This window comes from Cupressus sempervirens, chromosome 10 (genome assembly GCF_028749045.1).
Source record: "Cupressus sempervirens isolate cs-2001-9-10 chromosome 10, ASM2874904v1, whole genome shotgun sequence".
Classification (NCBI taxonomy): Eukaryota; Viridiplantae; Streptophyta; class Pinopsida; order Cupressales; family Cupressaceae; genus Cupressus; species Cupressus sempervirens.
The window spans coordinates 650,872,145-651,016,323 of record NC_143127.1 but is presented as its reverse complement, the minus strand read 5'-3'; the positions used below and the strand labels follow the sequence as shown (position 1 = coordinate 651,016,323).

At 34.6% G+C, this 144,179-nt stretch overlaps 1 protein-coding gene across 1 annotated transcript; it reads right to left on the bottom strand.

Moving 5' to 3' along the window:
- Positions 1-38,563: 38,563 nt before the first annotated feature.
- MOS4 (modifier of snc1,4) lies at positions 38,564-82,271 on the bottom strand. The gene is made up of 6 exons (XM_089804490.1): positions 81,802-82,271; positions 79,892-80,067; positions 47,276-47,359; positions 39,291-39,360; positions 39,057-39,190; positions 38,564-38,953 (listed from the first exon to the last, which is right to left on the bottom strand). The coding sequence occupies exons 1-6, from the start codon at positions 82,036-82,038 to the stop codon at positions 38,920-38,922; spliced, it is 735 nt and encodes a 244-aa protein (XP_089660616.1). The 5' UTR covers positions 82,039-82,271; the 3' UTR covers positions 38,564-38,919.
- Positions 82,272-144,179: the final 61,908 nt, after the last annotated feature.

The following is a 144,179-nucleotide window of genomic DNA, read 5'->3' as shown; positions in this document are numbered from 1 at the left end:
AAATATGGGTTATCCTCTATTAAGCATGGAAGTAAGTTCGGTGATGAGAGGATAAGCTTACAAGGGTGTGGCACACAAATCAGTGTTTTAGACACCATGTGCTAAAATAGAGTTGTGTACTCCTATGTTGTCAACATTACAACTCAAAAAGGTGTGTAAACTCCTAAATGTCTCACAAAATAAAATAATAAAATAATGCATTAACCTAAGTAAACTTAAGTGTAAATAATAAATACGTATTTACACTAACACTTTTCCTAATTGCATTTAATACAATCTGAGAATCTCCTTCAATGATAATCTTGGATAAGCCTAGGTTTAGGCATAGTTGGAGACCTTCTTGAAAGCCTTCTAGCTCAGCCAAATTGTGAGTTGTTGGATCTATAGATTTAGCCCTTTTATCAATCCATTTTTCTATCTCATTAGTAATAATACATCTAATACATATTGAGCCAGGATTGCCTCAGGAACCACCATCAGAGTTTTACTTGGCCCACCCCTTTGGTGGAGGGGTCCATCTACAATTTCCCATCACCTCTTTATTCTTATTTTTATAAGTAAGCAGGGGATTAATAAGGTTTATCCATTTCTTTTTAATTGACCCATTCCAGCTTGAGAGTGAACCTTCTTCTTTGTGGGAATTCTTGAGGTGAATGTTTAAAGTCTCAACTATACAAGCTTCTATTTTCTTGATAATATCATCTAACTGCATATCTTGGTCACAGAATATTCTTCTAATCCTTTCTTTCCATACCTTCCACATGAGGATAGATAGGAAAATATTCCATATTCTACAATAGATAACTTTACTAATGTCTATAGGCCATCCTTTGAGAAAATCAACTAAGGAGTTAGGCATAGGGGTATTCCAACCCAACATGTGTCTGAGCCATTTCCAAAAATGTTGTGTATAGGGACATTCTATATAAGATGTGGTCAGTGTCTTTGCTATTTTTTCTACATAACACACATCTTGATGGGCCCTCAATACCAAATTTGCAAAGTCTATCGGTCGTAAGGATCTTGTTCTGAAATGTCAACCATAAAAAGAAACCTACCTTTGGCAAGCAAGATGAATCCCAACATAGTTTAAGTGGGATTTCCACCTCTTCCCATGTTTGGGAGTGAATGAGAGCTTTATATCCATTTTTCACACTATACTTGTCATCTTTTGATGTTGCCCAGATGAGATTGTTGTTCCTTTCTAATTTCTTAATTTTCCTACTTTGGATTATCTTTTCATATAACTTTCTTGCTGTTGGTTCCATATCTACGCTATCCATAGATTTCCAAACCCAGCTTGTGATACCATTTAGGTTTTTTTTTTTTTTAATAATCACTGACCTTACTTCCCCATAATTTGACTAATTTCTCTTTGATGCTTATAGGCATCTCCAAGTTGTCTACTGGGGGAAGCCCATCCCACGAATCTTCCCATAATAAGGCTTCATCACCCTTTCCAATGTCCCAGGTGAGATATTTACTAATAAGGGCTCGACATTTAACTATAAAATTCCAACTTTCAGACCCTCTGGGAAGGGTCTTGATCCTAAAGATGGAAAAGGGATCAGCAACATTAAGGTATTTGTTATACATTATTTTAGCCCATTTGCTATCCCTTTCTACAAAAATGCACCAAGTCAATTTAGCCCCTAATGCTTCATTTTGCCAATATAAGTTTTTTATACCTAAACCTCTAGACTCCTTTGGTTTTCATAAATTATTCCATCTTATGAGAGCCAATTTTTTGGGATCCTCACAATCATTCCAGAGGAAGTTTCTAATCTTTTCCTCAAGATTCTTATTGATATGTTTAGATAGAGGAAGGCAGGATAGCAGATACATTGGGATAGCAGACAGCACTGATCTAATCTTGGTGATTTTACCAGCTTTAATCAACCATTTTTCTTTCCAACCATCTATCCTAGTTTCCATTCTATCCAGAATATTTTTCCATGCCTTATTGGATTTGCTGCCTTTTTCTAACTCAATACCTAGGTATTTACATGGGAATGTGCCCCTTTTATACCCCATGATGCGACAAATCTGCATTTCCATTTCAGGATTAGTATTAATAAAAAAAGATTTTGGATTCTACTACGTTTAATTTTTGACCCAATGCAGCCATATATTGTTGGATGATAGACCTGATGTTAGATCCTCTTTTGTTGTACTTTCACTTGGCAGAATGGTGTCATCTGCATATTGTTGGTGGGTAATGTTGGGGATTTTTTTTTTTATAGTTATACCCTTTATTTTTTCTTTAATGTGAGCCTTGGTAAGTGCTCTCCCAAAGACTTCTGCCATGATAATATATAGAAAAGAGGAGAGGCGATCTCCTTGTCTGATGCCTCTTGGGGTTTCAAAAAAAACCTTCGGGGGTACCATTGATAAGGATTGAAATTTTTGAGGTAGAGATACATTGGTGTATGAAGTTGATCCATTGGTGCAAGAAACCAAAGGCTTCTAAGGTTTTACATAAAAACCTCTAGCCAACCATGCCATATGCTTTCTAGATGTCTAATTTCATGAACATACTTTCCACTTTATTCTTGTTGGTTGAATGTAACTTGTTTCCTAGATAATTAGTATTCCATCTAGGATCAATCTACCTAGAACAAAACCAATTTTTTCTTCAGATATAATCTTAGGGAGGATCAGTTTAAGTCTATTTTCTAAAATTTTAGATAAAATTTTATAGATAGTGTTGCATAGAGCTATAGGTTTGAAATCCCCAAGGTTTTCAAAATCCTCCTTTTTAGGGATCAAGGTGAGAAAGGTGTAATTGATTTCAGACATCAACGATCCACCATTTCTTGAAGGTTCAATAGCTTTCTAGAGATCTACACCAATAATATCCCAACATTTTTGGTAAAAAAAAGTCTGGAATCCATCTGGACCTGGAGATTTGTTAGGATTCATGTTGAATAACACCAATCCAAATTCCTCTAAGTTGATAGGTTAGTTTAAATTTTTATTATCTTCTAAAGTAACTACTTTAGGTATGGCTTTGAGCATTTTTGATTGAGCTACCCTGTTCAAGCTCTCGTAGTTGTTTAATGTGTTCTGAAACTAATTCACAAAAATCTCAGCCATTTTATCCAAATTTTCAATGGTAGTACCCAGAGGATCTTTGATTTTAACTATTTTACTTTTAGCTCTATTGTGGAGGGTGGAATTATGGAAGAATTTTGTGTTCTGATCTCCTTCATCTAACCATTTTTCTCTTGACTTCTATCTCCAAAAGACTTCTTTTGCAATATGCTTTCTTTTTTGGCAAGTAATTCTTTTTCTAGATAATGGCTATCATTATTCATACCCTTCTTAATTACTTCTAAATTTAGTTCTTTTAGTCTTTCCTCAATCTCTAATTTTTCTTTGAATATATTATTAAAGTGTTCTTTGTTCCATTTAAGTATGTTTTCTTTAAGCATTTTCATTTTTGAAACAAAAATATACATGCTAGAGCCTTTGAAATTACCTTGATTCCACCATTCTTTAATTCATTCTAGAAATTTTAAGTCTAAAAACCACATTTTTTTCACTTAAAGGGGTTTCTAACTGGTTTGAAAGGTTCAGAAAATTCAATCCCAATAGGATAATGGTCAGATCCTGCTATTGGAAGAATAGAGAATTGGATATTAGAATTAAAATCACTCAGATCTCCTTTGAGTAAAAACCTATCTAATTTCTTAGCTATATAAGAGAAATTCTTCCTTTTATTATTCCATGTGTATTTCCCATTATTAAGCGGTATGTCGATCAAGTTGTTAAGATTGCACCATTTTTTAAAATCTTTAGAGGCTTGCGAAGATTGTTGAATGCCACCAAATTTTTTGTTTATATTTAAGATAGTGTTAAAATCACCACCTATGAGGATAAGTTCATTTTTATGATTGTTGATAAATAAGCTAATTTCTTCCCATAAAAGTTTTTTATCTGAGTTATAGATTGGACATATATGTTTGCTAAAATGAACTAAAGGTTAGTTTTAATGCTTTTAACTCTGCTACTCATCCAATAATTACTTGTTTTTAAAATATCTAGAGACACTTTCTTGGGATTCCAAATAATGCCTAAACCTCCTGATTCTCCCCTAGATTCATGCAAGTTAATGTTCCAGCTACCTATCTTCTTTTCTAGCTTAGTTCCTTCTTCCTTATTTAATTTTGTTTCTTGTAGTATAATAATATCATATTTTAAACGTTTTAAGTTTTGTTTTAGTAGTTGTTTCTTGCTAGGTTTCTTTATGCCCCTAGCATTCCAAGTGGTGATCTTCATGCTTCCTTGGGAAAGACCTTCCCCTTCCCTAGATTAAATAACTGACTGATTTGTTGCTACTCTTTTGCCTGCCCATCTGATTCTCTGAGTTCCTTAAGAAATTTCCTGCCTCTTTTAGCTTTCACTTTGCCATACTCAGGAGAGTTTAGCCCTTCTTGATTTATCTGGATTCTCAATTGTTCTATATTCTCCTATGAAATTAGAGTGATTTCATATTGTTTACCTTCTTTTTCTTCTTTTTCTGCACATGCCAATTCTTGTAATATTTGCTTTGCAATGCTTAACTGACCATTTGATGGTAACTCATCTATTAATGGTAACTTTCTGAAGCCACTCCCCTCAGAATTATTGTCTTGTGTTGTCACTAGTACCTCTTTAGTTATTTGTAAGGCTATCTTGTTTTTGTATTGATCTTCTATACTTAGCAAATCTCTTTTTAACTCTTCACAAGTATAGTTTTCTCCTCCTAAACTTAACACTTGCTATATGAGATTCTCTTTCTGTTCTTCACTACTCTTATCTATGTTTTCAAAGCTAAATGCTTGGATCAATTCCTCAATCAAAGATTTCAAGTTGTCCTTTTTAGCCTTGTTTAGATTTTCCCTTTCAAAGTCTTCTTCCCATATCAAGTCCCTATTTAGAAATTCTTGAAACTCTTGTGTTCATGATCTTCTTCTTTTTCTCTACTCACTTCTGTTTATCTTATGATCAATTCCAATAGGATCCAGCAATTCTAAACTAGTTGGTGGAGTCTACCAAAATTTGGTAAACCTACTAATTGTTTCTTTATTGGTAATTCTAGTTTCCTTCAAAGGAAAGATCTTCTATTCATTTATGTGGAGTTCCCATTTCCTCTTCTATATACTTAAATTCCCCATATTCAAGATCTTCACCCTCAAATAGGAGGTCATTTTCTATTTCTTCTATGCTATAAACCACATTATCCAGTGGCTTATTGTATTGTTGTTTCCCCATTTTCTCTGATGACTTTTCCTCTTCATTTATTATTCTTGTACTATTGTTCTTTTTTACTTTTTTGGATCTTTTCTTGAGTTTTTTTTACTGATGGTAACTAATCCTTATTGCCTTGTATAAGCCATATCTTGATTATTTTCTCTTTCATCTTTGCTGAGATTTTTGGAGCTTTGGTTCACACAAGAAGTTTGCATTTTTGAAATAGGACTAATTTTTTCATATTTCTCTGTATTTGGTACATCAATATTTTCTTTGTTGATTTCTAATATTTAATGTTTTTCCTCTTCTATTCTTTGGATTTCTTTCTTTTTATCTTCTTATGTTGTCTATGTTGCTTTATTTTGTATCTCCTTGGGACTTGGAGATAGGTTGTTTCTTATTTTTGTCAGTGGGCTTGATCTTTTTGTCTTGTTTGTTCTGACTACCCCCCCCCCCCCCCTGCAAAAAAAAAAAATTGGCTCTAATTTCTCTGTGGGGTCCTGGTAAAACTTCTATAGATATTTCTTATGTAAAGAATCCCTCTAGTGCTCCTTTTGATTCCTTATGTTCATCATAGGAAAAGTATTCTTAAGATCTGCAGTTAATTCCAACTTTTTGAATAAGATTTTCCTATCATTGTCTAGTCTTATTATTTCTAAGATTTTCCCTTCACATCTATGAAAGTTTAAATTATAAATACTTTGTTTTTTATTACTTTAACATGTTTGAATTCCAAATTATTAACCTTACAATTGATCAGGAGCTTGATATTATTGCAAAAACTAAAAGATGCATCCATGCCTATCAAATCACCAATAGAGAACCCTATTTTCCTAATAATTTCTCCATGCAAACATTCTAGAGGAAGGGATTGAAGGGTGATCCAAGTTGGGATCAGGAACTTTAGCATTTCTTCCTTACAATCCAAAATCCATTCAAAGAATTTCACAACATAACCTTTAAAATAACATTCAGAGACAAAAAGGAAATCTTTTTTGACAAATTCATCACTACAATGTATGTATACTAATCTTTCAGAGTTGTGAGAGTTACTTACTTGGTTATTGCAGAATTCATGTAACCAGTTGATGAAATTGAAAATTCCACCCTTAGACTCATTCTAGAATGCAAATAAACCAACATTTTGACACTCTTTCCATCGGTCTTTGCTTTCAAAATTACTAATAATAAGAAATCTATCCTCAAGATTGTGGGGGTAGGGTTTAGGAGTTTCTCTAGGCCAAATGTTAGAATAAACGGGGAGATTGGAAGCAAGGTTTCTTAGGTAAAGTGGAATGTATGAAAAGGGTGAAATAGAGGATGAAGTAAGACTTTTGATCTCATTATTCCTAGGTTGACTCTTATTGATATTTGGAGGATCCCTAACAAAGTCAGAAAGAAAACTATATGTTGAGAGAGCAACTCATTTATATTGTGTTCTAAATATTTAGTGAGGTTAAAAAACATAATCTTATTATCCAGACTTGCCATAGAGAAAATGATAGGGTGAGTGCTATGTGATCCCAGGGAATTGAAACGCTCAGGGGATACATAATTATAAGAATGAGGATTTATCCGACGATTGCTAATTTCCTCCCAATGGGAATGAAATGAGGTTACCTAATTTGAGACCTCCGTGGCTCAGTTACTGACATTCCCAACCACATTTGGCACAATTTTAAATCATATCATCTCTGCATTATTTTCCAAGATAGTTGGAGTTTCTGTTGAAGTGACCCTCGAATCTTTGAGGATCACCCACTTTGCATCTAGATGTTCCAGATCCTTTTGCGCACCTAGGACCGCAAACGGGTTTGAAGTTTCTACATTATAATTGACTTTTGCAGGTGGATTAATCTTGAAAGGGGTTTCAACATGATGAATTCTCCCCATATTTTTCCTCTCCTTGCCAGGGATTTAGAATTATGGTAGTAGATGTGGCACCGCACAAAAGCTAGGTTTAGTACTCTTCTTAAAGTTTCCATACTTTGAAGCTTTCCTGTTTTGAACATGTGAACATTTTTTGTTTGTTGCATTATTCACATTTTTCATATACCTATAGAGTGCTTTGTTCGCCATTTTTGTAAATAAATGATTATTGGTTAATACTAATTTAACAATTATTATTAATAATAATTTAATAAATAGTATTAGTTTTTAATAAAAATTTAATTGAATATATATAGATATATATAGATATATATAGATATATATATTTCATTATAATTCAATTGGGAAATTGATGGCTTTTAATTAAACTCAGATTTTGCTTAGACGGGTCAATTTTAAATGAAAATGATTTCTAATACTAGGGAAATTTTATGTCTTTTGAAAGTTCAAAAACTCTAGTAATTATGACACTTTGGAAATGAAAACTAAAACTATGTTTGTATATCAAACCTTTTTGTGTTTTGAAAACCAAATGAACTATGAAAACAATTGTTAAAGCTCTGATGAGATGTATGTTGCATTTCATGTTGGGGTTTGGGTTTGACTTAGTACCTTGACCAATTAGGATGTTTACCAGAGGTTTGGAGGTTTTTGTTCTATGATGATGTTATCATTATTATTTGGTCACAATCTTTTGTACCTGACCATTATGTTGTAGTCACATATTTTCTATGATGATTTTGATCAGTTGTTTGTTAATGCTTTCCAGTTGCTTGTATAGAACTGAGGTGAATTGTACTATTTTCCTAATGTAACCTTTGAGTTTTGATCAATTATATTTTGATTCTTTCTAGTTCCTTGTATAAAAATGAGGGGATTATTGTGGCTTTCTTGGTTGTAACCTTTGAGTTTTTTAATTGGTTATCTTTTGGTGCCTTCCACTTGCTTGCATAGGGTTGAGGCAAATATTGTGATTTGTCTTGAGCTACTTGCTAGTTGCTTGTAAAGGATTGAGGTGAAAATTGTGATTTCATGAGTTGTACTTTTCATGAGCTAGGGTAGGTAACCTATGTGTACGTTGGGAAGTGGCTTGTAGTGGAGGTTGGAGCCCTAAAGAGGCTTCCTAGGTAATCCATTGTAAGTTGCTTTAATAAGTGATAACATTTCATTAAATTAGAGTAAAATAAATTTAAAAGAGTCGTTATTTTTCCTCTCCCATGCCTTGAGTGCTAGTATAGGATAGGATGGGAGTAGTGAGGATGCTTGGTTGTGACCTTTCTTTGTTAATATGCCTTGTATGTATGAAAAGATACTAATGTCACATAGAGACACTAGGGGGCCGGAGTCTAGAGAGGCTACCATGGTAACCTTAGAGTTGGCTCATGCGATGAGACTTGTCCACTTGCATAGTATATTTATTACGTGTCTTTGTTGCCTTTGGGTTTAGATGTCATTTGTGTCTTGGTACGTTTGAGATAGATTGCTATCAGGTTTTCCTTGACCTAGATGTTGGTTATGACTTTTGGGATTGTTTTTTATTAAGGAAAAAAGGTTTTGAATGGTGCCTAAAACACTTTACAAGTCATATAATATTCAATGAAGCCCAAACATAAAAACAACAAACCTAAGATGAAACAGGTCACTTGACAAAACAAGGTGACTAGGGTGGCCTCACAGATAACATAGTACTCAACTACCACCTAAATAGGTTTTAAATAGGATCCTGAAACCCCATAGTTACAAAAGAAGACCTTTAATCCATAGCCAAGTCAAACTACAAGACAACAGGCAAAAAGACCATGATAACCAAAACAAAAAAGGGTAGCCTCAAAAAAGACTAGGCCAGTAGCTAAAAAAGAAATCTGAACCTCAAGATTTACATTTAGTTCCTTTCTTTTGAGAATGTAAAGACATATCAAATTATGGAAAAGAGGGCTTGACCTTTTTCCTTTTACTTTTGTCCATCCATCCTCCACCATCCTAGCAGCCTTCTGCCAATCAAAGTCATCCAAACCACAAACATCCCCCAAAGCTCTCTCAGCCAAGGAAGAGGTACCACTGCCACACGAAAGAGGGGCAACAGCTCCCCCCAAAGCTAGAGCCACATGAGGAGTAGCAACTGAATTAGAAATGGTAGCATTTGCAGGAGGGACAACAGTATTGGCCACCACCTTTGGGGATTCATGATCAGCAAGAAAATTAACCTCCAAAGAATCCTGAGAAGAATCAACCAACCCACCCCCACTAAAGGGGGCTTTCTGAATAGTGTAGTGATCATCCAAAACTCCCTTCCACTAAGAAGGTGACTTTTTTGATCTAACCTTTCCAGAGGAGCATCACACTATGAGGTGGTCAGTCTTATGGCATTTTTGACATTTGAATGGAATGACCTCATAATCAAGAAGTTGAATCCAAGAGTCGTTGGGAGAGGCCAATTTAATCATTTTTGGGATCCCCTTAGAGATGTCTATCTCCACAAGAATGGGAGCATATGTTGTCCAAAACACATTGGAAGACATGGTATCAACTAACAAAAAATCCCCTAGGGCCTCCCCTATAGCCTTCAAGACTAACTTTTGGGATTGTTATTTGTTTGGGACTTGAGACTATCTCCTCGGTGCGGTGGGATTGGGCCATTTACATTCCTTAAGGTTGGGTAGTAGTGCTTTTTCTTATACCATTAAGATCCAATAGCTGGATGTACTTGTGCAATTATTCTTTTCTTTTTGATTTAGTATTTTTGTTGGATGATTATATTCCATTGTATTATACTTGATTATCAAAGATCTTATGAGATGATGTATTTTATTCATGATATATATTCTTTGATCTTTCATACTCTATGACTTGTACAATAGATGATCATGCATTATGGTTATGCCAAGTGGCATCCTTTGTAATTGGATTTGTACTCATGGTTATTCCATGATGTGGATTTTGGTTATGAGTTAAATTTAATAGTAATAAACTTATACATGTGATTCAACATCATGGAAACCTTAAGAGATGTAATTGTTTTTTGGATAGTTGCATGTGAGTTATTGCTTCTGTTATGTCATCTGTTGATGTTGTTGTTTTAATATTTCAACAAAAAAAATGTTTAACAAACTTAGTGAAACTTTAGGTTGATTTATTTTGGGTTCCCTATCAAAGCATTACATCCATTCCTTTTGCCTCTTGAGAATCTTGAGTGCATGGATCAACTAAGAATGAATCTCCACTGTCATTTTTGCCTCTTGGTCTCTAACCATCCAAATATCTTTGAAAGGAGGCTCCCTCCCTAGTCTCTCATACCTTAATTTCTTCATTCTATTTTTATGACATTTCTTTGATTCTTGATTTCTTGAGCACTTGAGCACTCACTTGCACTTTTTGCACTCTTGCATACTTGCATTCTAGATTAGCATTTTATTTTATAGCATTTAGCATAGCTCACAATGGTTAATTAGGAGGATTGTAATCTTTTACTTATTATCTTAGTTTCCTTTCTTTGCATTTTTATCTCATGTTAACTTAATAGTTCACTCTCATTCTAGTTAGCTTTTTTTGCACCCTCATTTGAAGTTCTTGAATACTAGCATTCTTGTTCTTACTCCTTGTGTTTTCTATTTAGTGGTGCACCTTGAGAGGGTCTCAATGTCATAGATAGAAAGATATAAGTAATCTTGAGTATCCTAATCAATGGGATCACTTGAGAATAAGGGTTTATAGAAGTGTTCCTAAATTTGAGCATACACTTTTGGTGCTCACCATGGGGCTACAACCAAGTTTCTAGGTTCATTTAATTTCTTTGCATTTTTATATCTTTTTGTCACAATTCTGCTATAGCATGAAATATCATATGATAGAACTTTGTTTTGAGGCGATAGAAATTTTTTCTACATGCTACATAACATTGTTTTATCATACTAGAGAACTCTGAACTTCATACTATAAAACTCTATCATACTACAAAACTCTGGTCTACATACTATAGAACTTTGTTTTGTGTACTAAAAAACTCTAGTTTGCATACTACAGAGTTGAGTCTACTGTATGACTTTATGTGTTTTATCTCTTGTCTTTATAATTTTTATCGTCTGGCTTATATATTTTTATCATCCTAGTTAGGGAACTTTGCAGTCTAGGACCAAAATATTGTCTGGCTTCTAGAGGTATATCCTTTAATATTCTGGTGAACTATACTCTATCATTCAGACTTGTTACTTTTCACATTCTGAATTAAATAGTTTATTTTATTTCATCTAACTTTCATTTTCAATTTTTTAGTTTTTGACAGCACCTAACAAGCGATTTTGTAGGTTTTGGTTTAATATTTGGTGCCCTAACTTGTCATTTTTTAGGCTCACTTTTCAAAGTATTGCATTTCTAAGATTACTAACAAGTGGTTTTGTAGATTTCATTGGAGATACAAATAAATATTGTGTTTGTATTTTAGCTTTCATTTCATTTCCTAGGCACTTAATATTTCATGATTAAGGATTCATATATTTGGGTAGGAAGTATACTCTTGTCTTTCTAAAACGATAAAAAAAGTTGACACATAGGTGTGGATAAATAAAGTGAGTTGGATAGGTTATTCCTTATTAGCCTTAATTAACCCTTATTTCATGTGTTTGGGAGAAGAAATTTGATTAGGAGAGTATGCTCTTTGCCTCTTTCAGGAAAATTAGAAATCTTGACCTCCTCTTGTTATTCATTTTGTATACATCTCCTTGTGAGATTATTTTCCTTTAGAGGGCTTGTAGTTGAGGGAAAAATATCATGGGAACAACCCAAGTGGGAACAAGTTAACCCGACTATTCCAATCCATAATAATCACAAAGTCCTTGGTAAAGACTAAAGTCTTGGAGGGACATAGTATATGTATTCATCTAGTGAGGACACTAATGAGATTGCAACCATGAATGAATTCCTAGGTAGGTATGCTTGATGTGTTTTTGGTCCCTGAAACCTTAATCTTGCTTGTTTGACTGACACATTTAAATACTCTTGTGGTTGCAAGGCCCTAGTTATATATCAAATGCAAGAGGGAATATTATGAATAGATCCCTTACTAAGAACCTAGGTTAGAAGCTACCCTATTTTAGACTCATTGATACCTTGGTGCAAGGAATGATCCAAATGGACTAGTTGTATCTCCCTAAGATTTCACTCACCATATGTGTTTTTTTGGATGTATTAATAGCACTCTACTACAAAGCCAATATCACTTTGTGTGATGCGAGGGAGAATAAAATTATGGGCTAAGGTATTCATACAAGTTGTGACCTTCAAGTAGAACTTGTTTGGTGTGTCTTTGTTTTGTGCTAAGACCTGTGGAAATCTATAGAACATACACATGATGCTAGTACTAGGGATTTCATTTTGAGACCTCCCATGTGCTTGTATCATGAAAGGTTTATTTTTCCCTTGCTTGATTGTTGTAAGACTACTCCATGTGTTGCAAAAAATTTCTTGAAGAATGTGCTTCAAAATATCAAAGTTGTTATTGTTATCGAGATTAGACGCTACCACAACATTCAAAATTTCCAAACTTGTCAAAATAGCAAATCAAACTAGGGTTTTTGGGCAAAAACTTGATCATTCTACATTTCCAATTTTATTGGTCTTTTGGAGTCCTTTGATATATCACACAATCCTTTAGAGTATCATATGTTAGTTCTATGAAACATCACCTAGCTTATGGTGATTCATCACCCGACCACTTTCTATAATATCATCTTTTTTTGGTTTGTCTAGATTTAGGAGAAGTGTCATCTTTTTGTCCTTTTATCACCTAGTTCATTGAGGTTCATTTTACAACTACTCTTTGAGTCTCTATTTCTTAAACTTGATCAAAATGGCTTTAGGTTTTCTTGCTCTTGGTTTTTTCAAACTTCTAAGTCTATCCTAGCATGTTATGAATTTCTTTGTTTGAAAATTTAGATTGAACTACTTGACTACAACCTTGGTTAGTGAATAGTTCACTTGTTCATCTTTTCTTATTATCTATTTTAATGATCTTTTATATTATCCTTGATTGTTTAAAAAATCTGCACATAGGGTATTTACCCATAGCTTGGGAATCTTCTGACAAGTTATCTTTGTTGCCTTTTTTATGTTAGGATTAATCACAAACAAAAATAACAATTACATGCAAATATAACCAATATCAAAAAATAATAAATTGCACAGAAGAGAACACAAGACACAAAGATTTAATGTGGTTCACCCAATCCCTGGGCTACACCCACCAACAAAAAGTCCAATATTATTATTATCAAGTGATTACAATTTTCAATCCCTTATAGCTCAATACTGCCACAAGAAGCTACAATATCATCATACATTATGAAATCCCTGACCCTAAGGCATTTTATACAAGTTTTTTGCCACTTAAAAAATTAGGGCTAGCATAAGTCATCCAATAGAAAAATATTAGTCAACGCCTTTACAATTGTCAATTCATTTTTGGCTTCGAGGGCACTGCCCCCAAAAACTCCCATGGGAGTGTTTCCCCTTGACCCCTCCCTATACTGCGATAGGGAGTGCATCTCAAGCACTCCCCCTTGACCCCATCTTGGGGGTGTTGCCCCCAAACTCCTGTAGTAATAATCTAGGGGGAAATTACATCGAATAAAAGGGGCAAAATTAACCTCTGAGTCTGATTAGGCTCCACATCACAACATTTTATGTCTTTTCACTTTGGACAAGTGGACACTTTTCTTACCTTGTTTGGAAATCAAGGACACTCTAGCTCCCCTATCAATTTCTTCTATTCTCCTTCAAGCTTTGATTTTCATCTAAAACCATGAGATTCAAATATTTTCCTATCAAACCTCAACCAAGTCTATATGATATCGAGTTACATAAGACCATCAAAACATTTCAATACTTACACATTGAATACAAAGAATTAGAAGAGACAGAAAAGTAAGATGATCCTTTTCTCCTTCATTTCACTAAGAAGGTAATAGATTTGCAATTGAACTTTGAAAAATGGTAAATGAAATAATGACATCACCACATGGACTTTCTTCAAGATATCTATATGCACTTGACTCTGTTGGTAAATAGATTGTTCTTTTTTATTCAACTCTTATATGCCCAAATTTGTGAACAATATATGATTATAATAGTTGGAACGTTGCTTCTAAAAAGAATAACTTTCTTCTAAATTATTAGGTACAGCTTCCTATTGCAGATTTGCAATGAATTATTTTTGTTCCTAAATCTAAAATGAGGTATGTTCTTAACCCGAGAATGGACAAGTGAACCCAGCCAGGCCTAAACAGAATCTAACTTAGGCAAGGAATAATTTTAAAAGATTGATTAAGTTATGAACTCACACATCTTATGAATTCATAAGGCTTACCAATTCAAAAGTGCAAACTAAATAAAGCTAAAATAATTAAACAGGAAACTAATCATAGAGAAATAGGGACTAACTTGAAAGAAAACACCTAAGATATTTCTCTTGAACCTATGGTGACAATACTTATCATATTCAGTTTGCTACTTCAAAAACAAGGGAATGAAACTCTATTCATTCCTTGTTTTAATTCAGACAAAAGAGAAAACATACAATTAACATTTAATAGAATGGAATAGAAAATAATTGACACAAAATACCATTCAATTGGCTCTGTAACATCAAGTATTTCACACCAAAAATTAGCTGACCTTTTATTAATCTATCATTCCAATGCATATAGGATTCTGAGATGACCATTATAAAGGAAGTTTAATCAGTTCATCTTCTCAAAAATGACAAATGGAAAAGAGCCTGTTTTTCAATTACAATGATTACATCAAAATATGAAAAGGGGAAGAATATGAATCACTTTACCTTCTTTCCCTTTTCTGCTTTTGTCCTATAGGCCTTAGTGGCTACAATGATTGGAATTAATTCTTCATGTCTATGAACATGTACATTAGTATATCTCAAGAGCCATTTAGAATGCTCTCTAGCCAAAACTTTGACGACACTCAAATGGTCTTGCATTTCTTCCATGGCCATATATACACACTTGCCAAGTTTATAAAGTTTGGAAATTTTGTTCTAGGGACTAGAAGTTATCCCTGTTAAACTGTCTATGAAGTTGAAGAAATTTGTCTGCATGACGGTTACTCCAATGATTCCCCTTCCTTGCCCACTAGTTTTCGAGTCTATATGCTAACCTCTCATAAGTTCATAATCTCTATCTTGATCCTTCTTCACTTTGGCTTCAGTTTCTTTAAGCCCTTCTTCTACTACCATGATCATTTTAGACTTGAACTGCATGCTCTAAAGCCACTCAAATAAAGGCTCATCCCCTTTAGGCAAGATCTTTTCCTCGATAGCCTCTTTCACCTTCATGTGGATAATCATCTTCAGTAGAGAGACACAATCTTCACTGTTAGTTCTCTCTGCAGCCAAGGTGGCTCTATTTGCTAAAATGTTATCTTTCTCTGTTTCCAGCCTCAATATTGCATTTCCAATTTGTTCTATAATGGAAAGTCTATCCATCTTGAGTTTCCCACTCCCCTCTCTATAGATCTGCCCAAAGTGTTTGTCTTCTTGGAGCTGAGAAATGAGCACTTGAACATCTGCAGCAGTAAGATCCCTAGTAATAGGCATTCTAGAGATGCTTGCCAACGAGGTGACCAATTTCCTAATGAATCCATTTAGTTCTTGTATTTCCACCTTCATCCTAACCTTTGACAATTTAAGGCTTTCTAGTTGTCCTTCAATTACCTCATTTGTTGACTTCCATAAGCCAACTTTGGTATCATGTCTGGCTTCTCCAAGATCCATAGAATGCAAGGTAAAATCATCTATAGACATATCCTTGAATCTTCCCTCTTTGATAGGCTTTTCTATCTCCCTAGTTAGATGCCCTATTTTGGGATCTTGTCCAAGAATGGACAAAGTCTTCTGCTTCTTAACCTTACTCAATGTTGATCCAGAGTAGATAGCAAGAGATAAGGTATCCCTATTGGGGACTCCTTCATCTTTTATTTTTCTGTTCTGATCTAGAGTATCCTCCAACCATGATTTTTTGCTTATCACTTTAGAGTTCATTCCAAGGGAATCTATGCTAAACATCTTCCTCTTGACCAGAGTGATTTCTTTTACGGTCGAAGAGAAGGGATTCTTTGGAGCCTTTGAAATGGGCTTTGAAAAATCTTGGCCTTTCTCTGCCTCCAAATTCTTCTTTGTTACCTCATCAGATTTAGTGGATTCGCTATCACTACTTCATCCATCTCCTAAATCCACTATCTACACTTAAGGACTACTCGGCTAGAGAAGTGCAATACTTGCAGATGGAACTGGGCTACTGTGAGGTGAGGGGACTGGAGTGGCCACAGCATCTTTAAGATATTTCACTTTCTTCTTTTCAGCTTCTAATGGAGTTTCGAATACTGGGAGGGAGCCATCATGACAATTTTTAGCCACAGGAACATTTTTGTTGGGAGTTTGATCACCTTCGCCTGACGTTTGAGTCGGTCCTTGCGTGATAGCCAAGGTTACACTTGATGTGCCACCTTGAGAGGAAGAGGTTGTAGCAACTGTTGGAGAAGCTTGAGTATATGTACTTTTACTTTGACTCCTTCTAGTTGTGGTCCATTCAACCCACTTCCTGGTCCTCTTGATAATCTGGGCCATCATTGCATCTAGATCCTCTCCTACATCTTCGTAAGGTTCAGAGCTGATAGGAGTATCTCTTAGCTTTGTTAGATAGGTGTTACTATACATATTCTGACCATCATCCTCTACTCCTTCAACATTAATATTAACCTTATACTTCTTCACTTGATCCACTGTTAGCCTTGGGAAGGCACAATCACGGCTCTCGAACTCATCCTTGCAATCAATCCAATAGTCTTCGATGGTAGTAATATGTTTGATTACACTTACAATCTGCAACACTTCCCTTGCATATCCATTTAGATATAAAATGGGCCTTAAGACTTCATACATCTCCAATTTGTATTTCATTTCAACAACTTTAGCAAGTTCTTTGCATCAAAATGAGACTCACAACTAAATGCTCCCACCTTCATAGGAAATTGATACCCTTTCTTCTTCAAACTCTCACTCAACACATTCACTTGGATTGCTTGCCGCATGATCTCAATTAGCACAATCATATCACTAGGATACCTCAGCAGCTTCAAGGAGAAACCATTAAAAGTTGCAAGACGAAAATATGAAAATGATGAGAATTGAATGAAGTAACTTCCAAATTGGCTAATGGTTTCCATGGCTTTAGGGCTAAATCTCCTCTCTGGACATCCATGTAGCTCCCTATGAATTCACATGGTGGATGCATCATTAACTCTTATATATATATATATTGCATATCTATTTTCCAATTGTAAACATGAGTAGAATTCATAAGACTTCACGTCATCAACAAAATTTCTACTCTTTGGAGGCTTGCCCATAATTGTAAAGAAGCTAACATGTAAATGAGGAAGGAGGACATGTAGAATGTGTTGTAGAATTTTGCAGCACTAAAAGCATTGGACAAAATCTCGCTTACTTCATGGGCCTAATCAATATATTGGGTATCAGAGCAGATGACTTGCACCAAAAAGAAATATTCCTCAACAATGTTTAGAGCTTCTACCACACCTTTCAATTTATGTAAGAGGACCAAGATGTTGACAATCTCAGGTTTGAGATTAGTCCCAAATAGAGTCTTAGGAACCTTGCTCTTGGTGCTTCGTAGTTTTTGGAACCAAAACCGCAAATTTCCTTTGTCCAAATCATCTTCTTCACAAAGAACTCAGAAATGGCCCCTCTGAATGTCAAATCTAAAAATTCCTCTTGTTCTAAAACTTGTAGGCAATTCACCATAGTTTGCTTGTCAATGGAGCTCAATAATATGTCATATGGCAATACAATTTGTTTGGTGTCTGGGTTGTAATGATTTATACATTCATAGATCAACTCCAGAGCTTGGACTACCACTAGAAAACTAGTTGCTTCAACCAACTCGCATCCTTGAAGCTTCTCAGTAATGGGATGGATTGGCTCCGACCTCACTCTCTTCTAAAAATATTGCATGTCATAGAAACGAAGAGAAGTACTTGTGAAATTTTGTAGCGAAGACTTAATTCCATTCAACCCATCAAAACTTGCAAATCTAGTTGTCATTGTCTTTGAAAATAAATTTTGAATCCAGAAGAGGAAAAGAATAGAAAATGCACATATACTAGCTTTTTGAAAAAATTATGCAAATTAACATAATATCATTTTAAGAAAGAGTGGTAGTTTGTGTAACTGTTCATGTTTCCATCTATATAAGACCTTCAATTCATCTGTTGATCTTCAAAATTCATGCCACATGAATGAATTGAAGGAGAGATCCGTTGAAATGGTAAATGTGTGGTTCTAATGGATATCTCAGTGTCTTTTCACTATTATGTTTTCCCAACGGTAACTTTCTATCTTCCCATACTTACTTTTCTATTTTCCTTTAAGTTTTGAGAAGTTACCAATAGAGTACCCTGTGGGGAAATATCCACTGAGTTTATTTTTGAGATGCCTTATGCATAAAGTGTAGCTCAAATCTACCTATTAACTTGATTTTCTTTTAAATTTGGGGAATTGTCTTCATGGGTTGAAAACCCACTAAGGAGAAGACAATTTCCATTTCTCCGCCCGTGCTCCCTTTTTTATTTTCCTTTAGACTATTTTCTTCTTTAGGTTTGGAAATGTCTAAAGGGAGTGCAAAAATTCATTAGGGACCCACCTTTTGTTTCTTTTCCTTCAGAATTGCCTTTTGTGGAAAATTGACTTCATGGGTTGAAAACCCGCCGAGGAGAAGTTGATTTTGATTTTTTCACCTAGAATGATTATGAAAGTTGTGATAGATCCTAAACATTGATAGATCCTAAACATTTCTTTAGGTGGAAAAATGTAAAGGAAATATGAATTTTCCATAGGGCACCTTACTATCTTCTTACTTTGATCCAAATGCATCGTTTGGTGCTCTTCACAGTTAATCATCTTCATGGGTTGAAAACCCACTGAGGAGAAAATGATGTTTGGATTTCTGCAAGCTTTTGTTCTTATTGAGAAAGTGATAAACTAAAAATACATATAACTTTGTAAATGATCTTTGTATGAGCAATGTGAATCTCCATCAAATTAGGAAGTAAGCTACCCATATGATCAACTCAACACAAAGGGAGAACCACCCAGCTATGAAATGCGAAGAAGGGAAAATGGAGAAATCTGATGGAGATTCATTCCACCTAAGGGGGGTTAGACCTAGACTCAAACAAAAATATGAATTTTCTAAGGCACAAGTAATCATTAAATTACTTGAGTAGAGGATGAAAAGTGGGGCAACAGACTCAAATATTATTCCATCTTCTTCTTCAAGATTGAAAACTTCAAAGTATGAAATTATGACCTTTGATCAAGAGTCTATGTCACAATGTCATGATGGACCTATCTTTGACCAAGATGATGATGAACAATGAGAGGACACTAGGCATACGCTTGAGAGGTATTTTACTCCCTTGGGAGATTCTTATGACATAATTTTATTTACACTCCTTGATTTATAATCTCATCACATTGCCTAAACCAACCTCACATGGAAAAGTATTCTTGGAGATCTATTGTGCCTATCATTGACATGATGAACATTACAGTTCAAATTGCATGGAATTGAAACATAATATCTAAGATATTATTGACGATGGTATAGTTGATAACAACAACCTCTAAAGACTTGTGTGATGAGGATATTGTAACAAACTCGTGTGATGAAAATGGTACTCTTGAGAAAAATCATATTGATGAACCTATGTCTAGTAAAGGTCCCCTTCCAACCTCTAGTTCTTCCAAAACACATGCATCTCCTAAAACATCAAAGCTTGACAACATGGAACCATCAAATGAAGAACCTACTACTTCTCACAATGACTATTCCTACCCTCAAGAGCTACCTCTAAAAGATAAATTATACCTATCATGTCTACTCCAACTAATCTTATATTACCTCATAAAGAATCCATAATGAAAAATTTGCACTTGTCCTTAGAAGTGGCTCTGTATCAAGAGGACTATAAAAAAAAATGAAGAAATGAGTATCAAGATAGATCAAGGTCGAGATCAAGATCCCTTCATACCCTTCCAAGATGTCATCCCTTCATCTCAAGAACATAATGTCCCTACATGTCCTATGTCTTATACATATCCCAAGAAAGATCAAGACATCACTTCTACAAAGCTTATTGAAAATAAAAAGAAAATTTCCCTTCCTATGATATCTAGAGACATTTGTCAAGACCAAATTGTCCCCTCAGTGCATTGTATTACTTCTCCATATCCACCTCAAAAAATACCTTCAAGCTTCAAGTGATCCTATTTATGAAGTTACTCTTATGAAAGATATTAATGAACCTATTGGCAATCTTGTCCATGTTTCTTTGTCTAAATCTATTGATATCCCTACCCATTATCCATTTGCATCTTATAAGTCCATCTTTGGTCCTTATACATCAAAGTTAAGTCCTTCACACCTTTCCTCCATCTTGGGATCCTATATCCCTCCATCAAAGCTAAAACCATCAAACCTTACATCTATATTGGGATCTTATGTTCCTCTATCTCCTATACCTTTCACTCTTATCTTATCACCCACTTCTTCCATCATACCCCAAGATAAACAAAGACATTTATCCTTAAAAAAATTCCATCCAAACCTGCCATATTAGCCTTATTCATCCATAAATATCCTCTTTTGGAAGAAATTTAGATGTACAACATAAAAGGAAGAAATATAAGAATCCATTTACAAATGAAGATCACTATGTCCAATCTAATTGACATGTGAATGCAAAGAAAGAAAAAACATTCAAGAGACCACAAAGGTCCACTAAAGAAAAGGTAAAATCAAAGAAAATATCGGTTATTAAATCCATTATTGAGTATATGTGTCCTAAATCATCCAAAATAAATCAAAAATCAAAAACTATGTTGATTCTCAAGTCTCTCTTAAAAGAGTTGAATATTGGAAACAAATCAAATTCGACGTTCAAGATTCCAAAGGCTTCCACTTCATCTTCTTCCAAAAGTCTCCTACTATCTCGTATATTATAACATTAAGCTATTTCCTCCATCATTTTATCACCCATCAAGGTGTGTGTCAATGTTTATCTTGCCCACTTTCTCACCTATCCTTATGAAATCCTTTCACACCTAGGCTTGCATACTATCCATCCTCATATCCATCTAAAGCATAAAACCTTATTATCCATATACCTTTTCTACCATCTACCCTCCATCACCCTATCAACATTTATGATCATACCTTTTTGTGGCCCAATCCTATCATGACATGTCGTTTTGAGAGAAGCATTATCTAAAAAGAGAAAGATTTGAATTCTTTCCAAAAATCTAAAAAGGAAAAAAAAGGGAAAAAAGTAATAATAAATAAAAATAAAAGTGCCTTGATAAACACCTGGTAAAAAGCACCTTGGAAGAAAAATTAAAGAGAAATTAATTTTTCCTATGATGAAAACCACTTCTCATGGAGCCTTGGGCAAGTGCCATGATGAAAACCTGCCAAATAGGTGTCATTCTTAGTTCTTCCATCATCCATTTATTCCCTCTTACCTCTATAATCTTGAAAATGTTGATTTATCCTTGACTATTGGTTATCTTATCCATCAACTTATCTATCATGATATTTCTTATTCCAAATCAGTCACTCATAGCCTCCATATTCAAGTCCATCCTTATTGTTCTATCATTTCACTATATTATCCAATTGACTCTTTGGTCTTGATCAAAAGAAGAAGAAGAAGTAAAGCATAGTTCTTAGAATCCTCTAGAAATGCCCACTCTTTTTAGACTATATACTTTCATGATATCAAGTCATTATCTTATATGCTATCTTGCTCATTGGCTTTCATAGCTTACCCAAAACATGCTTCATATGGCTATTTTCCCTATCTTGGGCAATCTTGAGGAGAGAGACCTTGAGGATCATATTCACTTGCTTCATGAATCATTTCTTATCCATATTATCTATCAGCTTGCTAATCTATTATGTCATATACCTTGCTAGACACTGTGACAAACAATGTGATCTTGCTTGAGAACCAGTAATCTCCAAATCTAAAAATTCCAAAAAATTGATATGTTTCTGAAAATATCAACAACAAAAAATTGATTTGTCCATATAAAAATTTTAAAAATTTGATTTATGATTATAAAAAAATCATAAAGTATCTTGAAAAATTATCATCTTAGTGAAAAACCTTACAAAGTGGTGTTTCTCAAAATCACCCCAACTAGTGTTTCTCAAAACTCCCCCATCTTGACATCTAGTTTTTCTTAACACTTATTACATCATTTACTTTGAGCCAACACTTTGTCAGCAGTCTAGTATTGTGTAATATATCTCACTTGCAGGAATAAGTCCTAAAGAGTTAGTTGATTAACTTTCTTTTTCACATCACACTTAAACTGAAACAACTAAGATGTGCTTTAGGATTTATCTTTGTGTTCTTGATATTGCTGATTTTGACTAATGTTCCATCCTTAGTCTCTCTGGGATTTCGCTTATGTAAAGGACTGCAGATGGGGCATATTTTCATTGTCGTTAATCTGATGGTGTAGTTTCGATGAGCTTATGTGTTCTTGTGCATCAAGTGTCTATGATAAGTCCATCCTCTTGGTTTGAAGGTTGCATATATCTCAACTTGATTCATTTAGACACTTAGGTGATTTGGAACTATATTCTTGACTATTACATAGTGTTTGTTCCACAAGACAGCACTTATGATCATCTCAACATCCATGCGTTGATGTGAGCATAATCTTTTTGCATCAACTTGGAATCTAACAACGAGTCACCTTGACTTCTATGTCCTTGATGCTTATGTTAGGTTCCTACACCCTAACTGATATAGATGATATTAATATATTCATAGTTGAGCTTGCACTAGTGACAGTTGTATGATCTTATGATGTCCCCTAATAATGCTCGATGATAATAAAAAGGACCTAGGTAAAAGCATAAACCTGTGTCACCTTTTTATAAAGGAAAAGGCTAACAAAAGTATAATTGTTCACCTTCAATGACCTAAAATTGGTGTTATTATTTAGAATTTGAAAATGAAGTAAACTAGTGAAATGTGTAGAAATGGGTGACTTTTAAGATTATAATTTTTAATAATTATTTGGAATAAGAATTCATATATTTTTATAATTTTTATAGATAATTTTTTAGTTGCTGAAAACTAGGGGTCTAGTTCCCACCACAAAACTATACGAAATAAAACTTATTTCCCTTTTCTTTCAAAGAATATTATAGATAACATATATAGATAGAACAATCAAAAACAAAAATTGGCTTCAGACCTATATTTTCTCTTTTATAATGATTCAAATTTTAACTCACCTGAAATTGATAATTTTCATCCTCGCCACATTTTTTAAAACAAATCTATTCTAACCAGAAGAAAAATTATACATTCTAGAAGAGGACTCTCTCCTCTAGAATGTCACATAATTTTTTTTAAAATTCATATGATTTAATATTTTTTCTTTCTCAAAATCGACATATTTTTTTGTGTTAAAATACATGATTGTAGAATTGTTTAATTGTAATATATTATATCTAATTAAAACACTATAAAATCTATATGAGAATATTCTTGACTTTGAACTCTATAAAATGGTTTTTATATGTTATTAAAAATATATCATAAAAATTAGTAAGAGTTATTGAAACGCTAGTTCTCTGAAATAATTTGATTTCTTTAGTAATTGGACACAAAGTAGTATAAAATATGAATTTAATAGACATTTACAATTGGAAAAGTGTGAGACCATATATTAATTAGATAGAATGAATTTATCTACAACATATGTTTGACCAAAATTGATTTTTAGATAGAAATACTCGAACTCAATTGTTCTAATAAGTCAGCCTAAAAGGTGACACGGCTTTGTACTTTGACCCACCTAACTTATTGACCCTTATGAATCACACCTTGCATTTCATAATAGCTTGCATATTAGGGTTTTTCATCCTATCTTGCATTTTTTTTAGGCTTTACATTTTGAATGAGGAGAGAGTCTTTGTCGGTCAGTTGCATTCATCCCAGTATCTTTTAGTCTCTTCCCAATCATACCTTCATCATTTCTTGATCTTTCACTTATCATCCTTTATTTTCTTCTATCATGCAATTAAAGGGGTTAATCATATAATCTTATTCAGTCTTATCCAGAATACTAAGAACTTTTTGAATCATGAAGTTCATACACATATGAGAGAAATATATCACCATGAGCATAACATCTATGAGAGCATCACAAATACATTATGGTATTGGAAAGATAAAGAGAGAACATACATATCAACATCACATGGGCATGAAAGAAAGAACTAAAAGTAAGGGTTTATCCATGATACAAGCATAAGAAAATAAGGCAAGTACACAATGTATCTCATATATATAAATGAATCATATGCAAGTACAATGAAATCAAAATTTGGATCAATGTCAAAATCTTGATAGTCTCTAAAATAGCCCCAAGTATAATCTACGTATCAAGAGCTCATGACTGGATGTTTCCCTCTTGTGTAGGAGGGGGGTGCATGTGTCTTGTTTGGTGATTGTACCATGGCCTCTAATCTCCTTTCTCTCTAAGAGTAGTCAAGTACTCTCTAACCCTCTAGCATTTTTGCAATATAAGTTGCATAGTAGTATGTCACTCTCGCTTTATGTCACTCTTCTCATGTCAAGCTTAGTATCTCTCTTGTCTGAACTCCTAGCTACGTGTTAGCTCATCAATGATTTGTTGATCCCACATTGCGATGGTGATCCTAGCTTGCTATAGCTTTATCTCTAGTTCCTTAATCTATTATGTAGATGTGTCATCCTCTCCTCGTTTCTCCTATTTGTGTGGAGCTTGTCTTTGCCCAAATTTTGAACCCATCTCCATCCAAGGCCTTTGCACTAACATATCTCCCTCAGGTTCATGCGTCTCCATGGTTGCTTTGAGCCCTACTAAGCCTAGTGGGTCCTTCTCTCCCCTACTCCTCATGTGTGTCATACTAATAAAGGAACTACCACCACCATTGTTGCTACTATCACCACCACCCCATCCTTGTCATCCTCATCCATCCCCATCATATTTGACACTACCCCCAGTGCTCCACCACCTACCTGAGGAACTCTCCATGTGGGATCAGTAAATTTTGGATAGGGATGATCTGCAATCCATCTCTTGTACTCTAGAGACATGCCCACATCTAGAAGTAGGTCTTATGTCACATGTTGTAACTCATGTACCTCTTGGAGGAATAAGTCATATCTCAACACAAGGCTCCATCCCAACATAGCCTCCATAGGATATCTCGTGTAGTCTATAACCTATGAGCTCATGCCTTTTTGTTGGCCAAATTGCCTCCATGGATGGATAATCACAAACCTCTCTATCAGTCTTATTTGTCTCCCCAATAGTGGTCTACTATAGAACATATATGTCAGCTCATCTCTAGTACCCTCAAACTGCTCACACTATCTGTGGGATCGACACACCACAAATGAGATGTCATCTAGTCTCCTCCTTCAGAAAGGAGTATCTCCCATGTGTGTTTGTTGTACATACCATGGATATCTATAGATATAGGGTCAATCTTGCTACCTCATTTGTACTCTAGGACACATCGCAGCTATGTGCACTCATGCCCATACCTACACCATCACAACTTCAGTTGACTATCTCTCCCCTTGATAAGAGTAAGTAGCTCTCCCCCTCTCGATATACAATGTCATGTGTATCTCTATACATATCACACAAAATGGAAGGGCCCCAAAGCATTCATTATGGATGCAAAATATTTGTCACCAAAGATCCCATCCACACTAGAAGCTCTTCTGGCTTCAATTTGTACCAAGGACACATCCAATCAAAGAGCATAATATGCAAGAAACAAAATAATCGTCACTATAATCATCCATCATATGCTCCCATAAGATGGTCCTCTCCAAAATAGTTTCATTGGCAAAGACTTTGTGCATAGCACCTATGCCCTCTATGAGAGTCTGATCAAAATATACATGCATCACCAGTCATGGAATATATTAGCATCTATCATGGGTATCTCATCAAACAGAAGGAAATGGAAAAAGAAACAACATCTAGATACTCATAGGCTCTCCTCTACATGGAATATGCAATATTTGATACACATCCTCTAATGTGATCGCCATCTCTCCAGTATGCAAATGAAAAGTATTATTCTCAAAGTGGAACCTCTCAGCAAGAGAAGTCAACAAGCCATGGTTTGCACAAATATGGGGAAAATGCAACGAAGATCAAGGACCCATGGTCGGCAAAGTTTGGGTGTCTTCATCAGATAAATGGCCAACTTATCATAAACCAACCAGATATAGACAAGAAAATCATGTCAGAATGGTTCATTGAGATATCAAGAAGCATAAAAACACATTAAGGAATCACTCAAGACAACTAAAAGGTCCAACTGGTTAGTCCAAAAAAGCATCTAAATGATCAAATTTGGTTAGATGATATTGCACAAGTTTTCCTAGTATTATATGGTCTTTCGCATGTGCTCATATGAAATTTCATGTTTGTGCAATACTTTGCACCATATCATATGACAGATGGGTTTGTATCATACAACACTTTGGTAAACAAGCATAGATACTCTATGCCTATACAAAACATTGTATGATAAATCTCCTATTCTAAACTATTGTAAGAAAGTTAAAAATTATGAGCTAAAAGACATGAAAAATAATAAAATGGAAGCAGGAACATGTTTTTTCTATCACTTGCCAATGCAAGGTAATCTTAAGACCATTTATGTAGTCAACTCAACTCAAATTGACATTTGTGCATTGGAACCTGCATTTTTTCTCTCTAAAGGCTTTGGACTCACTAGAAGACGAAGGAACAAATGATTTGAAACTGACCCTTTTGGACCCCTTATATAGCACTTTGACCTATTTTTTAAAAGTCTTGGATTTCTAAAAAAATATGCACCCTAACCTAATTTCAACATCCCAGTACCCATGGCTTATGAAAAGTGTATAGAACTTTCCTGATCAATCACCACAAATCAATAATCTCTCACTTGGGGACTGATCAGGGTCCACACTAAACCACCTTCTACTTGGACACTAAACCTGTAGCTGCATTGCTATTCTTGAAGCTCCCACTAGATTAATGTACCTTGGATTTCGTTGTTCTTTATTATGTTCAATGTAGAAGACCAACTGAAATTGATGAAGGGTTCAACTTCTCCCTTGGAACTACCTTTATAAACATATCTACTAAACTGTCATTTGTGTGTATTGTCTTTAGCTTTAATTGTCCATCATCGAAAACTAACCGAATGAAATGGTACTGTGATTGTATATGTTTTGTCTTTAAATGTAAAGCAGAATTATTGGCAAGATGAATGACACTCTAGCTATCTATATACAAATAATTTATATTTTGTGAGTCTCCCAACTTTTCCATAAAAGATTGAGGTTATATCATCTCCTTAGTTGTCTCTACGGTAGTAACATACTATGCATCTATAGTGGATAAAGCATTCACCTTCTATAATCGAGAAATCCAATTCATAATTGTCCCACCAATAGTAAATACATATCCTGTAGTAATCCTCCTGGTATTTAGATCCCCTACCAAATCTAAGTTAGTGTAGCCTTGTAAATCAGTAGTAGAGCGACCAAAATGTAAACATTTATTGGATATACTTCTCAAGTATCTAAGAATCTATTTCACTGCAATCCAATGATCAAGTCCAAGATGACTCATATACCTACTAGCGACTCTCACAATATGTGCAATAGTTGGCCTTATGCATACATTGGCATACGTTAAACTTCCTATAATTAAAGCATAAGGTACCTTGGATATTTTATCCTCTTTTTCTTGTGTCTTTAGACACATCTTCTTAGTCAATTTCAAATTACTAAGCAAAGGTGTGTTGATAACTATGGCATGTTCCATATGGAAACATGGCAACACCTTCTCAATATAATCAACCTAAAATAATATCAATTTTCTATTTTTCCTATCTCTACAAATCTTTATACCAAGGATTTGTTTTGATGCCCCCAAATCCTTCATAGGAAATGAATGTGCTAACTGTTATTTCAATCCCTTAATGTGATCTATGTTAGACCAAGCTAGAAGCATATCAACATAGAAACATAAAGTAATGTAGTTATCATCATCCAACCTCTTAAAATGAGCACAATGGTCTGAATGACATGAGTGTATCTATGTTTATTCATAAAACTATCAAATTCAATATACCATTGCTGAAGTACTTGTTTCAAGCCATATAAACTTTTCTTCAATTTGAACACTAAATTCTCCTTAGTTTTGACCTCAAATTCCTATAGTTGTTCCATATATATTTCTTCATCCAAATCAACATAAAGTTGTTTTACATCAACTTATTCCAAATGGAAATCTTCAATAGCCACAATACTTAGAACAATACGAATAAAAGTCATTTTAGCAACTAGAGAAAAGATCTCATCAAAATAAATCTTTTTTTCTATGCAAATCCTTTTACAACTAAATTAACTTTAAATCTTTTCTTACCTTCATCGTCTTCTTTCATCCTATAAACCCATTTATTTTGCAAAGTTGTTTCATCTTTATGCAACTTATATATATCTCAAGTATGATTTTTCAACAAGGAGACTATTTATTCTATCATTGTAGACTCCAATTAAATATGTTTATCCACCTACACAACTTCATTATATCCTTCTAGTTCACTAGCATATGTTAATAAAATAGAATACAAAGAGGGGGGAAACCTTCTGGAGGTCTACTTAGCCTTGTTGACCATTTAACATTCATTGGGGTTCATGGTATTTTTTGTTGTTATTGCCAAGCATAAGGGACAACTGAAACATCATATTTTAGAATATATCCAATACTACATAATCATTTTATTTTTTCTCATATTGCTATAACAGATCTTTGTACAAAACTTTCTCACTGAATATGACATCCTTGCTTCTTACAACTTGATCATTTTCAAAATTTTAAAGTCTATAGCTGAATTCATCAATGTCATATCCAACAAATACACATTTCTTTGATTTAGGTTCTAGTTTAATCTTATTTTCAAAATTTGTATGTGCAAATGCTTGATAGCTAAAGGTTATGAGAAATGAATCTTACATTCTTACATGCCCATGCTTCCTCTAGAGTAAAACAACCCAAAGGAGTTGAGGAACCTTTATTGATTAAATATACGGTAGTATTAACAGCCTCAACCCACATGTTTAAGGTAGCCTAGTATTCAACCTCATACTCCTTGCATGCTTCATTATTGTCTTATTCATGCGTTCAACCACTCTATTTTCTTGTGGACTCTTTGGAATATTTTTTTGCCTACAAATACCATTAGTGGAACATTAATCTTCAAACCCTTTGTTGCAATATTCAATGGTATTATCAAATCTGAGACATTTCAATATTGCATCAATCTCATTCTCAACCAAGCTTTTCCATTTTTTGAAAATTTGACATACATTAGATTCATCTCTAAGAAAATAAATTCATACTTTAATTGCCTCATCAATGAATGTAACATAATATAAAGAACCACCAAGGGAAGATACATAAGTTGGGCCCCATACATATTTTTGCACAAGCTTTAGTTTCTCGTTTTTCTTTTCCTTCCCACTTTTTAGAAAAATCACTCTTTTTCTTTTCATACACAACGTTCACAAAAGTCCATATTGACACATTTTAGACCTATTGAAACATTCTTTAAATGAAGTAATGTCTTATATTTTTCACTCGTGTGCCCAAGTCTATTGTGTCATAGTATTGCTCCAAAGTCTACAACAATTGTTTGATGTTCATCCTGGTAACTTCAACAACTTTCATGAATACTAATTTTCTCTAAAACAATTAAAGTATAACGAACAATAGGACTATACAAATGAACCTTTTAAAACCTTCCAATTTTTAACATTAAAAGTAACTATGCAACCCTCATCACCCAATTGTCTTACAGAAATTAAATTCCTAATCAGTCTTCGAACATGTCTTACCTCTTGTAGTAGTCAATGATTTTCATTATGCAACTTAATCTTAATTCTTCTCTTTCTAACAATCTAGCAAGTTCATTATCTCCCAAATAAACTATAGCCCAAATTTTTCTTGGACATAATCAACAAAACAACTTCCATGTGGTGTAACATGAAATAAAGCCCCTAAATCTAAAACTCATGAATTGTCAATATTTTCTAAAGAAAGAGGCAAAGCATCCTCTTCAGATTTACTATTTACCACACTTGCCTCCTTATTTCCTTCTTGCTTGTCTCATTTAGTGTTCTTCTAATACTAGCAATCTTTTTTATTATGGTCTAGTTTCCCACAATACCAACACTCTTTTGGCCCGCTAGATTGAGACCTCTTTTGTTAAATTGTAGCTTCTGTCGGATTGAACTATGCTAGAGTTAATCCTTCTGTGGTTATTGGGAATCATTAATTAGACATACTCTAATAGATATATATATATATATATATATATATATATATATATAACCATAGAGACATGTCTCTTCACAAGACATGCCTCTTGAAGATATATTTATATATCTTGGAAATTTGCAATTGAAACACATAGAATTATCACAATGTTATTACATTTGCAGAGATCCTAAATCTAACATGGTATCAGAGGTAGACTACAAATGTAATGAAACAAAGATTGAAAATAAAAAATGGTCTTGGATAAAGAGAGATATATTTTTAAGAATCATAGAAGAAATGAATTAAAAGGGAGTTTGATCGAAATAAGGACAACCGCAAATTTCAGTAGATGAGGAGATTGTTTGACTCCAAATCTCCAGAATGAATGGGTACTGCTACTACTATCTGGATCCCCAAAGAACATTCAACGTATTCTTGTAGAGAGAACTCCATAGACACTATATACATAAATGAGAGTTTTTCTTTGGTATATATAGTGAGGCCAACAAATTTAGAGAAAATAGAAACCACTTGTTAAACATTAAATCCAAGGGCTGTGTTTATAAGAGAGAACTTTGGGTAGCAATGAACAAGGAAAGGGCACTCACACTTTTTCTCTAAAGCTTCAATATTGGTTGGCCTTGAAGATTAGGCATGCAATTTCAGTGTTGAAAGAACTTATTTAATAATAAGGGCAGACCATTATTTGAGCAAAAGAATTAAGAAGATACAGTCTGAACCCTTCGTAATGAATCAACACAGGAGCTTAGAAGATTATTTGTTGGGAGGTGACTGAATGTGTGTCGGGTCTTTTGAAATTGTTGTGTTCATCAATGTCAAACCAATTTACCTTATAAGTGAATATAAGATTTGTGAGTGGATTCCCCATGCTGGAGTGAAAAATATGCGAGAGATACTTCATGGAAATTTTGTGTGGTCCATCGTGTCCAACTAATCATAATAGAAGATAGCTAAATAAATTGAAATAGCATGAAAATACACAGAATTAGAAGCAACAACCTTCTAATATCCACGTCAACCTCTATCCATGAGAAATCAACAATAATTATGAAGGGCAGAGCACATAAAGGTTACGTGGCATTAGTCATCGAATATCCCAACGTGGATATTCCTACCCTAGATTTTCGCAGCGGCCAACTGCTAGAAAATGAGAAATAGGGGAAATCCTTCGGTTGGAATAGCTTGCATCTCCTGCTGAATAACAATGACATGTGAAAGACGACAAACAACTTCCTTTTCCGTGTACTGGACATTGTCAAATGGAAAATAGAACTTTGTTGAAGATCTGAAATGACCATTACACCTGGTTTCAGTACAAGTGGAATGGCATATGAAAGAAGCATTCCCATAATTAATGGTATTAATGTTTTGTTGGGAAGCGCATTACTTTTTATGAAGACAAAAATGAGAGACCGTTGAGATTTGAAAAATCCTCCAACGTGGTTAATCCCTTCTTGAAAAGTGTTAACCTTTTAACTGGCGTGGGATGAATACAGACTTAGATCTCCTTCAAATCTTTCATAAACATTATCTTTAATTTGGGCAGTAAAGAGTTGCATCGAATAAAATGGAAGAATGGGCAGAATCCTCTCAGAACAATCACAAACACCGCCAAGACCATGTCCCATGTGTTAGAGACCCGCTGCCATCTCCAAGACTATCCAATATGAATTCCCAACTAGGAATCACAAGCACAAGCATACGTAATGCCGAATGGTGATGATGTACTACGATCAAAGGCATAGGAAGACAAAATTTGATTTATAAAACTCCATTCACATATATAACACCGATGACACATTAGTGGACAAATTAATAAAGGATGGGCATTAATATGATTCAGAGATGGATTTGGTGATTAAGCAAAGGTGGAGTTTGTAGAGATTCCACAGGATAATATTGGCATTTCTCTGGTTTGAGGCATATTGAGATAGTTTATGATTTGATGCAAAAGAGAGAGAAGTATTTTTTTTATTTCAATTTATTTTTGTGATCATTTTAGGTGAAATTAGTAAGGCAAATATAGAGTAAAATATATATAGAAGATTGAATATATATATATATATATATATATATATATATATATATATATATATATATATATATATATATATATATATATATATATATATATATATATAATTAAAATAATTATTACTAGTATGAAGAATTATTCTTATTTCTAATTTCAATACATATTATAAGAAATATGTGCTTTGATTTTTTTTTAAAAATTTTCAGAGAATTTTAGTGCACGAAGAAGGAGATTGAGATTAAGAGGGAGTAACATTTTCATTAGAGGCAACTTTGAATGAGGGAGCAAATAGTGGAAATATGTATTCTGAAGTGTACGATCTCCTTAAAATCAAGGCAAACTCTAATACATATTAAAGTGAAAAGTGAGAAATATTCTCCAACGAAACTACAAGGATGATTCTTGGAAACAAAACTTCATTACATTCATCAAGATACAATTGCATCGGATGAAATGATTGTTCATGAGAACTAAGTATCACTAAATAGATACTATCACCCTAAAATGTTGATGGAAGAGTGGAAATTTTACATTGAGGGGGGAATAAATAGGCAATGCTTCATTCCCACTTGAACCTTATTTAGAGAGGAGATGTTCCAATCTTCATGTGCAAATAAGTAATCTTATATTAGTTTAACTCCTTGTACTCTCTCTCTTATTTGTAATTCTATATGTACTATATGAGCTATTTCCCTTGATCTTTTTCCTTTGTATCTAAAGATGATCTTGCAAGAAAAGTAGGATGGTACATTAGGCATATTGTGCAGACTCAATCTTATGAAGTAGCTCCAAAGAAGTTGTGGTCTAGAATTCATCAATCTTATGATGATCAAGTTGGATAATGTGAGGATCTTGAAACAAATATTCATAATGATTGAGATTATGAGTATCCTTCTTTATTAAGAGGGAGTCTAACATTTCTTCTAAGACAACATTGGAGCTCGAAAGATTTATAATCAGAGGGAGTTTAGAAATACATGTGTATGACTTCGTGATTTTGATGGGCCTACCTCTATGTACATCATGACAAAGTATTGACTTATCACTTGAAGGTTGAAAAGATTAATATTTTATTCAGAGGGAGTAGACCATATCACTTCTAAGGTAAACTTGACATGATTAATATTTGTTTTCTCTTATGCACTTATTGACTAACATCATATGGTTGACGATTATATGCATGCAGTGATAAATCTACTCTTGTAGAAAATGCTCCATGACTTAATGTCATGTGACCTTGTGATATGTATCCTAGGGGTGATACTGGTGCACTTATCACAAGGATGAGTTATATCATTTAGTTGATATGGAGGTGCACTTGCATCATTTTGTTGCATCATATTCATGAATATATAAAATTTGCTTGCAAGCTTGTTTTGTGAAAAGTGACCACTTTTCTTGTGAAAGGTGACGACCTTTCTTGTGTTCTGATCCTATTATAAAGTGACGACTTTATTTTAGTTGATCTGTCTTCAAACAATGGATGAATTTGGTGTTATCTTTGTTCTTTGGGCTGGATTTTGCCGAACCAATTGATAACCTTCATGGGTCTTTTGGGCGATAGCTGGACACCATGAAAATCCATTGTTTTGAAAGTTTGGGTTATCTTTGTTCTTTGGGCTGAATTTTGCCGAACACATTGATAACCTTCATGGGTCTTTTGGGCGATAGCCAGACACCATGAAAATCCATTATGTTTTCTTTCTTTCTTTTTCTCTCTTAGTTTAAAACATAATGATGATTACACCTTATTGTGTAAGTTAAACTTATTTCAATTTCCCTTTACTTAAGAGGGAGTATTAAGGATGTTAGCAATTCTGTATATTGAAACTACTGGTGGATATTCTATCAGCCACATTTGAGTGGTACTCATACCTTGTAATATGAAGATGTTTCAAACTCTCATTGCTAAAGATGTCTGATGAAGTATATGCTTAGACATGATTAAATTAATTTGGATATAATGCTCTGCATTAGTATTACAATCAAATTATTATCTTGACTGTAATATTAATGTAATTCACTCTCCTTAAAATTGTTCTTGTTTAGCCTTTAATAGAACTCCTCATGTATTTGTATGGATCAATCTTGTTAAAAGATTATCTAATTAAGGAGATGTTAAATAAACTAATCTTTTAGTTAGTGAGTAAAGAATAGACATGATCTATGTGGCCTTAATCATGAAGAGTCATGATTCTTACTCTTCTAACCCTTTGTATGATATATAAACATGATAGAATTATATCATAATTAATTCTTTAAGTGTTGTCTCAAACTAAGTTGGATATCATAATATCTAAGTGTATTATCATGACTAGACTACATTAATTTGTTGTCCTGAATTGTGTTGAAAGTCATGGAAGACTTAGATTCAAAAGGTATTTACTTAAATCATCTCTTAAGAGGAAGTGTTGAGATAGCTTCGATTGTATCTAAGTCATAGTTGTGGTAGAAAACAATTGATATACATATCATTGTTAGAATCAGATATTGTTGGCATGTTTATATTGATACATTTCATGAAGCGATATCTACTATAAACAGGAAGATCACAACTATGATATGATTAAGACTTCTTGTATTATCAAAGGATAACATCTAGTGTGATAAATATATTGATGTCTTTAATATGACATTCTAAGATTATTGTGATAATGTATCCTATGACAATCCTCCTGAGCTAAGAGGGAGTGTTAAGTTGTAGCTTCTGTCGGATTGAACTATCCTAGAGTTAATCCTTCTGTGGTTATTGGGAATCATTAATTAGACATACTCTAATAGATATATATATAACCATAGAGACATGTCTCTTCACAAGACATGCCTCTTGATTGGAAATCTGCAATTGAAACACATAGAATTATCACAATGTTATTACATTTGTAGAGATCCTAAATCTAACATCTTTCTCTTGGATTTTCTTCTTAATTTTTCATGATTTCTAGAATTATTTTCTCTCTCATTCACTCTGTCTATGCTTTGTGCATTCAAAACATTTCTTGTTGTAGATTCAACTGAGCTTTCTCTACGAGTCTCTTCACCTAAAATAGCATCAATAACATCATCAAGTTTTAGGGTACTAGAACCAAAAACAAAATTACCTACTATCATTACCAAGTCATTTTAGCTTTTAGACAAATAACATAAAATCAACAGAGCCTTAATTTCCTCATCGAAATTGACTTTTACATAAGATAATTGACTGATAACCGTATTAAACTCATTCAAATAATCAGTAACAAACCCACCTTCTACCATCTTCATATTAAATAAACACTTCATAAGTACCTTGTTCAAAGTGAAAGCCTTTTCATACAACTTTGCTATGATTTCTATCAACTCTTCATTTGTCTTTGTTTTCATATTAAATGTAAATGTCATTGATTGTGTCAAGCATAAACAAATATTTCCAAGTGCCTTTCTATCCAAAATATTTCAATCCTCATCTGTCAGATTTTGATCTTATTTGGATTTTCCTCTCGATGGCCACCATAAATCCTTCTGATAAAGATAGTCCTCCATTTGCATTTTTCATCACTTAAAGTTCTACCCATTAAACTTCTCAACCTTCAACTTATCATCGTCAGTCATTGCTCCCACTTATCTTTCCTGTAGAGGATAACTGAAACAACCTCACTCGCATACCACTTATTAGAATTAGATAAATAGAAAATAGCAATTACATGCAAATATAACCAATATCACAAAGGAATGAAGAACACATAAATGAACAAAAAACACAAAGATTAGCGTAGTTCACCCAATCCCTGGGCTACATTTACCAAATAGTGAATCCAATATTATTATTCAATAACTTCAACCTATTACAATCTTCAATCTCCCTTACAACTCAATACCGATGCAAGAAGCTAATAAATTACATTAAGAAAAAACCCTAACCCTAGGCCAATATTACATGACTTATGTTGACTTAACAAGTTAACCCTAAACATGTTTGATGAGTCAACCTTGGGAAATAGTTGACAACTCAACTCAAAAATGTCTGATGAGTCAACCAAAAAAATTACATATAGTAATTTACTGATCAGACACCACAAATCAACAAGCCCCTTTCATTTCCACTTATGGTAAGCCGAAAAAGAAATCTTAGTGTGTTTAATTGCTAAAGGCTACATTTCAATCTCTCTTGACTTTTATTGTCTAATGCAACATCACGTCTCTACGAAGGAGTTCCTATGGTTTGCCCCCTATTTTTCTAGTGAGTAGTCTTAAATATCTTAAGATTTAGTGTTCAAGTCCTTTGACATATTTTTTTATAATGTTTCAAGGCCCCTTCAAAACCTATTTTCACTTAATCAATAACTCTAATGCAAAAAAGAATATAATCCTAAGTTACCTAATGGCGAAGAACTTGTACTCTTGGAAGAACTATTACAAGTTCAAATCCTATAGAGTAGGGCATCTAAGTCTCGTTCTTAGTACATTTGGCTTCCTACATGGACAAGGCAGTTCCATATGCTATAAGCAATTTGTGAACCCAAAAATAAATCAATAGGTATCATGGATTATAAAAGGACCCATTCAATCTACAAGAAACTTCATAAGCAAGACCTATTTAGTATCAACAAGCTCCTAAAGAAGCTAAACATTAACATGGTGTAACAAAAAATGAAGAGTATGTCATTGGATGAGCCAACAACTTAGTACAGAGTGACTTGATGACAAAGGCCAATTTTTGTTATTGATAGCCCAAGTGAGGCATAGCTCTATTGTATCTATTTAATGTATGTATAATCTCATTTCCATGCCTATTGTCGGGCATTTTTTTATTTAGACATTTATGTAATTAAAACATATTTCAAATCACTAACACTAGTCATTCTACTTCTCATTCAATATTTTAATCCATAGTTGGAAACTCGCCAAAGCCAAAAATTTACCAAGGCCTTAAAAATAATTTGGAAAAAACTAAGAAACTTTAAAAACTACTTAAATTTATTTAGAAATGCATTTTTCTTTTGTAAAATTCAATGAAAACACATCCAATGAGTTAATAAATAAGATCAAAGAAACAAGTTCGAGCCTAGATATATTTAAATACAAATTGGGTACAAATTCTCATTCTCATGAGGAATGTTGATGGCTAGAATCATAGTAAATATTTTTTGTAAAACAAAAAGTTGACTACATTATCAAATTTTAAAAATTACATCTTCCTCTCCCAGCTCTAGTAAAATTTTAAAAATAAGTGAGGTTCAATTAGAGGGTTTAATCCTAGAAGTCCGCAATGGAAATGACTTTGTTGTTATATGGAACCTAATCAGATTCAGAGGTTAATTTATCTCCACTTTCTTTAGTGCTATTTCCCCCCCAATGTATTTCAACAGTGATTTGGGGGCAGTGCCCCAAAGATGGGATCTAAGGGCAGCACTCCTGGCAGGGTCCATAGGCAACAGGATAGATTTTTACACCTCTCAACAAAATACTAGTGAAAAAATCAGAAATAATATTGACAGGCTGTTTTCTTCACCTTAAAATGCTGATTTGGACTATGGCTGACTTTTAATGTAAAAGTCGCCAAGTTTACAAGTTTTCGGTGCGAGTAAAAGTCACAAAAACTCCCCAAACACAAAAAGTAAGTGAGATTTTGCAACTCTGAGTGTACCATCCATGCTTGAATCAACTAACAAAGCAGAGTTTGGTAACGAATGAAATTGCTAAAATGAGAAAATAGGCAACACTCGAGTCTCATTCTCAAAATGCAATAGCCTAAGGCAGTCTAATTCTCGCAAATGCAATAGGCTAAGACAAATTATAATCAGATAAACTTCATTTACTCTGATCAAACACAAAAGATTGTAATTTACTAGTATCTCCCCAAATCAAGCAAAATTCAAAAGATGGAAGAATAAACACCCACCAAACTGTTTTTAGTATGAAAATAATTTTGGAAAGATGGTTTAATCCTATCTCCAGCGTTATCCTGAACATGAGAGAGTGTCGAATCCTTACAATAAATGTTAGGGTTAAGAGCAACGTGAATGTGATCTTAAAAGAAAATGTATATAACAAAAAAAAATTACAGGCATGTGTTTAATTCAGAATTACAAAAAAGCCTTCTACAAGGCCTCCTAGGGATTTAAGCTAGCTATAAACACTCATTTCCTGTTTCATTGTATTTTGTGTCTTCCAGTCTTCCTTTTTAAGGAGTTGTTTGTGTTGTGAGCATGAAATCATCTGGGAAGTATGAAAAAATAGTGTCATGATTCTATCAAGATCTGTCTCAACTCTCCAATTTCTGCTCCATGTTCACTCCCCTGTAAACCAGATAATTTGTCGATTTACAAGAGGGAAAAAAAAAAAAAAACTGAAATTAAACCATACAAGATGAAATGTTTTACAACAGAACCTGCTACTCACTTTTCGTTGGCCTCCTTTCTTAATTCTTCATTGTTAATTTCAAGTTTAGCACATGCTGTTCTGATTTCTATGCATTTTTCACAAAGTTCCTTCCACTGTGCTTCCAAAAAATTCAGCTCAGCAGCTGCAGCTTGCTGAAAAATCAAAGTAAAAAGAGAGAGCACGTTAGGCTTTTTTCCTTAATACTAATTGCATGATATTATCATCATCATAATTAATAGATAGTTGCTTAACCTGGTTGTACTTTCTTTCACGATTCAAGGCCTCTATCTGCTGACCATATTCATGTCCAATGGCTTGCACTCTGCAGGAAATAAAATCTTGAGTTTTGCAACCTCAGAAATTATCATCATACATAAAAAGACAAATGAAATTGTTCTACTTTTTAAATATTATCAGAATCAAAGAGAAACAGTATGAATTTATCAGAATCACCAAAATAAACATCAATCAGAACTGAATATGGTATAAAGAAAAAAGATGCTGTGCTATGCAAATGTACAATTCATCGGTAGAAACAAATTGGAGTAAACCTTGTTTATTGAATATATAGTAACTAGATAACTAAAATTTATTAAACCAGGAGGACCCTGGTTGAAGGATACTTCCTCTTCCCAGAATAGATAAATCATTTTATTCTATTTTTTAATTTAATGGAAGATTTTATATCATCCACAAGGTCGTGTAGCCAGTTAACATGGGGCACAAGCCATGTTAAGAACCATTCAAACTATGTATGTGTACCTGTGCGTGCACGTGCCTTTAGAAGTTAGATGCATAGTAACAAATTGGAGTAAACCTTGTTTACTGAATATATAGTAACTAGATAATTAAACTACATTATTAAACCAGGAGGAGAACTCTGGTTGAACGATACTTCCTCTGCCCAGAATAGATACACATTACCACATATGAGATGCTGGCCATATCCATATAGGAGCCTTTTATTTGCTATATCCCAGGTCTAGTTAAATTTTTTATTTTTATTTTTTGATTTAATGGAAGATTTTATATCATCCACAAGGTCGTGTAGCCAGTTAACATGGGGCACAAGCCATGTTAAGAACCATTCAAACTATGTATGTGTACCTGTGCGTGCACGTGCCTTTAGAAGTTAGATGCATAGTAACAAATTGGAGTAAACCTTGTTTACTGAATATATAGTAACTAGATAATTAAACTACATTATTAAACCAGGAGGAGAACTCTGGTTGAACGATACTTCCTCTGCCCAGAATAGATACACATTACCACATATGAGATGCTGGCCATATCCATATAGGAGCCTTTTATTTGCTATATCCCAGGTCTAGTTAAATTTTTTATTTTTATTTTTTGATTTAATGGAAGATTTTATATCATCCACAAGGTCGTGTAGCCAGTTAATATGGGGCACAAGCCATGTCAAGAACCATTCAAACTATGTATGCGTGCCTGTGCGCGCACGCGTGTCTTTAGAAGTTAGATGAAAGAAAATATGTGCAATTTTATCAACACCATATCTAGACACATTTATGTGTGGGGATCTGAAAGAATTGCTATCTACGCATCTAATGTGCAATTCATCAGTAGAAACAAATTGGAGTAAACCTTGTGCACTGAATATATAACTAGATAATTAAAATTCATTATTAAACCAGGACTCTGGTTGAAGGATACTTCCTTTTCCCAGAATAGATACACATTACCACATATAAGATGCTGGCCATATCAATATAGGAGCCCTTTATTTTCTATATCCCATGTCTAGTTAAATTTTTATTTTTATTTTTTTATTTTAATGGAAGATTTTATATCATCCACAAGGTCGTGTAGCCAGTTAATATGGGGCACAAGCCATGTTAAGAACCATTCAAACTATGTATGTGTGCCTGTGCGCGCGCACATGCCTTTAGAAGTTAGATGTATAAATGAAAGAAAAAGTGTGCAGATATATAAATGAAAGAAAAAGTGTGCAATTTTATCAACACCATATCTAGACACATTTGTTTGTGGGGATCTGAAAGAATTGCTATCTCCACATCTAATGTTGTATTGGATTCAGTGAGGAGAACAGATTTTTTCTTGTTATCATCACTCAAGGATGAATTTCATGTTCCTATTAGACATGGGAAAACCGCAGAAATTATAACTATCGCAAAAAAACAATGTCCCAAGGTTGAAAGAAAGAATTTTTGACAAACATAAACAGGTTCAAGAGCAGTAGAAGGGGCTGGAGTGTGGGACTGCTGTAAAGCAGTTTGATGTAACCAATATACAAACAGAATAAGACAACACTAAGTGTAGTTTAGCAGGTTCAGAGGCCTTTTAATCACCAGAAAAATACTAAGATCACAGAAAAATAGCTAAAATCAACAAAACAAAACGAAACAGCCTCTGAATGCAATCGAGCAGAATCAAGCACCACAGCCATCCAATACTGCAGATTTAACTAAAATAAAGAAAACATGAAGACAGTGTTCCAGTGTTCCATGGGGGCTCGTACCCATCCAGGGACAAAACGGGGATGCAGGGACCAATTTTTGCCGTCCCCTTTTTCTGAATTCGGAAACGTCCCCAAAACGGCATTTTTTTTTTGGTAGGAAATTTGGGGACGGCCAGTAGTACTGGGGCCCCGAAACTTCTAGCCGTCCCCTCCAGCCATCCCTAAAACTGCTGGCCGTACCCTATTTTCCAGCTAGTCAGGTAAAGGTAAAACACTAAATTTTTGTTTTTTGTGTGCTCCCTTAGTTGCCTTAAAGACATAATAAAAAAACGCAAACTATATTTGTCCATTAAAACACTAAAACACTAACTCTTCTACTCATTTTAAGATATGACGTACTTGCTAAGAGGAAGAAAAGAACATAGAGCAACAGCAGCAGCAGCAGCAGTGAGGAAAGATTGCAATTAGTATTTACTACTTACTATTTTAGTTGGACTTCTTATTATTCCATTCCGATTTCATGCATAATACTTGGAGCCTTTAGGCATTTTGATTTTTGCTATATATGTATGTGGTATTGTTATAGATTATAATGGATCTATAATGGAAGTACTTAGTATTTGTCATTTGATAATTTTCCATGTATTGATCTTCTAAAATGTCTATGGTGAATGGTTTATCAATGTTATGACATGCATACTTGAATTCTGTCTCTCTATATAGAAAAATACCCTATGTTTTTAATCACCGCCCCCTGAGGTCCCATCCCCTACGTTTTGGCTTTGACCCGTCCCCGTACCGGAAACACGTCCCTGTCCCCTAAAATGTCCCCGTCCCAGAAACTCCGTGGATACTTGAATTCATGATGAAGATATTTAAGAATGAAAACAATAAACTCAAATATGCAAGAATGTCTAAAATAAACATAACAAGTTTGTTCATGGAATGTTGAAATCAGTCACGTAGAGAAAATACAAAGAAAATGGAAAAGGAAAAAGTTAGATAAAACAAGATAAAAATGATGGACCATTTGAAATGGCAACCAGTTCTCACATGCTCAGAATATCTATTTATAATCCTTGGGAAATTATCACCCAAAAGCGATTGGCACTATTGACTTTGGAATGTGATCATTCCTCGCTGCAGGGTGATGGGTTGCAGCTGCAGGTACAGGCTTGCATGTCTGTTAGTCTGCCTTGCATCAATACCCATGGCCTTCTTGCAGGAAAATGACTCCTCCTATCACAGTCTGTTTCTTCCATCTCATTCAGCCCTGCAACTCTAGTCAAAATATATGCTAGGTATTATGGAGACATTCAAACCTCCGCCATAATCCTGCATTGCAAGAACAATATTTAACAGGAAACTACACACTGTGTTTCATGTCTATAGACTTTTCATAACATATCAAAATCTTATTAGACCATCTAGACTGTCCAATGCCTGGGAAAAATGCAAATGGCATCCATTCAAGGCTCTTGAGCCTTTTATGTGTAAATTGGCGAGCAAAGGTAACAGACACAAGTTTGCTCGAGTGGATTCTGTCTAAAACATACTAGTAAAAAGAAGTGAAACGGGCAATAGAAGGTATGTTACTGGGTAAAGCTTTAAAAAAAATGCAAAAGCAGGTTACATCTTCTGGTAAGAAATTGCTAGTTATTAGATAGTTCCTTTTTGCTCTTTGTAAATACATAAGATAAGATATCAAGCAATAGTTGTGGAAGATGCTAGTCAGAGCCCAAATGCCATGCTGATACTGAAGTAGATTCTAGACAATGATGATGAGATGCAAATGGATGCAGGCATGGAAGAGATGTAGAATGAAGGGGACAAGAGCCGAAGGGAGGATGAACCTAGACATTTTGCAGCAAGGAATAACCTAGACAGAGAACTGTGAGATTTTTTTGACCCCTAAAATGTTTCAAAGTGCACTAAATCTCTTTAGTTACCATCTGATGCTGCAATGGAAAGACCCTGAAATTTTCAATAACAAAATTGGCCACAGAGAAGACAACGAGGCAGATATACAATCTGATGACAGATGGAAAGAACCATGGCAAATCAGGCACATCAGCAGCAGGTTCCTGTGGCACTCCAAGAAAGCTCAAGTGACATTTTCTGCTACTGGTTCAGTTTTTGATCTTTGGTTTATGATCAGGGCATATAGCCTGCAAGACATTTTAGTTTCAGTCTAGTTGTATTGGTGCCCACCTGTATTTTCTTATAAGAAAGGTGGTGGTTGGTTGTCCAGTAACTCTGATTTGGTTATGATCAACAAATACATTCCAAAACATTGTCATAAGATTTGGTCAAAAAGAACATGTTGATGTTGGTGAAATATGCAACGTCATGCCCACCGAAGTGTTAACTCTCTTGCTCGCACACACACACACACGCACACACACAAATTGACTGTACAAACTGATTTAAATCTCTGTTATAAAGCAGCGATCATACTGTGAATATGATTCCATTATTTACTGTTATCATGAAAAACTTCATTGTGCCATATCACCGACTGAGATCGGGCATTGTGAAATATCATATGCCGATCATGATTGTACTCTTTGAAGCACATAACCACCAAATGTGGTTAAGGATAACAACTAATGGTTAAGGGTAGTCTCATGTAGAGACATGACCCTACATGCCCAAAGGGAACATAGAGTCATGTCTCTACATGAGACACAGCCATTCAATATTTATATATAAAGTGATATGATCGTTTGGAAAAACATCACACAATACATGTTACTACCAGTGATCTGCACATATATATATCAATCTGCAAATACTAAAGTAGCATCAGTAATATTCATTGAAAGAGCAAAAGACAAGTAAGATATCAGGAATTTATACAAAGCATTTTATCTATACCTCTGCTGTGATCCATATCAGAATTAAAGCAATCAGATCTGTCATTGTCTGGCAATTACTTATAAGGTAATCTTCTACCTCTGATCTAACATTCCTTAACAGTTTCCTTTGTGTCTTTATTTTACTTTAACCCACTTTCACGTGTGCTTACTGGGTTTTTGAAATGCATTTTTTAGCGTGTTTGTGAAGTAATTCTAAATGCTAGGTAAAAAAATTATGAATGGCTAAATTGGGACTGATGGAATGTAATAGTACCAATGTGAGAGGTTATTACTTCCTCTGTATGAATGGCTAATAGTGCCAGTGTGAGAGGTTAGAACTTAGTATAACCCCAAAAATGGCTAGATGAGAATGATGCAATCTCGATGTGTCAACATAAGCATATGTGATGAGCTTTGGATAGGGGATGTCCTTTCCAAGAAGAAACCTTAGAGGGTGCACTCCAAAGAAGACAGTGGAATAACTAAGGGTTAGAAAATTTGATCTAGAGACATCCTTAAGGTTTGGGGTTAGAATTGGGGTAGCACTTGCGCCTAGAATATTATAGTTAAGCTTGTTATTATTTGCTAGTAGGGACATTACCCCCTACACAGAGCTTCATGGTAATGCACCTTATTTATTTATTTTTAAATTTTTAAACAGCACTACAGTCTGCAGGGAGCTTCCTCTTCCTCTGTGGTGACTGCTAAAGAGCGTAGGCTCATGTTTTATAGGTTTTCTAAAGTGGAGAGCCTTGAGGAGCCCCCTTTTAAGTTTGGGGAAATGTTTTAAGTTTGGCTGTTTTTTCTCTCTTTTTCTTAAGTTTATGATTGTGCTTTAACAGTACATTGGGACACCCTAAAATCCCTATGATAAGCAAGAGTACATCATTGACCAGCTCAAATACTATAATGCAAAATCCATACATGAAACCTTGAAACTGATTAGAATAGCATTAGAAGCGATCAATTTGCCCAAAAAAAGGGAAAATATGAACTCGTCAAGAAGAAGAAGAAACGCATAAATCTCCAGATGTGGGAGCAACAAATAATATAAATAGAACTGAAATCATAGAATAATCTATTTGCATGCTGATAAACATCAATCAAAACAATTTAAAATGATAACCATGCCTATTGCCCTTTCATTTGGTTTGCTTGTTATATACACATAGCATTTCCCAACACAGCAAAATTTCATAAAGATGCTACAAGTATCTTAACATACAAATTTTGTATTATATTACTTCTATTGAATTTACTGCCATTGATGTCAAAGGTTAATTCAAGCTCATATGAATTTCAGAGGATCATGTAATGTATTAGAATTTTTGGTTAAGCTGCTTGCTTGGCTACTTGAGCTGGTTGCCTGTCTACCTCAGCTGGCTACTTGTCTGCTTGTCATGCCATGTCAACCTTTTGAAAAGGGGATCGATTTATAGGAAGATTTAAATCTGGTTTCAGATTTAAGAGCAAAAGTCGTCATCTCAGATTTTTATAACGGCTTCAGATTTCTTTGCCACACTGCTGCTGGGTATTGCCTCCTTGGAATTGTCTTTACTAGTAAAGACACTTCGTTTTTTGAAGCATATTTTTTGAGAATATCTTTTTAAGGCTGCAAGCATATCATTCTTGTCCTGATAGCTACATTGATACGCGTTATTTCTTTTGAAGGAATCAAAAGATATGTTGTGTTGAAAACGGGCTTGGGGATTTTAAAAGCAATGGTTATCACAGAATATTTTGGCAGTGCTGTTTTGGGCATAGAGTGTGTGGCAGTTTATGTTGAGTATGAACTGTTAAAAAAAATGGATGGCCATCTTCTCGGCTAATTTTGTGCTTGTAACAAGTAGCTTTAGTTGGTGTAACCAATTTCCTTGAGCAGAAGATCGACTAAGTTATCCGGATATATTTATTCGACCATTTTTAGAGAGGGTTTTTTTGGCTAAGTGTGTGCTTGTAACAAGTGTCTTTAGTTGGTGTAACCGATTTCCTTAAGCAGAACATCGACTAAGTTATCCAGATATATTTATTTGACCATTTTTGCAGATTTTTTTTTTTTGGTTCTGGAAGTGGTGCGATTTCTCTCAGGGAGGGTTGTGAAAAACATATAAAGTTATTTCTTTTACGCATGTCAGTGGTGGCATCTAGTGAGAGAGGTGTGAGGATGTTAATGAGAAGATGGAAAAATGGCAGTACATGAGAAACATTTCTGAGTCTATGTTTTGAATGAGAACTTTTTGTGGCACTGTTTCATTATGTGTTTGGCCCTTGGGAGATAGTGATTAAATTCACTGTACAGCATGTATAAGGTTGTGTGTTTATGAAAGTAATGACATTTGTTTTCGTGTCACAGTGAGACCTTATCATTTTAAAAAGTATGTTGCATTTGCTTAACTGAGGAAATCTACAGCTAAATTTGTTGTACTACTACTCATATTTGTTAATCTTTTTCTAGAAGGTTGGAACCTTTTAGTGGATTGTTGATATTTTGAAATCAGAAGTTGGTGCTTCTTTTGTTATAGAAGTTGAAGCCTCAGCAAATTAGAGTTTATTCTCTTTGATGCAAATGGATTGGTGTCCATTTATATGCGGGTCAGTAAACTGTGATTTTTTACCCGACAGGGTTTTTAGCATTATGTGTCTTTGTCTGTCTGGGTATCTTGTTTTCAGTTTTATGTTCTCAAGAGTTTTAAATGTTAAAATACTGATTCTCATTCACCCCCTCCCCTCTCAGTATTTTCTGTTTGTCCTTCAACTTCGACATTTTATACACCATACATAAAAATATCAGACACACCCCTCCACTTGTAGGACTTTCCCAATAAACATGTTGTATTTAAATCTATATTACATTCTTAAAGAATGTATTTCCATTATAGCAGTTCATTGTATGGATGACACTTTGAATACGAGAAAAAAATGGTAGTTCAACCAACCTGGCCAAGAATGCTTCTAAATGTTGATTATGGACTTTCCATGCACTGGCTCCATATTGCATCATTAGGTCTAGATTTTCAAGCCTGCAGAGAATCGACCTTCAATATGCAAAGCATCTAAATATAAAGCTTCTAATACAACCAGATGGTTAAAAATTCCAAATACCAAAATTTACTATACTAAGCATTGTTGGATTAGACTTCAGATATCCTTTACAATACACAAAAATATAAAAGCATTGCTGCAGAACATTAAAAAGCATTAACATTGCCTTACACTTGATTGGACTAAATTAGATACAAACTAAATTGACTTGCAATAAGGATCATTCAATTATTAAATTTGGTAATAAGAGTTTGCAAAACTTTCAATAAGATGCAAAACTGAATGTTTCAAAAGAAATGCATTGAGAGTTCTGAGAATAAAGTCACCTATTAATTAGAAAAATTTCAGATATTTATTCCTACAGGTGGAAATTGTATCATGAATGAATCTCTCTTAGAAATGATGTAATATTTGGAAAGTCCTGATAATCTTAAGAAAATTAAGTGGTACAACTTACCTATCTTGCTTACAGGCTGTAATTTACCCTTTTGTCCAAGTGATTACCTAGAGGAGATTATTAGCCATAGGCTAATTAACTAGATGTTAAACAATCCTAAGTCCCATAGGATTATTCAAATTTGTTTAATTAGCATCTAGAGATGTTTTATTTTATAAAGTGACTTGATAATACTGTCAATGGAAAATCATGATGTAAAGTCACTTATGACAGGAAAATGGTAAACTAAAAGAGAAAGCAAATAAAGTATTACTTTTGAAAAGGAAAAGCATTACAAAAGGAGGAAAAGGTGAATTGAAGATTCATTCTTGACTTGTTATTTTCAAAGAAACTTTTCCTTGAGAGCCTGAGAACTTTTCAGCTAGCAGGTTTAGTAACCCGAGGCAGGACACCCTAGATGTTTTGGTTTTTTGGATGAAAACCAAATCAGCCCACTTGGTGAATTCATCTCAAGATTCACAGTTGCACATCATTGATCAGTTCTCATGGAGATTCCTTGATCTATCTTGCAGAACTTCAAAGGGTTTGTTATCTTACGTATGGAGGCATTCCGGGTATGTGTTACATGATGGCATTGTGCATTTTCTGATTTGTAACAGCAGCAGTTGTTTGTAAACAGAAACAAATTTCTATATCACAACAATATGCATTGACTAACTTTGATTCTCTATATTTCATCATGATCAAATTAATTGACTTGAAAACCTATATTATTACAATAAGATGATGCAAAACTCAAAATCTAAATCAGATTTTACACATTACCAGAGCCTACGATATTTCAGTGGTACCAAAGCTGGTGATATTGTCAGCTTATTAGTGCATGTCGGATTTTGCAGTTGCATGTGTTGGATGTTATAGCATGACAATTTGGTGAATACCCAGAGGATTGCGTGTCAGCTGAGGAGCAGTTTATGAAAAGGATTACCATTGCATGTTATTTCCGCACAGTGCTGGTTAGGGGACTTGTAGTGAATGACAAATTGGTGGATACCCAGATACTTGCAAGTTACTTTTAAATCAGTTTAATGAAGTAGGGTTTTTTTGCATGTCATTTTCAAGCAGTACATTTTTTTGGATTTGATTGCATGGCAGATCTAATCAGTTCCAGAAGTTTGGTTTACTTTGCATGTTAATATATTGACTCATGCGTGATAGTGGATGAACTCAGACGTATACTACTAGAAGCAGAGAAAACAAATTCAATGTTTATTTGAATTTCAGACATCTACAGCATCGGTATAAAAGGTTACATCAGTGGCTAAAATTAAAGATGAGAGATCGTTACTGTTAAAGTAGATTAGATTTATGTCAGATTGGAATGTAGATAATTTTAATTTTATTGTCTCTAGAATATGGCTTTTACTAATTATACTTCCTTGCAGGTTGTTGCAAGAATGATGAGGCAATGATATTTCACAAGTATTGTAGAGAAATCTGATAATAATAATACTTTTATTATTTCTGAACTTGAATTCTCAAAATTCTGAATGTAATAAGGAGAGTTCGAACTCTCTACGACTTGCAGTTTTGTATTTCTGTACTTGTCATTTATCGATCTGCTTTGAGGTATAGATATTCACTTGGTGAGACGTGTCAATGGATAGACATGTCTCTCCATATGGAAAGACATGTCACTCCACCGACATGTACATGCACCTCTTCATTATCGGTGACTTATGCTAACTAATCATTGCACATGTGAATTGTTTATGCATTGTTTCAATATACAAATTTTTACATTGTTTCTCATCCGATGGTTATCGGTAATATAACAAGTATTATCAGATTCGAATCTGATATATAATCAATGCAAATTGTTCATTATCGCTGGCAGCAGTTATATCCAATATCGGTACTCACAAAATAGCAAAGATAATGATTTTCAATACCAATTAAATGCCGATTGATAATTTTAGATCTATACTTGGAACAAACAGTAATGATAATCAGATTGTCATAAATGAAAGTTTGCTTTACAAATAGTCAATATAAGGAGTTATGGTTTAGTATTTATTGTGTGTGGATATATATATATATATAGAATCATAAGATCATTCTATTGATAATTATCATTCATGTTTATCTGACCAAAGCTATCATTTTAAAACTCCCTCTTAGCTAGGGAAGATAAAACCTAACCAAGTATCTAACACAATAGATCCATTTATTGTGAGAAAGAGATATCACCTTAAAGTGATATAAAGGATATATGGTATACACAAGAATATCAAGTCATGTGACATTCTCCATAACTCGAATATCCATATTATGGTATGTGCACCAACATCAAGTCACATGATGTCTACCATATGGATGTTTAATCATGGTATATCCATAGATACATTATCCACCATGAATATCTCTTAAAGATCATTGTAATCTACCAAATGATATCAAGTCTCATGCTATCTATCAAAATGTATAAGAGAGATTAATTATCATGACACGTTCACGAATATCAAGTCACATGATATCCATCATGATAGTGAAAACATTGTGAAGTCATCACCTTAAAATGTCAATCAAATACAAGTGTTTATTATTTTCGTCACCTTTCAATAATGTCCACAGGGGCCCATAAGGTCATGAGGTCACACACATGACAACAAATACACATTAAACATATTTAGATATTAGTACAAACTAAGAATAAATGACACTCAATCTCAAATTTGACTTGCATTTTCAACCATACCAAATTTATTCCGAGAGTGTTCAACTTCTACCCTAGAGAGAAATTTTGTGAGAATGCCTATTGTTTGATCACTTATACTAATATACTCCAACTAAGTCGCATTCCTTTCTACCATGTCTCTAACATAGTGATAAGGAATCTTGATGTACTTTGATCTATTATGGAACACTGGATTCACTAAAAGCTTGATGCAACTTTAATTATCACAATGGATAATAGTAGGATTCAAGGGCTCACCAAATAGTCCCACAAACAGTTTCCTAAGCCACATTGCTTCTCTTGCTCCCATACAAGATGCAATATACTCAGCTTTTGTAGAGCTTTGTGCAACTAAAGATTGTTTCCTACTAATCCATGGGATTAGTGTTGCTCCTAAACTAAAACATCCTAATGTGCTCTTTCAATCAACCACACTTCCAACCCAATCTAAGTCTGTATATCCACGTAGATCTTGGTCTACATGTTTGTATCTAAGACCTATCCAATCGTACCTCGAAGATATCTCAAAATACCTTTTGCAGCAACAAGATGTATCTCCTTTGGTTCACACATAAACTAGCTAAGTGCATTCACTGCATAACAAATATCCGATCTTGGGTTGACCAAATACATCAGGGATCCAATTATCCGTCTGTAAAGAGTGGGATCTGCAAATTCTGAGTTTACTACTGCATACTTTTTTGCTTCCTAAATCATCGTCCTCGCCTAATGTGGTTTCTTTTTTATTATTGTTGTGTTCATCTAATGAAGCAGTCTGGATTTCATTTTCAATCTCTTCAGAAAACTCCCTCTGAGCCTCAGGAACATGATGCTCTTCCATATCTTTCGAAGCATCTCAATCCTCTATCCCATGATAGCTCTTGGAGCGCCTCAGAGCAATGTCTTCCTCAAAAAATGACATCTCTACTGAGTTCAATTATTTTTTGTCCAGGTATGTATATCATGTAAGCATTAGATGTTACATTATAACCCACAAATACTCATTTCTTGCCCAAGGATTCTAAATTAGACCTCTTTTCTTTAGGCACATGAATGTAGACAGGAATGACTTATTCTTAGATGACTTACATCAGGACTGATGTTGGTGAATGCTTCTTCGGGGGTTTTAGTGTCTACGAGTGAATTATGACATTTATTTTGGATGTAGACAACTGCCCTAGAGGCTTCAGCCCAAAATGAAGTTTCTATATTTTGATCATACAACATAGCTCTAGCAGCTTCTACAATGGTTCTATTCTTTCTTTCAACTACTCCATTTTGTTGGAGATTATAAGGTACAGTAAACTCCCTCTTAATTCTAGCATTTACACAAAACTCTTTAAGGATGTCTGAAGTGTATTCCCTCCCATTATTTGTTCGTAATGTTTTGATTTTCTTACCAGTCATGTTTTCTACAAGAGTTTTGAATTCCTTTAACCTCATAAGGATTTCTTCAAACTCTTAACATTTAAGAAAGTATATCCAAGTTTTCCTAAAGACATGGGTTCATATAAATCAAAATGAATTAATTCTAATACATTTTCAAGTTTGCTAAACTATTTTGAAAAGTTCTTTTTGTATTCTTTCCTAGGGATCAACCTTTGCATGCTCCTTCACAAGTTTAGTCTAGTTTGGGCAGCCCAGTCACCATTTTTCTATCGAAGAGAGGGCGCAAAAATGAAGATGCCCTAATCTTCTGTGCCAAATCTCATTTGAGTTAGAAGTCTCATGAATTAGGGCTCGATTTGTATTAGTGAAAAAGTTTATAATGACATTCATGTCTTATTCCTATAGTATGAGCCTTCTTGATAGTGGAGTTCTTTGGCCATGCTAGAACTTTACCTTCCATAAAGGTTATACTATACCCTTTGTCTTCAAGTGCGGAAATGAAACTAAATTTCTTTTTATTCCTGGCACAAATAATACTACTATGAGTTGAAGAGATATGCCTAATTTCAAATTTACGGTGCAAGTTCCAATCCTTTTGACTAGGTAGCTAGAATCATCCCCAACAATTACTTCCTTATCAGAATTTTCTACCAAATTGTCTAGGTGTTCAATAAATCCTATAATATGGCATGAGGAACCACTATCAATCACCCAAGTGTTGAGTTTGTTTGAAACTTGACTTGATAAGGCCGAATAAAAGACAAGTTTCTCCACATCATTTTCCATGCTAGCTTTTCCAACTTTAGTAAGAAGGCTTGTTGTTTTGTCCTATCGGGATACTTTATGGCATAATGTCCATACTTATCACATTTGAAACACTATATTTGAGATATGTCCTTCCTCTTCTTGGAAGAGCCTTTTCCATATGTATTTTTCTTTCTTTTGAAATTCTTTTTCTTTCCTTTCTTACGAGTGTTAGTGTTCAATACAGGAATATCTTCATTGATGGTATTTCGGTCAATCCCTCTGGTGATCAATCTGGATTCTTCTTGCATACAATTCATTTTTTAGCAATCAAACTTAGGGATTTTTAAACGTGCACTTATTCCTTGAATAAGTGACTTGCATTATAATGAGACCTAGGGTCATGAAAGTTAGCTCCTTATTGTCAATCTAATGACCAGTTGTAGAAAGTTGATCTCTCAATCCAATGATCCTCATAAAGTATGTTGTGACAGTTTCTCCCCTATTCATCTTCACATCATGGAGTTGTATTTTCAATGTGAAAGCTTTGTTTTATTTCATATGTATCATCAAGTGATTCGAACATGTGGTATGCAATATCACATTTTGAAATAATTGGAACTATATGGTTCATAACAGCATCCACAATCATTTTCATAGCCTTTTCATTGTTCTTAATTCACTAAGTATTCTCAAGATCACTCTCTAGTTCAGATATGTTTGCTTTACAAATGAATCTGGCTCATATTATTTCAAGATTAGCATAACGCTGAACTTCCATGATACAAAGCTTGATGCTCCTCCAAGACAATCTTCAAATCTGATTCCGCTTGTCATTATGAAGAATGGAATGTAATTTCTCCTTTAAGAGAAATTTTATATTCTAGATAATCTGCTCTCTCAAATCTAATTGGATCTTCCTTAGCAAGGCTTTGATACCATGCTAAAGTAGATTAGATTTATGTCAGATAGGAATGTAGATAATTTTATTTTTATTGTCTCTAGAATATGGCTCTTACTAATCTTATACTTCCTTGCAGGTTTTTGCAAAATGATGATGTAATGATATTTCACAAGTATTGTAGAGAAATCTGATAATGATAATAATTTTATTGTTTCTGAACTTGAATTCACAAAACTCTGAATGTAACGAGGAGAGATTGAAATCTATGACTTGCACATTTATTTTGCTGTACTTGTCATTTATCAATCTTCTTTGAGGTACATCTTTGTGCTTGGTGAGACATGTCGATAAATAGACATGTCTCTCCCACCTCTTCATCATTGGTGACTTAAACAAACTAACCATTGCAAATACAATTTTTTAATGCACTATTTCAATATACAAATTTATATTGTTTCTCATCCGATGGTTATCAATAATATAACAAGTATCATCAGATTCATATCTGATATATAATCAATGTGAATTGCTCATTATCGATGGCAGCAGTTATATCTGATATTGATACTCATAAAATAGCAAAGATAATGATCTTCAATATCGATTAAATACGGATCTATAATTTCAGATTTATACTTGGAACAAATAGTAATGATAATCAGATTATCATGATTGATAATTTGCTTTACAAATAGTCTATATAATGATTTATGGTTTAGTATTTATTATGTATGTATGTATATCAATATACTCAATGTATATTGATATATATACATGCATAGAATCATAGATCATTCTATTGATAATTATCATTCATGTTTATCTGATCAAAGCTATCATTTAAACAGCTAATACTTTCCTTCTTGCCTCACCAGCTAAAGAAAGGGATAGAAAAAATAGTGAAAGTACACAAAGAAATGATAGACATATGGAAAAACTTAACAATGGTATGAATGACTTCTTTCAAACATCTCAAAAATACCAATCGGATATGTCATTATTGTTAGAGAAACTGTTTTTGTAAGAAGCCAAAAAGACGGATAAGAGGCATAACAATGATGAGCACATTGAAGTCACCAATGATGAGCATATAGAGCATCCCAATGCTGATAGTTTTGAAAAAGAGATCCACAAATTTAATTTACCCATATTATGATCAAAGCAAAGAGGAATCACATATGATCCAAAGGTCTGTCCCAACGTTTGCCAAATTAGTAGTAACTAATCAGCTATGTGGAGGCAAATCATAATTTACAGTATGTAGTGAACCAGCACTTGTTGATGACCATCTACTCATGAAAGGGGAAAAGATTAAAATTTATTAAGACATCACACAAACGCATGAAGAAAAGACCGATTCCCTGATTTGGAACAGCAGTCCATTACCTATACAAAATCATGAGTTGGCAGCCCTTGCACATAAAGATAATGGTATTGTTGAGTTTTCCATTATTGGCACTCCACTTGAAGGTGTCAAACATGAAGTATATATATTGTGGATGCAAGCCACAAGGGTTCTAATTTTGTACATTATACTATGTGAGATGTTATAAGGTACAAGATATATGTGATGAGTGGTTACAAAGAGCTAAAAAGGCAAAGATGCTTGCTGCTCAAGCAAGACAGTGCCTATAAGAGGTCAAGGATCAATGCAGCCAGCTAAACATAGCAAGGACCCAAAGGGAATCTTATGTTAGATAATTATTTCTTCCAAGAGAAGAGTGTATGCAAGCTGAGCGTACAAAGCAAGATCTTCTTGAGAGAAGAGAAAAGAAGAACATGATGTGTGTGAGCAAGAGAAGAGATATGATTCTGAAAATCTAGTTTGGGCACTAAGTTTACATCATGAGGTTCGGGAGTTTCATGTTTTAGAGAGTCCTTTAAGATTCAATACTATGATGACAATGGACAATTACTTGGTGGACCAGCCACTAGTGTTAACCTATTTGTGGACAAGGAAACATTATTAATGCTGTTTTGGTTGAACGTACATCACACACAAGTGACAAACATTTGCTTAGATCATATGAACTATGAAGTATTTTGCCTTAAAGAGCTGACTATAGAGTCTAAAAGATTGCCTAATAGGAAGATCTTTCAATTTGATAATGTTTGGTTTGTTTTGGTATAGTATACTGTGGAGTGAGTGAAGGATGATTTTATGTTACTTCCAACAAGACACACCTCACAGGCCAGCACTTATGGACGAACAATCTTTCCTCAAAAAAAATACAATGAAAAGCAATGAAGACACCTTGGAAATGTATGAGCATAATTCTGGATTTTTGAGTTGGAACAGCAATATTGTGACATCAGATGGGCACAAATTCAAGAATGATACTGGTGTACAACAAGCAAAGGTTAGACTTAGTATTGGTGATAATGCATCCGTTGGGTGGATTGAATTCGTAAACTTTTGGACATTAACATCAAATCAGTCCCAGAGACTGAAAAAGAGTTAGCTGGTAAGGCATTGAATGCCAAGTTGATGATTCATCAGGTCGGGCTTCATTTTCAACAAGACTGTGATCCACATTAATCCATAGATGATCAGACTAACATCCAAAATTCTGATTCACTGTTGACAGTTTCATTGAAGTGAATCATGATTTTATGGGTGACACGATTAGTGGATCAGCCACTCAAGGTTTGACTTTAGGTATTGATGGAAATAAATACAACTACAGATTTCTCACCTGTTTCATATGCTTAAGAAATTGTTTATTAGTTGGCTTGTGACATAATTTCCATGGATTCATGGTTGACACATGGCTACCTTACATGTTTAAACATTGCATTTTCATATTTACCTGGGCCTACAACTGTTTTTTGGTTGGATTGGAATGTGTCTCCACACATTTACTGGATAGGTAAGGAATATGAGATGGGTTTCTTTCTTATGCATGGATATACAGATATCATTAACTTCAATTTAGTTGATGGCCTGATTTATTACAGCAGCCATTACGTGGGAAGTCTTGACAGGTCATGAGAGGAGTTTTCGGTATGTCTATGAAGAAAATCTTGGACGGTACAAAATAAAGGTGGATCTCATGTTGATGATCAGCAATCTCCCATCTTCACATGGTTTAATTTGTAAATGTAAGTTGGATCTCTGATAGAAAAATACTGACTCTTCTTTTATTCTTTTTATAGTAATGACAAAATACTGATATAGACTTATCAGTATTTCTGATCTGAGAATATATCTGAACCTGTGTTAGATTTCTTTCAATAATGGTGAAGCTCCTACCAATATACTGTAGACGCCAACTATATTCTGAACTATCTTTCACAGTAAAACTGAATTAAATCTGATCTGACTGTAATATGTATTATCGACTGAGTCTTTATGTTGATTGCTGCTGGGAATCAAACATTGCCATGTTATTGATGATCTCCTCCCAAACAGCGATATTGATCATCTCCTCCCAAACAGCGATCTATATTAAATAGATAGGAGTACGTGACCAATGGACAGGTAGAGTCATGGCCCTACGGGGCCATGAACTGTTTTACACAGCTGACTATATAAGGAGACATTGGTTACTTAAGCAATATTGTATATGTAACATTTCAATGATAACCATTAAGTATATGAGGATTACAACATAACAATGATTAAGTATATATATTATATATCTGTGTGTCTGTGTGTGTGTGAGAGAGAGAGAGAAAGAATCACTGTTTCATATACTTAATATTTTGTGTACTTCACTTCTACTGAAGCTACACTTTAACACTCCCTCTTAGCAAGGGAGAAGTGAGATATCAAAATTTCTCAGGTACTCTTGATATACAAACTTGTATCAATTCAATGGTATCTATCAGTAAAACAAATTATCTGATTTTAACACTCTGAGATAGTGACTTGTCAAATAACTGTAACCATGATGTCACGAACTCTATCATGACAAGTACTATGATCTCTGGCACTCTGGGGCAACAACCAAATGTAGTCTAATCATAATATGTTCGTTATCAATGACTTCCGTATATCCGGAACAGCAATATAATCTATCATGATAACAGGTCTATCATTTGTAAGATCGTTACCTTACAATGATTACTTTCTGAATATATATGTTCATGAAAGATCGTCACCTTTCATTACATATCTGATGCAACTATTGAATTAGAAGCATAAACACACATAAAAATTGAAACTTAAGTTCAATATCCATAATTACAACTTGATCATACCAACTTGATAATTTATTTCTTCCTTCTGTGAGAATCCGCAAGCTACAAATCTGGCTTTGTATTTTTCAATGTTGTCATCTGGTGCATGCTTGATTTTGTATAGCCATTTAGAAGAGACAACTGGTTTATTCTTGAGTCTAGGTACAACATCCCTGAAATATCCTAAGCTACGAAATTTGCAGAATTCACACCCACACAAATTTCACAAACCAAAATACAGCTCTTAGTTGAATTAAAAAGTTGCAGATAGAATATGGATATTACTTTCATGCTTGAAGAGAACTTTCTCTTACAGAGATTCACAGTAGAAAATGCCCTGCTATTTATAAGAGATTTATTACGGAAAGACAACTGAACAATAATAGCATGCGATGATCATACCAGAACCGGCCCCATCAGACAATAACAAATACCCTTGTGAAGATCGTATCAATCAAATTTGTAGACTTGATGCGCTCAGAAGTTTAGATAAAATACGGCAGGTGCTGCTATTTTATTTAAAGTTGCTCCTAAACCCTTCAAACTGTTTCCTGAATAATTCTTTTGCCCTTATCCGCCTGAAATTCATTACCAGCAGTCTGCTCTGTATGTAATTCAAGGCACTTGATTGCTGTAATGAGATTGTTGAGTCTCCTGGGGTTTCGTCCAGAAGATTTTCCTTCTAGGGGTTTCGTCCTGAGAAGTTGCACACAAATTGCAGATTGTAAAATAATATAACTTGGCTCAATGAATCCTCCAAACCCATAGTCGAAGCCTTAAAATAAAATCTCCAGCCTATAGAAGATTCCTCATTGGCAAATTAGGCAAATATTATAAGTTGTATTAATTATTAAATGACCCCCACATTTAGTTGCCTAGGAGAAACGAATTAATAACTTGAAATGGCCCCAACTTAAGTTATATCTTTGAGTTATAATTTTTAATCTCCCAACATTAGCTTTTTGGGCTAAGTCATGCATTATTTAATTATCGCCTTTATTAATTGATTAATTCTAGCCTAGGGAATGAGGATGGCTAGAATTTGACTCTCAATGGCCTGTCAAAAGAATGGGGACATTACAGTCCTCCCTTCCCGGAATTGCTAGTCCTCCAGCAATTGCAAGCTAGGATGTTGCAATATCTCTTCTCCTTCCCAAGTAGCATCCTCAAGAGGTAGATTCTTCCACTTGATTAAATACTCTCGGACCATTTTATTTCTTAACCTCCTCTCTCTCCAGTCTGCAATGCCTTCAGGGACTAAAACCAACTTCCCCTCTTCATCTAAATGTGGCAACTCAGGAGAAACAACTGCATGTTGACCTAAAGCCTTCTTGAGGCAGGAAACATGAAATACATTATGTATTTTGCTGCCTTCTAGCAACTCCAACTCATATGCAACCTCTCCTACTCTCTTCAAAATCCTGTAGGGCCCATAAAAACGTAGCTTCAACTTTTCTGCCCCACTTATTTTCATTGTGGACTATCTGTATGGCTGCAAGCGTAGAAAAACTAAGTCTCCCACTTCGAAAGTCCGCTCAACTCGGTGCCTATCAGTATACATCTTCTGCTGGTTTTGGGCATGTTGTATGTTATCTTTGAGTGCTTTGAGAATGTCTTGATAGCTCTGCACAATCTCCTTAGCTCGTGGAGTCTCCTTAGCTCGTGGGACCTTACTGTCATCAAATGCTAAATCCATAAACGATAAAGCCTCATATCCATACAAAGCTCTGAAAGGTGACATGCCAATGGACATGTGATAGGTGGTATTGTAGCAATACTCACCAAGATAGAGCCACCTCACCCAAGTACGTTGTTGTCCTGACACATAGATTCGCAAATACCCTTCAATCCACTTATTAACTATTTCTATCTGCCCGTCCGTTTGAGGGTGGTAGCTGGTGCTGGGTGTCAATTCAGTTCCTACCAATCTGAACAATTCTTGCCAAAACATACTCATAAATCTTCTATCTCTATCACTTACAATGGTTTTGGGTAATCCGTGCAATTTGAAGATCTCCCTGAAAAATAACTCTGCAATCTGAAATGCTGAGGAGTCAGTAGGGACAGCAAAGAAGTGTGCATAATTAGTGAGCCGATCAACTACCACAAAGATACAATCTTTCCCCTGCACACGTGGTAGTCCTGTGATAAAATCCATTGATACCCCTTCCTATTTCTGCTCAAGAATCGGCAAGGGTTGTAGTAGACCCGCAGGAAATATGTGTCCTGACTTATTTTGCTGGCAAATCAAGCATTCTCTAACATGTTGGAGTACATCATCCTTCAATCCTTTCCAGGTAAAGCTCTCGCAAATCTGACGATAGGTTTTGAAGAAACCTGGGTGTCCTGCCATAGGTGAATCATGTAATGCCTCCAATATTTTCTTCTTCAATTTGGAACCAGGTACAAGATATATTCTATTTTTAAAATAGATAATATCATCCATCACTGCATATGTGTCATCCTGCACCTTACCATCAACAAGTTCACAAGCAAAAGAATTCTTTGAATAGTCAACCAATAACTGTGTCTACCAGTCAGCTGTGATCTCTGTGAGGGAACAAAGGGCAGGTTTCCTAGAGAGAGCATCTGCAACAATATTTTTCTTTCCTTTTACATACTCCACATCAAAATCATACACTTGAATCTTGCTTACCCATTTTTGTTGTCGCTCATTCAAATCCCTTTGTTCCAAGAAATACTTGAGATTGTTATGATCTGTACGCACTATGAAACGAGTCCCAACCAGGTACTGCCTAAACTTGGCCAGCGCATGCATGATCGCTAGCATTTCCTTATCATATGTGGAATAAAGTCTCTCATTGTTCCTCAATTTTCTGCTCTCGTAAGTGATCGGATGTCGGTTCTACATTAACACTGCACCAATTCCTTGCCCAGATGCATCGCACTCTAAGACAAATGGTTGTGTAAAATCTGGTAGGGCCAACACTGGACATGAGCTCATAGCATCCTTAAGCTTATCAAAAGCTAACTGTGCACTTTTTGACCATGAGAACGCACCCTTCTTAGTCAAGTCAGTCAGTGGAAAAGCTAATTGAGAGAACCCACGCACAAACCTTCTATAATATGAAAATAGCCCCAAGTATCCTCTCAACTCAGATATGTTTTTAGGTGGTGGCCAATCTAAAATTGCTTGAATCTTCTCTTGATGCACTTTTACACCATCAACGCCAATGATATGCCCTAGATATAAGATCTCTGTCATCCCAAATTCACACTTGGAGGCTTTTGCATAAAGTGACTGTACCTTCATAATTCCCAATACCATGTCCAAATGCTGCAAATGGTCACTCCAAGTTCTGCTATAGATAAGGATATCATCAAAAAAAACCAAAACAAATTTCCTTAGTTGTTCTCGAAACACATGATTCATACAAGACTGAAATGTTGCCGGTGCATTTGTCAGTCCAAAGGGCATGACCAAGAACTCAAAATGCCCATAATGGCATCGGAAGGCAGTTTTGTGAATGTCCTCTTCTCTGACACGTATTTGATGATAACCAGAGCGTAGATCTATTTTGGAGAAGTACACGGCCCTGTGTAGTTCATCGATCCTAGGTATAGGATACCTGTTTTTAATGGTTTTCTTATTCAATGCCCTGTAATCTATACACATGCGCATCGTCCCATCTTTCTTCTTAACCAAAACTACTGATGAGGCAAATGGGCTTGAATTGGGCCTGATATGACCCATACTAAGAAGCTCTTTAATTGTCTTCTCAATCTCCTCCTTAAAGTGATGGGGGTGCCGATAAGGTGTGGTGATCACAGGTTTTGAACCTTCTTCCATCTCAATCACATGTTCAAATCCTCTGTCTGGTGGCCTACCAGGAGGTATGTCTCCAAAAACTGCACTATGTTTATCTAACACTGTTTGTATGTCCACATGATAATCTAGCTTTCTGTTGGAGTCCAGTTTAGAAGAAATGAAAAACTGTGCTGCCCAATCTACATCGCCATGCCTGAATAAGGCCTCCATCTTCCTAGCTGACACCACCCTAGGTCCACCATCTGCCATTGCCTTAAGTATTGTCTTTTTCCCATTTACCATAAACTCCAGTTGCATCTGTTTAAAGTCTTGAACATAACGTTCAAGTGATTCCAACCACTCCAATCCCAAAACAGCATCTAAATTACTGAGATTAATCACATAGAAATCCGCTATCAAAGTGTAGTCACCAAATTGTATATTGAGCTGGGGAATTACCTTAGTGCAAGTCAACGGAAAACCATCAGCCACTATGACGTTGAATCCCGGAAACTCCTCAACCTGAAGCCCTCGCCTCATTACTAACCCTTCATCAATGAAGTTATGTGTGGCTCCGCTATCAACCAAACACACCATCCTTGTCCCTTAAGAACCCCCTTTAGTCTAAAAGGTTTGGTACGAGGAACTCCAGACAGAGTAACAATGCGTGGAGTTTCCTTAGTTGTTGAGTCCTCCAAAACTATTTGAGGCTGATCTCCTTGATTAGAACACTCATCCGTGCTATGATCTTGTTCTTCTTGTTCTTCATCTTCAAAAATCACCTCAATCAGATGCACCTTGCCTTTACCAAGGCAATGATGACCAAGCTCCCATGGTTCTTTGCAATTAAAACATAACTTCTTCCTGCGAAGTTCATTCCTGGACTCCTGATCTGATTTTGGTGGGAAGTTCTTTTGTGCTCTGAAATTCTTTTGCTTTGACTGTGAACCGCTAAAGAATTTCCTTTGTGGTTGGAAGGGAGGTGCAGTCTCCAAATCCAATGCTAGACCTATGGCATCGTGTAATGTGCTAGGCTTGTGAGCCTTCACCAACCCACGCAATCTGTCACTCAAGCCTTCAACAAATAGCATTGTAACACGCCTTTCTGTCATGTCAGGGACCATAACAGCAATTTTCTAAAACTCATTGATGTATGTTTCAACATGACTAGTCTGCGCTCCCTATAATAGACTTCCACATCTTTTCTGTCAAATCGGGCAATCAATTTGTTAACAAATTCTTCATAAGAGTGAATCAGTGCATGATCTTGAGAGACTAGCCCATGATGCCACTAGTCATACGCTACTCCTTCTAAATGCATTGTGGCAAATTGAATGGCCTTATCTTCTTCCATCGGTTTGAGAGACAAGAAGGTGTCAAGTTTGTGTATCCAAGATCTGGCACTCATTTGTCCACTGCCATCAAAAGTAGGTAGAGGGATTTTGTTCAATGCATCCTTATATTCAGCTGGCTGAGTACCAAATCTACCCTGTCCTCTAGGCCTTCCATCTTGTTTGTTCATGTGGAATCTAGCTTTCTCCTTCCACTGATCCATAAACTGATTCAGATTCATTAATGCTCTAACCTGTTCCGGAAGTGCCATATAATCGGCATATGTAGCCAACACATCATCAGTTATATGGGTTTCTACCTCTGGTTGCTCTGGTATTGTCTCTTCTTCATTTTGTCTGGGCAAGAAGGTAGGGCGTAGGGGTCTATCAAATCGTGTAGTTGTTGTTCTAACAGCATTAGACCCTGCTCTGTCCTGATTTTCATGTCTACTATTGGCCCGACTGGGTACACTACTCGATCTTCCAGACCTAGAACGACCCATCCTCAATTGACCCATAGCAGTGATCATTCGATCTTGGAATTGTTGCATCATCTGTTGTTGCTACTGAGCAAAGGCTGTCAAAAACTGATCCATTTGATTGTTTAAATTTCTAGTTGGTGATCCATCTCTTCTCTCACCCATTTCACCTTCAGCTGGTCTGATTTCTGATTCTTCTTGATGCCCAGATCTACATCTAGTGTTATATCTGTGCATAGATTTCCTTTATTTTGACATGCAACCACCAAATTCACCAAGAACTAACATGCAAATGATTAGAAGTAGCATGCAACCATAAATTTTGACATGCAGCTGATTAGAAGCAACATCAATCATAAATTATGACATGCAAGATTTGGGTAGTTGTCAAAACTGACATGCAAACTCACTAAACTGACATGTAGTGTTGAAATCTCAACAAGCTGGCAAGATCTCCACCTCTGATACCACTGAAGTATCCTAAGCTACGAAGTTTGCAGAATTCACACCCACACAAATTTCACAAACCAAAATACAGCTCTTAGTTGAATTAAAAAGTTGCAGATAGAATATGGATATTAATTTCATGCTTGAAGAGAACTTTCCCTTACAGAGATTCACAATAGAAAATGCCCTGCTATTTATAAGAGACTTATTACGGAAAGACAACTGAACAATAATAGCATGCGATGATCATACCAGAACCGGCCCCATCAGACAATAACAAATACCCTTGTGAAGATCGTATCAATCAGATTTGTAGACTTGATGCGCTTAGAAGTTTAGATAAAATACGGCAGGTGCTGCTATTTTATTTAAAGTTGCTCCTAAACCCTTCAAACTGTTTCCTGAATAATTCTTTTGCCCTTATCCGCCTGAAATTCATTACCAGCAGTCTGCTCTGTATGTAATTCAAGGCACTTGATTGCTGTAATGAGATTGCTGAGTCTCCTGGGGTTTCGTCTAGAAGATTTTCCTTCTAGGGGTTTCGTCCTGAGAAGTTGCACACAAATTGCAGATTGTAAAATAATAATAACTTGGCTCAATGAATCCTCCAAACCCATAGTCGAAGCCTTAAAATAAAATCTCCAGCCTATAGAAGATTCCTCATTGGCAACTTAGGCAAATATTATAAGTTGTATTAATTATTAAATGACCCCCACATTTAGTTGCCTAGGAGAAATGACTTAATAACTTGAAATGGCCCCAACTTAATTTATATCTTTGAGTTATAATTTTTAATCTCCCAATATTAGCTTTTTGGGCTAAGTCATGCATTATTTAATTATCCCCTTTATTAATTGATTAATTCTAGCCTAGGGAATGAGGATGGCTAGAATTTGACTCTCAATGGCCTGTCAAAAGAATGGGGACATTACAATCCCACACATCATTTTTTAATATGCATTGATATTCTTCAATCACTGCATCTTTCCAAGATTTGCTTGATAAAGCTTCTTCAACATTTGTAGGCTCTATTTTGATGAGTTCAAAGAGTAGTGCTACATAGCATGAATGATTCCTTGTTCTCTTGTTTACTCTAACTACTTCATCAAGTTCTATATGATTTTATTCCATCATTTTTCTAGCCCAAAGTGGTCTCTTTTTATTGTTAGGATTTTTAGTATTCTCTGAATTTGGGATAAAAGGTATAATATGTTCAGTGTCATTCTCCCTCTCATTCTCTACTGAAGGATTCTCATCTAGTTCAGTAGAAGGTTATGAGTATGATTCATCAGTGTCATTCTCCCTCTCATTCTCTACTGAAGGATTCTCATCTAGTTCAGTAGTAGGTTATGAGTATGATTCATCTATGTTCTTGGAAAGATTAAAGGCAATGTTTTCTTCAAATTTTACATCTCTATTGATTTCAATGGTTCTTTGTCCAGGGACATAGATCCTATAACCTTTGGTTGATTCACTGCATTCGATGAGTATACCCTTCTTTCCAGATGGTTCTAATTTGGTTCTCTTTTCTTTTGGAATATGAATATAAACTAGACACCCAAATAATCTTAGGTGGCTTAAGTCTAATTTGTTGCCTGTAAATACTTCTTCGGGGGTTGTATTTTCCAATATTGAATGAGGACATCTATTTTGAATATGAATTGCAGTATTAGAAGCTTCACCCTAAAAGGAGGTATGAAGATTTTGATCATGCATCATAGCTTTGGTTGATTCAATAATGGATCTGTTTTTCCATTCTATGACTCCATTCTGTTGAGGATTCTATGGTACAAAAAAATCCCTCTTAATCCCAACAGAAACGCAGAAGTCTTTAAAAATTTCTGAGATTTATTCACCTTCATTATCTGATCTTAGGGTTTTGATTTTCTGTCCAGTCTGGTTTTCAACTAAGGCGTTGAATTCTTTGAATCTAGATAACACTTCGAGTGATTCCTTTTGTTTAAGGAAGTAAATCCATGTCCTCCTAGAATAGTCATCTATAAAGATCACATAAAAGAGACATCCATTTAGGGAAGGTACAGACATAGGACCATATAGATCAGTATGAATGAGTTCAAGTACAGAATTAGATTTGTTTTCACTTTTAGGAAAGGATCCTTTTGTGTTTTTAGTATTTTACCTAGAGCACATCCTTTGCAAATGTCTAAATGATCAGGTTTAGGACTAGGTAACCTTGTTACTATTTTTCCTATGGATGATAAGGCACAAAAATGAAGGTAACCTAGTCTTCTATGCCATATTAAATTTGTGTTTGATGCTTAATGATTTAGGGCTAAATTTTGTTGGTTACAAAGTTTATATAAACTTACATCTCTAAATCCAATGGATATAGCTTTCTTGATATTGGAATTCTTTGGCCAAGATAATACTTTACCTTCTTGGAAAGTGATTCGATACCTTGATCAGCAAGACCGGAGATAGAGACCAAATCTCTTTTTATGCCAGGTACAAACAAAGCGTTCTTAAGTTGAAGAGTAATACCTAAATTTAATTGAATTGAACATGATTCAATACCTTTTACTGGGTGTGTAGAGTTGTCTCCAATGGTTACTTCTTCAGAGGAGTATCCTTCAAAGATTTCAAATTAATCTTTAAAGCCTGTGATATGACATGATGGTCCACTGTCTATAATCCAAGTGTTTTTGTTGGAGTTTAATTCACTTGAGAGTGCTAGATAGAATGTGAAGTTTTCATCTTTTTCGTCTTTGATTTTTGCTAGAGTCACTTGAATTTTTTTCATTCTCGGCAGAAGTTATGAGTGTGACCAAATTTGTCACATTTGAAGTATTGTATTTTTGACCAATCTCGTTTCTTGTAAGATTTTTTGAATTCCTTTCTATTTCATTTGAATTTACCTTTCTTTCCTTTATTGTTGGTATTGACTTGAAGAGCTTGAATGTCTCCCTCTTGATTTAAATTGATTCCTCTAGAAACTAATCTTGACTCTTCTTGAGTACATTCGTTTTTAAGTAGTTCAAATTTAGGAAGATCAGGTCGAGAACTTAGACCATGAATTAATGTCTCCCAAGATAGAAGTAGACCTTTTAGCGCTATAATGCTAAGTTCTTTGTCATCTACTGGATTTCCAATAGTTGCAAGTTGATCTTTTAACTAGGAAATTCTTAAAAAATAGGACGTAATTGATTCTGAATTGTTCATTTTGATGTATAATAGATCTTGCTTCAATGTTAGCAATCTACTAGAGTTATTCATTTCGAAAGAATTCTTAATAGTGGAAAACATCTCAAAAGTTGTCTTAAGACTTGATATATGATAGGATTAACCACAGACAGAAATAACAATTACATGCAAATATAACCAATATCAGAAAATAATAGAGCGCACAACTGTGAACACAATACACAAGGATTTAGCGTGGTTTACCCAATCCCTGGGCTAAATCCACCAACGGCAAGTCCAATATTATTATTATCCAGTGATTACAATCCGCAATCCCTTACAGCTCAATACCGCCGCAAGAAGCTACAATATCACCGTACATTATGATATCCTAACCCTAAGCCATTTTATACAAGCTTTTGCCACTTACAAAACTAGGGCTAGAATAAGTCATCCAATAAAAAAATAGCAGCCGACACCTTTTATAATATAAGGTCATTTTTGGCTTCGAGGGTGCTACCCCTGAAAACCCCAAGGAGTGCACCTAGGGCGCTGCCCCAAGACCCTACAAGGGCGCTGCCCCCAAACCCCCATAGAAATAATCCAGGGAGAAACAGATCAAATAAACCTCCGAGTCTAATTAGGCTTCACATCACAACAATATAGAGGGAAGATGCGATCCTTTACATTTTCTATAATAATATTCATGGCTTTATTGTTGTGTCTTTTCGATGCAGTTTTATCTAGATCATTTTCTGGCATAGATTTATTTCCTCTATTAATTCTTCTAATTCCATTTCACATAGAACAATCATTACTCGAATTTTCCATGATGCAAAATTTGAGGCTCCTTCGAATCTATCCTCCAGTCTTACATGATTCACAGTTTTAAATTGAATATAGTTAGAATCTAAATTTGAAAATTATAAGGTTGAATTTCTCCATCAGGATAGCTCTGATACCATGTAAATGTAAGTTGGATCTCTGATAGAAAAATACTGATCTCTTCTTTTATTATTTTGATAGTAATGACAAAATACTGATATAGATTTATCAGTATTTCTGATCTGAGAATATATCTGAACCTGTGTTAGATTTCTTTCACTAATGGTGAAGCTCTTACCAATATACTGTAGACGCTAACTCTATTCTGAAATATCTTTCACAGTAAAACTGAATTAAATCTAATCTGACTGTAATATGTATTATCGACTGAGTCTTTATGTTGATTGCTGCTGGGAATCGAACATTGCCATGTTATTGATGATCTCCTCCCAAACAACGATCTATATTAAATAGATAGGAGTTCATGTCCCATAAGGACATGACTCTACGTGGCCAATAGGGCCATGAACTGTTTACACAGCTGACTATATGAGGAGACATCGGTTAATAGCAATATTGTATATGTAACATTTCAATGATAACCATTAAGTATATGAGGATTAGTGCATAACAATAATTGTGTGTGTGTGTGTGTGTGTGTCTATATATATATATATATATATATATATATATATATATATATATATATATATATATATATATATATATATATTGTGTGTGTGTGTGAGAATCACTGTTTCATATACTTGATATTTTGTGTACTTCACTTCTACTGAAGCTACACCTCAACATAATTCATCTTATCGTTATTATAGAACATGTGAAAAACTTGAAGAACCACATTGCATGCAAGGATTGTCATTATACCTTTGTTTCATTACAATATCATTCCTTGATCATACTTGGAGTGTATACTTTGTAAATGAAGAAGGCATAATGGAGCATGTATGACAGTACTACTACATGTTCAAACCTTTCGGGTTTGAGTTACATCACAAGGATAAAGGGTTGTTCTACATTTCTGAGCATGGAATCTTCAGCCACAGTTCAGTGGGTTAGAGTTCTCCTAATGGTGATAGATGGTTATTTCACACTATTGATCACAAGGACTTCAGTTTGGTCCTTTAGGACACCATCTGGATGGAGGATTTGGAGGTTGGTATAGTGATGAGATTTCATCGTCCTCCATCATTGAAGGTACTTGCTGCATCATTTTGAGTGGGATTTCCAACAACATATGCTGGATTGACATGATTGATTGTGCACTTGTAAGGAACAGATTTTACATCCAGATTTAGATGGACACATGGCATTGGTGGCATGATAAAAACATTTATTCCTCCGCTTTTTGGCATTCTTAGTGTACAACTTTATTGGGATCATTATGAGTTGCTTCACAGCTTTGGCCATAATAATGTTTATATCAGAGTGAGCAGCGGAAACTTGAAGGAGATACACATGAGAAGATATACCAAGGTCCAAGATTAATTTAAGATCCAAGTATTACTTGGAACATTTGAGCATAACGTGAATCTGATACATGTGATTGCTTAAGGACAAGCAATCTTGGGTGGGAGGACTGTAATATTCACTTTTGTCCAAGTGATAACCTAGAGGAGGTTATTAGGCTAAATGGATTTATTTAAGGGAATAAATTAATTAATTAAATGTTAAATAGTCCCAAGTCCAATAGGATTATTTAAATTTAACTAATTAGCAGCTGGAGATTTTTAATTTATAAAATGACTTTATAATAATGCCAATGACAAATAATAATGTAAAGTCACTTTTGAGGAGATAAAAGTAAAGTAAAAGAGTAATTAAAATAAACTATTACTTTCGAAAGGAAAAGCATTATAAAAGGAGGGAAAGGTGACATGAAGATTCATTCTTGACTTGTTATTTTCAAAGAAACTTTCCTTGACGGCTTCAGCTTGCAGGTCTAGTAAACCCTAGGTCGGAAACCCTAGAGATTTTGACTTTTTGGACAAAAACCCAGATCAGTCCACTTGGTGAATATGTTTTAGGATTCACAATTGCACATCATTGATCCGTTTCATGGAGATTCGTTGACCTATCTTGCAGAACTTCAAAGGGTTTGTTTGTAATCTTATATACGGAAGCATTTCGAGTATGTGTTACATGATGGCATTGTGCATTTTCTGATTTGTAGCAGCAAGGTGTTTGTAAACGGTAATACATTTCTATATCACAAGAATACACATCGGCTAACTTTGTTTCTATATATTTCATCAAATTAATTTCCCTGAAAATTTATATCGTTTATATTGCATGTTCAATCTACATGTTTGCATGTTGCAATATTAAATAAGGATGAAGCAAAACATGAGCAAAATTCAAAATCTAAATCAGTTTTGAAGCATTATCAAAGTTTGGGATATTTCACAAGCTAACAAAATGGTGACTAAAATTGACTGAATTAGTATACTTGCTATTTATGAATTAGTTAAAATGTAAGATAATAGTGACTTTGAGAAAGTGAATTTGATCTTGCAAGTGTTGTTTCTGACCATTTTACATGAAGAATGAATCTAAATGTTGTTTATATTGTAATGCCCAACTTTGGATTTCATGTATAAAGTGAATCTCCATGTTTTCTTTGTGTTAAATCAAAGTTAAATTTGTACTAGTGGCTAAGAAAATAAATTTATAAGGCTATATTTATGTATGTTCTGAGTAACAAATTTTATGAAGATTATATTGTTTTTATCGTTTCCCAAATTCGAGGAGAGGTATGTCTACGGTATTGTTTAAATGATGTTTAGGACTCGTGTGATGTTTGGGACTAATGTGTGATGTAAGTTGGATCTTGTGAGGGAGGATGTAACACCTCTACAACCCTAACACAACCAAACAAGTATTTCAACCCTAAGCTTATACTTAGATGCTATTGAGTTAAATCTATTGGATATCGTAAGATCTTTTCATGCTTTCCTTTTTGCATGAGTGTGACATTAAATTAGGTGTGCATAGAGGTACTCATCTACTCATGATAGCTTATTCATTATGGCTTCATATCTCAATACTTAACGATGCTATTGTTGACTTATATCTTATAGACACATCAATGTTGTTAGATGTATTTGTTATGGTTAGTGAAAAGTCCCAAATCCTTTCACTAGTTTAGTGGCAACGACAATGGGGATAAGTCCCCAAACCACTCTAGCCTTACACAAGCCCTCAAAACCCATATGGCCTCCTTCGACCCAAACTCTAACACTGACGCTGACACCAGGGAGGCAATATCAATATTTGCTTTATATTGCTGCTCTACATTCATATATTCTTTACCTAAAAGGTCCAAAGTCTGCAAAAGTTGGGATCATCCAGCAGTAAAATTCCCATCGACCACTCCTTCATAATCTCTTCGAGAAAACATTGTTGTTGCCTTGCAGACGCAAGGTAAAATTCTCTTCCATATTTCCCTGCAACTCACCTTCTCTTCAATTGAGAAGAGCAAATGACAACCAACAAGTCAAACTTCTCATGTGTCCAACTTAGCTTTCTCTAGATGCTTTTGTAGATTTTGTACCAAGGTACTCCTGTAGCATCCACATATTCCTTGTATGAGTAAGTCATCGAATCAACAAGTATATTCATTAAAGTAGTCTACCTTTCCATATTTCCACCATCATACAGGCACTCATAGTCTCGTCCTTCCTATTACTAATGAAAGCTCAAAACTAACGTGCCAAGATTACACATCTTCAGGCACCCTTGCTTTGAATTTAATATAGAGTTTAAAATTCACTAGCCTATAATCCCCCTCAATAGTAAATTCAAGGCCCATACTAAGAATCAAATTCCACCCTTCAAGCTAATGGACATTTACTCATGCCTCAAGTGCCAGAGCTTTGCTATCCACATTTTGGAAATCCTCCAACCACTCCTCCCCTAACAAATTATTCAATAATACTACAAACTTTAATAAGTTGTATGCAATTTCATTTCCTTCTCGCTTCTAATGTGTAATTAAGGAATTATGAATTTTGCAAAGGAAGCTTCTAAGGAGTTGATTTTCTAGACATACTTGTTGAGGTGTCACATTCCAACTTCACTCTTACTTAATTCATTAACAATAATTTGTGAATAACCTTCTAAGTGGATCTTTTCCACATTTATTGTTTTAGCTGCCTTTGTTGCACTAAGAGCTTCCTAACCTCAACTTCATTATTAGTGTCATCCCCGAGACGCTTAGCTCTCAATAGTATCACATTGCCTTGATGATTTGTAGCCACATGCCCGACCCTTAATGGCCCCAATTTGCCTTTAGATGCTCCATTAAAGTTCAATTTGATCCATCCTTTTTGCGATGTACTCCACTCATTTCTCCAACCCCCTTCGAGGATAGGAGTAACCGTCCCTTGCTTATTAACGAGTCTAAACTTCACTAAAGGTTGAACTTGTTATTTATTGTCTTCTAAGCTAAAAGTTGTACTTTAACAAATTGACTTGGGAGGCCCCATTGCTAACCAACTCTAAAATAGCTCTTTCCAATTTGCTCACAAATTGTTCAAATTTGGCTTCTTTATCTTGGAAAACCCTCCTTTTCCTTTCCTTTTGAATCTCCCACATGATTGTAGAAGGGTAAATCTTCTATATGCCAGCAAAAGATGTTTTCTTCTTTAGAATGAACCAAGATTGTCCCAACGCAATAAGTGTCTCTAATAGTGGCCCTTGTTAGCCCATTCAATTTAAAACAACTTCCAACACAGCTAATAGAATCCATATTTCAATAGTAGATGGTCAAATGTTTCCTCAACTCCATGGAGCAAGGCTTAGCCTTCCTCTTTCCTTTTTTGGCTTCCACAATATGAATAGCACTACCCTTGTTGACACTATATAACATTGGCTGATGCATAGATGGTTATGAAGGAAATTGCATTGACGTGGGCACACCTTTAGACTTGTTTTCTCCCTCCATATATATTCTATAACAATCTACCTTCTCATCCTCCTCTATATCTTTACAAAATTTAAAGAACTAAAATATAAGGAAAAAATGTATGATTGGACATTCGATGGGGATTTCTTCTTGAAACTTTGGAAAATATTGTAAAACAAATAATAAAAAGAAAACATTTGTTAAGAATATAACCTAGATAAACCTACAAGTCTGATGGTACAGACCGTACCTTCTCTTATGTATATATATCCCTAATGATTGGCATTTAAATAAATATATATTGCTCCTAGAGGTGCTAGCGATTTCTAGATGATGCCTTGTTTGGTGCTTGATTGAATTAGTTAGTCATAACTAAACTACATCTGCTAGATCGCCGACTTAGGAATAATAACAATTTGTTAAGTGCCGAGGGTTATGCCTCTAGAAAGGGTATATATTTAGGTTGTGAATGCAATTTAGAAGACACACAAACACACAACAATTTGCTCTTCTAAGTATTCTACTTCCTACGAATTATAAAGCAAACATATTCTTATTCATTCAAGATCGAATACAGAGGATTGGACCTGCATTGAAGATAAGTGATAACTTCTTCAAACAATCTGAACATTCATATTATTTAGAAGACCATTCTCAGCCATACAAAACTGAACTAAAAGTCTGATTCAAAGAACAAAGAATTAGCAGAACTTTACATGGTATCAGAGCCAAGTTATCAGATCTAGGGCTCTACAAAATTCAGTTTTCAGACTTCACATATATTCAGTAGTTTTCTCCTATCTTCAATGGCATACACAATCAAACCCGAGGACAAGTTCGATGGGAAAGAACACTTTGAAGCCTGGAAATTCAAAATCTTGATGATTCTTGAAGAGAACAATGTTAAACAATTCGTTGATGGAGCATCCCAACAACCTCCAGTTGAACCTTACAAATCCATATGGAGCAATGGAAATAGAAAAGCTATTCAAATCATCTTGGATGGAGTTAAAAATGATATCGTACCTATGCTTACGAAACATCAAACTGCCTTTGATATGATGAATGCATTACGAAATGCATATGAAGTAAACAATGCAACTAGGGTTCTTGCATTAAAAAGGCAACTGAATCACATTCAGATAAAGAAACGAGAATTGATAAACTCTTATTTCCTAAGAGTTGTCGGCATCAAAAATGAACTATCAAGCATAGGAACCATCATTAATGACACAGAATTAGCACTTATGGCTATAGATGGATTGCCAAATTCATGGGAAACATTCACACAAGGAATAAGTGCCAAAGATCAGCTTCCGCACTTTAACAGACTCAGGAATGATTGCCTTCAAGAGGAATCTAGAAAACTAAAGAAAGGAGGGAAACCAAAAGTAGAAGATGAAGAGCTTCACCTTCTTAATGCAAACTCCTATAAAGGCAAGAAGAAGCATTTCAAGAAGAAAAAGCGAAATAAAAAGAATGGAAAGCCCAAGAAAGATCTATCTAAAATAAAGTGTTTCAAATGTGAAAAATTTGGACACTATAGATCTAATTGTCCTAAAAATTCCACACAACAAGCAAATTGTACAAATGTCATTAGAGAAGAAGATACTTATGATCATGAGAACCGTGTTTTGTATTCCTCTCTATCAAATGAAATTTCAAACAAAGCATGGGTAATTGATAGTGGATCTTCTAGACATAGAACGGGATACAAAGAAACTCTAGATTCTTTATCAAAGAAAGTGAACAGTGAAGTTACCATTGGTGATAACTCTGCACACTCCGTTGAAGGAATTGGAAATTGTACTTTGAAATTAAAATCAGGAAATACTCTTCTTCTTAAAGGTGTACTCTATGTACCAGGGATTAAAAGAAACCTAATCTCAATAACAGCACTTGAAGATGATGGACACAATGTTGCATTAGCGGATGGCAAAGTATTAACTTGGGCTAAGAACTCTTCCATCAAGAAAGCAAAATTAATTGGTCAAAGAAAGGGATATTTGTATGAATTGAATACAGAATCTACTCGATCCATTCAAGCCCTAGTTCACGAAGCTAAGGATTCAAATGAAATATGGCACAGAAGATTAGGGCATCTAAATTTTAAAACTTTATCAACTATGGAGAAAATGGTTACTGGATTACCCAAATTAAATAAAGATCACCCTAGTATTTGCAAGGGGTGTGCTCTCGGTAAAAGCACCAGAAGTCCCTTTCATGATAGTACTAGGAAAACAAATAATGTACTAAAATTAATTCTTTCAAATTTATGTGGACCTAATCAGAAGAAATCCTACAAAGATTTAAAGAATTCAAAGCATTAACTGAAAATTTTTCAGGACATAAAATTAAAACCCTTAGAACAGATAACGGAGGAGAATATACCTCAGACTTGTTTTAAAAGTTTTATAAAGAATCAAGGATCAAGAGGGAGTACATTGTTCCTTATAACCCAAAACAAAACGGGGGTAGCAGAAAGAAAGAATAGGACAATTATAGAAGCTGCTAGGGCTATGATTTTTAACCAAAATCTAGAATACTATCTTTGGGCAAGAGCCTCTTGTACTGTTGTATATATTCAAAACAAAAGCCCTCACTGTTATCTTAAAGATAAAACCCCTGAAGAAGTATTTACTAAAGTAAAACCCAATATAAGTCATCTTAGAATTTTTGGATGTCCTGAATATATTAATGTTTCAAAAGAAAAGAGAACCAAGTTAGAACCCTCTGGGAGGAAAGGTATCTTTGTAGGGTATAGTGAAACTTCTAAAGCATATAGAATTTTCATACCTGGACAAAAAACTATTGAACTTAGCAGAAATGTAATCTTTGAGAAAGCTCTTGCATTCAATAGAGCCATAAGTTCTAATGAACCTTCTCCTTTATCAAGTTCTAAAAGAAATAGTGAATACAAATCCCAAAGGGAGAACTTTGAAGAGATCGAAGATGAAATTCAAAATATGAACCTTGAAGAAAATTCAAAGAAAAGACCACTTTGGGACATAAAAACAGTTGAAGCAACTCCAAACTTTGTTGCACCTTCAGGAACAGTCAGAGAAAGTAAAAGACCTAAACGATTCTCTGGTTATACAACAAATATGAGTGATTTATCCAAAACGGAGCCAACCAATCCTTCTGATGCTATTAAACATTCAGCCTGGAAAGAAGCTATGACAGAAGAATATCAATCAATTATGAAAAATGATGTTTGGGAAATTGTTCCAAGACCTAAAGGAAAGTTGTTTCTTCCAAGTGGATATTTAAAATAAAGCATACTGTTGACGGTAGTATTGAGAAATATAAAGCTAGAATTGTAGCCAAAGGATTTTCTCAGAAAGAAGGGATTGATTATGAAGAAACCTTTGCTCCTGTTGCCAGATATACCTCCGTATGAGCAGTCTTAGCAATTGCCGCATCAAAGGGATGGAAGGTACATTAGATGGATGTAAAAACAGCATTCCTAAATGGAAAGATTTCAAAAGAAGTCTATCTAGAGCAACTGGAAGGATTTGAAACCCATGATCCTAACGCATTTGTTTGCAGGCTCAAGAAAGCTCTCTATGGGCTTAAACAGGCTCCCAAGGCCTAGTATGAAAGGATTGATAAATATCTCACTGGCTTAGGATTCTTCAAGAATGAAGCCGATCCAAACTTATATTATAAAAAAGATAAAGATGATATGGTAATTCTGATATTGTATGTTGATGATTTATTAATCACAAGTGATGATCATCTTATAGATCAGTGCAAGAAAGATCTAACTAGAGAATTCGAGATGAAAGACTTGGGGCTTCTCCATTACTTCCTAGGATTAGAAGTACGACAAAATTCTAACAGTATCATACTTAATCAAGGAAAGTACACATCAGATATCTTGAAGAGATCTAGAATGTGGAATTGCAATTCTATGTCTTCTCCAATGGAGACTAATTTACATAAACTTAAAGAAGCAACTGCAAAATCACCTCCCATAGATTCTACTCTCTACAGACAGATGATTGGGTCCCTTACCTGATATTTGCTATGTTGTTAATGCCTTAAGTCAGTTTATGTGTGAACCGAAGGAGATTCACCTGGTCGTTGTTAAACACATTATGAGATACTTACAAGGCACTCTTAATTATGGACTCAAATATGAGAAAGTTGCTTTAGATTGCATGGATTCACCGATTCAGTTTGGGGTGGAAGTGTTAAAAACAGGCAAAGCACTTCAAGATGTTGTTTCAGTTTAGGATCAGCTATGATATCATGGATATGGAGAAAGCAGTCTTCAGTAGCTCAGAGCTCTACAGAAGCCGAATACATTGCAGCAGGGATGGCTTCCCGAGAAGCAGTATGGCTAAGGAAGTTACTTGTGGGATTATTTGGGCAAGCCATGAATCCTACGATTATTCATTGTGATAATCAGAGTTCCATCAAGCTCTCAATGAATCCAATTTTCCATGACAGGTCCAAGCATATTGAAATTCCTTACCATTATGTAAGAGATATGGTAGATAGGAATTCTGTAAAATTGGAATACATTTGCACTGCAAATCAGACAGCAGACATACTCACCAAATCTCTATCTAGAGTAAAGATGGAACATTTCAAGAGGAGACTTGGTATGGTTGAGTTGTAATCCATTTGTACTCTTTTGATTATTTATAAAATAATTTTATTTTTGTCAGGCTATTGACTGTCATGGGCTCCACCATGTGTAATCATTATTTAAAGAGGTGATGATCTCTGAAATAATGAATACTTGTGTAAAAGGCATTATGAGAAATGACGATCTCTTAGATAATGTGCTAAACAGTAGATTTTACTATAAGATCCAGATGAGTTTTAGATCATATTGTGATGTTGACATTGCTATGTTCAAGGATCACAAATTGGATAAAGGAAGAATCTTAGTATCCTCCGGGTTTACCCTGTATCCTGGTAAATCTTAAACTCAAGATCTCATTGTGATATAGAAATACCAGTTTCTATGAGTCACAACATGTGTCTTATCACTAGTGGCAGTGATTTGTCATATCACAGGTTTAGTAATATGACTTTGTATCATGTGTTCTATGATACCACATACTAAGAAGGGACAGACAGATATAGAGTATTAATTCTTGCTTAAACATCTGTATTGGTGTTGCTAGATATGATATCTCTCTGTAGGATTATCAGGTTAAGAGGGAGTGTTAAGAATATAACCTAGATAAACCTACAGGTCTGATGGTACAGACCGTACCTTCTCTTATGTATATATATCCCTAATGATTGGCATTTAAATAAATATATATTGCTCCTAGAGGTGCTGGCAATTTCTAAATGATGCCTTGTTTGGTGCTTGATTGAATCAATTAGTCATAACTAAACTACATCTGCTAGATCGCCGACTTAGGAATAATAACAATTTGTTAAGTGCCAAGGGTTATGTCCCTTGAGGGGCATACCCTCTAGAAAGGGTACATATTTAGGTTGTGAATGCAGTTTAGAAGACACACAAACACACAGCAGCCTGCTCTTCTAAGTATTCTACTTCCTGCGAATTATAAAGCAAAGATATTCTTATTCATTCAAGATCTTATATAGAGGATTGGACCTGCATTGAAGATAAGTGATAACTTCTTCAAACAATCTGAATATTCATATTATTTAGAAGACCATTCTCAGCCATACAAAACTGAACTAAAAGTCTGATTCAAAGAACAAAGAATTAGCAGAACTTTACAAAATTTACCTAGATTGGTCTCAATGCTTTAACTGCTCCAAATGCCCCTTCAAACATCGTTGTTTCCTCCTTTTTTCCTCTCCTTCGAACCCTGCAGCTTGCTTTTGTCATTACTAACTTGCTAATTGTTTTAGAGAAGGTCAAAATGACAAAGGAATGATAGAAATTAGGCTTTTAACCCATTTAGGACTAGCTGAACTATGGGGATGAGCTCTAGGAAAGGGCTGAGATGTCCTCAGCCATCCCCTTTCTCTCTCTAATGAGTCCCCACATTTTCAACGCTGCTTCTGAAAAGAGGCTAAATTTTGGGAACATTATCATTTCTAGAACACCTAGTTTTGTCTAAGAAATGCATCCCCGAGTAATGTTGATATTAACCCATAAACTAGTGCACAGAACAGAACCTAGAGGAGAATGGAGTTGAGAACTCTGAGGTCCTTTAGGAAGTTTACAGTCTCTTCTCCATTGCTGCCCAATTACAGCTCTCCCTCTTGATGGTGATTCACTCCTCGTGTTCTTCGCTGCTCCAAGAAGTTTAGTGGATTTCCTCTTGTGGGCAGTTTTTGCTCAGGTTTTATAATGTCTTTCTAGTGTAACTTGGTTTTGAATTGATTTTTTATGTTCTTAATCTTTTTTCAAGTTTTATTTGCATTCATGTCCCTCCACTAATTGATGAACTGGGGTCATATTGAATCCTAGATGGTTACAGAGGTTATGAAAACAAAGCCTAGGGCAATTAATGGTGGAAGACAAATAATTACTAAAGATTTTAACATTCTACCCATCCCTCCTAAGTTAGATGCTCTCATAGTCGAGAAAGACAGCTTATCCACAAGAAGCAAAGTTCATTGAACGTGAGCAGGAAGATGGAGGATTCAAAACAGGCAAGACAAGTCACTGGAAAAGTTGGTAATCTGCCCCCTCTTCCCCTAAAAGACACTGAAGTTAGTCCCTAACAATAATATGCTTGAGGCTGTGAATAAAGAGGAAGCTAGTTTAAAAGTTATTGCACTTTTTTTGTGGCTATGGACAGAGATAATTGCTATAGGGGAAACACATGTTTTACAAAAAAATTGAACTTAAGTCCCTAACAATAATATGCGAACTGAAGTCAGTCCCTAACAATAATAAGCTTAAGGCTATGAATGAAGAGGAAGCTAGGTTAAAAGATATTGCATTTTTTTGTGGCTATGGACCAATAACTTTCTATAGAGGAAACATGCATTTTACAAAAAAAATTGAACCGAAATTAAGCAAAATAATGGATTCTGTGGATCCTCACAAATCATAGAGGAGCTTGTCAGCATGTAGGAGCTTGTGAAAATAGAAATATAGTGTAAAATGTGTAGGGAAACCCTTCCTCAAATTTTTATTCTTAAAAAACATTAGGATTGGCATTCATACTCAAACATTGCAACCTTGTATTGCTGAGCAACCCTTGAGAACATGTGGTGCACTGCGTATTTTCAAGACATCCAACACTTAATAATTCACAAATTAGAAGAGATGTACCTGGTGGTACCTTATTGTTTGGTGCTGAAGTTGACTTTGAGCATTGTGGAGAGCATTTTTCCAGGCAGTCACATCATTCCGCTTGCTTAGAGGAGGTGGCTCTAAACCATAGCGTGACATGTCTATTGTATGAGGAGGCTTTCCAGCACGTACACGCTCATACTCCTTTGCCACCATAGGGTAGTTCTGTGAATTCACATAAAAATTATTTGAATCTTATTCGCAACTTAGGAAAATTGGATGAAATCAACAGTTAGATTATGCCATTAGCTTTCTGCTAGTCAGTTCGTCAACAAATTAGATTATGCCATTAGCTTTCTGCTAGTCAGTTCATCAACAAATTCTGAATGGAAAACAATATTAATGCAATCAGATTTCCACAATCCATACTGAAATTGTTTGATAATATTTTGGATTAGATTGTGCAAGAATTTTCAATGACAACATTTCAAATCACACTCCATTGTTCATCATGATTCATCGGGATAAAAATGTTATGATGAAACATTTTCATCCTGATGATGAATCACAGAGTGCAATTCAAAATGATGTTAAAATGTATCGCAGGATCTAAACCAGCAGATAATCAAGCAGAAAACAATATAATAAGCTATAGCAGCATACAGATCTGACTAAGTAAAATATGGAAAATTATTGAAATCATATTGGATCGAAACCAAATATGATGAACACAGAATCACACACACATTCCATCAATCCATTAAATATGTATTGGATCAGATACCCTTCGCGAGAAAAGATAACTTTACCTAGAGATATGGTGTGATTGATTCGTCGAACCCTCTATTACCACTTCATGACAGAGCTTGATGCCAAGAACACACTTTCAAATCCCAAGGAACCAATGAATCTATGTGTTGTCTAGTTTGTAGTTTGTAGAAATATCAATGAAAACATTGAAAAGTCATGGATTTGTCTCACAAAGCCATTTAAATTAACATTTAGTCTGGCTAAATCATAAATGGCATGTCATAAGTTTAAAATTCAAACATATAAAACTAGTTGAATTATGTTCTGTGGCCTGGAAGATTATGGGTTCAAACACCAGAGATTATTTGAATTATATTTTCAGATTCACAAGTCAAAATTTCAAATCACCCAGAATACTTTAACGTCACACCAACATAAAACAAGAAGACAGACCTAAGGACCATATAAATGGAATAAGCCAAAAACCTCACAAAAGGGCACGGTTTCAAATCCTCGGGAACTATTCAATTCAATTTTAGTTTGCATTTTGCTTGTAGTTGATTACTGTCATCTATAACTCCACCTCACTTGTTGATTTAACATTCAACAATTTAACAGCAGAACTTGCTATGTCACTTAAATCATAAACCCTTGCCCCTGGGGTTCAGCGTACTCGAGCATAATTATAGGTCCGAATTTCAAACCCCATTGCGACAGTTTGCTTCTGTTTAGTTTGCACAAAACCTCAATGGCAGGTCACAATTTCGAGTTGCAGATTGCAATTTTATTTAGCACAAAAAAATTAGATATGAATAAACAGATATCTAAATTACTAAGCAACGCCTGCCTTATCAAGGGTTTGGTTCACGCAGAATCTCAAAAACGTTATAGACGCAAAAAACCTGATCGAGACATTATGATGATGATCCGTATAAACCTATTTAACTTGTGCTGAAAAGTTGTAATCACAAGTCACAATTTAGCGCCCTGCAAGTGCTATATATCTAAAGCGCAATCCGAAAAATATATAAATAAAAAAATCAAATCAACGATAACTAACGTCTTCCACTATAGAGCCATTCAATTTATGGTAAACAGGTTGCAGTTTCTAATCCTGGAGGCAATTTAACCGTTCATGGGCATAAAGCAAAAAAAATGTCAAAAAAAAAGCAGGGTGCCATACGAATGCATGAACAGATAAACGCTAACCTCGAAATTAAGCTTAGGAGCGGGCGGCAGCTCAGCTAGAAAGTCAGCAGGCTTCTTAGTGCTTCGGCGCATTTCTTCTTCGACCATTCTGTCCACCTCAGCTTTAACGTTGGGGTCTGCATAGTCGTGGTCGATGTAAGGTAGGGCATCTATTAGTTCGTCTGAAATGCCACCCCTCCACTTTGAGCGTACATTGTCTGGTGCAGCTTCCAGCATTAAAACTTGCTTGCTTCCCATCGATTTGCACAAAATCCACGCAAATGAAAACAATTGCAGGGATTTATCAGAGGCTTTTAAAAACAAGAAATGAAAGATATATTTCGAAAGGCGCAAGCTGCCTGGCTTTCCATCCGCTTAAATCGTTTATCTTTATCTAGGGAGGGAAAAATATTTTTCCATCAAGAAACGGCTGCAGACAAACTAAACAGAAAAACGCGTTGCATTGCTTAAGTTTCTGAAGACACTATGCTGTTTTGGATTTATTTAGAGATAGTTGTTTTGTTGTATTTAATTGTTTGAATGTAATTTATTTACTTTTCGAAGTAAATTATTTATTTATATGGATAGATTTTATAAGTTCAAAGACACCTTATTTTCATTAATTCAAATGAATACTAAGAGTTGCATGTTATTTGTTTTTTAACTAAAAAGCAGCCAAAATAAGGGATCTGTCCTTACAATAGACTAATTGGCCAAGAACCAACAGATTACCAACAAACAAAATTACCCCCTACATGTTATCTGTTGTGTTCAACATTACCAAATAGGAGCTTATTGTGGGGAGTAAGTTGAAGGTACATATGAGAATGCACCATAATATGTTTCATAATTTGAGAGGTTTTCAATTGTTTGTAGTTATTTTGAATGTAAAATATTGGAACTTGTAGTATTAGGAAGAAATATTTTGTTTTCAATACCAAACTAACAAATAGGAGAAAAAAAAAAAAATTTAATTATCATATATATTTTGTTGAAGCTTTTTTTAAGGGATTATAAAGTATATAAAATTAATCAGAGGAGATTTCCACAATCCATAATTTAGAGATGCAGTTTTTGGGATCAATTGTGTTTGGTTTTTTTGTATCAATATTTTGAATCACACTCTGTGATCGATCATCAGGATGAGGGGTGCAAGAAAACAATAAGGTGGATGTAAAAATGTTATTTTTGGAGGAGAGTGAAAGTTTTGAATTGTGATTTATTATTATATGTATGTCATTTGGAGTGATGTTTATTTCAATGTTTGGATATTTTGTTAGGTCTTGAATTGTTATTTTTTATATTAAAAAAACTAAAATTGATGGGCTAACCCAACAATACAACAAGAGGTAGAACCTCTACTGGGAGATCAATAGCAAAAACAATAACCAACACATTAGTCTATACCATTTTTCAAAATCAAAAACCTTACCTTATTAACCATAAACAACAAGTTTAATAAGTTATTAACCATGAAAATAAAGTATAACTGAATAGTTTCATAGATCATCTTGTTGGAAAAATGTTCAGTGCTCCCCTTGGGATTTGTGACAAGGGCTTAACCGTCTCCTATACTATAAGTTGAGTGGTTGTATTGGGCATTGATAGATTGGTCTTTTGGTGCAACGACAACCCTACTCTAACACATCTTATTACTTAAAAGGCTTAGAACTCTACTGTTATTAAGTGTATAGTAATCATATCATAAGAAATTTTTGATTCCATGTAGGGTAATATGATCAAACATAATAAAATAGGAATTAAGAAAAATATATTTTGGTGATAGTGGTTAAGACAATAGCACTCGTAGCCAATCATCAGCCAGAAACCTGTAAAGTCTCTTGGAGATGCTATCATCTCCTTTGCATGTACCTTTGTCATTCTCTTGTTGGAGAAGTTGTGGTAGTTGTAGAGTGCATCACCTTCACTAAAAATTTAGTGAGGTTGCTAAAACTCTCATCCAATTCAAAGACTGTACTATTCAATTTATCAACTTTCTTTCCAAGGCACTTCAAGTCTTCTGCCAAAGGGTTGTAATCCTAGTATTTAAAAGTGGTTTTCCCAATAGGCTCACCCTACACAAAATGAGGGTTAGAAAGATCCTCAAGAATTATCTTGTCTTTGTGGGGGGGATCATGGTGGCAGTAACTAGAAGTATCCTTGGTCGTTCGGGCAAGGGGGGAGATTGTAGTCATGGGGGATGTATCTTTAAGGTTCTCAACTCCATCTTTAACAATAAGGTCCACAATATCTATTTTAAAGCTAGTTGAAAGATGAGTTGTCTCCTTATTGCTAACAATAACATCATCTTTTGAGGAATCTTTACCACTATCTGACTCTGAAAGCTCTTCCTCTTCTTCTGCATAATTATTCCTAACAACTTTCCTTTTTTCCTTGATTTATTCCCCTTAATTTTCTCACTTTCTTTGGATTTTGAACTCAAATCCTCCTCATCCACATTGAAGGTTCTATCAACCATTTATTTCTTTCTAGGGTTAGAGGCAATCCTGTGAGAGCATATGTATCCACCTCCTAAATCCACACTTGATCATGGAACTTGGGGGGTAAGGTTAGTCGAATTCTTAATATGATTAGCAATAGGAGTGATATTAGCCACTGGAGCTCACAAGAGGATAATATTGCAGGGGCGGAAAAGTGTATGATGGAAATTGTAAAGGCAAAGGATCAAGTCTTGATGGAGGATGACAAAAAAAAAATTCCTTCTTGCATTCTTTCTTGAACCTCCATGACCAAGCCTTCAAGGTCATGGAGAAGAAAAAATAGAATAGAAACTAAATCATGATACCATAAATGATTCAACAAAGGGGAGTGATAATAATAACTTTCCCAAAATTCCCCTACAAAGTGTGATACTTGATGATCAAGAAACAAGACATGTTCTAGGGATCGAGAAGTTGTTGCTGGCAAAACCATCACATAATCTAATAGGAGCTTCCTTGGCCTTGAAGAATATATTAAGGTTGGTCTCATCCAACACCTAAGTAACCTTTTCCCACTTTATTCCCTTAGATTAAAGTCTAGATACTTGAGTAATGGCATCTTCATTGATTTCAAAAGTTATCCTATTAATGGTGACCTTTCTCTCATTGCAAGTGTTAACTAGATACATGGAGTATGCCTCATCGTATCCCTTCAAGGCCTCTATGAAAGCCAGAATCCCAACTTTTGTAATTGTCATCCAAGCACACAAATCCTTACATCATTAATCCTCAATTTTGTTAGGTTCAATTTAGACCATATCCCCTCCCATCTCCTAGTCAGACATAGTGTTCTTCAAACCCTTCAGCATGACATCAGGGAAAAAACTCCAGAAACTATGGAGTTTATAACAATAGCTTCCGCCTCTTAACTCCCATAAATGGTGAATAACAATTAGGAAAATAGCAGGAAAGTTGAATAAATAAATCTTAACACCATAATTTTACTTAGAGTAGGGCTACAAATGTTCACATTGCCATGGTACAAAGCCAAATGACCTCTTAAATAAATAAAAATAGTTCAAATCTTTTTGGCAATTATGCCTTACGAGGAGTGAAAGATCATAATAACCATAGTTAATGTTATAGATGTGAGAGTATCTAATGGCATCACACCAAATCCTCTATGTAACCAATACATAATGAGAAAAATAAATAAAATTATTTTCCAAAAATCTAGGTAAGGGTTTGGCCACTCAAAATTTAAATTACTAATAAGCCCCACCAAAAGTATGGTCACCCAATGGGTCCAATAAAAATAATTAACTTTTATAACAATCATCAAGATGTCAAAAATTCACTCTTAATGAGAGTTTGAATGTCTGGAGGGAGGTAGGCCATTTGTTTCCAGCACTTAACACCTTTCACTCCAAAGTCCAATCTAGCTTGCTATCAGCAACCTTATTCCTTTTTGTAGGTATGTTCGGTAATTGACTCCTCAAGTTGAGCAAGGATAGGCCAAATATCATTAAGCACACTTAATATTGATCATTCGATGGTCAATCTCTAATTTATAGCTTCAATAATTAACTTAGAATCTCCTTCTGCAATGATTGTATTCCTTCCTGCGGAGGCAATTAGCTTAAGGCCCCAAAAAAGGGATAAGACCTTTGCCAAATTACTAGAATTAGGACTAAAGTTCCAAATAAAAATCATAATAATATTACCACTATGATCACACACCATAACACCAAAACCACCAACAACAAAAACAATAAATTGGACAACCAAAAAAGGGATAAGACCTCTACCACATTACTAGAATTAAAATTGAAGTTCCAAATAAAAGTCATAATAAGATTACCACTATGATCACGCACCATAACACCAAAACCACTAACAACAAAAACAATAAATTTGACAACTCCATCAAAATTAAATTTGAGCCACTTGATGGAGGAGGATCCATCTAATGTTAGCTCTAGCCAAAATCTTAGAATTATCAAACATGTAAGAGGGCTCTAGGAGGTTCCAATTAGTAGCCACTTGATAAATTTGTTGGGAAGGGGGAGTAGATGACCTCTTACAGTTAGAGACAAAGATGTTCTTCTACAACATATTCACATCAATGGAAGAAACCAACTTCACTAGGTTCTTAACACCTTTGAATATATGGTTGTTTCTCTCTTTCCATATATTTTAGCAAATAAGGAGAGGGATCATTTTTCATAGTACATGAATAAGCAGATGTATAGATGGAAAGGACCAACTAAATTCGAACAAATGTAAATCTTTACTAAACACCAAAAAAGCATTTAACTTACTAAGAATAATTGTATGCTAAAAAAGTGAGCACACTTCTATAAAACATTATTCTTAAGTGATGCCATGGATTAGGAGACCCAAGAGGTGGCTTATAGATTCCTATATATGACGTGCAAGTATCAAATGATGTGATTGTGGCTCTCGAATGAACCCAAAGATGGAGACCCTTACAAGGTGCAACATAGAATGGAAGATTCAAGGAGTAAGAGCAAGAATGCTAGTATCCAATAACTTCAAATGAGAATTCAATACAAGCTAGCTACGATGAAAAATGCAAGATTAAGCTAATATGTGATGCAAGTACAAATAAAATAAACTAATTTTATCAAGATGAAGATTAAAATCCACCTAATTAAGATATGTGAGCTAAGATAAATGCATTAAAAATGAAACACTAATCTAAGATGAAATAGTGCAAGTTTAGGCAAGAGCCTACAACACAACTATAACTTGTGAGCCTCTCATGTGAGAGGTCTTGGGTTCAAATTTGCTTAATACATTTAAAAAATTAATTACAACAAATAACAATAATTAATCTAGGCTTTGATCGTTTACCAATCAAAAAAAAAATGCAAGTGAGTGCTCAAGTGCTCAATAAATCAAGAATCAAAGCAACAACATAACATTGGCATGAACTCAAAAGATAAAGAGAGTGAGAAGAAAGCCTCCTTTTAAAGATATTTAGATGGTTAGAGATTAAGAGGCAAAAGCAACGAAGGACATTTTTTTTTTAGTTGATCCATGTGCAAGAGATTCTCAAGAGGCAAAGGGGATGAATGAGATTAAGAGGCAAAATATGAGTGGTGGGGGTAAAGAGGCAAAAGAGATTCCACTCAACTTGGAAAGTGTACATTCAATTTGTAGACAAATATTTTTTTTTTTTTTGTTTTTAAATTAGGGAAATGCCTTTTTATGTGCACACATAAGATAAGGGGATTGTTATTTAATTAAAAGGGGGTATGTCCTTCTAATTAAATAAAACTTAGGTGGTCAAACCATAGGATAAAATCAAATAGATAATTAAATGATGATTTTATCAAGGATCAATGATTAAATAATAATGCAAAAATGATTGAGTGCATAACATGGTCTAGCATATAGATTTAAAATGCTAAAAAAGAGGCTTATAGTTTAATAGACCAAAATTGGGTAACTACTATAACAACCCAAACCTTCAAATAAAAGGGGAAATGCATAAAAAGGTGGTTGATTTCCTCCTCTAATCTTTTACATAAAACACACCAACTAGGGAGTTGGAACCCCCTCTTAAAATTATTCATAGTCAAGAATTTATCATGCATGATAGCCCACCCAAAAAAGTTGGTCTTAGAGATTAACTATGAATTCTCTAACAAGGAGAAACCTCACCCGTATTAACCAGAAGGAGGTAAGAGGAATGAATATTAAAGTCACCAAATTAGATTGCATCCCAAAAAAGTCTATCATTATTAGGGAAGACAAGAATTTTGAATCCTTTAACATGATTCTAAAGCTCTTTCACCAAATCTGCATCTTATGGGGTTAATAGTCAATTTACAAAAAAGTATTTTCATTGACAACATGGGGAAATATAATCACTGATTAGGGACCCAAAGAGGTCTTTCATTATACTCATAATATGGTAGAACTTTCTAATGACAAGATTTACCTCCCAACCAATTATATTCCCAAAATCTAATTTTTTCTCCTTTATTCACCAACCACCTAAGTCCTTGCCTTGGTGAATTCCTATTCCTAACAATATTGTTCCAAAAAAAATTATCCCAAATGGAGGTCACTATCAAACAAAAGATATGGAAAGGAGGAGTGATGGAAATACCTAACTTTCATAATTTCTCCCCTATTCCCATTTTCCAAAGCAAGGCATCATCCAATTTTAGAGAGAAGAGACTTATTGAGGTCAGTTAGCTCTCTAATTCCCAAAGCTCCCAAGGATTTTGGTTTCGAAACTGTATCCCAGTAAACAAGACCAATTTTGGTTTTCTCCTTCACTCCTATCCATAAGAAGTTTCTTTGGATGATATTTTCCTCAAAAGATGTAAAAGATTTGCCTTGAAAGGGTCAACGAACTGGGCAAATAAGAAACAAATTTTAAATCATGATTTTGATTAGCTATATGAATTTGAATTTTGATTTTGATCCTAAAAATGAATCCAAGATGTAGAGAATAGGCAAGGGTACAACTTTTGTAGAAGTCCAAGATAGTTGAAAATGATTTGAAAGCTTAGCATTTGGATAGATGAGATATGAGAACAAGAATAAGCGAAAGAGAAAAGGGATGATGTGGACATGACCAAGAGAAAAAGAATTATGCTAAGATGATTGAGCACAACTAACTAAAAATGACCAAAAAATATATCCAATAATGATCAAGAAGACTCTCTCTTTACTTAATGCAAAATGCAAAGCCTAAAAATGCAAGCTAGGATGAAAATGAAAAGTGCAATTTGCAAGGGTCATTAAGTAAGTCTTTATTTTTATCATTGAGCCTTATTAGGAACATTTTAAGATCATACAACTCCCACTAATGTGAGAACAACTATAAAGATATGAATATGATATATATTAGATATAGTGTAGGAACCTAACATAAGCATTAAAGTCATAGAGGTCAAGATGACTCATTGTTAGATTCCAAGTTAATATAACAATATCATGCTTGCATCAAGACATGGATATCAAGATGGCCATAAGCATGGTCTTGTGGAAAAAACACAATGTGAGAATCAAGGACAAAGCTCCAAATCACCCAAGTGTCCAAATGATTAGGTCGAGGTATATGTGGCATTCCAACCAAGAGGAGACACTTATCGAAAACAAGGATAAACAAAGATTTATTTATTTTTAGATAAATCATAGAAACATGTAACAAAAAACATAAAAGAGATTTCGACAGAAGACATAACTAACTAGTAAACCAAACATCCCCAAGTGTTCATCACTTACTAGCACACTCATTTCCATCTACACAAGGTAAGCATACAAGGTTCATTCCATTAACATACTAACAAGATTATGATGTTCATTTTACATCCTAGACACAATTCCTAAATGATTAAACCATACAAGTTCATAAATCATATACAGAGAGCATGAACATATTCATGAATAGTCACCCTGAAATTAGGGTAAGTTTGAATCCTGAACTACTGAAATAAGACTAAGTTTGAAATCCTAAATACTTTAAAATCCTAGAATGTTTATCTCAACTCCTATAGAGTTGAAACCTACCTCAAATGAATCGTTGTATATATAAAATATATTTGAAGTATAAGAAAAAAGAGGAAGAAGAGTAAATTATATATGTTATATACGACCAAACCTCCTAAAGAAGTTGTGTGATACTTCTCATTACTATGGTGTGATAATTCACCAGTATCATACGATACTTCATAAAACTGTGGTGTGATACTTCACTAGTATCATATGATACTTCCTCCAACTAAGGGTGATACTTTACTAGTATTGTACGAGATGTCCTCCTAGTGTCATCCATGAACAACAAAAAGGTTAAAAGGATAAAATAAGATGCAAATAAGGTAATAACCTCCACACTAGGGAGTATTGAAACCACCAAACTTGAGGAATGAATATTTGAGAGCATCAAATGGATAGAGAAGACCTAGATAGCTCACATAAACAACATGCTACTTTAAACCATGATAAATAACATTACAATTAAGGAAAACAAGATCCACACAAATACATGGACACAAGCAACATTTCAAGAATGAAAGGACAAGCATATGATGAAACCAAATCCAATCAATTGCGCTTATTTCCTCCCTACCATAACAACATTATGAGACATCAAGGGCCCTTACCATACCCCTAAGCATGAATCTCAAATTTCCAACAAGATAGTTGGAGTTGTCTCATGAGATCGTTCTTACCAATAAACTATCCATTAACATCACATGAAATAAGAAACCTCTAACATGTTAATCTAACAATATCATCACTAATCCAAAGCAGTGGTAAGAAGCCTTAAATAAGCATTATGATATAACATCATGATAAAGGAATGCATAAAGTAACATAATAAACATCCACTAACATGATATCAGTTCATCCATTGTAAAACATAAATCACAAGAGAACATACTCTAGATACATTGAAGTACCAAGTGAATATCTAGTACCGACCTCAATCTGGAAGTAGACCATCTTTGTACACTAGTCCCCAGCAGTCATATGGGTATTTATGCCTCCCAACCATGTGGTACCCATAGGTCCACACTAACCATGCTCACGGAGATAATGACATTACCACAATCACAAAAAACAATCACCCATGGCTAACACTCACACCAATCAAGTACAATACCAACATCTATATGATCATGAATACAATGTAGTACATTAGGTCACTCATCAGACCCACTAAGGATAACTATGTAGGTACTCAAGTAGAGTGTAAGTCACTTGGCATTGAAAAGCCCAAGCTGAATGCGGTGTGGAACAAATCCCTCAAGAAATCATCACACCGTATCCTCACAACAACTTTTGTAGAAGACTACAGAATGCATAGAAACTACACATCCTTGCACTGATGCATCAAAGAAAGTTCATGTGTGCCCTTATCTTATTTAAGTTTTAGTACCCTTTAGTTAATTCAGTTATCACTTATTTAAAACCTCTTTACGATACCTTGTCAACCCTAGTCTGGGGTAACAAGAGAAGCCACTCTACTGCCTACCCTACATACATGTGCTCATCACATGATGAGTGCCCAAAGGCAATGCACAACCCCCAAATGAACAATCCCTCAACCAACCTATATCCAAGAGTTTGGGTCTCACAAGATCCACTCATATGCACACACACATACTCATGTGTGGGCACAACCAACTTCACGAATGTAATCACATAATACCAAGCAAGTGTTGGATATGAGAAATGCAACAAAATGAAACAAGTATAACAATATCACTCAACTAACCCATATCTAAGAGTATGGATTTACATGAATCCCAATAATGCAATAAATTGCCAAGTATCATGAACTCACTCAATCGGCCTAAATCCGAGAGTATGAATTCAACAAGAATCCCAATGTACACAAAGTAAAAGCATAACATACAAGGAAGCATGGAATACAATCCATTTCCACAATCCAAGGAGACAATACCAAAATCCTAACAAAATCTTGGTGGCACACAAAATGATGCAAGAATAAAAGGTCCAAAATCCAAACTTCTCATAAAGAGATGAAACTAAAATCCCAACTCAAGGATAGGTTCTCAAGACCAAGAGTCCAATAAAATTCACTAAATAGGCTCAAATTCAAAATTTGATGAATACGAGAAAAGACACGAGTTCACAAACTCTACTATAGAAACATTAGTTCAGATCAGGAATTAAAATACCCTAGAATGTCCTATAACCATTCCCAATAATCCTAATAATTCAATAATCCATGAGTATGGATTCTACATGAATCCCAATAATGCAATAAATTACCAAGTATCATGAACTCACTCAATTAGCCTAAATGTGGGAGTATAGATTCAACACAATCTCGATGTCCACAAATTAAAAACATAATATACAAGGAAACATGGAATACAATCCATTTCCATAACCTAAGGAGACAGTGCCAAAATCCTAACAAAATTTGGGTGGCACACAAAATGATGCAAGAATAAAAAGGCCCAAAATTTAAACTTCTCAGAAAGAGATGAAACTAAAATCCCAACTCAAGGATAGGTTCACAAGACCAAGAGTCCAATAAAATTCACTAAATGGGTTTAATTTCAAAATTTGATGAATACGGGAAAAGACACAAATCCACAAACCACTATGCAAACATGAGTTTGGATCTGGAATTAAAATTCCCCAGAATGTCCTATAACTGTTATGATTCCATGATCCTTACCATTAAGACAAGGGCTATAGGATCTGAACTTTAAATAAGCCAAACATAGAAACGAGCAAAAAACTAGTTGGCACGCAAAATAAGACAATGTCATAAACACCCAAAAGTAAAAAAAATCTTGGAATTCAAGGGAAACAAAAACCCATTGAGAAAATAGGCCCAAAGTAAGTGTTGGTGTAAATACATATTTACTATTTACACTTACTTAAGTTTACTTAGGTTAATGCTTTATTTTATTATTTTGCAATATTTAATTATTTATTTTGTGAGACACTTAGGAGTTTGTGTACCCTTTTTTGGTTGTCATGTTGACAACATAGAAGTATGCAACTCTAATTTAGCACACAGTGTCTACAACACTGGAGTTTGCATCATTCATTGAGTTGTCATGTTGACAACACAATTGTCTGTACTCCCTTTTTAGCACATGTTGTCTACAACACTGATTTGTGTGTTACACCCTTGTAGGCTTATCCTCTCATCATCACACTTACTTTCGTGCTTAATGGAGGATAACCCATATCTGGTGGACATGTGCTTGGTTGTATGACTTATCATGTAGCTGATTCTTAGGCATTCTAGATGCATCTCAGAGGCCTTTATATATAAAGGCACTCCTAGTGTACTTTAATGCATATTGAATCAAATACATTGATATTTTGATCATACTCCTTTCTAGTCTACAGTTGTGCTTGTGTTTGAGTTCTTAGTTCTTGGGTTAATTTTTTCCTAAGGCAAATTCTTACATGGTATCAGAGCTCTTGAAGAATCTCTCTTCACATAGTCATTCGAGACCATCTTCTTGCTTCATCACCTCAGCCCGAATTCGGAGTATTGTAAAAATTGGGAGTGTGTAGAGCCAGATTTGACCTCACCATTATGTTCGGAATGCTAATTCAGTGAAAATCAGCTATGAGGTTGCCTACCCCAGGCCAAAGTCGATCGTGAGGCAAATTTTTTTGCAAATCGACACCCGGAGGCCCCGATTTACAAGTTTGGGTGTGATCATTTCAAATCTGTACATTTAATTTTCAGATCTGCATTTTTTTCATCTGTATCTTTGCAAAAAAATTTGGATTTGCATTATTTTCCAATTTTTTTTGGCCATCAGGCCATAGGAGAGATTTTTTGTAGGTAAAAATTGGTGCTCGCTGGTGTAAATCAGATATTTGCATCACATTCAGAAGGTGTAAAAACCCCCAAATCAGATTTTGTTTCATCCAAATCAGACATCTAAGGCAAAATCTAGAGCCATTTGATTTTTGGAGGTGCGGCAGTGATTCAAGAAAAATAACAACAAAGGTGATTTTCAAACAACGATATCCCCTCATACGGACTCCTTTTTGCGAGCATTTTTTTTTCTTTTGGGGTAGAATTTTGTGATCTACACATTGGTGCAAGTGGTTTGAGCTCTCTATTCTTGAATTTTTCTGCAACTCACAAATCTCAATTTGTGCCACTTTAAATGCTTAGTACAGGCTCATCTTGACACATAATCAGGTTCCTTTTTTTTGAAATTGCATTTTTTTTGTTTACTTTCTAGATCTGCAATCAGATTATAGGTTCTATGGATAGAAATATTGCTTTCAGAAATAGGCCCTAAATTGGCATGTGGCTATCGCATTAAGTGCCAAATCATACATTGTGGGGGGGGGGGGGGTGGTGTAAATAATTAATTCACTATCTACACTTACTTAAGTTTACTTAGGTTAATGCATTATTTTAATATTTATATATTAGTCACCTAGGAGTATGTGCACTCTTGTGAGTTGTTGTGTTGACAACATAGAAGTTCACACCTCTTTTATGTACATGGTGTCTACAACATAGGAATTAGCACACTAATTAAGCACATGGTGTCTACAACATCTCCACTTGAGATACACCTCATCATTCTTATCCTATCATCTAGATTGATGGATAAGACATGTGCTTAGTTGTCATGCTTATCTTCCCTCCTAGTTCTTTCTAGAGACATTTTAGGTGCTTCCTAAGAGGCCTTTATATACAGGCCCTCCTAGTGTGTACAATCATCACATACAATACAGAGCAATGTATGAGGACATACTCTGATATATTGATCATACTCCTTTTTGGTCTACAGTTGTGCTTGTGTTCGAGTTATACGATCTTGGGTGAATTTTTCTCTAAGGAAAATTCTTACATGGTATCAGAGTTATACCAAATTCTTAAACTAAGGAATATCAAATAAAAATTGACTTCCAAGAAACCACATAAAAGCTGGCAGCATAACAACACCTAAAATTGCACTTCTAATTTCTTACAAAATAGAAATGCTCACCCCCATCCAACCTGGTGATAGGAATGCATAAAATTAGAGGGGAGCACTAGTTCTCTAGTCCCTAACATTTGGCAACAAGAATTGAAAGTTAAAACAGAGTAAAATCATTAAAACCAAAAAGCCCTACCTCACAACCAAAAGGGCAAAACAAGAATTATCATTGTAAAATAATGGGGATATAATGGGGATGCTAAATTAGATAAAATCATTGACATAGTGGAGAAATCTTGATACGAATCCAATGAGACTGATCTCAGGACGATCCATCAAGCGAAACTCTCACAATAAGAAAAACTCAAAATTCTCACAAGAGGGTTTTGAGGAATTTCCTCCAAAACCTTGAAATAGAGAAGAGAGAAGTGAGAATGAACTCACTTTTTAGCCAATATATGCAGTTTTGCAAAATGAAGTCAGTACAAAAAGAGATATAACAATTTTACCAGTGACAATAGAGAACAAGTAGAATAGAGGATGATAAGAAATAGATAATTACGGATCAAGAAATTATTTTGTTTAAAACACAATTACTTGATTAACTAGGAACTACATCCCAGATGTTAATTAGCAAGATCTAATTTTGTATTTTGTAAAGTGTGTGAAAGCTTGAAGGCCAATTGAACAATATTTTGTAATTTGTAAAGGTATAAAATATGAAGTTAAGTGTGCTTCTTAGGAAGACTATGAAAATTGTATGTCATGTGAATTTTGGTATATGATCAGAGGAATGTGAATATTGTGATGAGTAGAAAAGGAGATATCAGATACTGAAGATGTCAGCAATAGTGAAAGAGGTTTTTGTATCTATCTCTTTATATCAAGAAACTACATTGTATATTGCATGTTTGGGTAGTGAGCTCTTCTTGCATACATTTTTTATTTGGATATAACAACTTCTAACAAGGTCGAGGCATCTAACAAGGCCTAAGTCCTCTAACAAGGAAATTGGCTCCCTTAACCCAAATTAGAATGGGTGATTCCAATTAAATTAGAATTCAACTACGACAATTTATTTGACAATAAAATAAAGACTAAACCCAATAGTTAAAATCCCTCTAACCCATTAAACATCATTTAATTTAATCTTTTCCATGACCATTGCAGAATCCTAAATGCATATACACACTCACAGCTCTACTAACATAATGCATTACAAATACAGATTTACTAATTAACGAAGGGTTAAAATAATAATTAAAAGATAAATCGCCCATACATGGATGATATTGGCTCAACATGAAAGGTTTGATCACTAACTACATGTGTCACTACTAGGGATATAAGTCATGCACACTAAACTAACACAATCAAGTGTAGATGCACAATATATCATAGCCAAAGTGACAAGTACGTAAAATCCTATAATTGAAGCATCTAGTAAATTTCATTTAAATATCCTATTTTGTATAAATTACTGAAATGAACAAGGTAAATATCTGTAACACATATTTTCATAAATCTAATATGGATAGATCATTTTCAATTATTCTAAGCATTTAAAATAATGGAGATCATCACTAGTTAACAACAATTGAGGTACAGTAAATACATAATTCAACATGGTCAAACACATGAGTAAACACTGCTGTAGGAACCTAGTTCAGTGTAGCGATACAAATAATACATAGTGCAACCACTATTCACATCTCAGGGTAATCACGACACAACATCGTGATGCCACATCAATCCAGGTAACTACTCGCACAAACCTTAATAAAACCACCAAATACATCGCAATCTCATGAATCAGGCATAAGCATAAATTAATCTTATTGATACAATAACATAAACAAAACACCCCAAGGGTGTAGACCACTCACAGGTCCCAATCATGATCACTCACAAAGCAATATCATCAAGGTAGCATCCATCAAGATGACTTGTAGAAATCAAATGGGAGAGGCACTACAAGATGCGTAGGATCATCAAAACTACACACGCATGTAAAAGCCAAAGAAAGTATGACATGCGCCCCTAGTCTTCTAGTTAAATGACATTCTAGTGAAACTAAGGAAGGAGCATCAACAAAAATCATTAATAACAATCACCACAAAAAAATAAAAAATGAAGCATGTCTCAGTCATTCTATCTTAAATGTTGTGTGAAAAAGATGATCACTAACTCTCTAGGACTTATGTTCACAAGTGAGATATATCACACAATTCTAGACTATTGATAAAGTGTTGTCTCAAGATAAATTATCTGATAAGTGTTGAGAAACACTTAATGTCAAGATGGGAAGTGTTGAGAAAAACTATTTGGGGTGGTGCTTAGATACACCAATGCTTCCTAGAGACCAAAGATGGCATAGTTCATGGCCCCTAGGCCTAGACAAAGACCAATTTGAAACTAAGGAGACAAGTGTGATGGAATTCAATTGGTTCAAGGCCAAAGCCACGAGTTGATAGATAGAAGCACATAGGTCTCAAGTAGCGCATGTTTCCAAATTTTCACCACTTGAGAATTTTTTTTGGACTTTTTATAATTTGTTTGATATTTTGATTTATTTGCTGATACATCAAAGTTCCTATTGCTAGTTTTTCATTAAGATGATCATTTTTAGGAAATTTTCTTGATTTTTATGATTTTTTCAAGATCATATTTGATTTCTTTCTTTTTTTTTCTTTTTTTTCTTTTCAGGATCATAAGTTATGTACAAAAGCTTGGAATGATGAGAGACCTCAAGCACAGAACTTCTTCAAATGGACGATATTGATAGGTTTGGGGAGCCAGTCTCCCTTGAGCATTAAGAGCTGATATGTATTGAATCCAAAAGCTATAGTGACGATATAAGGACCCAATGAATTCGGTTCAAATTTTCCCTTCTGTTGTCAACTTTGTTGATTATTAGGATTTTCTCTCAAGACCAAATCACCAACCTCAAAATCTCAATGGTGCCCTTTATTATTCTAGCTCTTAGACATCCATTTATGGTGGACTCTTATGTGATCAAAAGAATCTTGTCTTTGTTCATCCAATAGTTCTACTGCTTGCATGCAAGAAATGTGATAGTCCACATCTATGATAAGTTCTCTCAGGGAAACTCAAAGTGAAGGTATATCATATCAAATCCAATAGGCAAGAAGAAACCAACCCCATAGATAAAGGTGAAAGGAGTAGATCTCATAGGTGTATGAATGCTCATTTTGCAAGCCCACAATGTAGGAATGATTTGTAGATGTCAATCCCTACCAGATGTTTCAATAGTTTTGTATCAGATTTTGAGAAGAGTTTTATTGAAAGCTTCCACTTGTCTCTTTCCTTGAGAATAGTAAATGGAAGACTAGTGTTGTTTGATCTTGAACTTTTTATACAATTATTTTAGATCTGTACTCTTAATTTTTCATCCACTATCAAAAACTATGGAGGATAGCACACCATTACTATAGACGATATAATAGAGGATGATCAATGGTAGTTGTTTTTCTTTTACAACTGAAAGTGGTAGAGCCTCAACCTATTTAGTAAAGTGTTATGTAGTAATGATGATGAATTCATGCTCCCGTAATGATTTAGGATATATTTTTCCTACTAGATCAAAAGCCCACTCCTAAAAAGGCCAATGTGAGATAGAAGGAATGAGGTCTCTTACTGGAGTGTGGATTAAGTTACCATGTATCTAGCACTTCTTACAAGATTTAACAAATATAATAGCAAATGTCTTCATAGTAGGCTATTGTTAACCAAGCCTAAGTAGTTTTTAAGCTAGCACAAGACTATTAGAGTGAGACCCACATGTACTCCCTCATGGTCTTCAACTAACACATGTTTAGATTCCTCTCTCTAAGCACCTAAGAAGCATTATGTCATAACCCCTCCTAAAAAAGTCACCAGAGATGAGGGTGTAGCAAGAGGAATTGTAGATAAGTTGTATTTTCTCATTGTGAGTAAGGTCATCAAGGATTATTTGATTACAAAGGTAGGAGTAGATATTAGCATAGAAAGAGGAACTGCGACCAGTAATAGTGTAGATAACATGGATGTCAGGGGAGTCATATGTAGGATAACACAGTTCTTCCATGAGGAATTCATATATTGATTCATGTTCATGTAATTGAAGGATGGAAGCCAATATAGCCATAACATCAATCACTATGTTCTCAACTTTAGGAATTTATTAGAATGTGATAAAGGCAAAGTAAGTACTAAGATCATCAATCATCTTTTAATAATGTACCAATTTTTCATCCTTACTCTAATTGTCATTTTTGGTTTGATTGATAACAAGGTGAGAATCTCTAAAGACATGTAGCTTAGTAATCCTACATTTAATGTCTACATTGATTTCATTAGTGAGAGCCTCATATTCATCTATATTGTTTGTGCAAACAAATAGTAGTTTGTAATATTTTGGTATAGTATATACCTGAGGAGTGATCGAGAGTACTCCAACACAAGCACCATTTTGTATATATGAACTATCAAAGAACATTTTCCATATGCGCTCAGTCATGTATATGATAGAAGAGTTGGGGAAGTTAGTTTGGATTAGTGCATTGTCTTGAAGAGGAAAGTTTACCAGTTGATCAACAATGGCTTGTCCTTTGATTGCCTAGAAATTAATGTACTAAATGTGAAATTTAGAAAGAATCATCTTCCATTTCGACAATTGACCAGTAAGGGTGGATCTTCATAAGAGATATTTTAGTGGATCAATCTTAGGGACAAGTTGTACAGTATGAGTTAGCATATAGTGTCTGAGTTTCTAGGATGAAAACACCACTACAAGACAAGATCTCTCAATATTATTATAGTTTATTTCATAAGCTACAAGTTTTTCTAATGTAGCATGTGGCCCTTTTATTTCTGTGTCTCATCTTATTGTGCTAGAAATGCCCCTGGGAATGTATCTATAGTCGAGATGTATAATATGAGGGATTTTCTTTGTATAGAAGGCATTAGAATAGGATGAATAATCAAGTATGCTTTAATCTAATTTAGGTTCTTTCTAGAGACCTTGTTCTATACACATGTAGCTCATTCGTGCAAGTTTTTGTTAAATGGTTATGCTCTATAAACAAGTTGATATATGAGCCTCCTAATAGATTGGAGACGTCCTTGAAGACTTCTTGTTTGGCTGATATTTTTGGGAGGTGGCACGTACATTATAGCTTGAACCTTTTTCAGGATCTACCTTAATTCCTCTTGCTAAAATGATGTATCCAAGTAGTTTTCCTTGGGTGACACCAAAAGAACATTTATTTGGATTTAATCCAAGCTTGAATCGTTCCATCTAATCCAAGATTAAAACTAAATCTTCAAGATGAGCATTTATTTTCTTAGAACTTTCCAGGGAATCATCCACACAATCTTCCATGGATTTATGCATCATTTCGTGAAAGATAGTGGACATAGCTCTTTGGTATGTAGCTCCAACATTGTTAAGTCCAAATGGCATGATGTTCCAACAAAAGGTTACCTATGTACAAATGAAAACATTATTTTCTTGATCTTTAGGATCTATTTTGATTTGATTGCAACCTAATAACCCGTCCATTAGAGAGCACATTTCGTAGCCTCTTGCAATGTCCAATATCATGCCAATGCTTGTGAGTAGATGATCATCCTTAGGGAAAGATTTATTAAGATCTCAGAAGTCAATGCATACATGAATGAAACTATTATGTTTTTATATGGGTGCAATAATTGAAATCCATTCAACATGGTCAATATCTTGGTTGAATCCAACATTGAGAAGTTGTTCTAACTCTACTTTAACTAAAAGAACTACGTGTGGATGCATTTTTCTAAGTTTTTGTTTAATAGGTTTTATACAAGGAGCTATAGATAGATGATGCATGATAAGATTAGTCTCAAGTCATGGCATGTTTGAATATGTTCAAGTGAAATTAATCTTCTTATGTAAAAAAAACTTTGTAAATAGTTTATTTTCTTCTTCTGATAAGGACTAAGCCAAGTGGATGATATGTAGAGTCTCTTCTATCCCAATATTAACTGGACGATTTGGCTCTATCAAGATTGATTATCTTTCTTGAAAATAACTAGGGAAACTACCAACTATCTCATCCTTGGGCCCCTCATGGAGGTTTTCACCCTTGGATACCTATTTTCTTTTTACTATTTTAGGTTTTGACACCTTCACAATGTGGTTTTCACCATTATAATACGTATTTATTTTCATTTTCATTTTATATTTTTTGGCTAAGATATTTAATGTTTGATTCAATCATATTTGTAGTAGATTCACTTGTGGAAGAGACTACGGGATCAATAGCATTTAAATAGCATGCAATTTCATAATCATTTTGGAATGTGAGGAGCTTGGGTTGTTGGTTATATTGCAACCAATCAATAAGGCTAGGATGTACAAGTGAAAGTGATGTGGAAGGTTCCAAGTTGTTGTTGTGGTAGGAGTCATTTCCAGTAACAAGAAATTTTCAAATCTATAAGGCCCCCCTTAAGGGAACCTAAATCATTTAGTCCCCTAACATGGTCAATGTGATTAATAAGAATGACATGTGAATCTGACTTGTCGAGTCCTATAGGTTATTTATCTACTGCCTCAATTTGGTTAGCATAGCTATGTATGACATCTACCTGCAATTTTATAGATTCAACTAAAAATGAATCCCGCTCATAGTCATGTGAGTTTTTACTATGGTTCCTTCTAGAAAGTGTGTCATATTCCTTCAAATTCTTTCTTTTTTAGGGTCCTCAACATTTGAATCATCATCCTGGGAGGACATAGAAGCTTCATCATTATGTTCCAGTGAGGGTTCTTCTTCATTCCAAAGGATCGTAGTAGAAGGAACAAAGTTTTCATCTTCTTGAGTGAATATGTAGAGTTTCTTCTTTGGACTCATCAATACTAACAAATTCTCGATCAAAGATTAGTTGATTGTTAGTATTGGAGAATCCCAAACTAATTTTATCCCTATATTTGCATCTCTTTATATGACTCAAAAGTTCTACAAGGGCATTTTTTCTATTACTTATTCTCATGACCTGGATAACCCATCTTAGTAAGAAATTCATATCCCTTTCCATACTTGTCATGGGATAATTCAATAGTAAGTGTGACCTCTTATGGAACTTTGTCTCTATAGATCCATTCTTTAACTTTCATATCTTCATTCTCATCTTCTAAAGGCATTGAGGATTAAACAAAAGTATCATAGTCAGTCATAGTGGAAGTTGATAGTTTCATGTCTTGTGAGGGTTTACCATAAGAATTTGGAGAAACAAGTAGAGTGGCAATAGAATCCAAGCAATAGTCTCTCATCCCAATATTAAATATTTTTAGTTTTATTTTCACATTCAAAAAGTGTATTCTTGTTTTATTTAGCAACTCTGTTATGTAATACCAAAGATTTTGTGAGAGTATTGACAAACATAGAACTATCCAAGGAATATACTTCAATATCATTATAGGGGAATTTGATGCACTAATGATAAAATTAGGGCCCTACTTGCATATCATGAATCCATGGCCTTCATAGAAAGATGTTATAGGTGTGAGAAATGTCTAAGTCTTGAAAGATAGCATCATTTTCAATAGGTCCCATATGTAAAATCACAAGTCCCTTGGATGATCTCTCTTCCTTGTCATATGGTTTGATAGTGATTGTCTTCCTAGGGTCCATGGTGAATTCTTAAATACCCAATTGTTTGACCAAGTTGTATGCAAAAATATTTAAGCATGTGCCTCCATCTATTAGCACATGCTTGATATGGCTTCTATCGATTTGAAATTTGATATGCAAAGCAAGGTTATGTAGATGTATTAATGATTTATCATCTTCTTCAGAAAAAGTGAGATAGTGAGGGGCAATAATATGGTTGACCATGTTCTAGAATTGATCAATGTCAATATCTTTAGGGACACTCATTGGGTGTAAATATTTATCTAGGATTCACTTGTGAGTAAGTGACAACTCTAGCAAATCAAATATAGAAATTCAACTTGGGGTTCTTTGCAACAGATCCACTAAGTTATAGCTTGACTTGTAGGAGGTAGATGCTTGTTTGAATGAGGTCTCTAATTTCTTAAATATTGACTTCTTGGAGGAATTAGGGCCCTTGGGGACCTTTGGTTAACTTTGTGTGACAACATTCAAGTTCTTAGGTCATGAAGGTGAATTAATGCCTCTGAGAATAGTCAAAGGTTTTTGTTCTTGTGTGTTTCTAGTTTCATTGTTATAGGAGTGTGATTATGTAGAAGATGAAACAATACCCCTTAATATAATCTTAGGTGATTCATCAACATCTAAATCATAGTTGTCTTCATTGCTCTTAGGTCTCACCATGTGTATGCTTTCATCAATGGGTTCAAGCACATGTATGAAATTATCATTGTCTATGTATATATAATTGACCTTGGCATCTCCATTTTTCTTCTTAGATGATTCTCCCTTTTCATATTTAGGTAGAGGCTTAGTGAAAACTATGTGATCAATATTTGTCATGAATCCATCAACTTCAAGTTTCTAATCATTAATAAGGTCTTGAATGAGGTTTTTCATTTTCATGTAGTTTTTCATCTTATGACCTTTTTTTCTATGGAAGTTGAAATGGTGGTTATCATCACACCATTTGGGTTTTACATTGGACTCATATGGTCTAGAATTATCTCGTAGTGTGATGATCTTGTTTGCAACTAAGGTCTTTAGCAAAACCTCATATGAATCTCTTAAAGGTGTGAAGTTGCATCTAGGTTGTGATGCCCATGGTGATTTACCTCTAGAATCATTGGATTTATTGAAGTCATTGGTCTTGGAAGCCTCTTGTTTCCTTGTTTCTTGAATAACACTAGTCAAGTTGAAATAGGTCCCTAAGGATTAGAAATATCCACAATACCATCATTGGTCACATGTTTTTTTTGTTCCAAAGTTTATTTTTGCATTTGTTGTAGAAGTTGGAATTGTTTCTTTTAGACTTATCCTCGTTCAATGTTAGTTCCCCTTTCTGAACAACAACCTTTTCAATGTGTAACGCACATTCAACCATACAATTAAACTTGTAAAAGAGTTGATTTTTTAGTTCATAATGTAGTTCAAGAACAAGGTTATTCGCAAAGATGTCCATCCTCTCTTTCTGAATATATTGATGAGGGTAGTGTGAGATAATCTTCCTCCATCATTGACAATCAAGCTGTTTAATAGGATGTTAGGTTATGTATGAGTATTGCTATATGAAGCATTCAACCAATTTGTCAAAAGATATAAGAGATGGAGAAAGTTTGGGAAACCATTCCATTGTTTGTCCACAGAGAGTCCTTGGAAATAGCCTCATAAGATAAGTGGGTTAATGTAATAATTCCATTATTACATTACCATCATACCTGTCATACCTGTCATTACCATTACCATCATACCTGTCATATTTTGGGAGTTTAACCTTTTGAAGGAAAGGAGGCATGTGTAAGTTGTTTATCAAAAGGAAGTGTAAATATAGCCTCAAGTGAGAATGTTGTTTTAGGTTTCTCTTTCTCCTTTTCTATTTGATTCATCTTCTTCCACATCTCTTGTAATTCCTTGAATACATTCTTTAAGGGTGAAGGTTCCTCCTTTTGTATCAAATCATCAACATTAGAGCCCCATGGTAGTTTCACTCCTTGAGAGACTAAGTGTAGAAAATATTGATCTCTATTTTGTTCTAAAGTCTTAGTCACGAGTATTTAAAATGTCTATCATGTTGAAATTGTAGGATTTTGACTTTAGTAATCTTAGGCTCAATCATTTCCATGTTGGGATCCATCTAATGCATGTATAGTGTGTAATGATATTGGAGGTGAATCATGCATGTTATGTTGTGATCTTGGAGGTGACCTTGGAGGCTAAATATTTCCAAAGGTTTGTGCATTGAACTTTTTAGCTAATCATCATACTTCTTCCTCCATATAAGACCATTTTTCTAAGTCAATGCATCTAATTCTATCATTTTTGATGAAAAGTTCGTTTAAGTGTTTTCCACATTCTTCCCTATATATGGTCAAATAAACAGTTCGTTTAGTCTTAGGTGAAGAAAGAGGTGATTCAAAAGTGGTATTATATGGATCAAACCAAGTTTATGATTCTTCTATAGGTGACTCATCAAAGCAAGGTTGGGTTTGTTTTCCTTGGAAGATTTGGTATAGTGTTCATTGGAAAGAAAGATGTAAAAGCTAATAGGATGACTAGGATGAATTGTTGTCCAAACTAGATTGGTCAAAGTGTCCACTTGCCGAAAAACTGAAAAAAGAGAGAGTACAAGATAGAAAAGATAACTTGTCATGAAGTGCCAAATGTGCAGGCTTGATATGCCCTATGCACAACACTTTTAATACAAGAAAAGAGATAAAGTCAAGGTAACCAAAGAGATGATAAGAAAAATATATAGACAAGTGAATAATCTACTAATCAAGTATGTAATCAAGGAATCCAAGTGATCTTTCTCGGCTAGAGATAACTTCTAACTTGCTGGAACATTTTAAAGGCCAAAGAAACCGACTGTAGGTTTCCCTAACTAACCAAAGACAAGTTTCAAATGTAAGAGACTCAGAAATAATAGTTGTATGATGAACCATAATAAATTAGTCAATAGTTATACAACATTACAATATTTCCCCTAAATCTAGATGACAAAATAGGTTGGGATGATATTTTGGAAAATGACAAGGTGATAAATTGCTAAAAGGCAGACAATGGACCCCAGAACTACTGAGTAATACTCTAAATTGTTTTATAATAGACCACATAACTACAGGCAACTAAGAAATATAGAAATGCAAAATGACCAAGTTTTTGCCCAAATGACCTAGTCTAATTTGTTGTTTTGGTGATTTTGGCAGTGCTGAATGTTGTAGAAGTGTCTAGACTCAATAGTGATAATATGTTTGATATTTTAAAGCATATTTTCAAGAAAAAATGTGACATGTGGAGTATTCTTTAGAAAATTAAGCAAGGGATGAATAAACCTTGCATGATACAATCACATGTCAGGTCTCAAAATGGAAGTCCTAGTACTACTGTCATGTGTATGTTGAAATGATTTCCATGGGTTTAGCACACAAAAAAGACACACTAAGAAATATCTACTTAAAGCTCTTGACTTGCATCGACACCTTGGCCCACATCTTGATACTCCCATGCCTTACACAAAATGATATGGACTTTTTACTGGAGTTCTATTAACACATCCAAAGGAATACATATGGTAAATCAAATCTTGTGGCAATCTAAATAGCCCACTTGGATCATTCCTTGCACCAAGATATCAATGTGACATAAATAGAGTAGCTTAAAACCTAACTTATTAGTAAGGGCTTTGTTCATAACATCCCTTTGCACCTGATATGGGACTAGGGCCTCACAACCACAAGAGTATTAAATTTGTTGATATTGCAAGAAAGATTAAAGCCTCAAGGACCCCAAACACGTAAAGCATACCCACTTAGAAATGTCCCCATGGTTTCAATCCCATGAGAGTCCTCACTAGATGAATATGTCCCCCCATGACTTAGTTGCTATAAAGGGCCTTGTGATTATAGTGGGTTGGAGTAGTTGGGTTTTTCTTGTTCTCTCTTGGGTCATTCCCGCGAGATTTTTCCCTCAACGAAAGGTGTTCTAAAGGTAAAATATCTCACTAAGATATTAACACAAAATGGATGATAAGTGGAGGTCTAGATTTCTGATTTCCCTCAAAGAGGCAAAGAGCATACTCTCCTACTCCAAATGCTTCTCCCAAATATGCCAAGAAAAGGTTAATTAAGACTACTAAAGAGTAACCTATCCAAATCACTTTCTTGATCCATACCAATGGGTCAAGGTTTCTAATTGTCTAAAAAATGTAAGAGTGTACTTCCCTACCAAAGATATGAACCCTTAATCATGAGCTATTAAGTGCCTACAAAATGAAATGAAAGATAAAGCACAAGCACATTGTTTATTTGCATCTCCAAGGACGCCTAAAAAACCATCAGTTAATAATCTAGCAATGTGATCCTTTGACAAGAGAACTTGCAAGTTAGGGCATTAAAAAATCAAAGCATAATAAAACTCGTCAAGCCACTTGTTAGCTATTGTAGAAAAATCAAAAAATAGAAATGCAAGTTATATAAAAGAAAACTAATCTATCCAATTCATAATGTGCAAGAAATTAGGTTTTCATTATAGAATATAGTTCACTAGAGTATCCTTGATGAATAATTGGAAGGCAAGTGATAGAATAGGCCCAGGAAAAAAAGATTCCAAACTAAAACGAAAAACTAATAAACTGTAGATGATGAACCACATAACATATAGACAAAAAAGTCAAAAGTTAGAGTATTGCATGTAATACCTAGAGAAATATCGCACCCAGTACAAAGAGGTATCGTATGATATTTTAGATTGAAAAAATGCAAATAAAAGAGCTACGACGAGAAAATCTGAAAATGAAAAGAAATGGAACTAGAAACTTGGTTTTAGCTCCACGGTGGGAACCAAAAATGTTTTCTAAAAAGTGATCACACTTCTATAAACCATTATTCTCAAGCAACCCCAAGAATTATGAGACTCAAAAGGAAACTTATAACTTCTTATCTATGATGTGCATGAATCAAATGATGTGATTGTGGGTCTCAAATGAACCCAAAGATGGAGACCCTTGCAAGGTGCACCATATAATGGAAGATTTAAGGAGTAAGAGCAAGAATGCTAGTATCCAAGAACTTCAAATGATAATGGAATACAAGCTAACTAGGATAAGAATGCAAGATTAAACTACTATGAGATGAAAGTACAATGAAAATAAACCAAACCTAAAAAAATGAGTATTATAATCCTCCTAAATAAGCTATATGAGCTAAGCTAAATGCAATAAAAAGGAAACACTAATCTATGATGCAATAGTGTAAGTGAGTGCTTAAGTTCTCAAGAAATCAAGAATCAAAGTGATAGCATAATATTAGCATGAACACAAAAGATGAAGATAATGAGGAGAGAGCCTCCTTTAAAGAGATTTGGACGGTTAGAGATTAAGAGGCAAAAACAACGGTGGTGATTTGTTCTTTAGTTGATCTATGTGCTAGAGATTCTCAAGAGGCAAAAGAGATGAAAGAGATTAAGAGGGAAAAAATGAGTGGTGGGGGTAAAGAGGCAAAAGAGATTCTACTCACCTTAGAAAGTGTACATTCAAGTTGTAGAAAATTTGTTTTTACTTTTTATTTTTAAATTTAAAAAAATGTCTTTTTATGCACACGCATAAGATAAGGATATTATTATTTAATTAAAAGAGAACATGTTCTTCTAATTAAATAAAACTTAGGATAAGATGGTCAAACCATAGGATTAAATCAAATAGATAATTAAATGATGACTTGATCAAGGATTAATGATTAAATCATTATGCAAAATTGATTAAGCGCATAATGTGGTCTAGCATATAAAATTGAATGCTAAAAATGGGGAATTTATTAGACCAAAATTGGGTGATTACAATAACAACCCAAGCCTTCGAAGAAAAGAGGCAGGAAACAAAAAAAGGTGGTTAATTTCCTCCTCAAATATTTTACATAGAACACACCAAATAGGGAATTGGAACCCACTATTCAAATTATCTATAGTCAGGGTTTTACCATGCATGCTAGCCCACCCCAAAAAGTTGATCTTAGGGATCAACTATAAATTCCATATATTTTTCTAGCAAGGAAAGACCTCCCCTGTATCAACTAGAAGGAGGTAAGAGGAACAAATAGTAAAATCACCAAATTGGCTTTTATCCCAAACAAATCAATCATTATTAGGCAAGACAAGAATTTTGACTCCTTTAACAAGATTCTAAAGCTCTTTCACCAAATTTGCATCTTGTGGGATTAACAGTAAATTCACAAAATAGGATTTTTATTGACAATATGGGGGAACATAATCATTGACTATGGACCCAAAGTGGTCTTTCATTAAATTCTTAATGTGGCAAAACTTGCTCATGACAAGAGGTTTACCTCCCAACCAATTATCCTCTCGTAATCTAATTTTGTCTCCTTTATTCACCAACTACCTAAGTCCCTGCCTCAGTGAAGTCATATTCCTAATAATATTATTCCAAAGTTTTTATCCCAAAGGGAGATCATTATCAAAAAATAGATATAGAAAGGAGTGATGGAAATACTTAACTTTCATAAATTCTCCCCAATTCCCATTTCCTAAAGCAAGATGACATCCAAATTTATAAAGGGCCTTATTGAGAAAGGTTACCTTTCTAATGTCCAAAGCTCCCAAGGATTTTGGTTTGGAAACTATATCTTGGTAAAGAAGAATAATTTTGGTTTTCTCCTCCACTCCTATCCATAGGAAGTTCCTTTGGATCTTTCCTAGCTTATCCACCATTGATTTAGATATTTTAAATAATGAGAGGAAATAAAGTGGGATATCTTGAAGAGAGGTCATGAGTAATTGAAGCTTTTGAGCATTACTTATCACTTTACCTTTTCATCCTACAAGCTTTCTTTGCATTTTTATAGGATAGTATTATGGTATTACAAAGTGACCTCCATAATAGTTAAGGGGAGTTCTAGGCAAGTATATAGAAAAATAACACTCTAACAACCCAGCATCTAGGTGATATGACTTTTCCAATCAAGGTTAGAGTTAAATAAATAAATCTTTCTTTTATCAAAGTTTATCTATTGTCCCAACACCTTGGCATAATATCCTAAAGCCTCTTCCAATGTATGGCTTCAATAATAAAATAAATTCCAAATAGGAACACATCATCAAAAAACTAATATAAGACTTCAAGAGGGAGGAAGACACTTTAATACCTTAAAGATTAATCCTTAATTGACCTTGGAAATAAAATTGTTGCCCAGAACTTTAGCGACCATCATGAAAAGATAATGGGATAGGGGGTCCCCTTGCCTCAAGCCAAAACTATATATAAACTAACTCTAAGGTATCCCATTAACAATGACTAAAAATGCATTGTTTATATCACTTCCTTAACTAGATTAATAACTTTCACATTAAAACCAATTCTGGCCAGAACAACATATAGGAAGTCCCAATTCACTTTGTCAAAAGCTTTAAATATTTCTAATTTTAGGTCCATTCCAAGATTTATACTTTTCTCCATAGAATTAAGATCTTGTGGGTGGAAATGGAAGCATTAAGGATTTTCCTACCAAGAACAAAACCTTTCTAGGAGGGGATGATGAATTTATCAAGGAGAGACATATTTCTATTGGTTAAGACTTTGGAAAAGATTTTGTAAGCAATATTGCATAAGATTATAGGCCTAAAATCTTCCATAGTTATTGGCTCTTAGATTTTAGGGACAAACATAATGAAGGTTTTGTTGAGATGCTTAAGGATTTGCTTATTCTTAAAAAATCTCTAGTAAGTAGCTTTGGCTAAGTCAAATTTGATTATATCCCATAAATATTGAAAGAAAGCTGGTAGAAAATCATCTAGCCCTAGGGATTTCAATTCCTTCATTGAAAAAATTATGTTCCTTACCTCCTCCTTGTGAAAAGGTAGAGGAGAGCTTCATTGTCCTCATTACACAGGAAAAAAGGGAGCAAGTTGATCAATCTTGCTAGAAACTACAATTAAAACAATTGTTATGTTGTCATTGATGTCAAACCTTACTAGTGAGATAATTTATACCTAAGTAGAGTGCCATATCATTCAACTGATGAAGAGGATTTGAATAAGAAGTGATAACAAAAAGACCTAGTGGAAAGTTTGAGTTATGTGGAACTACAATGGACACTTGATTAGTTGACATATTGACAAGATAATGTGTTGTTAAATCATAAAAATAAGTGGATAAGATAGTTGTGTTGAAGTATAGAAGAGATGATCAAAGGAAGATTGAATGCATAGGCTTAACTGAGTAATAGAGAAGAAGATTAAGGAACTTATAGTAGAAGTTGAGGTATGTTGGTGTTGATTGAGTGATAGTAGAAGTTGAGCACATATAGTGTCGATCAAGCATCAATAAAGACTGAGTATCAGAGAAGACAAAGTATGTCAAGCAAGATAGTTAGTATTGACAGAGTTATCTAGTGACGATCGAGTCAAGGAACACAGTATTGACCAAGTGTCAACATTTGAGAGTTTGTGAAGGAATTCATATTCCTAGTTGAAATAGTTCAATTTTCATATTGGTCAAACCATGTGAAGGATGAGTATTGATGAGCTAGAGCATTTAATGCATGATAAATTGTGTTTGAGCATTCTCAGGCATTGATTTAAAGAGAAGTTTTGAGAAGTATCTAAAAGAGAGAAGGTAAATGAAATGATGGAAGGATTTGATGAATTTGACCTAACCCTAAGATCAACAGTGATGTTCAAATGGAAAAATATAAAAACTACTTGTTTAAGGAGGCATAAGGATTAACCTAGAGAGCTTAACAATTATTGATTATGTTGATTGGTGGACTTGAGCAGAAGGTTGTGAAGAGTAGAGTAGAGGTGAAGTGTGATTGCTTTAAGGGTTTCCAAGAAAATGAATTATGGAGATATTAATGGAGGCTACTTAGTGGATCAATAGCTGAGCTACATTGTGATCTATATTTGCAAAGTGAGTTATATCTATCAAATGAACCCATTGTTACATTCTAACCATTGTATTAGTTAAATCCTGTAATCAAGGTTGACCTAACAATCATTTTTAAATCCTTTAATCAATGTGACATTTTAATGGGACATTCTTAAGCCCTCTAACAAGGCCACACCTAATAGTGCAACCTTTAATTTAATAGGGTTGGCTCTTAATCAAACTTACTTCAAAAGAATGAAAATTTGGTAGAGTGTTACTAGTGGTTTTTACCAAATTGGGTTTCCACGTTAAATTCTGGTGTTATAATTGTGTGAATGTTGTTTGAGATGTTTTAGTGTTTAATGTTTTACATTTTGCATGTTGGTTTCCATTGAACTAATTAACTGCATGTTATTGTTACTGTTAAGCTAATATAAAGAGTGAGTGGATTAATGAATAAATCTAAGCTGTTAAAAGTGATTAAAAGTGTATTTGGAACATGTAGACCCAAAGATAACACTCCAAATCTCTTCTTGTCTTCTTTATTTGCCTTGTTGTATCTTCTTTTTCACTATTTATAAAACTCCTAATAGTGCTACACCTTTAATAAAATCCTCAATTATAGGTGTATTTCTCTTCACTCCCCTCTTCCTTAATTCTAAGACTTGTTGATCTAACTCAATTCTCTCTTCTTCTTCTTCAACCTCTTGTTGTTTCTTGTGATGTTTCTTCTTCCCAACAACTTCCTTTAATGCTTGTCTCTTCTTTATTTTTAACTCAACCTTTCCTTCCTTAGTGGATGACCTAGAAGCCTTCCTTTTTACTCTTTAGTAGGTGAAGGTGATGTTGGAAGATTGATCCTCCATCACCATCTTTACTATACCAAATGCTCCCTCTCATTCACTAGGTGTTTGTTGGGATTGATCAGTAGACTTTCTTCTACTTTGGGACTAGTGTCTTCATCTCCTTGACTATTCCTATAATAATTTCTTCAAAGGTACTAAACATTTTCTCACTTTTTTCCACAAGTTTGGATAAGATCATGTCAACATGAAGATTGACCTCTTTTTTACCAAACTCATAGCCCATAGGTTGCAATGAATGGGTTCTAGGTTCAACTTCCAATTAAATACAAAAATTTATGTCTACTAGAAAAAAAAAAAAATTATACTTTTCTATATTAGTAGCAAGAATTATTACATTGAAAATTTCTAAATCTCGCACAAGTCATAAACCCCATCGTTCTTCATAGTTTTGTAAGAGGTATACTACACCTATTAGCACACTATTGGTTCTTTTGGACTGATACACTTTGTATCCAATCAATCTTGAAGAAATTTTTTATTTAATGTTCTTGATGGTCATGGTTTGTCCATCATATATTGATCTAGTGAGATTGATAACCAAATGTGTTGGGATCTTTTTTTATTATGAACTACTTTCCTTGAGATTATAATCATGTCACTCAGTGAGTAATCATCTTTGGCAACTTGTGTGGTTTTCCCAACCACATGTAATGATGATGTACTTGACTTCGTACAATCCTTATCTAGTCTAGGTGAAGCTTGGTGCAAATTTGTATAATGTAGGTTAAACCTTTTGTACGTAGATGCTTGTGCTCATTTTTTAATACACCATTCAAGAACATATTCTCATAATCATTTTTTTTATAGTTTCTGCACCCAACTCCTCAATCTTACAATGGATAAATGCTTGAAAATCTCCTAATTGTAGAACTCCTGATGGTAATGTAGAAAATGCTCTATTTGTGTCTACTTCAAATTTTATATTCACTTGAGTTGTATACTTTGGTCTTGATTCCTCTTAATTAGTGATCAAAATAATCATCTTAATATTATTTTTTATCCTTTCTCAAATAGAAACATTATTTAACAAACAACAATCAAAACAAGCAGCTCATGAATGACTAGTTAGGGCTTATGATAATCTCAATCATAATTTTTTTCTCAAATCTTAATACCCCACTTTCCCAATCATTTGATAATGCTCATTGCAACTCTTGAGTAAACATATGAAAGTATAGGTTTGAAATGAATCACTTCACCATGATTTATCATTGAAAAATAGACGTTATCATCTCTAACGGTTCACATAGTACCTTTACTAATGGTAATAATAGTGTATTTTCATCGGTTAACCAAGACTATATCGGTTACTTTTTTCTCCAATAGGTATGACTAGTTACAACTGAATATGACTTAAGTATATTTTGGTGTAGGATAATCTCCATCCTAGAAGCATCATTCTAATGTCCTAGGATGTTTAAAGGTGTTCTAATTTTAGTTCGTGTCCATAGGAGCAATCACAAGTAATAATGATCCATTGTAAAGTCAACCTAATAAGGTAGAAAATACTATAAGCCCCTTGGTCAAATGTGGTCAATAGATCACAAAAAATATCCTAGGATAGATTCTTAGGTGTTTTTAGGTCTTATGGGTTCATTTGGGACCCCTAGGAAGCATTAAATCTTAAAGGTGCATCTTGCAAGAAATTGTTGAAACACCCAATCAACTCTCACAATGGCTATGGTGATTTAAAAATCAATTGGGGAAATTTTTTTATGCCTATTTACAATCATTGGAATCAAAATCTAAAGAGATTTGATTTTGGTGTATGAGTTTTGGAGAATTGATAAAAGTTACCATCTAGTTTTTACAAAAAAAAAATTGTATATGGTGTATTGATAGATTTGTTGGATTGGGATTGGTGAATGAATGTAATGATTTTGTATCCTTTTGAATTATCTTTCAAATAAAATTGGTTTGAAGTCTCGGTTGATCCACATAAAGGAGAAAACTGACACCCTTTGTAAGGTACTCAGAGATTGAAGGAATAATAAGGGTTTCTTAGATAAATGGACCTAACTTGAGATTTCACCATAAAAAACAATTGCCTATGAGGGAATGTAAGTTAGGGAAATGACCTATCACATTCAAAATGTAGAGAATTGAATCAAGCATGTAACTATTTTTAATCCCAAGCCCTATTCTAAATATCCCTACGTGTTTAACCTCTTTTTAAAGAAATTAAGTGTGTAGAATGACCCTGGGAATGATAAACCCTATCTAATTATGGATCAAGAATAATATGACATCCTTTGATATGTTCCAATCATTGATTTAGTATTTTAAATCCATTGATGAATATTTCTCTCATTAAGTGACCTAATCAACCCTAATAAACCTAATCAAGAGCCAAATTGGTTAAGTGATCTTGGAGTAAGAACAAAACCCATGACTTCAGAATCTCTTAGAAATCCCAAAAAGGGTATCCCAAATGGTGGTTTTTTTCTATGTTCCTTTGGAAGATATAAAATTTAGACTCCAAAAACCTCGATTGGAGGGTTAATTGGTAACTAGGTCTAGTAGGCCTAAAAGCTAGATTTGGAACATAGTGGATACAAGGGTTTGTGGAACCTATTATTTAGATTATAATTAGGTGTCTTTATATTATTTGGACCCTTTACACTCCCTAATTCCAAGGGTTATATTATTTCACTCTTCCTTTGATTGCATTCAAAGAGATGAAGGGGAGTCTTGGAATGTCATGGTTATTGGAAAGATTGTGATGTTCCTAACCATTTGAATAAGAGTTCAAGAAACAGAGCATATCTCAAGAGATGAAATATATTGACCTTTACCCCATTGTAAGGAATAAGGAGGATATACCCTATTGAACTAATCCATTTCTTATGGGTTCATTATATTTCCATTGCCACCTCTACATCAAGAGGTATCCAAGATTTAGGAGAAAGCCAAGGACAAGATATCCTTAAGATGTTAACCCATAATTGCGACCTAGAGAATTCCTAGAATGACCAATGTAGAACTTATAAAATTAGTGCAAGAAGTAAATAGATAAATAAGAAGTCTGAAAGACCAAGTTGAGAGAAGGAAAGAAAGGACCTTAGAATATAGGGTAAGAAGAGGAGATCCCTAAGTAGGAGGAGGAAGAAGTTCATGTAGACCAAAGGTACCTTGTAAATGCCCTTATGTTTGTGGCAAGCATAACCATATAAAGGAAACTTGACCTTCATGTATTTAGTGGGAAGATGGACGTGATTTAGTCATGAATTGGATAAATACATTGGAAAACTTTTTTGAATGAGAGGTCATCCTTGAAAACCTAAGGGTCAAGTTGGAAAAATCCAAGTTGAAGGGTGCAACACTAACATGGTAGAATTTCATCCAAAGTGAAAGGGTGAAAGAAGGAAGTGTTAGAATATTTAGAATAACCAGGGGGGGGGGTTAAATAAGTTATCCTTAGGTCTAGATGTACCAATTCAACTTTTACTAACTTAAAATAACATTAAAAAAATTATTAAATCACTCGTTCTATTTAGAAACCCATCAAAAACTTGATATTTTGTTTACTAAAATCTTTGTTTAGTGTATGCTGGCCAACGATAAAATAAATAAATAACATGCATTACACATAAAGCATTCACACATATATGACACCAGCATTTAACGTGGAAACTCAATTTGGAAAAAACTACCAAGTGACCTCCTACCACTTTTCACTCTTTTGAAATGAGCTCAGTTAAGAGCCAACCCTATTAAAAGTTACAAAACATTTGGTTAGGTGTGACCCTATTAAAGGATTTAATCACCCTATTAAGAGTGGCCTTATTAGAGGACTTTTGATCATTCCATTAGAATGTCACCTTGATTACGTCAACCATGATTAAAGGATTTTGACTACTACAATAGTTAGAAAGTAACAATAGGTTTTATTTGTAAGATACAACTCACTTTGAAAATTCTGATCTCCATTTAACTCATTTGATGGTTCATTGACTAGACTTCATCATCATCTCCATCACTGATATGCTTGGCAACCCTTCAAGCAATCACACTTCACCAATCTCTTCACTTCTTCTCTGCTACTCTATTCTCCATAGGTTCTCATTAATATTGCCAATCAACAATGAACCGACCTTAGAATACATCTCTTATGCCTCCTTAAATAGGTAATTCCAATGTTTTGCTACTTAAACATCACTGTAGATCTTAGGGTTAGGTTAGATGCATTGAATCTATCCATTGTTTTTCCCTTCTACTCCTTTCTCGATTCTTCTAGAAACTTATATTTAAATCCTTTCCTTTGATCACATAAAAAACCCAGTTCATGCATTAAATACTTCTACTCACCAATCCTTATCAACCACGTGTTTTGACTAATCCAAAAATTCAACTATGTTAGACTCAAACTTGATTCTTTCACAAACTGTAACTTTTGCTGACACTTGGCCATCACTGTGTAGCTTGAGCTCTACTATTCTATCTTTCTTGCCTTCCACTGGCTCACTCAATCATCACTATGCTCAGTTGATACTACATTTTTCTTCTTCAACTCGCTTGACCATAACTAGCACTCGGCTAACCTTTATGTTCCTTAATCTTTTGTTTCAACTCCTTCATTCACTAACCACATTTTACTAGGATCTTCTTGTGTTTAATTCTACATGTATAAACTTCATAGGATTATTTAAAAATACATCATCTTGTCAAAGACTAGTTAATTAAGTGCCCATTGTAATTCCATCATACTTATTCCTCATCACTCAACAATACCACTAGTTCATCTAGTCATCTCTCTTTTCAAATCCTCTTCATCAATCAACAAATATGACACTCTACACTATTATTAAATATCTCTCTAGTATGTTTGACATTAATGACAACATAACAATTGTTTCAATTGTAGTTTCCAATGGGAAGGAATATTATATCATCTTGGAAGGTGATGCTTGCCAAAATTAATGAGGCTTACCTTTTTGAAGATTATGAAATTAAACTCCATAGGATAAGGCAAAGTTTGAGACAAAAAGAACTATATGTATGTAGTTACACCATGGAATTTTAAAATATCTATTTGAGGTCTTAGACCACATAACCCAAAACTGTGAAAGTGGACAAATATCGTAATAGCCTAAGGATGAACATATAGGATGAATTGAACCTATGCAGTCTTGATACTATTAAAAAATGCTATCAATTAGCATTAAAGTTGGAATCCCACTAGAAGAGGAAGCAAGACCAAGGTAAAGACAAAGGAAATAAATAATTTAATAACAAGGGCAAAGGAAAGCTTAGTAAACCCTATGGTGAGTCTAACCAAGAAAACTCACACGGTGAAAATTATCCTAGAGGAGGATATAGAGGCTGAAGACCTTTTGTAAAAGGAATACTAGGAGGAAGAAATGGAGGAAAAATAGAATGCTACCACTACAATAAAATTGGGCCCTATCCCAACAAATGTCCAGAGAGGGAAATACCTAACAATCAAAAAGAAAGTAAGACATAATTGGTCCAAGAGGACACATCAAGTGTCAAGGATCTTGACCCTAAAGAAGGAAGTTGTCTGATGATAAGATAGACTTTATAGACTTCACCAAACCAATAACCACCATAAAGGAAGAGCTAATTTAGAACAAGTTGTAAGTGGCAAGGAAAGGTATGTAAACTTCTAATATATTATGGTTCCACTGAAAATGTGGCTTCTATTGAAATGGTGAAAAAAATAAAATTTAGTACAAACCCTCAACCTCATCCACACCACATACAGTGACTAACTACCTTAGTCAAAGAACAAGTCTGGGTAGAATTTTCTATAGGGGGTTTAAGGAGAAAGTCCTATGTGATGTGGTAGAAATAGATGCTTGTAATTTACTACTGGGGAGACCATGGAAATATAATGTGGATGTCAATCATAGCAGAAGGAAAAACACATATAAGATTCCCAAGGATGGTGTTACTTATAACATGAAGACATAATAGATGATAAGGAAAAGAAGGAACCTACTATCATAGTCATGGGTGAGAAAGAGATGCTTAAAACTCTCAAGGAGTCAGATGATGTAGGCTATGCCTTAGTGGTGAACCGAAAGGATGAAGTGATTGAAGATAAGGAGATCAAGTTCCCAAAGAAGTCCAAAAGATATTCAATAAATACCGTGAAATAGTTCCAAAAGAGTTACCCTCAACCATCCCACCCCTAAGGGACATTGATCACCAAATAGACTTTCTTCCTAGTGCATATTTACTGAATAAAGCACATTACAAAATGACTCCTGCTCAAAATGCACAAATAGGAAAACATGAATTCTTTAGGAAAAGCCACATACAAAAAAATTTTAGACCATGATTCTTCTCACATTGCATATTTATTTTCCAAGGAGGTTGTAAGAATACATGATTTACCACTAACCATAATATTTGACAAGTATGCAAAGTTTCAAGGACAATTTTGGATAAGATTAAGGAGAATATTGTGAACAATCTTGTCTTTAAGTTTTGCCTATCATCCACAAATAAATGGTCAAATAGAATTGGTCAATAAATCACTTGGGAACCTCCTCATATTCTTAATAAAGAAATATGGATAGGGTTGGGACACAATCCTACCTCAGGTAGAATATGCATTCAATGACTCCATGAATAGATCAACTAGCAAAACTCCCTTCCAAATCCTATATGCAATGCACCCAAGAGGACAAATGGAGTTACAAAACATACCTTAAGAAACACCAATTAGTGTAAGGGGAAGAATTGGAAAAATTGATTAAATAGGTACAGGAACAAGTCAAGGTTCACTTGCAGCAGGCTAGTGAAAGTATTAAAAAAAGTGCAGATAAGAAGAGAAGATAGGTACATTTTCAAATAGGAGTTCAAGTATGGGCTCACCTTAGAAAGGAAAGAATTCCTAAGAGAAAGTGCACAAAAATACAAATGAAGAAAGTGGGACCATGCACCATATGGCATAAATTTTGTCAAAATGCCTATGAAATCATCCTACCGCTCACACTAAACATATCTCCTATTTTTAATAATTATGATCTCACCCCTTTCAAAGGTAATACAAGTATTGCAGGATAGGCACAAGTAGAAAATGAGTTGTAGGTTGATTAGCTCAAAGACCCTCCCCATAGTCATCTTATTCAAGTGGAAAGGATCCTTGATACCAAAGTGATGAAGAAAATTTGGAAGAATACTTATCTACAATATTTGGTCAAGTGAAAGTGTCTTCCTAATATTAATGAAACATAGATGGATGAATCCACTATAAACAAACATGGATTCACTTTGAACAAGTTATCCTCAAGTGCAAACTTCAGCTCAAACCAATAGGGGTACTAAGGTGCAGGAGCACCTCCATCCTAGAAGCATCATTCTATTGTCCTAGGATGTCTAAAGATGTCACAATTTCATTTTGGGTCTATACGACCAATTCCATGTAATAATGATTCATTGTAAGGCCAATTGACAAGGTAGAAAACACTATAAGCCCCTTAGTCAGACCTGGTCAATAGATCACAAAAGTACCCTAGGGTAGGTGCTAAGGTGTTTTAGTTATAATGGGTTCATTTGGGGTCCCAGGGAAGCATTAGATCTTAATGTTGCAATAAGATGCAAATGCAACTTTTGTAACAAATTGTTGAAAATACCCATTCAACTCCCACAATGGCTACCTGTAGTGCCTCTCCCATTTGACTTTTGTAAGTCATCCTGATAGATGCAACCTTGCTGATCTTTTATTGTGATGGGATCATGATTGTGACCCTGAGTGGTCTACACCGTCGAGGTGTTTGGATTTATGTTGTTGTATCAGTTGCTGTGATTATGCTTTTGACTGATCTATGAGATTATGATGTGATTCTTGGTTCACTGAGGTTTGTGCCAGTGGTTACAAGGATCGATGTGGTATCATGAGGTTGTTCCGTGATTACCCTGAGATGTGTGTAGAGATTGCACTGTGTACTTTTACCATGCTACACTGGACTAGGTTCCTGTAGCAGTGGTTAGTCATGTTTATGACTGTGTTTGCTTATGTTTTTTAAATGCCTTTTTAATGCAGAGTAATCAATCATTATTAAATGCTTAAGTAATTAAATGGAGTGTTCATGTGAGATTATTTGGTTATGTGTTGCGGACATTTACCTTGTTTTACTTTTGATTAGAGAGATATTTGTTACTCATGTTATGTTTACATTTGAGATGACTTGAGGGTCAGATGTTACACTTTGATTCCAGTATCATGGATTTTAGACTACTATGCTACTCAGTTAATCATATTGCATGACGATGCCTCTTTTTTGAGATGACAGTGTGTTTTATGATGATATCTGGTTATCTGGTATTTGGACATACCTCTGATTATGTTATGTGATAGATTTAATGCTATGGTTAGTTACTTCATTCCTGCGTTGTTATGCTTTATGCAAACGTGAGTGATGTAAATAGATTATTTTAATATAATTAAATAAATGGTTAAATTAGGTGATTTAATGCATTTATTTCTTGGGCTATGTTATTATATGCAATTGCACTTGATCATGTTGTTTAGTGTGCAGGATTTATATCCCTGGCAGTGGCACATGGAGTTAGTGATTTAGCCTTTCATATTTTACCAATGTCATCCTTATATGGTCGACGTATCCTTTATTAATGTTTAAATTAAACTTTTCAGTGATTATTTAATCCGAACTCATTTGCATCATGTGATTAGACTAGTAAGCGTGTCTGTGCATTTAGAGGTTCGCATTGTCGCGAAAGTTTTTAAGGAGATTTATGTGTTTTTGGGTTTTCAAGTTTTTTTAATTGATTTATTTTAATTTCTAGCATCTTTGCCATAGATGAATTCCTATTTATAGGAATAGCCTATTTTTGTTTGGGTCGATTCGGGGTTTAACTAGGTTGGCTGGTTATTTGCCCTAATCGATTATTCACTCGAAAAGTGAATAAGTATCCAAAGAGGAATTAATTCCTCACTTCTCACTTTCAAATTGGAAAGTTGGAGAGTAAAAACCCAAAATCCTCTTCATGAGGATTTATTGTTTTGTTTGTTGTGGGAGCTACGTTCATGGGATCGTCGCGAGGTTGAGCTCGTTGGATCCAGCTCGGAGAAACCTTAGATTGTCGCAATTTTCAGCTACTTCTGCAGGATATTTATTTTATGGTTCAGATTCTCGTTTTGCCCTTTTGGCTGTGAGGTAGGACTTTCCTATTTTATTGTTTCTGCTCTGTTTCTGCTTCTGTTTTTGGTAGCCGTTTGTTTGGAGGCTGAGAACTAGTGTTCCCCTCCATTTTTGTATGCTAGTTCTAGTCGGTTGGGCGAGTATGAACAATTTCTTATTTTTTGGGATGAGGGTTTGGAATTTTATGCTGTTATGCTGGCCGTTTTTGCATACGGTGTTCGATTTCATTTATTTTTGGATTTTTGGGGGTTTTTGAACCCAAAGGCCAAATGGGTTTTAATTTTGAATTTTTCTAAAATTTGGAGTTTTTACCTCGTTTTGTGTGCTACCCTATTTTCTCTAGTTTTCTTGGCACAATGTGGGTCGTGGACTTGGATGATTCATTTAGATATCATTCAGACCACTCCTGCACTTTTATGTTGCATTGGGATGCGTGTTGCATCTGTACTCTCGACGTTGTATTCGGTTGAGTGATTTTATACCTGTTATGGTTTCTGTTGGACCTTTGCTTTTGTTTCATGAGCACTAGGATTCGTGTAGAATCCATACTCTCGGATTGAAGCCGGTTGAGTAAGTTCATGACTTTTGGTCTTGTTGCATCATTAGGATTCGTGTAGAATCCATACTCTCGGATTGAGGCCGGTTGAGTGATTTCATGATGTATGGTTTTATTGGCTTTGGGATTCTTGTAGAATCCATCCTTCCCGTGTTGCTTTTAGTTAGGTGTTTTCTTTGCATTGTGTTCTCATTCCTGTCCTTGTGTTATGATCTTCATGATGGTGGTGCACCACACACAAGTACGTCCACGTACATTTGTCAAGTGACTTGTGAGGCTCGTTCTTCCATGGTACTTTTGGAAGTTATGATCATTGGGGTTGGGATGGGAGTATACATGCCCACAGGCACTTGTTGTAGGATGAGCATGGGTAGGGTAGGGCAGCATATGGAGGGGGCTTCTACCTTGCAGCCTGGTGACCTTAGTCCCATAGGGTTGGCGGAGGATAGGAAGTTTTAAATAAGTGATAACTAAATAAAATGTGTGATTGGTAATAAAATTTAAGATAATAAAATGTGTGCTCGGGGCCCTCCGTTGAGGAGTTGAAACGCACGATCCAAGCTTGGGCTTTTCGATGCTAAGTGACTCTCCATGATGTTAGTCCCTACATAGTAGCCTATTGAGTGTCTGACCAGGACCTGTACTCCTTGCATTGTCTCAGGTTCTTGGTTGCAGCCATCATAGTGTCTGGCGTGAGTGTTAGCCATGGATGTTGTGTTTTATGTGTGTTTGTGGTTGGATTATTATCTCCATCAGCATGGCAAGTGTGGAACTATGGGTGCCACGTGGTTGAGAGGCGTAGCTACCTTCACCACTGCTAGGGACTGGTGTATAGAGATGGTCTCTTATCCTAGTGCGACTGTTGCTGGATGTTTTCACTTGGTACTTTGGGTTCCAGAGTATGCTTTCTTGTGATTTATGCTTTTATTGGAATGCTTGGATATCATGTTTAGATGATGTTAGTTTACTTGATGCATTCCCTTATCATGATGTTTAACATATGATTAGATGATGTTATTTGATTTAGTAGTATATCTGTTGCTTACTGTTGTTTAGCATGTGATAGGTGATGTTATCTACTGTAGGATTATCTTATGCGTTATCACTAGCATGTTAGACTATTGTTTAGCATGTGATAGGTGATGTTATCTACTGTAGGATTATCTTATGCGTTATCACTAGCATGTTAGATTTCCTTATGCTGATATTGTGCATGTTTTTAGTAGTGACGTCCCTATTATGACAGTATCGACGATCTGGTCAGTGGCTTGGGATGTTATGCGCGGGGGATGGCTAGGATCCATGATGGTCTTATAATGCTATTTACGGTTGGGAGGATCCTCGTACTTAGTTTGGTTGTTCAGCTCTCTATAATGTTTATTTCAGTGTGTTCTTTGCTGCTGTAGTTTAGATGGATAGATGTTCTTCATTCTGTGTTGTTCTTGCACTCGAGTGTTCATTCCTCGATTCGCGTGGATTCAGTACTCCTTGATGTGGAGGTTCTTTGCTCTATTTTGGTCCTTTTTGCTTCTGGGAGTGTTTTTTTTTCTATGGGCAACATTTGTTCAGCATGGTGCGACACTTTAAAAAGTATCGCACGCCCATGCAAACTATGTCGTACGACACTGTAAAGTATCACATGCCTTCTTGAGAAATGTTGTACGAAACTGGAAGAGTGTCACACGCCTTCTTGAGAAATGTTGTACGATGCTGAAAAGTGTCGCATGCCTTCTTGGGATATGTCGTATGACACTGGAAGAGTGTCACACGCCTTAAGGAGAAGTGTCGCCCTCCCTTAGTAAAAAGTGTCGCACGATTTTTGTGAGAAACCTATGCGTGCCGGCAGCGGACACTTTTTTTCATGATTCAAACTTTTTGAGAGTGGTTTTGGATACTCTTTTGGGCGTTCTTCGACCCTATGTTGTTGTATTTTGAATTCTATCGATTTTTCTTGAAATCTAGTTTTTCGTGTTTTGTTGTTGTCTCTTGGGGTTTAGAATATATACTTTAAGTTTAATTCCTTATACTTAAGATATATTTTAATATATGCGATGAATCTTTTGAGATACATTTCAGACCTCTCGGAGATAAGTTATAGATTGTAGGAAATTTCAGGGCTTCAAAAATCCACACTTAGCCAATTTTCAGGGCTTCAGGATTTCAGGCTCAGCCAAATTTCAGGATTCTGCATTTTACCCTAGCTTGGTGTTTTGTTGATGAGTGGTCATTTCTTGTGCCCTCATCTTGTTTATGGTGGTTGTTGGCTTTGTTTGGGTGTGTTAGTTTGGTAGTGGCATTTGGAGATTCGTTGGTTGTCGGGATTGTGTTGAAGTCTTCCGTTGTGATCTTTGTGATCCCTGTATGATGTTGTCTTATGCATTCATACTTGTAAAAATAAAATAAAATAAAATCTTGGCTTGTATTTCATCCTTGTTTCCAAGGATCTCTAGGTGGGGCATTACACTACCATGGCTTGAATATCAATTTGGTATGTTGGTCAAGGTATATTTACACTTATTGGAATAAAAATCTAAAAAGATCTAATTTTAGTGAATGAGTTTTTTGGAGAAATAATGAAAGTTTGTTTTTTTTTTCAACAAAAGTAGACAAGCCACTGAATATATATATTATTATTTTTTAATAAAAAAGCATTATTCAAAAGCTCAACTAGGAAAGAACCAACAAGAAAACTTGGAATCATTACTAAGTACAAAAAAAATTGACCAACAAAATTTACAAATAGTATCCTCTATGGAGATATAGTAATATCATATTTACATTGTTGACCAAACATACACCTCATAATGTCCATCTTCAAAAAAAATTTAAGTTCTTGAAATGTTGATTACCCTTCCTCCATCTCTGCAGTTTTTGGCTCACTGACCACTGCTAGTGAAAACTTGGCTAGCCTATACAACACCCCCCAAGCCCCAGTTGAACGTATTATCCTCAGGAACAAATACATCCCAACCAAAAAAAGCACATGAGACAAAGACATTTGCATTTGAGGTATCAATAGGAAAATTTGCAACCTACCACCCAACATCTTGTTGATCCTACATGATATCACACTGAGCTTAAGGTGACCAATCCAACAAGCCATGTAAAAATCGAGGAAGCTAGAAATTGTTCGAGAGGGCTAGCAAGTCCAGCAAAGCATACCCTATTCTCCAAATTCTTTCTTCAAGTTGATAATCGAGGGCGTGGGCAGAAACTTGCAGTGCATATTTCATATATCGAGAACTTTGTTTCTCTAAGGATCTCTGAAGTGCTTCAAACACAACTACAAACTCATGCTTCCTGAGAAGCAGAGACTATGCAAACAGACCCCCCACTAAAGCATGACCCACCCAAAGATCATAGTGATGCATTGCAATCTTAAGCTTATTGTCCTCCCAAAATTGTTGTTTGATGACTTGCAACACAAGAACTCCAAGAAGGTGTGTAGATTGTAGAAGATCCATGGAATTTGATAGAAAGATAGAAACCAAATTCGACAGATATAAAAAGTGCTTAGTAGTAGGAAGAAGAATTACTTCCCCTAAAGCATGTCTGATTGCACACTGTATTAAAGGAGAATTGATTAACATCTCCTCAAGGGCAACATCATCCACACACAGTGACAATACATTCTCATCCAAATGAGGCTGAATCCATATCTTTTAGTTTTTGGGTAAAATTGCCCAATCGAATTTATTGCAAGAATCACACCTAACACATATATCCATAGGAAATTCCATCTCAAAGAAAAGCGATATTCATCGACTAAGGCCAACATATTTAAAGAGGCAACATGTACATTGAGATTACGAGAAGATATGGAAACTTGGATAAATTTAGTGCAACCTGATACAAACTAATACAAATTAAAATTAGTTGATCATAAGCTTAGTTTACCTCATGTGAAGCCATGTGAAGTAGACACCCCAAATCATACAAACATTACCATGTGTCCCAATAATAATTTCGAGCTCATACGAACCCACATTAGGAAAAGAGATTGATGGTGGCATATAAAAAATCTATACTATATTATGATATCCTTTGCACAACCTATAATGACCTCACAACCTTGACCACCTCGTCATACTAATAGTTAGTCATCAATTCATATGAGATAAAATTATTAAGTAATTCATTTTGTGTGATGGAAGGCTCCAGATGAAAAGTTGAGATCATTGTACCTTCACACCCAATATTTGATAGAAAAATCTACTACTTTGTCACCTTCTCATAATGTGTGTGACAAACATACATCATCAAAATAATCAAGTAATTTCGAGATCTGAAGGAGAATGTATTTAAGCTTCCACAAAAATATATGTTGATCAATGCATGCATTGATTATTACCTGAGAATCTCCTTCAATATGTAATCAAAGGAAGCCACCCTTTTTAGCTAGGATTAACCTAGCAATTAAGGCATGAGCCTTTGCCATATTATTTGTACCATCTAGGAGTGAATTAGTGGTAAGAGCCATGACTGTTCTCTTGCAATCTACAATACATGCATTGAGACCTGAATTTCCTAGACTTTCCCTAGAAGATCCATCAAAATTGAGGTTTAAATATCCTTTTGTGGGTGGAATCTAGAGAACAGTAGATTGGTCAATTTTATTTAGAACTTTATTATTTAAACCCCATCCTGTTGGTATGAATAAAGACTTCCATTCTCATATAATCATACTATCCCACGGGGTAAAAACTAGATTGTTTCTTCCTCTGCTAATGCTTGCATTAATAACCTCACTAATTGACTTTTCAATACCATCTAAAACCTTGTCGATTGGAAGAAATCCTTTTCAGAAGATTTGCTTGTTTCTTTCCCACTGGATGGCCCAAATCACTAATGTTGGGGTACATTTCCATATACTGGAGAAGAGGGAATCAGGAAAGAGGACTGGCCAAGCTTAAAAAATATCCCAAATCTTATTTTGAAGAAGAGTACTATAATTTAATCTTTTGAGGACAAACATGCAATAGTGTTGTGCAAAATGACAGCTTGCAAATAGGTGGTCAACTATTTCATTTGATTCATCACATAACACACATTTAAAGGCAGAAGCAATGTGCAACCTCTCTAATCTATCACTTGTCAAAATCCTGTGTTTGATTGCAATCCATGCAAAGCATCCCACTTTTGGTAAAATAATGTGATTCCAACAAAAAGAATATGTGTGGGATGGAAGTTTATTTGAACCTATACGTCAAAGGAGCTTATATCATTCTTTTATTGAGTAATTTCCATCCTTTGGTGGAGCCCAAATGAGGTTATCTTCTCTATTAGATAAATAGACTTGTTTATTTTTCAATATATCATGAAGGATATCCTTATCCTGTTGAGACAAAGGAAGGTGATCCAGATCCTTCTAGTAGACTTTCCTTGAATGAATACAAAATGGCATAATAAAGTGACTAAGTTGTACTCCCTAGAGATTTTCTAACACTAAAATAACATCCTGTGTGTTCTCTAGAGAAATTAAAGGAGGTTGTCCATTTCAAGAATCTCTCCAAAACTTGATCTTGTTATCACTGTTAACTTCCCAGGTGACATACTTGAGGACAATATCGCTTGACACCAACGTGAAGTCCCAACTTGTTGATCCCTTTGGCAGAACTAGAATTAAGAATATTCTTGAAGGCTCATTATTATCAAAGTACTTCTGCTGAAAATTTTGACAACAGGTGCTATGGGGTTTGTTATACAAATTCCAAACTAGTTTACCCTCGAAGGCTTCATTCCTTTTCACTAAATCATGAACACTTGCACCTCCTATTGTTGGTACACGAGCCATGTCTTGAATTGAAATGAGAGGAATTTTATTCTCATCATTTAAATTTCCTATCCATAGGAAACCTTTGATCAACTTTTGTATTTGTACTAAAATTGAAGGAGGTGCTTTAAGGACAACAAGATAGTAATCTGGGATGGCTAAAAGGACTAATTTAATGAGAAGGATTTGTCTTGACAAAGAGAGCCATCTAGCTTTCCATGCCACAATTTTTCTCTTAATATGATCAATGACTAAATTCCAATAACTTGTTTTGTTAGAGCCCATAAAAAAGGGTATTTCAAGGTATATAGAAGCGAAAAAGTCCACTAAAAATCCTAGAATTTGTACAATTCTATCTATAATAACTTTATTTGTGCTTAATAGATAAATTTTCAATTTTTGTTCATTGATTATCTGCCCTAAAATAGCCAAGTAAAGTTGCAAAGTATATTTTGATTTTTTAGGATTAAATCACGGACAGAAATAACCATTACATGCAAATATAACCAATATCTAAAAATAATAGATCACACAAAAAAGAACACAAGACATTGAGATTTAACGTGGTTCACCCAATCCCTGGGCTATGTCCACCAAACAACAAGTCTGATATTATTATAATCTAGTGATTACAACTTGATTACAATTCATAATCCTTTATAGCTCAATATCACCGCAAGAACCAATTTTTGCATCACCACTATGGAACAATCCCTAACCCTAAGCTCTTTTATACAAGTATTTTTATCACTTTAGGGTTATAATTAATAATTACATGTCAGCCCAAAACTTTGATAAAATAGGGCCCAAATTTTTTTTCAGCCCCAAAGAATTTATGAAGTATGTACAATACTTTCCTGATCAGTCACCACAATCTAACATATTTATCTCACCTCTTTTACTTGTGATAAACCAAATAGCAATGTGCCATCAACAAGTAATCAAATATGTGATGGAGATAGATGTGCCAATAATTTTTTCCCCTTGCCACTTACCAAGGAGATTATTAAGCTTGATAGTTCTACTAAATGCTTCTGCCACGATAATGAATAGAACAGGAGATAAAGGATCTCCTTGTCTCACCCCTTTTGTAGATGGGAAGAATCTCACAACTTGACCATTAATAGTTACCAAAAACCAAGCTCCTAAAATTCAAGCTTTGATCCAATTACACCAACCTTTTGAGAAACCCATTCTTTGCAAAACTTGGAGGAGGAAAGACCAACAAACTCTGTCATAAGCCTTCATCATATCCAATTTAATCACAAAGTTAGAAGATTGATTTGTATTAATAGAATGAAGGACTTCATGTACTACCAATGCTTCCTCCATGGTTTCTTGCCTTGGAACAAAGCCACCTTGTTTAGAAGAAACAATTTTAGGAATGAGATGTTGCAGCCTCCAGTAGATAGCTTTTGTGATAATCTTGTATACCAAGTTGCTTAATGATATTGGTCAGAAATCTGCAAATGTCTTTGGATCCTTATTTTTTGGTATTAATGTAATATTAGTATTCTTGAAGTTTTTGAGCATGGATCAACATCTCCTAGATTCATCGACAACTACTAAAAGATCCCAACCAATAGTATCCCAACAACTTTGATAAAAGAGAGCAGTGAATCCATCCGACCTAGGAGCTTTATCTGAAGGAAATGAAAAGACAATTTTTCTAATTCCTTGAATAGATAAAGCAGCCATAAACATGTCATTATCTCTAGAGGATACTAGTAGAGGGATTGTAGCAAGGATCTCATTAACTTGGGATTTAGAGGGCAATGGGTATATCACAGGAGCAAGTAGATTCTTGAAGAATTTTACACCTTCCTCTTGAAGAAATAATAAAAATTGTTGTCTAGTTTTTCTAAATTAATGTTTATTCATGGTGTATTAATAGATTTTTTGCATTGGGCTTGGTGAATGAATGTCATGATTTGGTATCCTTGTGAATACTCTTTCAAATAAACCTAATTTGAAGTCCTAGTCAATCCACATAAAGGAGAAAATAAAAACCCTCTGCCCTAACCTAAGATTTTACCATAGGAAAAAATAGCATTTGGGGGGATGAAAGTTAAGATAATAACCTATCAGGTTCTAAACATAAAGACTTGGATTAGATGGGAAACTATTTTTAATGCCAAGCCCTAGGCTAAACATCCCTATGTGTTTAGCCTTTGTTTTATGGAATTAAGTGTACAAAATGGCCCTAGAGTGGATAAACCCTATATAATTGTAGGTTAAGCATAAGCTAACACCCCTTGACATGTTCAAATAATTGATTCTATCCTTTGAACTCAATGGTGAAGACTTCTCTCAATAAGTGACCTAATCAACCCTAATAGGCCTAATTGAGAGCCAAATTGGTTCAGTAATATTGGAGTGTAAGAAATGAAAATAAGAGAAAGAAAAATAAACAAACCTAAGAGAGAAATGTGTGAATAAATGTTTCCAAGAAATAACCAAAATCCAAGAGCATGCACCATAGAATCAACAAATGGAGACAAATATTTTAAAAGGGAAAAAGAAAACAAAAATCCCTTGTATAATATTATGAATGAAGGAAAAGCCTATGGAGAGAGAGAGAGAGAGAGAGAGAGAGAGAGAGAGAGAGAGAGAGAGAGAGAGAGAGAGAGTCATTACAATAACATCAATGTTATGTGTAGAAGAATAAGAGAGAATCATATTTTTCATAGAGATGAGAAAGGATTTGCATGTGTAACTCTCATTTCTATGAAATCCACCTTTCATTACAAGTGTGTGCAAAGTGTCAAGATCCTCTAAAGGGGGATAAAATAATTTCTTTATAAAAGAAATTAAAGAAATGACTCATCCTCACACATGGAGAAGAGGACAAGGAAATCACATGTGCTCGCACTTGGAATAGAGGACAAACAAATTGTGGGGATCTTTGGAACATTCCAAATTAAATACATCCAAGGAAAGATTAATTTTTTAACACCCCCTATTAATCTTTACTCTATGAATTTATATCAAGGGTTTGTAACCCCAAGTTTTTATAATAAAATTAAAATATCTCTCTAGAGAGTGACTTTGTCAAAATATCAACTACTTTATCTTCCCCCTTGAAATAGAGAAGTGTTACTTGCTTGTCTTTAACTTGTTATCTAATGAAGTGATGTCAGAGATAAATATTATTTTTCCTTGAATGAAAAACTAGATTTTTGGCTAAGGTAATAGCACTTTGATTGTCACAATATAATGGAGTAGGCACTTGTTGAGGTAGAGTCAAATATTCAAGTAACCTTTTAAGCACAAAGGCCTCTTTAGATGCATTTGTACAACCTTTTTATTCAACTTCAACTGAGAAAAGAGAAATGAAATGTTCTTGTTCATGTTTCCAAGATATTACACCTAAATCAACAGAGAAGCATTAACCACAAGTAGATTTCCCATCATTGGGATCTCCACCTAGATCAAAGTTAGCAAATCCTTGTAAAGTAAAATTAGGATTTACATCATAAAATAAGTAATATTAATTGATCCTCTGATATATATTAATGTTAATTTAGTGACTTTAAAGTTTCTTTGTTGAGGGTTGGACATAAACCTTAAAACTAAACCAACATTATATGCAATATCAGGTTTAGTAAGAGTGAGATAATTCAAACTTCCTACTAGTTTCTTATACAAAGTGTCATCAACAAAGGGTATAACACCCCACAAGGGAACCCAAAAGGACAAGACTAAAAGTAACTATGTTTGGTGGATAATTTTTTTCAATGGCTTTTGCTAAGCTTACTTACCCAATGATGTAATAGTCCTAATAGGCTCCCTAATATTATCCCTAAACACATTTCCTGGTTTCCAAATTCAAGAGTTATGTTTATTCATCAACCTCAACAAGTATTTCTTAATTGTTTCTCATTTAACTTTCTATAACATTTCCGTACTTAATTCAAGTCACCTATTAGTTTATGTCTACTTCTTATTTCTTACTTGATTCATTATTCATCTATATGTATTTTTTCTTTATATCACTTTTGAGTCTTAGATCTCATATAGGACTAAGCCACTTTTGATGAAGTTATTCTACATATATTCTTGTAGGAGTTAAGGTGTAATAACAAATAATTACATAGTCTTTCCTAAGTATTTATTTATTAATTCCAAGCAATATGTGTTCGACTTTCATTTCTAAATTATGAACTAATGTCTTAAGCTTCACAAATCAAATGCATATTCTTAGCATGCAATAAAGATACATTAGATATATTTAAACCATTAACTCTACATATTTACCAAATCACATTCTATTCACTAATTACTTTGATCATTGATTTGAAAAAACTATAAATGTTACATGATTATTCATCATACATATTATCATTATCATCATCTAAATACAAGGAAGTATACAATGCCATGACCTCATTATTACTTCATTGATCTTTTTGAAATAATACAATAAGTTCATATATCCCTTCATTTCTCACAGAGATACCCCTTTTCCCCTTTACATAGATTTTTAATTCATGGTAAATATACATATATTAGTAGATCCTTCTTTAGGATTTCATATCACAATACATTGCATAAATTTGTCCCAAAATAAATATATCATTAATACTTCAAGGTTATAAAAGATACTTTTCCACAACTACTCCACAGGGACCTAGGCAAGGTCATCCATGAAACACAAACTATACCTCAAAAATATTTTACCACCCAACCATGTGGAACAATAAATGGCCCATTCCCCTCAGCTAGGAGATAAGACCACGATCCACATATGTTCTAAGACAATCTACAACTAGGGTTCACCCTTCCCCAACATCACAATAAACATAAAAGAAGGATAATAAACATGAGAAAATTACATAGAAGATATAAGTAAACATCTTCACAAAAAATGAGAAGATAATATTCAAAAAATATGAAAAATACATCATAAAGGAATCCAGAGGCAAAGCAAGAGTAAGGGCTTAGACTACAACTAGGTTAGTGTCATCTCATACCTCTCAAATGTTAGGATCAACCTCCTAAACCATTGTCACCCTTTTGCATCTATGCCTTGTAAAAAATTATGCATGGTCTCAGTACTCCAATAGGGAATTTACAACCTTAACACACTTACCTTAATGTTGGGATCAACCTCCTGAATCATTATCACCCTATTGCTTCTAGGCCTTATGCAAAGTGGCATATGGTCCTAATACTCTAATATGACAAGTATGTCTCAAATATCTCTTATCTTGATTAACATGTTAACCCAAAACCCCATAACCCATTCATTTTATTAATGTTTTCACTGGATTACCAAACTCACACATAGAGCTAGCCTACACAGGGCCCTTGTCTCTAACACATAGGATCCTTTGGTGAGCACTTCTGCTTCCTAACACCTATTATGAGCTACTCACCTAGGGGTATCTAATCCTACTCAAAAAGCCACACACACACACACATAGAGGAAGTATACCTAGGGTCCCATACCCCTAGGTTAACTCTCAAACCCTAACTTAGCATATGAGTGCCATAATACACAAACTACATAAGCCATCACACAGCCCAAGAATCATAAGCATAAGCATATTATACATCACATAACTATTTAACATGCCTTTGGTGTCTTAAAACAATAATTTAGAAAATGAAAACCTAAGTAGGAGGTCAAACTGGTTAAAAAATCCCTAAATCAAGTATATATAATTCCAATACATGTAATCAAAATATGTAGCATCTACATAAAATAATGAATAAAATTACATAAGATATATCATAATAAAATATTTCATTCCTGCAATTATGTACAACCCTCTAATAGTAAATAACTCATCTCCAAAAAAATGGTGACCAATTACCCTAGGAAAATACGTAGCAATTTCACAAGAAAGAACTCAAAATTTTAAATAACTCTAGGAACTAGATGTATAAATAAAATACATCATGAGATTATATAAATAGATCTATATTTTATGAAATAAATAATGCAATCAATAAGTTCAATCCATACCTGAAGTCCTACGAAGATTCAATGGAAGCAAGAGCAAGAAGACAAAGAGAGGAAAATAAATCCTACTCGAGATGCATCACAAACCCTCCCCACTTTCACAAATCCACGGAAGAAGAAGAAATCCCATAATAATAAATTCATTATCTGAACCTTTTAAAGTCTCATATATGACTATCTCCCTAAAAGGGAAGAAACTTGCAATCTGTAAAGAATTATAATTACACTCTCCCTCACATATCACTAATTTTTCGCTATAAAAATATCCATAAAAAAGTACAACCAATCTCTCTTCTACCTTTCATCCACCCCCCCCAACATATTTACATTTTACTTCACATATATATGTTCTTGAATAGATTTCATACCCCTTTAGGTGAAAAGACAACACCCTTTTAAATAAAATATTTTTCAAAATCTGAAATTTCCCTTGTTTATGTAATTAACTACCATTTTACAAGTCAGGTTCCTGAAAAAGAATGAGGCAGATAAAGGTCAGGTTTCTCCCCCGGGGGTAGCCTCTCAAGGTCCTAGCAAGCCTACTCGGGCCAATTCAAAGAAGATGGAGGAAACCACTAAGAAGGACGAGGTGAATGTTATTGCTGAGACTATGCATTCTCTGGTGGACCAGGCTGTGCATCTAATTAATACTCCTTAGCTGGTTGGTTGCTGTTCCTTTGTTGGTCTTTTGCTATCTTTTCTAGCAATGTTGTTTGTGACCTCTTTTTGTTTTCTGAGGTCTATTTCATGTTGTTTGTTTGTTCTCTTTTCATGATACTTTCTTAATACTCTGCTGATGTAAGGTTTTGGGTCCTTTAAAACCTATTTTTATATAATCAAATTTACCATTTTACAAGTTGTTTACATACATTAGGTGTAAATTAAGGCTATTTTATGGGTATATAGTTAATAGATGGTCCAAACAATATGTAAATACCCTCTCTGGTGCTTTATAACCCATTTTTGTGTGTCCATTGTTGTATTTATGAAATGGTCTCATATACTTCCACATGGGTAACTCATATTACCTTTTGCTCTTAAATGCATGTTATAACCATCCTTTATGTTTTAGGGAATTTAGTCCTCTTTTAAATACTTATTTTTTATTTAATCCCTTTCAATTTTTTATTTTTACATTGTATTCAATTTCTCTTTGTATCTGAGTCTATTAATAAATTGCTCACATATAATTTATAACATACACAAATAATTAAATACATTAAATATGTAGCCATGCATATTTATATACGTATATATGTGTGCACCTATATATGCATATATTAATATACCAAGAAAATGTCATAGATGAATTGCATGAAAATATAAATATCCAGATCATGAGAAAATAATTCTAAACACTAGCATCCACTGATCAAACCATCAAAAGAAATAATAAAAACATAATTTCTTGACTAGGTGACTGACTTTCTATTGGATTTATAAGGATATAAGGATTCCTATATGGTTCACAATTCCATCTCCCTTTTAATAATAACTACCTTGAGGATTTTGAGTGACACTCACACCCGTGTAGCCAAATGGAGTTTATGTCTTGTACCTACACACACCTACATCACCAACAGACAAGATATAATACATATACATATATACAAACAATGACATGCAAGGAGGGAGGAGTGCAACATTTTGTAAACATTCCATAGGAGTTACTACGACTACTTTCTCTCCTCCAAAAGACATGCTAAGAAGAGTGAACACACATACATACATATACATAGAGAAAAACGGGTTAGTAGGGTTAGATTAAAATCAAATCATAAACATGAATTAAAAGAAGCCATAAACAATATGTCCAACCAAGGTATTGAAAGCACGACACTAAATTATAATTCCAAGAAACCTCTAAAAAATTATTTAAGGTACATATCAAATAATAAGCCATATACTCAATTTCCTAAGAACATTATAGAGCGAATGATCAAAAATTTGATGCAAATCAAGTTGTGGAAATTTTAAGCAAGCTCTAAGTAGAGTTCCAAGGAAGTTTATGAGAAGGATAGAAATGTTTCTAAACATTTTTATATGATAACACTCTAGTTAATTTTATTTCCCTCAGTAGGTTATCTAGTGGATAAGCATAATTGTGCTCGAATATTTTAGTAACAATAGTTGAGTATAATTTTATAGTTTTTACTTAAGCAAGTTGTGAAATCAAAGAGTGCCAAAAGTAACCTCAGCTTTCAACATATCCCAACTGTATTTATATTATCTCTAAACTCTACCTATAATTTTTAGGATTAGAGGGGTATTAAATCCCCTACCCCTAAAATTTGACTTACTCCTGGAAGTCATTATGATCATGTTATCAAATTTCATAGTTATCTATCCTAGGTAGACCGTCTAATCACATTTGAACAATCTCATCTATTAGGAGTCAAAATTTCATGTAAGGATTTATCGATGCATGTTCATAACCATGTCTATTTGTGTACACAAATTTACCTAATTAGATTCTAGTGTTCCTACTTCCTTGGCTACACCTTATGAAAAATAATTTCTTCTTTGTAGTCCTTGAAGTTATAGTTCATGTATTAACACAATTTACCTAGATTCCTTCATTTTTTCTAAGATCCTACATCCAAAAATATATGAGATAGCGTTTGTAATTAAATATTCCTAAATGAAAAATTACAATATTTCACTCTTCTACCTAATAAATTATGGGATCTTTTTCAATCTTGACTAGAATTATAAACTAATTCTCTCTTCTCTAGCTTGTGGAAATGTATCCCAACACTAGTGGTGTGGGAAATAAGGTGGGAACAAAATACGAGAATATTCTATCATAGTTCTTCTTCCATGGAAGTTGTTCTCATAGATCTAGAAAGGTCAATATCTGAAGTGGTCAATGCTAGTCATTCAAAAGTCAGATGTAATCCAACCCTATCTCATTGGGATACCACTATTATTCATGACTGGAAAGGTATTCATGTGCCAATAGGTTGGTGTCATAAATCTCAAGAAAAAAATACACAAGATAGAGCAATAGTTCAATGGCAACCCCCTATCCTTGGGCTTAATAAAATTAATTTTGATGGTTCTTCTCAGGGTAATCCTGGAATGTTAGGTGTCAGAGTATGCATTAGAGATAATCAAAGGGAAGTGTTAGCTATTAAATCTTCTACCCTTGCTCAAGGTACAAAACACATGGCAAAAGCTCATGCTCTATTTGATGGATTAGTCTTAGCAAAACATGGTGGTTTTTAGAATATTCAAGTGGAAGGTGATTCTATGGTTATTATAAATGTCTGTATCAAAAGAGAATCACAAAATTGGCGGTTAGCATATATTTTACAACAAATTTGGCATCTATTAGATTCTTTTAAAGAGGTTTACATTTCACACACTCTTCGTGAAGGTAATGCCTTAGTGGATTATTTAGCAAATTTAGGATGTGATGGCTTGAATATCATATCTTTAAATCTAGTTGATATTATTATTGAGGACAATGAGATTGATAGATTGATTTTAATTGATAAAAATATATGTAAGGGGTAAGTTTGAAGTCATTCTAGTGTATGCGTAGGTATTTTCTATGATATTATCTATGTGTATCAAACAAGGATGCCAGGATCTTTCCTAGTTTAGTCATCGAATCAATACACACACACACACACACATATACATACATACACATACATACACACACATATATATGTAAATATGTGCATGTATATACGTATATATGTACATATGTATATATGTATAGATGTACATATGTAGATGTATATATGTACATGTATAGATGTATATACGTATGTGTACATATATACATCTATACATGTACATATATACATCTACATATGTACATCTATACATATATACATGTACATATATGTATATACATATGTACATATATACGTATATAGATATACATATATACTATATAGATATATATATACACATATATACATATACATATACACATATATACATATACATACATACATACATACATACATACATACATATACATATATATATATATATATATATATATATATATATATACATACATACATACATACATACATACATACATACATACATACATATATATGTATATATGTATGTATATACATACATATCTACATACATATATATATACATATATATGTACATATATATGTATGTAAATATGTATGTATATACATATATATGTATGTAGATATATATATATATATATGTATATATGTATGTATGTATATATACATACATACATATATACATATATATATATATATCTACATACATATATATGTATATACATACATATTTACATACATATATATGTACATATATATGTATATATATATGTATGTATATATGTATGTATATACATACATATATATACATATATATACATATATATACATATACATATATATACATATATATATATATATATATATACATATATATACATATATGTATATACATATATATACATATACATATATGTATATACATATGTATATATATGTATATATATATATATATGTATATATATATGTATATATATATATGTATATGTATATATACATATATATATATGTATATGTATATATATGTATATACATATATATATATATATATATATATATATATATATATATATACATACATACATACATACATACATACATACATACATACATACATATAGTGGTTTGTCCACTTTTTCCTAAAAATAAATAAAAATATATTCCTAAATGATTCTTGGGATAAAGCATCTAAATATTATATTTCTATGAAATTTCATTTGATTTCTTTCATTAATCCAATATGATGGATATGCAATTCAAGCCCCTTAGACCTCTTAAAGGTGAATAAGGTAGCCTTGAAACATATTTATGTCTTTATGCTAGAAAGTATAATAGTTGTGGACTTCTACAAACAACTTATAGAAAACTCAAATCTATCTTGTTAAAGATACTTATCTCTACCGAAGGAGGTAATCACAACCATTTCTAAGATGTTTTATTTTCTTATATATATCTCCTAGGTTAAACTAGAAAAGGATGAGTTATTTTTAGCTTCACTATTTGTCTAAATAAGTGTTAAAACATCTCACTTTTCCCATCTAATAATTTTTATTTATTTTTATATGTATAAAGTATCACTTATTACCCAATCTTCATTTCTATTATATGGAAAAATAACATATATTCCTCATAGAATAAAATATAAATTTTACCTTAATTTGTTGTTATTTCATTTTATTGTTGTTACTCATTTATAATACATTGTTAGTTCCTTATATTTGAGTCAATAAGCACCATTAATTTTCTTTACAAATCTTTTTAGCCTATTTTGACAAAAGAAAACTTTATATGGTCCTATGGTATTCTTGCTTGCATAGTTTTTTTTTGAATTTCCCAAATCTCAAACTTTTCTTAAGTGTAACATAATTATTTTCTACAATATAGGAAAATAGAGACACTTTTGAGTAACACTAATCCTTTTACTGACTTCTCAATATCACACTACTTTAAAATAGTTTAAGCCTTCCAATAGTTTATAAAGTGAGGGGAACATAATTAATCTAGTTGTTTTCTAAGTTTTATTTTCTAATTGCATGATCAAAATAAGCTCACATAGTCCTACCTCAACTTTTTATTACTTAAAAAGTTAAGTTATTACCCTTTACAACTAACTTTTCATTATATGGTGAAGGTAGGGATAGAAACATTCACTCTCTAAGTTATTTATCATTGAGCATTAGTACTAATGCAAACTTTTGCTACAGTCAAAACAAGATATAATATTATTTTTCAATAACTTATAAATGTACTATTGATGCAAGAGCATCCAGAGGTATAAGGGCAATCCTGTGTCACCCAAAAAAATGTACTTAGACTTAGTTTTTGTTTCATGTGTTTTCATTTTTGGACACCCATTTGGGTCAAATAAAGGTTCCAACTCTCGCAGTTCCACTATCAGTGTGCTAGAAAATCCCAAAAAAATAGGAGCATGTAATTGGGCCATCATTTTGGTAAACTAGAAGGTGTGAATTGGCCATATGAATGTAATTGTGATTTAGAACATTCTAGAAAAAGAATCAAGTCAAAAGGCCCCACGGTTTGAAAGTTATTATAGTTTTTCGAGTTTTGGAGACCTCCCAAGAATGCGTCAAAGTCAAGTTAGGGGCATTAAATGACCTCAAAAAGGGCCAAAATGGGGGACGAGCAAAGCTGGTCAATAGGGCTATAAAGCACTTCAAGAGCTTTCCGAAAATGTAAACGGTTCGTCAATCCGAGCTACGCTTCAAAAGTTATGCCTCCCAGAAGTTCAGTTACCGTTTTTGGATTCTTCTAGATTTGCGCCGACTTCTAATGCAGCTTCTGGAGCCTTCTATTTGGTTGGTGGATGCCTACTATCACTTTCTAGAATGTATTCCTAGTCCTTAACCCTCCGGGGTCTATTTAAGGAGATTCCTGGCATTGTAAAAGGCAGTTCGGAGTGGAGTTTGAGAGGTACTGAAAGGAGAAATTATCTCAACATTTATGCTATTGTAAGCCCTTAGGGCATGTTTTGAAGTTTATTTTCTCTGTACTGAATGTACTAGCTTATTTTTTAGTTAATAAAATTTCCCTTTTTTTGTTGTGTCCATTCTGTTCTTGGGTTGTGTCCCCATCAAGTGGTATCAGAGCTGGTTTTCCTGAGTGTGTAGACAGAGCGCTGACTGTGAGGCAGTTTGCACCAGGACTGTGTGGTTGTGGGTTTGAGTTAGAAGATGCCTCTACGAAGAGAGCGTGGTGGAAGGGCCAGAGCTATCAATCCTGAGGAGGTTAGAGCCCTCCAAAGGCAGGTACAGGCATTGCAAGAGGAGCTCCGTAGAGGAGCAAATGTTGCCGCAGGTGATGACAGTGAGGATGACAATGAAGAAGAAGAAATAAGACCAGAAGGGGAATTTGACAGGGAAGTTTTGAATCATGCAGAGGAAAGGCTTTTTAGGGCCATTACTAAGTTTGGGAAAAGACCTACAATTGAAGTGGGTGTATTTTCAGGAAATCTGAAACCAAATGAGTTAATCGATTGGATCAATGAACTGGAAGAATACTTTGAGTATGAGGATATCAGGGACCCAAATAGGGTTAAGTTTGCAAAGGCCAAACTGAAAGGCCATGCCAAAATCTAGTGGCAAGAGGTTCAATTGGAAAGAAATAGAAGAGGAAAGGAGAAGATCACAAGATGGGATCGCATGGTGGACAAATTGAAGAAGCAGTTCATTCTTGTGGACTACGAGCTTGATTTGTTTAAGAAGATGCATGGGTTAAAGCAAGCAGGAAGATCAGTCCAAGAATATACAGAGGAATTTTACTGACTCTTGATTAGAGTGGGGCATGCAGAAGCAAATAAGGAGAAGGTTGCTCATTATATCAGTGGGTTGTGACCTAGCATCCAGGAGGAATTAAGTCTGGTAAGAATGACCAGCGTTGAAGAGGCATACCAGTTTGCCCTACGAGTTGAAGAGAAGCTGAATAAAAGGTTTGAAGGAAGACAAAGAGGGCGCGGTCAAGGAGGAAGGGGAAGTGGTAGATCATCTGGAGGCCACAACAAAACCCAAAAGAAAAATGAAGATGTGGGTACTAGCAGAAACCAGAGGAATGAGGGTTTCAACCGCTCCCATGATCAAGACTTTGGAAATTAGAGAGGAAGAGGTAGAGGACGTGGACAAGGAAGAGGAGGCTTCCGTGGTACCTGTTTCCATTGCAATGAAGAAGGTCATTGTGCCTTTGAATGCCCTCAATGACAAGGAAGGACAAATAGGAGAGCTGAGGGCCAAGCTAGGGTTGCTCATGTGGATGAAGATGCACAATCATCACATTCAGAGGATGCAAAAAGAGGAGAGACCTTGGTAAATGAAAGAGTCCTACTAAGTGGTGAGATTGAACCAGGACAATAGAGGAGTTTGTTCCGTACCAGATGCAAGTGTGAGGATAAATGTTGTGACGTGATCATTGATGGTGGTAGCACTGATAACTTGGTATCATAAGAGATGGTCTCTAAGCTGAAGTTCAAGAGGGAGAAACATCCCTAGCCCTATCGGATTGCTTGGGTAAAAGATGATCATAAGGTCCTGGTAAGTGAACAATGTTTAGTGAAATTCAAAATTGGGAGTTACCATGATGAAGTTCTTTGTGATGTTATTCCGATGGATGTTTGCCATCTATTATTGGGTAGACCATGGCAGTTTGATAGACATGCAGTACATGATGGACATGCAAACACATGCTCTTTGACAAAGGATGGAGTTTTCCACAAATTGAAGCCCATTAAAAAGGAAGGTGAAAAGGTATGTAGCAGTGCTAGGATTTGTCTTGTTGATGAAAGGAAGTTTTTAGATGGCATGAAACATCAGCATATGTGCTATGCTTTGATTCCTAGGAAAGATAAAGAAAGTAGTAGTGAAATACCACTTGAAGTTTCAGATTTACTAGGGGAGTTTGGAGATATTATCTCTGATAATGTTCTAGATGGATTGCCACCAGTAAGGCAAATCAGTCATCAGATAGATCTGATTCCAGGAGCTAGTTTGCCTAACAAGGCTGCTCATAGGATGACTCCTACTGAAACAGAGGAGCTAAATAGACAGGTTCAGGAGCTGTTGAGGAAGGGCTTGATTTGAGAGAGCCTGAGTCCATGTGTAGTACCTACAGTACTCGCACCAAAGAAGGATGGAGAGTGGAGGATGTGTACAGATTCTTGAGCTATAAATAGGATAACCATCAAGTACCAGTTTCCTTTTCCAAGGATGGATGATCTTATGGACTGCTTGAGTGGAGCTCAGTACTTCACAAAGATAGATCTTAAGAGTGGCTATCATCAGATACGGATTCAAGAATGAGATGAGTGGAAAATAGCCTTCAAGACCAAGGAGGGTCTTTATGAGTGGTTAGTCATGCCCTTTGGATTGACGAACGCCCCAAGCACCTTCATGCGGCTCATGAATGAGGTACTTAAGAAGTTCTTGGGAAAATTCGTTATTGTCTATTTGGATGATATTTTAATTTTCAACAAGACTTTGGAAGAACATTTACTGCATATTCGTAGTGTCCTTGAAAGGCTAAGGGAAGAGAAACTGTTAATTAATCTGAAGAAGTGTATCTTTGCAAAAAGGGAGTTAGTCTATTTGGGGTTTGTTATATCACTCGAAGGTCTCAAAATGGATCCAGAGAAGGTAAAAGCCATCTTGGAATGGCCTACTCCAAGGTCTGCTATTGAGGTAAGATCATTTCATGGTCTGGTTAGTTTTTACAGGAAGTTTATTAAGAATTTCAATGGCATATGTGCACCCCTAACTGATACAATAAGAGGGGATAGAAAAGAGTTCAAATAGACTGTAGCAGCTGTGAGAAGTTTTGAATTGTTGAAGAAGAAGGTAACAGAACAACCTGTGTTGGCACTTCCAAATTTTAGAAAGGTTTTCTAGGTGGATTGTGATGCCAGTTGCAGCGCTATTGGGGTTGTATTAAGCCAAGAAGTAATGCAGGTTGAAGTAGTTGGGTTTGATGAACTCAAGAATTTGTACCCCGAGGATCCTGATTTTGCTGAAGCATGGAAAGATTGTAAAGAACCTATTGCTGTAGATAGAACCAAGTGGTTAGACTATTTGATTCAGGATGGCATGTTGTTCAAAGGTAGTCAATTATGCATTCCAAGGAGTTCCATGAGGGAAAATCTGATTAAGGAGAAACACAGTGGAGGGATGGAAGGACATTTTGGTCGAGATAAGACCATTGTCATTCTTAGAAAACATTATTTTTGGCCTCAAATTTCACAGGATGTGAAGAAGTTTGTACAGAGTTGCCAGGTTTGTCAAGTTGCCAAGGGGTTTAGTCACAATACTGGCCTATATCAGCCATTGCCTATTCCATCAAGGCCATGGGAGGACATAAGTATGGATTTTGTTCTTGGATTGCCAAGGACACAAAGGGGTAATGACTCAGTATTCGTGGTTGTTGATAGGTTCTCCAAAATGGCACATTTCATTCCATGCCACAAAACTCATGATGCTGTCCATATTGTAGACTTGTTTTTCAAAGAGGTGGTAAGACTACATGGTCTTCCAAGGAGCATAGTTTCTGACAGAGATACTAAATTTGTGGGGTATTTTTGGAGGAAATTGTGGAAGAAGCTGAGAACAGGCCTAAAATTTAGTTCCATGCATCACCTACAGACTGACGGCCAAACAGAAGTGGTAAACAGAAGTCTGGGCAATTTGCTGAGATGTTTAGTTGGGGATAAGCCCAAGGGATGGGATTTGATTCTACCACTGGCAGAGTTTGCTTATAATAAATCTATAAATAGGAGTATTGGAAAATCACCATTCCAAATTGTATATGGGAAGAGCCCAAGGACTGCACCAGAATTGAGGAAGATAGAGCAAGGGGAGAGGACAAGTGTTGAAGTGAAAGAATTTGTTGAACATATCAAGCATTTACATGAGGAGGTTCAAGCACACATTACCAAGATGAATCAAGAGTATAAAGCTAGGGCTGATCAAAGGAGAAGACATAAGGAATTTCAAGTAGGGGATCTAGTCATGGTGCACTTACGAAAAGAAAGATTTCCAGCCGGTACTTACAACAAGCTGAAAATGAAAAAATTTGGCCCCTGCAAAATTTTGAAGAAACATGACTCAGGAAATGCATATGAAGTGGAGCTGCCAAATGG

What these genes read in the sequence shown, in the direction of transcription:
- MOS4 (XM_089804490.1), bottom strand. Translation starts at nt 82,038, where the DNA reads ATGGGAAGCAAGCAAGTTTTAATGCTGGAAGCTGCACCAGACAATGTA. An exon ending in GTGAAAGAAAGTACAACCAG is followed by an intron (nt 39,191 to 39,290) that starts GTTAAGCAACTA and finishes TTGATTTTTCAG; the next exon opens with CAAGCTGCAGCTGCTGAGCT. An exon ending in AGAAAGGAGGCCAACGAAAA is followed by an intron (nt 38,954 to 39,056) that starts GTGAGTAGCAGG and finishes TCTGGTTTACAG; the next exon opens with GGGAGTGAACATGGAGCAGA.